The sequence below is a fragment of the Chiloscyllium punctatum genome, chromosome 8 (assembly GCF_047496795.1).
Source record: "Chiloscyllium punctatum isolate Juve2018m chromosome 8, sChiPun1.3, whole genome shotgun sequence".
Classification (NCBI taxonomy): domain Eukaryota; kingdom Metazoa; phylum Chordata; class Chondrichthyes; order Orectolobiformes; family Hemiscylliidae; genus Chiloscyllium; species Chiloscyllium punctatum.
In genome coordinates, this window is record NC_092746.1 from 47,039,562 (window position 1) to 47,183,740 (window position 144,179).

Genomic DNA, 144,179 nt, shown 5'->3' on the forward strand with positions numbered 1-144,179 from the left:
TTATTTTCGTTACAGGAGAGTTTTTTTTAAGCTTGTATTTTTGGAACAGGAAGTTTTAGTATGGAAACAGAAATTATTAGTAAACGTGGAAATAAGAAGTTTTACCACGATGGTTTTATATATATTTTTGATAAACTATCCAAGAGTGATTCAAGTATTAAGTTTTAGCGATGTGAACAAAGGGGCCACCACAAATAAAGCTAAAAAAGTATCGAGACGCAGACGATAAAATAAAAAAAAATGTTCTTATATACGGCGAGAGAGATTGTTTGGAATATCTTAGAGGAATAGCGCATAACTATCAAATGAACTGAAATTTCATTGTTTAATATTAATGTGAGATTTTACTGCCATTATAAAGATTTTAAAAATATATTTCCTTTTTCTGGTTAAAGTTTGTAACTCATTTTTATATGTAAACCAATAAAATGATATTTATTTTACGTCTTTTTTTTATCAATATGTAGTATGTAGTTGTATAAATTAAGGGGACTGAGAAGTATGAAAGAACAGGCGGGAGGGAAAACAATCAGTACATATATATATTTCTGGTGGCGAATAGTCTCCAGAGATCAAACAATTCCACAGTGGCTAATCATCGGCGGTGAATCTGCCGTGGCGATTCGTCACCAACCCTTGTGAATCTGCCTTTTATAACATGAAATTATCAAAATGACATTTCAACCTCATGTGACTGATAATCATCGAAATAATTCCATCAGAGCTACTCTCTCTGGATACACCGTGGGTTCTGGGGGGGCTCTGGTGGCTCGGTGGTAGTAACCCTCCCATCCTGGCACTTTCCCCTGCCACCGCAGGAACTGTAAAACCTGCGCCCACACCTCCTCCCTCACCTCTATCCAAGGCCCGAAAGGAGCCTTCCACATCCATCAAAGTTTTACTTGCACATCCACTAATATCATTTATTGTATCCGTTGCTCCCGATGCGGTCTCCTCTACATTGGGGAGACTGGGCGCCTCCTAGCAGAGCACTTTAGGGAACATCTCTGGGACACCCGCACCACTCAACCACACCACCCCGTGGCCCAACATTTCAACTCCCCTCCCACTCTGCCGAGGACATGGAGGTCCTGGGCCTCCTTCACCGCCGCTCCCTCACCACCAGACACCTGGAGGAAGAACGCCTCATCTTCCTCCTCGAAACACTTCAACCCCAGGGCATCAACGTGGACTTCAACAGTTTCCTCATTTCCCCTTCCCCCAACTCACCCTAGTTCTAAACTTCCAGCTCAGCACTGTCCCCATGACTTGTCCGGACTTGTCCTACCTGCCTATCTCCTTTTCCACCTATCCACTCCACCCTCTCCGCCCTGACCTATCACCTTCATCTCCTCCCCCACTCACCCATTGTACTCTATGCTACTCTCTCCCCACCCCCACCCTCCTCTAGCTTATCTCTCCACCCTTCAGGCTCACTGCCTTTATTCCTGATGAAGGGCTTTTGCCCGAAACATCGATTTCGAAGCTCCTTGGATGCTGCCTGAACTGCTGTGGTCTTCAAGCACTACTAATCCAGAATAGTGTACATACCATTAAACAGGATGGCCTAAGTTCAAGCCCCACCTGCTCCAGCGATATGTCACAACACAGCTGGATTAAAAATATCCACACAGCATTATGGGCAGGTTGCAGTGTCAAGGTCCACATTGAAATGAAAATAAAGATCTGTTTTCTTTTATTTAAACACATGTATTTGAAAGTCACCTATAATTCCTGTAATACCCTTACCAATTAATAAACTTCACATACATGTTTTAATAGGTTTGAGATGTTTTTCATTAATTAGAACTAGCTCTCAATATGAGAAAGGGCAACTCCTGACCGAGAGCTTTGTGGGAAAGGAATGACAGGGTCTAAAATGTCCCATTAATAACATAGCATTGCATCCACTTTCTGTTCTCACAGACTTGGCAATGAAAGGATCATGATAGAGATGAACTATGCCATTTTTCTTGTGCTGCTATAGTTGCAAATAATTCATTGTTGGAGACTCATAAAAACAGCAACAGAAGCAGCTGCAACTGGCAGGCACATGCCTGCATGGAGAAAAGCAGCAGGTCAAAAGCCACCATATCTTAGGAGAGCTCTTACATGAAACAGGATCTACAGGTCTCAGGTGCAGCTATCTGCAGGAGGGTGCAGGATGCTTCAGGATGTACTGAGCTATCATATTTATGTTAGCTGCTGGATGATGAGCCACAGCCACAAGAATTGGGTGGCAATCCCAACCTGTAGCCCTAAAGTTAACAGCTACCCTTTGTTTCTTTGCCAGAGGATCATTTCTGTGGGGATATTGGAGATTTCTGTGGCATTTTACATGTGTCAACTCATAAATGGATCCAGGAGGCAACTGATCGTCTCTTCACAAAAGCCACCCATTTATCTAATCCTCACCTTGACAGAGGGAATCAGGCAGGTGGGAGATTGGGTGTTGCCGCCATTGCTGGTTTACACAGGAGTTGGATGCAGTCAATTGCACCCATTGCGATCAGAGCACCCTATCATGATTTTCACTAACAGAAAAGGATTCCGTTTCCTTAATGTACAAATCTTTTGTGACCAAGAGAGTGTGGTGCTAATAACGTCAAGGTTTGACCCCCACGCTGGCCATGTCTGCAGGTTTGCAGCTATGAATTCAATGCTGCATGTTCTCACTTGAAGCGTGTTCACTTTGCGGTGGCACTGTGGCTCAGTGTTTAGCGCTGCTGCTTTACAGTGCCAGGGACCCAGGTTTGAGTCCAGCCTCAGGCGACTGTTTGGAGTTTGCGCGTTCTCCCCGTGTCTGCGTGGGTTTCTTCCGGCTGCTGTGGTTTCCTCCCACAATCCAAAGTTGTGCAGGTTATGTAAATTGGGCACTCTAAATTGCCCATAGTGTTCAGGGATGTATAGGTTAGGTGCACTAGTTAGGGGCAAATTTGCAGTAATAGGGTAGGAGAATGGGTCTGGGTGGGTTACTCTTCAGAGGGTCGGTGTGGACTTGTTGGGCCAACTGGCTTGTTTCCAAACTGTAGGGATTCTGTGCTATACTATTCTATATGGAATGGTCTGCCATCACTCTTCCATCCGGGATCACTCATAGGTGCCAATCAATTTCAAAGTCTTTCAAAGTGAAGTGAATCTGTGAAATCATTTAGTGCAGAGGACTGTTGAAGCTGGGTAGTTAAGCATATTGGAGGCTGAGACAGACAGATTTATAAATAGTAAGGGAATCTAGGGTCATGCGAACAGGACAGGAAAGTGGAATTGTTGTTTATTAGTTCAGCCATGATCTCCTTGAATGGCAGAGCAGATTTGATGGGTTGAATGACCCAATGCTGCTGCTATGATGTATGATCTTAATGTTACAAGGATGGTTGCTGGACAACAAGGTTACAAGGTGCAAATTCCCTCCGGTTGATGACACCTCAAAATTCTCAGAACATTGCTGGAGAGGTAGAATGTTTGTGCATACTTCAAGAAGAGCCATCATAGTGCAGACCATAGGCTTCATGAAATGGGTGTGCAATATCTGACCTTGTCAGGCAGTATGGTGCCAGAGTGTCCCACATCATTGTAGTCTGCTACTGCCTCCACAGCTCAGTCATCAACGTGTGTTGGCAGGAAAGGAGATTCAAGAGAGAGAAGAAAGATGAATGTGAGGATCCTCAGGCAGGCCAGAATAACCATTAAAGAGATAAAGAAGACAGGGCACAAGCTATCAAGGCCAGAGAAAACTGTATAGTAACCTGCTTCCAGGATGAATGAGCTACCCAAAGACATTTTCTGCACATTGTGTTTTCATCTATGCAAGAAGCTGTCAGGCCTCTGTTAGCTGTATTTAGCATTCCTGATGTTTATTTCATATATGCAATAAAAGTTTTCCAGGTGCTGACCTCATCACCTCTGTAAAATCAGCATATACCTTTATCCTGGACCAATTCAATGGACCTTCACTAATCTTTTGCAGTGTCTGAGCATCATCACTGACAACGTCTCCAGTACAATGGGCAATGTTCCTTCCATTCAGTTCCACAAATATGAGAAATTGCCATATGATATGGCCATTGCCAACTTCATACCTTTAGGTTTGTTGAGAACCCCAGACCTTTCCCTCCTGGAGCTTATACATATATGACAAGTTCCATCATCACTCCCATTAGATGCAGAGTGCAGGATTTGGATATTCAGGCCCTCGTTCCTTCAGACACACTTTATCATTGGTGTGTCTGAGAGGAATATGGAGCACCTTAACTGCAATCCCTGACTAATAACTGTGTGCTTTCCTGATACATGAAGTGATTTGCAGTCACCCACTTTGCTGAGTAGAATAGAGGTATAAAGATGAGCAAATGAAAAACAGCATTTCTTTTCAATGGTGGAAGACATTTCACAACTCAATAACTTTCAATCCTGAGAAGCTTCTTAGCTCCTATTGGTATAACAAGATCACAGCAAACATTAGAAAAAAGTACAGTTGAATATACGTTTACCTTAAGGTAGACCAATGTGTTTTAGTACCTACACATCTGAAAAGAGTAAATTACAGTGTTGCTTACTATCTTTCTGGGAAATTCCTGATTCCCCATTGCCATTGGAATGTTCCCAGTCTTCTAAAATAAGCTCAACTACACAATCCTTGAAAATGGTGGAGTGTGATGTCTAACACTCCTCTGTTGGTCTTCGTGTACTCAGCGTGGTTGCGGATGAATTTGTCCTTGCTGAGATAATGGGAAGAATTAAGTGTGCTGCCATTGGGTGCAAGAGGATTTTGTCAGCATGCATAACCAAGCCATCCCCCGTGAGTGGGGGGCATATTACCCAGGAAGGCTTAGTACTCGGAGAATATGAGATCCCTGTGAGCTCTTCAGTACATATCATGCATATGATGCTGAGACTTCGTGATATACCCATGCATTGGCACAAGTAGATTCAATGATGCCCCTGTGGGTGTAAGCTACTGGAGAGAAGATTGTGGCACTTACCCTGTGGAATGCAGAACATCATTCATTAACATTATCAGGTGCTCTTGAGCTTGCTTTATTTGGTGCACATTACAAGCACTATACAGGCTGATGTGGTCCTCAATTTCATTTTTCATGTTTGATATCTCTTGCCGTGCACAGATGTGCCTCAGTTTCTAGATGGCTTCTGTGTATGCGATTTAGCATCACTCCTCTCAAATCCTTAATGACTCTTATTTCCTTGTACAGTATACTATCTTGGGCTGTCAATGTATCTTTGTCTTTGTCTTATGACCATAGGAATGGCTTTGATGCCTTCAGGAAATCCTTTCATCACTACTTCTTGCAACATTTGGAGAGTTGCATCTTGCTGTGCAGTTTGTTTGTTTTGAGCAATGCACATGTCTGTAGATTGAATGCCTGCTGGATTGACGACTTCCGCAGGATGTAGAGCTGCTGCTTTACTTTGGAGCTGGAATATGTCACATCTGCCCTAATACTCGCTGTACTCTTCATGCTGCTTGTTTGTCAGGCCGAATTGTATCTTTGTGACCAGCGTAACACTGCAGCTACTTTGGAGCAGATAGCATTAGCTTGAGGAAAATGCTTTGAAATGGTTTGTTGTCAGACTCGATTGTTACTTTGCCTTTTCCAGGTACATATTGATGAATATATTCACCAGCAAAAACAAAAGCTAGGTACTTCTTCTTGATCTGAATGTATGGTTGTTTGTGTTCACACTGCAAATGCAAGTACAACTTGTAAAACCGTACAACTGGTTGTCCTTGTTTCATTAGCATTGCTACAAGTCCTGTCTCACTGGCATTGCACTCCTAGATGCTTTCATCGGTACATCATAGCTTTTTGCACTGGCATCACCATCATGAGTTGCTCAGTTTTAGTGAATGTTGCTTCATATTCTGTATCCTGAAACAACTGAATGTGATTGGTAGTGGCTTGGTTCATGCTCAAACAACAAATTGGGCAAAACTTTGGTTAAATACTTGGTGGATCCAATAAATTCTTGTGCTGCATTGTTACAATAGTATTTACCTTTTTGAGACCTGGACCTGCTGTCAGTGCATTGCCTATGTATTTGACTTTAGGAATCTTCAATTCCAACTTTTTTTTAATTACCAGGTTCATCTGGCGAGTTTGTCCAGCAGTCATATTAGATTTTGCTTACGGTCAGATTCATGATTTTACGGCTTCTTTTAATGCAGCAGTATTTTAAAACAAATTAGATTTCTGTGATATTCCTACTGCTCACCTTCACATTCACCTCACACCTTAGCACCTGGGAAGCTACATACCATTTATGGAATGCTTTGTAGAAATGGATGGAGCACGTATGACAGAAGAAGACTTGTGAGAAGTAGAAGCATCAACATAGACCAACATCGTGCAAACAAAACAGAAATTGCTGGAAAAGCTCAGCAGGTCTGGCAACATCTGTTCCAATCAGATCCAATTCTGAGGAAGGGTCACTGAAGCCAAAACATTAACTCTGATTTCTCTCCACAGGTGCTGCCAAAACTGCTGAGCTTTTCCAATAATTTCTGTTTAATGTTGGGCAAATTGTCTTTCTTTGCACTTTAAATTCTATTTAAGATTGATCTTTTAGCTTTACTGTTGAGTAGGTGGTTATACAGTAAAATAAAAGTATTGCAAAATAAAGTGTAAATAAATTCATTTTTTATTTACATATCCAGCTCACACGCTAGTAACCAAGTGAATTTTATACACAGTTAAGAAGTCGTTTCTGTCTTTTCAAGATCTCTGCAAGTGTGTGCATAAGGGATGAGCCTCTATCTTTAAATGTTGTGCACCTTGACAATCACTGGCATTCCAAACCTGCCTTGCTGTGTCAAAGACAGATTCAACACATGTCCAAGAAGGGAAAGATGGCACTGTGATTCTCTGAAAGGGGCCTGGAGGTTTTGGTGGATTGGGTGATGTAAAGGACAGGAGTCCATTTCTGTAAGTACTATCAGAAGAGGCTGTGCTACCAGACCTTGGCCGTGTGGTTCACGGTTGCCAACTGGGTCAGTGCTATATCCAGGGTCTGGGTGTATGGCCACAGGTGCTTTAAGAATTCAATGATCATCACCACTCCACCAGGGTTAAGCATCACATTCTTCTCCATGTTATTTCACATGCACTCTCTCTTTGCCACTGCACTCATCTCTCTCTAAGGCTCATGCTGTGCTACTTTCACTATTCTCTGCAACATATTTCCTCACCATTCCCAGCCACACACATCACTAACTCTGCAAGCCTTGATACTGTCTCCCCACTCCTCAGAACACCCCAGCATTTTTCCACAACCTGCACCCGGACTAGCACCCATGCCACTCACGTTTGTTTCACTCAATCCCTCTAATTCTCTTAATAAAGGAAAAGACCATAAAATGGTAGAGAGGAGTAGAAACCCAACATCAGGCTCCTCACTTGCTATGAGGAGAGAATCCTGGCCCTCACAGGAGAAGACTGGGGCAACTCCTGTGGGCTTACAGTGTCATTCACTGCACATTGCTTCTAATCACTGGGCGTGATTCCTTCTGTGTATTGTGTTTCACAGGTAAAACCAAATGTCTATCACCTCCACAGTTAAATGCCTGACTTCCCAAAGCCTTGCATCCTCCTTGACCTCATAGGATGAAAGGATTCAGAGGAAGCACTGCTTCCTGCACCCCACTTATCTCATAACAACCCAGATGCTGACACCCCAATGGGAAAATTAGGCTATGCGTGCAGGAGCACAACCACAATGACAGTTCCTCAACTGGCCAAGTAGGAAATGCCCCAGGCTACTGGCACTTAGAGATTGCCAGAAACCAAGCACCTGCTCAGACCCAGCCCTGTGCTGTTGGAATTCATTCATGCAAAGGGAAGAACAAGTACTTGAGACACAATATCCCTCATTGCCTAGAAGCTGCAATAGTAGTACAGCGAATCATGTGACCATTCGTCAGGTTGGCTCAGAATCCCACTCTTCAATGCCCCAGTCACTGGCCATCAGGACCAAATGTATTATGATATGATGATGGGGAACATAGCCCGCACTGCAGGTGCCCTATCCTCACAAGGAGATAGGGTGGTGTCAGAAGACATAGCCAAAGGAGGAACCACCCACATGTCCCTCAGGTGTCTCCCCACAAGACAGTCCAAAGGTGGCTAGGCCCTTCAGTTCCACCCTACCTGATTCCTCCAATCTTTGTAAGTTCAAATTGTCTCTGCTTTCACAAGCTGTGTGTTAACTGCATAGACTGCAGCAGTTCAAGAAAGCAGATGACCACCATTTTTTCAAGGGCAGTTCGGAATGGACAATAAGTACTGGTCTAGCCAGTTACACCAATGTTGCATGAAAGGCTTTGGCTTTGAAAAGGTGGATGCTAGAAAATTGTTTCTGTTAGGCGAGGAGACTAGGACCCGTGGACACAGCCTTAGAATTAGAGGGGGTCATTTCAGAACGGAAATGCGGAGACATTTCTTCAGCCAGAGAGTGGTGGGCCTGTGGAATTCATTGCCACGGAGTGCAGTGGAAGCCGGGACGCTAAATGTCTTCAAGGCCGAGATTGATAGGTTCTTGTTGTCTAGAGGAATTAAGGGCTACGGGGAGAACGCTGGCAAGTGGAGCTGAAATGCGCATCAGCCATGATTGAATGGCGGAGTGGACTCGATGGGCCGAATGGCCTTACTTCCACTCCTATGTCTTATGGTCTTATGGAAAGAATGGCTATCAATTTGAGCTGAACCGAGTAATTATTTTCTTTACAATTGTTTTACTTCTTCTTTCCCTGTTTTCATTCCTGTTGTCAGCAACCTGTCATTCTTTTGTTTCACCATCCCTCCCGAGACACGAACATAGCTCATTCACATTTTGACCTGGCTAAACCTGAACACTGCAATCCCAACGTGCAATGCTGAGAGATACGAACTAGACATGAAGGAGCACTCCATGGAATGATTACCAAACCTCCTGACAAAAAAAAGTGAAATTATCTGCTTGTTATCTTACTCTTTTAGTAGACAAACAACCACTTCACATTCTTGGTGTCACTGTGACTGAGAGTACTCATCTCAGAGGATTTTGGTTTGGAGCCACACTCTAAAGATGAGAGCTGATAATTCCAGTGAGTGCAGTCCTAGGTGAGTGTTCTGCTCTCTCAGATAGATGCAAAATTATTTTATGACACTATTTCAAAGATGAGATAGTAATCCTCCAACTAACATTATCAAAACAGATTATCCAGTTATTATGTCATTATTTTGTGCGTGCAAATTGACTGCCATGTTTTCTATATAAGCTTTAAAAAGTACTTGACTAGTTTTAAAACCATTTGTGATGCCCTAGTGTCATGAAAGATGTTTTATAAATGCAAGCCTTTTTCTTGTAGTCATTTTTTCTGAATCAATAAAATGAGAGCATTAAGTCATTTTGAAATGAAATCTCTCTCCCTTCAGGTACTACCCACTCAGAAGAACTGCTTCAGGAATTGTCCTTAGATGAAAAGCATCAATATTGAACTTGGAGGTAAGCACATTGCTATAATATATGGACCAATATTCTGTGGTGGTAATTATAACAATATTGCCAATGTTTGCCATCATTACTGTAAAGATAGTAATTTCTGGAGTCTATATTTGAATAACAGAAACCCAAAATTTGTGTCATTAAAGCTGTGCTGCTCCAGACTACAACTAATGGAATATCTTATGAATTGATCAAACTTTCACTCTTATTCTGTTAGTCTTGGGCAGGCAATGGCCTAATGGTATTATCGCTAGACTATTAATCCTGAAATTCAGCTAATGTTACAGCGGAACCAGATTCAAATACAGCCATGGCAAATAGTGGAATTTGAAATTCAGTAAAGAATCTAGAATTAGTGTCTAATGATGACCATGAAGCCATTGTTTACTTTCTGAGGGGGAAAGAAACCCATCTGGTTCACTAATCCCTTTTAGGGAAGGAAATCTGTCATCCTTACCTGGTCAGCCTATATGTGACTCCAGATCCAACAGCAATGTGGTTGACTGTTAACTGCCCTCTGGGCAATTAGGGACAGCAGTAAATGTTAGCTTAGCCAGACGTACCCCCATCTTGTGACTGAATTAAAAATATCCTTGAAGGAGTTACTGCAGGCAATTCTGTTGCTAAGAGAATGTGTCCTATATCTTTTTATTTTTCCATATTTTGATTGTGGACTGAAGTGAGAAAAAAAACTATATTAAGAACCAGAGAATTCGTGAAGGATTATGGTATGTTTCTGAAAGTACATTTAAGCATTGTTTACATAGCTGCTAGTGTAAGCAATGGTCAGAGAAGGTGCAGACAAGCTAGAGAAATGCAAAGCTGAATGGAGATTCAGCTAGCAACAAACAGTTGATTGGTCTTTGGACTAGTGACCAGTTATCAATGGCAAATGCTCTCTGCCTGTCAACATCTGTAATTGGATCTTTGGTAGCTTAACAGCTTGTGGCAGTGAACAATGTAGGGATAAACCATTGATCAGACCTTCACCAACTCAGCAGCTCTCTCTGTTCTCTGCAGCAAAAGGCACTTTACCCTGAAGAAAACCAGTTTATGTAAAATGAGATTAATAATGAATAAGTCAGAGAATAACTCCTACACCTTCTGCAAACCAGTGAAAGCACCTAGGGAAGGATGGCCTACATGGAACCTTCTGATCAGCACGAGAATCATCTCAACAGATCCTGTGAAGAAAGACCATTGAACTGCTTTCCCAAATTTCTCGGTCCATAACACTCTTGTTTTTTTTGCCTGTGTATATAAAAAGGGGGGTTTATAAGAGGGTTATAGTTTTGACTAATTGAGTTGTATGCCTATGGTTCATAAATGTTTACCAATAGCTAGAGACTATTTAATTTTAGGAAATAGTGACTTTTGTTAAGTTCAGAAATCTAGTCCATACTATCAAAATCAGATAAATTGAAGAATTTTTCATACTTGTATCAAGTTTTTAACTTTTGCAAAGACTCTGACTTGATTTCTACCATACTACCTCATTGGGGTGCAACATTACCACAGCGTATAGGTCAAATGTTGGATCAACAGTGATTTTCCTGTGCTTCTCTTTTGACTTCAAAAATATAAGCATCTATACTTAGTTAAATGAAGTGTAACCAGATTTTTAACAGCATACTAACATCAAAATTCCTGCTAAACACCCTCACTAGCCCAGGGAAACTAATTTTATTTCTCTGAATCCAAATTTGCTTGCAATAAAACTTCTACATTTTTTAATAAGTATGTCTTTAAAAACGGTTTATCTTCATTGTACCTAACTAAATCCATTGATCATTTATTTCATTATCTGAAAATTTGTGATTTTGAATTTTGGCTGTGTTATGAATACTTCAATACTTGCTTGTTTACCTACTTACTTCTGTTACTGCTATTGCACACTAATACATTCCCTTGACATGGTGCTAGATTAAAATTACAGTTAGAAATGGGAAAATCAAAGTCACTAGATCCTGGATGTAGGGTTCCTCACTGAGCTGGAAGGTTCATTTTCAGACATTTCATCATCATACTAGGTAACATTTTCAGTGAGCCTTTGGATGAAGCACTGATGGTGTAGTCTGCTTTCTATTTATATGTTTATATTCCCTTGGGTTGGTGATGTCATTTCCTGTTCTTTTTCTTAGGGGGTGGTAAATGGGATCCAAATCAATGTCTTTGATGATAGAGTTCCGGTTGGAATGCCATGCTTCTACTAATTCTCGTATGTGCCTCTGTTTGGCTTGTCCTAGGATGGATGTGTTGTCAAAGTCGAAGTGGTGTCCTTCCTCATCCATATGTAAGAATACTAGTGACAGTGTGTCATGTCTTTTTGTGGCTAGTTGATGTTCATGTATCCTGGTGGCTAGTTTTCTGCCTGTTTGTTCAATGTAGTGTATGTTACAAATCTTGCACGGTATTTTGTAAATGACATTAGTTTTGCTTGTTGTCTGTATAATCTTTCAAATTCATTAGCTGCTGTTTTAGTGTGTTGGGGGGCTTGTGGTCTACCATGATGCCAAGGGGTCTCAGTAATCTGGCATTCATTTCTGAGATGGCTTTGATGTAGGGGAGAGTGGCTAGGGTTTCTGGACGTGTTTTGTCTGCTTATTTGGGTTTCTTGCTGAGAAATCAGTGGACTGTGTTCATTGGGTACCTATTTATTTTGAATACACTGTAGAGGTGATTTTCCTCTGCTCTGCATAGTTCCTCTGTGCTGCAGTATGTGATGGCTCATTGAAATAATGTTCTAATGCAGCTTTGTTTGTGGATGTTGGGATGATTGCTTCTGTAGTCCAATATTTGGTCCGTATGTGTTGTTTTCCTGTGGATGTTGGTTTGAAGTTTCCCATTGGCTGTCTACTCTACTGTGACATCGAGAAACGGCAAGCTAGTGGACCTATGCCTTACCACACGCTTGACCTTCAGCAACAAAAACTACAGACAAACCAATGGAACACCCATGGGATCTCCGATATAAGGGTTCTTAGCAGAGGCAGTAATGCAGAGACTTGAACAAACAGCTCTGTCAACCATTCAACCCAAACTTTGGGTCTGCTATGTGGATGACACCTTTGTCATCTCTAAATGAAATAAGTTAGGGGAAAGCTTCAAGATCATGACTAAAACCATTACTAACATAAAATTCACTAAAGAGGAGGAAAACAATTACAAACTGCCATTCCTCGATGTTGCAGTAGAGCGAACAGCCAATGGGGAACTTCAAACCAGCATCTACAGGAAAACAACATACACAGACCATTGAACTACAAAAGCAATAATCCCAACATGTACAAATGAAGCTACATTAGAACATTATTTCAACGAGCCACCACATACTGCAGCACAGAGGAACTATGCAGAGCAGAGAAAAATCACCTATTCAGTGTATTCAAAAAGAATGGGTACTGAATGAACACAGTCCACCGATTTCTCAGCAACAAACCCAGACAAGCAGACAAAACACATCCAGAAACTCTAGCCACTCTCCCCTACATCAAAGACATCTCGGGAATGACTGCCAGACTACTCAGATCCCTTGGCATCCCATGGTAGCCCACAAACACACTGAAACAGCAGCTAATGAATTTGAAAGATTCTATACAGGCAACAAGCAAAACTAATTTAATTTACAAAATACCTTGCAAGAACTGTAACAAATGCTACATTGGATAAACAGACAGAAAACTAGACACCAGGATACATGAACATCAACTAGCCATAAAAAGACGTGACTCTCTCTCACAAGTATCCTTACATACGGATGAGTAAGGATGCCATTTTGACTATGACAACACATCCATTCTAGGACAAGCCAAACAGAGACATGCATGAAAATTCCCAGAAGCATGGCATTCCAACTGGAACTCTATCAACAAACACATTGACTTGGATCCCATTTATCATCCCCTGAGAAAATGAACAGGAATTGACATCACCATAGGAAATTACATCACCACCCAAGAAAACCCAAACATATTAATAGAAAGTGGGCTATACCACCAGTGGTTCATCCGGAGACTCACTGAAGATGTTACCTAGTATGGTGCCAAAACATCTGAAAATGAACCTTGCAGCTCAGCGAGCAAACCTACATCCAGAATCTCAACCTGAGCTACAAATCTTCTCAAAACTTGCTATCATTATCTCCTTTTGAGCAGCTTTGTTTGAAGTCAGTGGCTAAATATTATGGTCAGTGAAAAACAAATGTCACCCAGCACCTAGTATCATCCTCATCAATTTATTTCCCATGAGCTTTTCCAAGGAAGCTCCAAATGTTGCAACTTCCTCTGCAGCAAATCTAAGAGCTGTGTGAATGGCACAAACAACACTGCATCTCCTTCACCAGACTGAAGAATCATTAGTGGACAGCACAGAATCTGAATAGGGAGTTCGAAGTTAGACAAGCACATTCAATGTCAAAACAGACAGAAAGTTTCTCCAAAAAGACATTTTGTAAATTAACTACTCAGTTCAAAAGCATAAACAACCTTACTGCTCATATCAAGTTTTTTATCGCAACGAAGTAGATATACCCAGTATTATTCAAATTAATAATACTTCATACTTGTAAAGAAAAAAAACACACATTACTGAATTAGATCAATGACGGAGATTTATTTATTGCTGCCTACACCAGGGAAGAGTAGAATGAGGGATAATGTAAATAAGATTTTATTGTGCATATATTTATCATCTTATGCTTGCATGGCAAAGGTTCCATTCACCACTGCTTTTACAGTATTTGTTCATTAACATATCACAGTTGATCCATTATTTATACAAATTTATTAACACAAATACAATTTGATGTACAATTGATGGCAGTGAGCTACATTACATAAGATCAGAATATGTAATGCCACCCCAAAATCAGACACAAAACCCCATTAGATTAGCCTGCTCCAAGACGCTTGTGTAATAATCTAACTATTAATGGAAAACTTGCCAATTATGGTAAGTAACCAAAAGTACTGTCTACAGATGATTCAAATTTTTTGCTCCCACTGTACTCAAAATTTCTTTTTATCAATTTATTTTTCTTATTATCTTGCCTAGCTGCTAGAATTTAGTTTAATGAAAGATCTTCAAAGAAATGTGGCAACAAAATTTGAGGCATGGAATCCAGAGTTTTACGTCTGAACAATGGGTTTCAAAAAATCTGTCAAGTTTGAAAATCGATTTATGTTATATTAAAGTGTGAGATAAGTATTGTATTTCCTGTTAAAGTTTTTTCCACCACTTTGCCATACTAGTTATCTTTATACTTGTCATGAAAATTGCGCCATTTTCTAGTGTCAAATAGATCCACAATTCCATTGCTGCTCATCTACCTCACATTATATTCATTTCAGAATCATTCTATCGACTTCCCTAAAACTGTCCAATTCGGCAGCAGTGAGTCTCTCCCCAAGGTTTGTAAACAGTAAAGTGAATAGTCATTCTGATGCATTTAAGGTCTCTTGAACTTCTATCACGAGTTTAAATAGAAGGAGACAAAGCGCTGCAAGACTATAACACAACAAAATTCCACATATTTTGTGATAGGTAATATTAGATCATATAGCTTTATGACATATGGGGACAAATAGTCCATTGTCACTTGCAAGCTCTTATTAAAGAAATCCACAACTAATGTCTTCTAGTACTGAATTTTAATTTGCTTCAAATATTTATCTCTGTCTGCCGTATTGTAATAAAGCATTAAGTTTAAGTTACTGCACAATGGCATTTTTCTTCATGACAATTTTAAGTAGATGACATCCAATCAGAAGCAATTTTTTAAAACTACATTGTTTCTAAACATTTCGTAATTTTAAAAAAACAACTATTGTAATTCTTCAGACTGCTCTACTGTAGGGAGATATTTTCCTTTCCTCAGTAATATTTTTCTCAACTTCAGTATCAAATTAGAAAGAAAAATATTGGAAACCGTGTGTGAGTACTTTCAGCTCAAAGTACTTCCACAATCTTTTCAATTCTTTAAATGTGATGTTATTTCAGTTAAATAAAAAATAAAAATGATTGATTTTTGAATTTCCAAAATACTTCTCCATTCTTAAGTGAAAGATTATGCTGACAATTACATTTCTCCAAGACAAAAAAATTATATTACAAAATGGCACTGTGAAACATATAGTACGAAAGCACCACCAGCAATTAATGCAATAGATTACAGTTTTGTTCTTGTCCCTGTTGATGAGTTTGCTATTATATGAATCAGTTTTTTCCAGGAATGGTCCCCATGTACTTGCATATGATGGACAGCATCACTTCATCTGCACCAGCTCCTATTGACATCAACCTCATATCCCTCAAGGATAAAATGAGAAAACAGAATCAATTACTAATTTCACAGAGATATAGAAATGTTTACACTTTAACTCTATTTGGGAAAGAGCACACTGCAATTTCCAGCCAATTGTTGCAAAGTTTCAAGGGTGTGTTACGTGCCCTGTACAGATAGATGCATTTAAAAAAAACTAAATCACTCAAAGACCTACATCTGGACAAGATTTCATATTTTTCAAAACATTTACTGTAAGGATTCTGGGTAATCCAGGATGGAGGTTGGGAAAAATTTCTGGCTGTAACAGCTGCTCCTTTTTTTGAGGTATTTTAGGTGCTGGAGGTGATTTCCTCGAATTCCAGGAGCAGCAATTGCTGTTTCATATGCTGTTGCATTGTTTTGGAACTTTGGAAAAAAAAAAGTCAAAACAACAGCAGTTTTAAAAAGGTGAAGAACAGACAAAGGACCTTATAGAGGTTTACAAAATTATGAGGGGCATAGATAGGGTAAATAGGCAAAGTCTTTTCCCTGGGTTCGGTGAGTCCAGAACTAGAGGTTTAGGGTGAGAGGGGAAAGACATAAAAGAGACCTACGGGGCAACTTTTTCATACAGAGGGTGGTACGTGTATGGAATGAGCTGCCAGAGGATGTGGTGGAGGCTGGTACAATTGCAACATTTAAGAGGCATTTGGATGGATATATGAATAGGAAGGGTTTGGAGGGATATGGGCCGGCTGCTGGAAGGTGGGACTAGATTGGGTTGGGATATCTGGTCAGCATGGACGGGTTGGACCGAAGGGTCTGTTTCCATGCTGTACATCTCTATGACTCTATAACTAACCAACTAAAATCAACAATTTAATCATTAATAAACACGTGTAGGATATTTCAAATAAAAATGGTAAAATTTGTTTTGTCATTACAACAAAGATAGGTCTCATGTTGTCATAAGCACTCACAGCACTTCTCATCTCTCAGACTTTTTATCTCTGCCTTTATATGAAAGCATTTATTACTTTCCATCCATTTGTAAACATCCCTTTAGGCACAGCAACTGTATTCATGCAAAATTCCTGCGGATGGTTATAACCAATAGGGTGTACATCTACCTTTCTCAGTTGGATTAGAACCAGAACTCAAATCAAATCTGTGCTGATAGCATTATTACGAACTACAGAACAAACTCGATCATCCAAATATCAATTATCCGAATTTCGGATTATCCGAACAAGATCTCAAGGTCCCGTAAAAATGTTATCCATTCTCCGAACAAAACACTCCCGGCTCGACTCGTTCGGATAATCGAGGTTGTTCTGTATATTCAAACCTCTTGACCTAGGTGCATCCCTTTTGTTCCTGTACAACCCTGTTACAAATATAGCATATACGTTAACTCAGAAGACACATACCCTGGATATAATTAATTTTAGTAGCTTTTCTACCAGTGCAATATTGTAAGATTACAGTTTTACTATTTGTTAGCATTGTGTAGTTTAAAGCTGTATAAAACAATGCAACATATGAAACAAGGATAGAAAATAATGGAAGCTGGTACAGTTTGTATTACTCTTGCTTCTACATTACAAAATGCTGGGTTCAAATCCCATTCCAGTGCAGAATTAAGACGAACATTTCAGTGCAATACTGAGGATGTGCTGCATTGTCAGAGATGCTGTCTTTGAGGTGAGATGTTAAACTGAAGACCTATCTGCCCCTCAGTGGGGAAACTACAATATTCCCTGACACAGTCCCTGAAACAGCTACTACAATTGACAAATACTTAATTGGCTGCAAGGTGCTTAGAGTGGCCCAGTGGTTTTCAAAAGCACTACATTAAATGTGAAAAAAAGTAAAATAATGAGGATTCTGGAAACTTGAAACAAATCAAGCAAATGCTGAAGAAACTCAAAAGATCTGGCAGCATCTGTGGAGAGAGAGAAAGAGTTAGCATTTCAAGTCCAGTTGATTTTTCTTCAGAATTCATTCTGTTTCTCCTCCAGATGCTACCAGATCTGATTTGCTACAGCATTCTGTGTGTTTGTTTTTGCATGAATGCAAGCTTTTTCTTCAATAATGCTGCAAAATCATCTGGGAATAATATCAGGAAAACTGACTGATATCTGTTGATTTCTAACAAATGCAGATGCAAAAGCAAAGAACTCTCTGGTAACAGAATCAATTTCTTTCAGTCTCACAAAAATAAACAAACAGGTCCTTTACAATACATTTTCATTATTTTAAAATAAATTTTCCTCCCAAGTAAATCCCACTACTAAATGGTGAGAGGCCTATTTGCATGTATTAACATCTCATTAATACCTAATCTCACATCATTTATCAGTCAGTTTGCTGTTTTACTAGGCAGTGAAGTTAAATTAGGTGGAGACCATTGCAGACATGAAAATCTGAGCAAGTATCAGGTAATCCCAGCTCACCGTTTGCACCTCTGGGTCTCCGTTTGGGTGGGCATTCCCAGGCTATGCTCCATGGGCAGTGACCACTTGCATCACTCATCCATTGTGGTGGCATTGGACATAAAACAATCTCATCATATTATTATGGCACGTCCCCAACTCACTTAGAATACGGTTCATTTTCTTATTAAATTTTTAGTTAGTTTTATTGTGAATTGGTACTTTAGAGAACACAAAGACTGCAGCTTAGAACTGGGTGACTTGGCCTTTCCTCCTTTGTCTCCTCCCAGCTCACAGTCTTGCATCTCTTACGTTCTCTTTGATTGACAATTAGGCTCCACATTCCAGTCTCAGCACAATCTTCTTTGTGTTTTTAGCCTTTTTTTCAAAATATAGGCCTTGTCTGTCCACCATAACCAATCTACTTCCCGTCGTCATAGTGCCTCTTAACCTGTGCGAACAAGGAATTCTTTCCTTTCTTGTGCTGGGCAACCTTATGTAGCTGGTGCCTGTGACATTTCTTGCAGTACATCCTCCTGGTCTTTGGTACATTGACTAACTTCTCGGCTTGGCCCCAAACAGAGGCGCGGAGTGGGGGGTAGCGAGGGCACGACTCTCATTCAGAACCTAGAGCTATGCAATACTTATGCGTTACCTTGGCTTTAAACACACATACAGAGCTGAGCAAACTGTTGTGGATGCCAGCATAATCAGTTAAAGGAGAGGACATGGTGCTCTATGGAATCATGTTACATCTCACATCTGCACAACCTTAAGCAATCTTGCACATGCATGTGCATCAACCAAATGGTCATCCAGAACAGTCCTCAATCAAATCAAGAAGGACTGTTGTCTGCCAAGGGGTCCAGTTACTGTCAGTTAAGGACATTGTCTGATATTAGTCCAGTGACTTGGATGCGGTTGGTTAACACAATGAGATATCAGGGTCAGGGTTTCTGTATCATTGCAGTGCGGGAAGTGGGCCACAGTCAATCCTGCAGGTCTCAGGATCATAGAGATGTACAGCACGGAAACAGACCCTGCAGTCCAACTCGTTCATGCTGACCAGATGTTTTAACCTAATCTAGTCCCATTTTCCAGCACTTGGACCCCATAAGACCTTAAGGAACAGAAGCAGAATGAGACCAATTGGCCATCAAGCTTGCTGCATTATTTGCTTTGGCCAATATATGTTTCTAAGTCCCATGCTCCTGCCTTCTCCCTGTAACCTTTGATCCCCTTAATAGAACTTATTGATCTCTATTTAAACTCTATTCAATGACTTGGCCACCATTGCCTTCTGTGATTCCACAGATTCGCCACCTCCAGCAGAAGAAATTCCTCCTCATCTCCTCAGGCCAAGTGCAGTTAGTCCAGGGTTTAATGGGTACATCAGTCATGGAGCTGCACAGAGATCAGTCAGAAGTCTGGTTAATCATTGGTCAGGGATGTTGGTCCATGTTGGTCAGGGTGCAGGGGAGGTGGTGAGGAGCAACGGTCAGTTCGGGAGATTTGTTCACTGAAGGTAGTGTTATGTTATTACACTGCTGTGCTAGTCATTAGGGGAGTAAATGGTAAGGATTGGAGGCAGCATGCTGGAATGCAGAGGAGACAATAATTGTGAAGGGAAGGTACAACTCAACATACATGTGAAGAATACAACAATATTAGAAGATATATGTCATTGTGAAAGACAGTGGATGTTACTAATAGTCTCACCACCCCAGTTTTAATTGGTAGGGTTAGCAAGCAAAGCATCATGATGGTTGGCATGACTAAGCTGTAAGACTAGGACCCAGGGTAATGTTGGGAGATGCAGGTTTAAATAAGAGAGCTGGATGAGAATCTGCAGAAGCTCAGAACTGATGGATTGACAGGGTGCGCAAAAGAAACATGAAGGTATTAGTGGAGGAAGGGAGGGTGACCTAGATTAAAAGACTGAGCCTGTGACTCACTGTGTGAACCTTTCCATCCTCAACTGAATCACAAATCACTACGTAAATTAAAAATGGCTGTCACCACACTTGGAATAGGCAGGCAAGTACTATTTTCATGTCTGAGATGCATGGTTTACTTAAGAAGACCTACAAGAAACAATTCCATTAATCAGCATGACAGTTCAGTTTTAAAACATCTGTCATCATGGAATCCTGAATGCGAAGCACATGCAGCAACCAACTGTGTCCAATCAAAATCCTGGCCACAGCAATCTTGAATATATTATTCATCATTACAAATAGGTCATAGTCACCTCTGTGAACGAGAAGTAATCACAGGTGACCTTAAAAATATTGTAAGAACAGCAAGTGCTGGAAAAATGGTCTCTTTGGGCCATCTGAGATTTGCTGCATTCACACTGAATATTGAACAATTCAATTAATGTAATTTAGAATACTTTTCACAAGTGAACCTGCTAACTTTGTGTGATTGAGTCAATAAGACACCAATATTATTAGATCCACTATTCACTCAGTATATACACAAATGTGAGAAGCCATGAGGAAAGATTTTTGTGGATCACTGCACTGGATTGTGTGCAGTGAATACTGGAGCATCTGATTGGTCAGAGCACACCTGCAAAGGAACCCATTAAATATTCTTTCCACAATGGAAGGAAAAACAAGTGGGTTTCTTGAGAAACGTGTACAATGTTTTGATTATTCGTCACACTAACATAAAATCAGAAAAATCCTCCCTATAAACTATTCTTTGTCATATCATATAATTCATATAATTTAAAACCTAATTTAACCTGAATTTCACAACCTATCAACTACTGTTAGAATTTCTTAAATTTCTTTGATTAAATTTTTAAAAAACTTTATTGAAGTTTATTAATGTGTTGCATTTAAAACATATAGAAAATGCTTGCAAATAAATGCAGTTTGATTTCTGCAACTTTAATTTTACTCACCTGTACAGTCTACTGACCAGCACTTCATTAGTAAAACCCATTCCTCCCCAGAACTGAAGACAGCTATCAGTTACCTCACGAACTAGGCGGGCTGCCTTCAATTTTGCCATCGAGGCCAATTTTGTTGTATCATTTCCTTGAATATACTGAGCTGCACGTAAAACAAGATAAACTTAATTGTAACTTAATTTTCAAGTAAATCTTTGTTAAACAGGGTATTGGTAAGGCTGCACCCAGAATACCACGTAAAGTTTTGACCTCTGTATTAAAAACAGCATAAAGTGGCAGTGGAGATTCAAGGCGATTCATTAGACTGATGCCAAGGATGAAGGAGTTGATTTATCAAGACCAGTCAAACAGGTAAGGCCTTTAATCATTACAGTTTAGAAGAATGAGGAATGATCTTTTTGAAATATACGAGATTCAAAGGGAGCTTGACAGAGGGAATCTCAAACCTGGAGACAAAGTTGCAGAATTAGGGAACACATCTTTAAGACAAACAGAGTTGTGGAGAAACTCAGCAGGTCTGGGAGTATCTGTGGAGAGAGAAATGGACTTAATGCTTCGAGTCTAATATAACTCTTCTTCAGAACATTTATTTAAAACTGAAATGTGAAGGAATTTCTTCTCTCAGAGGGTAGTGAATTTTTGGAATTTTCTGGCTAGATTATTTGAAGTATATAAAGAGGAGGCTGATACACTTTTGAAGGATCAGGGAGTTGAAAGCTATGGTGAGTTGGTACATCAGGAGATCAAGTCTGGGGCAGATCAGTCATGATCTTGCTGAATGACCTACTTCTGCTCCTTTATTTTATGTTGTGTTCATATCTTTTAAAATCATGCAGGGTAGGTTACCACTTCGAGCGTTTCTAGGTGTTTAGTTTCATTAATTTTATTTTTTATTATTCATGGAATGAGTGTTGGCTAGCATTGATTGCTCATGCCTAGTTAAGAGTCAAACACATTGCTGTGAATCTAGAATCACATGTAGGCCAGACCAGGTAAGGATCTTCTCTAAAACGACAGTAGTGAACCAGATGGTTTTCCAACAATCAACAGTGATTGTATGATCATCATTATACTCTTTATTCTAGATTTTTAGTGAATTCAAATTCCACTATCTGCTGTGGTGAGATTTGAACCAGGTCCCCAGAACATTACCTGGGTGTCCAGATTAACAATCCAGCAATAATACCACTATGCCATCATCTCCCCTATTGTCAGTACTATTTCTTTACTAATAAGAAGAAAGCACATGGTGTTCTGGCTTTCATTAACAGGGGATCGACTTTAAGAGCCGCGAGGTTTTGCTGAAGTTCTACAAGTCCCCGGTGAGACCACACTTGGAATATTGTGTTCAGTTCTGGTCGCCCTACTATAGGAAAGATATGGAGGCTTTGGAGATGGTGCAAAGAAGGTTTACCAGGATGCTGCCTGGACTAAAGGGCTTGTCTTACAAAGGGAGGTTGACTAAGCTTGGACTTTTCTCTCTGGAGAGGAGGAGGAAGAGTGGTGACCTGATCGAGGTATACAAGGTAATGAGAGGCATGGATAGAATCAATAGCCAGAGACTTTTTCCAAGGGTAGGATTGACTGGCACAGGGGATCATAGTTTTGAGATATTAGGAGGAAGGTATAGAGGAGACATCAGAAGTAAGTTCTTTATGCAGAGAGTTGTGAATGCATGGAATGTGTTGCCAGTAGGGGTGGTGGAAGCAGAGTCATTGGGGACATTTAAGCGACTGCTGGACATGCACATGGATAGCAGTGAGTTGAGGGGTGTGTAGGTTAGACTATTTTATATTAGGAATAATCCTCAGCACAACATCTTGGGCCGAAGGGCCTGTTCTGTGCTATACTTTTCTTTATGTTTCCCAATAAACATTTAAAAAGTTCCACTGCTCTCTTTAAGTTGCAATCTTCTACACACATTATGGCAAAATATCAACATTGACTGACAAAAAAAAACAATTGGCCCTGATTTTAATCCTCCCCACTGCACAACAGAATCAGACTGGCAGCACAGGTTAAATTAAGGGAACAACTTCAATAACTGCATCCACCATTCTGTTACCTTCATTTAGGTTGTGATTTTAATTTGTTCATTTGGTCAGTTTAACAAATCTGGGTCTTCTCAGTGCCAACAATGATTCTGAACCTCTCCGCCTCACAGTCAGCATATCAGGTTGGATTCCAGCAGATTGCAATGAAAAGATATGTCTCACTTATCTTTATAATAAAAGTGCTTGTTTTTGAAGATGATTTAAGTTATTAAAGTTCCATACCAACACAACGATAAAGGAGCGAACGAACAAGTTCAACCTCAGTTTCAAGTTCAGCAAGGCGGAAGTGTACTGTCTGGTTGTGCAAGACTGGTTGACCAAAGACCTTACGTTGGCGTGTATATTCGATAGTTTCCTGTATGATGTTTTGCAGTGGAGCCAGCACTACAGAGACAGAAATAACATCCTTACAAAACTGTTAGCATTGTGCACAGTGATCATATACGTTGGCACACACAGTGGACTCATTGCAGAACTGGATTGATGTCTCAGCAAATAGAGATAGACTTTTTAAGCTGGCCACCTCAGCATTACTCCTCCTTGGAACCTCAAATGACTGAAAACAGCATATGTGGGCACTGCTAGGTAACAGACAAGAACACGACACTGGAAAATCAAAGATGTGAATCTAGTTCGTGCTGTAAAGGTTCTGCAGAGTCTGCTGTGACTCTGAGGTCGAGGCCCAACTTGGCATTATTTAAACCAATTAGCTTAATATTATGTTCCAGATCCTTTATTTACTTTCAGTTGCTTTTAATGATCTATTTGTTAGATTCACATTGAATGATTATTCTGACATTTCAATGTATTCAATAATTAAAATATCATAACCCTCTCCCTTTATTCTTATGCCCTTGCAGACTACTGACCATCCTCAACCTCACTTTCCTCTAAAGTCTTTGAACATGCTGTCACCCACCAAATGTGTATAGTACTCATCTCTTCTGTAACTTTCCAATCAGAATTCAATTCCTACATCATCACAAAGGACCTAACCAAGGTTACGAATGGTATTTCTGTTACTGTGATAGATCATTTGCTGACCACTTTGTGTTTAGTCTTCAGTCCACCATTTCATTATGCCGATATGTCACGCCTCTCTTGTTAGTTTGGTAGGACTACATTTATTTAATTCCATATTTAACTATCCAATCAAAGTTGCTGCATCCCCCACAATAGTTTCTGTACAAGTCTTACACTATTACCTCTGGAGTTCCCCAATAACCTATCCTTGGTTCCCTCTTCTCCATCTCTGTGCACTTCCTTGGAATAGCACCTTCGGTTTATATGTTGACAACAGCCAATTACCTCATTCTGCTGCTCTATGGCCTCGATATCAAGCTGCTTGATCAAAATTCAGAGTCTTGGATGATTATTTTCCAGATAAACAATGGGAAGAATGAAGCCAATGCTTCTACCAGAAATTCCGTGCCTTGCTACCAATTTTAATCCCTTTCTGCTTAATATCAAAGATTGAATCAGATTGTTTGCAACCTTTTGTGTTCTATTCAACATTCACTCTTTCTCTGCTTTAGGGGGACCATAATGCTGAACTTTAAACTTGATTTGTTGATTTTTCTAATTCATACTTAAGATTTTGTATCTTTGTACCTAAGATGGCACCAGAACTGACCACCTTGTACATTTTTCACTGTACTCGTGTATCCCTTGAGTTCTTGTGGCAATAAGCCTCACTGTAGCAGCTGAAGTAGTGTTTAAATTTTTGCTCAACTTATGCTCATGCTCAATAGACAGAACATACTTGCTGCAACTGCCCACATGCGCTCTTCCTGGAATTGCAACATCTGGTAGGTGAAACCCATTCCTTCTTCGCCGATGAGGTATTTTCTTGGAACCCTAACATCTTCAAAAAAGATCTGTGCTGTATCTGAGGACCACATGCCCAATTTATCAATCTTTTTAGCCACCTGGACTCCTGAAAATGTAATTCATATGGTTAGTTAATTTAACAACATTTTAAATGAAATTTCCTATTCTACTTAGAAATATTTCCATCATAATTAACACACTGGAGGTTAGTTTATCATCAGGCAAGAACAAAAAGGCTATGGTTTTGGGGTCCTACTTTAAGTTTTAAGACAGAACATAAGCTAACATTTCAGCATTTCAGCGCAATGCAGGAGAGTGCTACATTATTAGTGTTGTTAACTTTTGAATCATGAGGCCTCAAACTCCTCCTCAGGAGGATGTAAAAGATTCCATAGACTGCCCCAAACAGCAAGGGATTCACTCAATTCTGTGGCTATTCACAAGTAATGAGTAGTATGACACACTGTGACAGAAAAAGGGAGTTGAAGGCTGCATGTGGAATCAAGTTCAATGGTACATGTTTAAATGGCAAAAAAGCAAATACAGATCACAGGGTTAGAAACTGCTACAAATATATCAAGCACTTTTGCAGATTTTGGGAGATGGTGACTCTGGGAGTCTTCAAGTAAAAATCAAGTAAGATGTAAATCTGTCATGATGTGGAAAAGTAACTCAGTGGGTACATTCAATATCAGGAAACATGCAATTTTTGTAATCATTTATTTTAAACATTAGAGTTTTCAGTTGGCGAGGAAAAAAACTCAGATGAAAATTATTCTCCAAAAGCATTTTGAATGATTTCCAGCTCCACTGTGCACAATCTAAGGATAATTTATTTTCTACAAAATAGCAACTGTGGGATATTACATCATTGGCATGATTTATTACATTGAAATTCCCAACAGAATGCTACAAACAAGAAGGACAGGCAAGTATCTATGATAGGAATTCAAGTAAACTCACCTCAAATGTTCCATTTAATTTAAAGCAGGGAGTTGAAATCTAACAATATTCTGCAAATAAGGAGAACTTAGAGGCTGAATTCATATTGAATGTACAGGAGTCTAATGCTTCACAGAATTCCTCTGATGTCTACTTATTAGTTAGCAGACAGGAAAGTAGACATCCACCTCCCAGGTCAGCTTATTTTATGTTCACTCTAATTCTTACCTGGTAATTTCATCGGCAGACATATGAGAGACTTGCTTTTGTGAAGAGGCCCATCACTAGTGTTTGCTAAAAGACACATCCAGTCAGCTTGACAACCATTAGTTATCCACATCTTCCCTCCATTTATTATGTAGTCATCTCCATGCTTCACAGCTTTGGTCTTGATATCTGCAAAGATAGGTCATTTTTTCAAGATATAAAGCGTAATGTCAGACCCACGCAGCATATTGATCCAAAACCTTTCCGAATTCAAAATGTTCTTTGACATTTTAACTTTTTCTTCCTAACTGAAAGAAACGAAAATCCAAGTCAAATCTTAGCAGATGATTCTCTGAAAAGTTTGGATTTGGCAGCAAAGCTGTTAATCACTTATCCAACTTTGTTTGAAGCTAACAGTTCCAATGAACTAAAATAAAACTTATTTTAAATTTTATAAGAGAATCAGCAGAAATATCTACCTAATGCAGTGACTCCTACCAGTTATAATTAGATGATGTCACTGCGCTTAGATGGTGGGCTCTTCCAGTACTCTATACCTTTTCATATGTATAGATTTTGGTTACTACGAAATTCCTGTCTCACTGCTCCAACAGGAAATTTTTATTTTCACATGATGTGCAGTAAACTTAAATTAGCACTAATATTACAGGAGTAAGTCTATTGTGATATCAAGAGTAGCTTTACTAGTATTATGTTAAACTTAAGAAATAAACCAAAATGTCTCAAACATGTAGAACAAAAGTCATACGTCAATTTGCCCTACTAAAAACCTAATTTTAATTCATTGCTATTCTCTATCTAACTAAGTTTTACTTTGTTTCCACTTACTGATCTTTCTTAACTTCTTGTCTCAAAAACCCTGAAGGACCGATTTTAACTTATCCTGTCCAGGAAAACTACATTGAGTTAGGCCTGAGGAATCAAGACAACCTTAAACAACCTTGGCAACCTTAAGCATTATTTACATGTAAATATAGAGGTCTCTTGACGCAATTATGATTCTGACATGATTTTTAACTCCAGATCTTGCAAGACACAATGCTGGTCTTGACAATGGTGTTAGTGTAAGCTGCAGCATAATCTGAAGAGGCCTGGAGAAGTGTGAATTTTTAAATCTTTTAATATTTCCACTAGAGGCCCCAAAAAAAACAGTATTATTCAGGACAAACACCAAAACCTTGAGTCTCAGAGCCCTGTCCTACCTTACCCCACCAACCAAATTGTGATCAAATCTAGACCCCGACTGGGGAATAGTTGGTGCCATGCAGTTTCCCAACTATTGGCGCCCCAAAATAATAATGGAGTTTGAATTTCAAATTTCACCTTCCCGAGATAAAAACATTCATTCTGGTGATGATGAAATGTTCTTAATCAGCATTTTCAAGGAGTTGAAAAATTGCTTTTGAATCTTGTTCCACAATGATTTGAATTCTTTCTATACTATCAAATTATAAAAATAACTGAAGAATAAAATATAGTTCAAAACTCTCCAGTTCGAACTGTTCAGATATCTAGCACTCAGTATTGGCTACATTTTGTAAGGGGGATACATTTATGCTCATGGTGAAATGAGCTACAATCTACAGTTCCTAGTAACTAAAGTATAAAACATTAATAGACCCTTCTCTTCTCTTTCAAATTTGTTTTGTAATTCAGTTCAACTTTTCTGATCTACCTTGTCCTCTACTCTAGCCTTTTTTTAAAAAAAGTAAATTTTTCCACTCTTCAAATTTTTTATTCCACAATCCCATCTTTTTTTCAGTGGTAAACATTTACCTGAAACCTTCTTGAAGCCCCTTTTCTCAGCCAATTGTACCTTGTGTGGCAGTGGTAGTGCACCTACCCCTGGATCGGGAGGCCCCTGGTTAAAATCCCATTTGCTCCAGAGGTGTGTAATAACATCTCTGCACAGTTTGATTAGAAAGATGGTTTAAATAAATTTAAAAAAATTGGCCACCCAGATTTTCAAAGCCAACATTGAGAATAAATAGTCACAATCAGTATATCATTATTGGGAAAAAGAAAGTATCAAAATTAGCAGCTTTCTACCATTGTCAAATTTAAAATAAAGTTAGAACTTAGAAGTATCCTGACATATAAACAGTGAGAGACTTGATTTTCAATGTGCTATTCAGCCTAATAGGGAAATGGATATATTTGGTAGAATTTCAAATACTATTCATTGATATTATTAATTTGCAAAATAATAAACTTAGCCCATATTCTACAAAGCCTCAAAATGATTATCAAATTGTCTGCACAGACTTATATTTAGTATTTAGTTGATTAAAATATATTACATACTTGCAACATCCGATCCAGCTTCAACTTCACTGACTCCTAAACAGGCTACCATGTCCCCAGCAATGGTAGGTGTGAGGAACTGACGTTTCAGTTCATCGGAACCAAATCTGAGAAATAAACAACACTAAATTTGAATGATTGTTACTCCTTCCTTACATTTGACCAACATTTTACGATACATATATAAAGTGTCATTTGGTAGTATAGAACTTGAGTACTGCTGAACAAACAATTTTGTTGACGCTTTTCATTGTGCATTCAACAACATAATTTGAATGAATAGCAAATAAAAATAAAAAGAAACAACATTTATACTGTATGAGAAGAGAGTGCTGATTGGATGGCAAGTTGTCTCTGACTGGTAGTGGTGTAGCCATGAACAATGCAGCTGTTAATAATGATTGACTAAATAATCAAACCAGGTAGGTTGACTCTGGTTCATCAGGGCACAGTCCTGTGAAATAAACCAATGAAAGACATGTATTTTGTGGAGTGGGGAATAAGCACAGAGTGGAGTCAAGAGTGCATTGCTGGGAAAGCATAGCAGGTCAGCAGCATCAGAGGAGCAGGAGAATCGACGTTTCAGGCATAAGCCCTTCATCAGGAATGAGGCTTGTGGGCTGGCGCAGAGAGATAAATGGAAGGGGGGTAGTTGAGAAAGCGATAGGTGGAATAAGGGGAGGGAGAAGGTGATAGGTCAGAGGGGGGAGTAATGGACAGGTCCGGAGGGCGGTGCTGAGTTTCTTCAGTATACAAACAATATAGCCCTGTGTAGTACATACAAATGCGCCACACTTATAATTCTAAACTGGTTATCAGTGTAATTATTTGCACACTTGGAATTATCCGATAAATGGTGTCCAATGGCAGAATCACATCCAGTATTGGATAGCATGTTTAGTGTTTTGTATATGTGACTGCTTAGGAGCAGTCAGTTGTGTTGCATGTTGTGAACAACCAAAGGGACATCTGTTTGATAGGATCTGGCAATCTCTGAGCATACCTTGCATCACACCCACTGGAATTCATATACCACATTACACGTTTATGCACTAGGCAGAACACTTTTTGGCTTGACAGCTGCATTCTATTTTTGGTAAATATCATGTTACAATTACTGTACATACTTCGAAGCGCTCCAAAAGCTAGTGCTTTCAAATTAACCTGTTGGACTATAACCTGGTGCTGTGTGATTTTTAACTTTGTACATCCCAGTCCAACTCCAGCACCTCCAAATCATGACAGAACATACTAACACTGTGAAACACATAGCTTAACGTGTTGCTCAAATCTTTGTAATACCTTATCTTTCAGGGTGACTAAAGGTAGATTTTCCAGGATCAAATGATCACCTTAGGATCTTGTCTGTGTTTGACAGACTTTTGGCAAGAAATCATCTGATTAGCATAGTCTATTCTGCAGGTTGGCTTTGACAAATCTCAGTTCAGCATTGAGCTTGCCTTGTGAACAAATGATTGAAAAACATGGCATTGGAAAAGCACAGCAGGTCAGGCAGCATCCAAGGAGCAGGAAAATCAATGCTCCACACATAAGCCCTTCATCAGGAAAGTTTGGGGGGGGGGTAAAGGGGGCTGCGAGATAAATAGGAGAGTAGGGTTGGGGGGAACGTAGCTGGGAAGGTGATAGGTACTCACAGATGGGGGGTGATAATGATAGGTCAGAAGGGAGGGTGGAGTGAATACACAGGAAGGAAGATGGACAGGTAGGACAGATCAAGAGGGTGGTGCTGACTTGGAGAGTTGGATCTGGAATGAGGTGGGGGGAGGGGAGATAAGGAAACTGGTAAAATCTACGTTGATGCTGGGTGGTTGAAGGGCCCAGAGGCAGAAGATGAGGCGTTCTTTCTCCAGGTGTCGGGTGGCTTAGTGGAGGGGTGACCCACGACTTGCATGTACTTGGCGGAGTGGGAGTTGAAGTGTTGGCCACAGGGTGGTGGGATTGTTTGGCGCCCCAGAGATGTTCCCTGAAATGTTCTGTGCGTTGGCACCCTATCTCCCCACTGTAGAGGTACTCACATAGAGAGGAACAGACACAGTAGCTTAAGTGTTTGGACATGCAGGAAAATCTCTGCAGGATATGAAAAGATCCTCTGGGGCCTTGGATGGAGATGAAGGGGAAGGTGTGGGTGCAGGTTTTACACCTCTTATGGCGGCAAGGGAAGGTGCCAGGAATGGAGGGTGAGTAGTTGTCAGGTGTGGACTTAACTAGATAGTCACGGAGGGAATGGTCTCTGTGGAATGCAGATAGGGGTAGAAAGGGAAATACCTCTCTGGTGGTGTGGTCTGATTGTAGGTGGTGGAAATGGCAGAGGATAAAACACTGTATCCAGAGATTGGGGGGGTAAAAGGTGAAAACTGTGGGGTTCTATTCTTGTGATTGGAGGGGTGGGGTTAAAGGGTGGAGGTGTGGGAAGTGGAAGAGATTGCTGGAGGCCATTGTTGATCACGTGGGAGAGGAAATTGCTTTAAATTCCTTTAAATACGAGGACATCTGGGATGTCCTAGAGTGGAATTGCTCCTCCTGGGAGCAGACAGCTGATGCGGAGGAATTGGGAGTGAGGGATAGCGTTTCTTTTGGGGGGGGGGGGGGGGCGGTAGTCTAGGCAGCTGTGGGAGTTGATGGGTTTGAAATAGATTTTAGTCTTGAGTCGGTCGCCAGGAATGAAGACGGAGTGGTCCAGGAAAGGGAGGGAGGTGTCCAAGATGGTCCATGTGAACTTAAAGTCAGAGTAGAATGTAGTAGTGAAGTTGATGAACTGTTCAATCTCTTTGAGGTTGCACCGATACAGTCATCAATGTAGTGGAGGAAAAGGTGGAAGATGGTGCCAGTGTAACTGCAGAAGATGGACTGTTCCATACATCCTATGATGAGGCAGGCAAAGTTAGGGCCTATGCGGGTGCCCATGGCTACTGCTTTGGTCTGAAGGGCCCCAAAGGATCTTTTCCAATCTGGCAGAGATTTTCCTGCACATTCAAACACCTCATCTACTATGTCTGTTGTTCTCATTGCGGTCTCCTCTACACTGGGAGACAGGACGCCAACTCGTGGAACATCATTGGGACACAGGCACCAAAGAGCCCCACCGCCCTGTGGCTGACTTTTCAACTCCCCCTCTCCTCTGCCAAGAACATGCAAGTCCTGGGCCTGCTTTACAGCCAAATCCAAGCCATCCATTGCCTAGAGGAAGAACGCCTCATTTTGGGAGCCTTCAACCATATGGCATCAACATCGGCTTTACCAGTTTCCTTATCCCCCCTCCCCCCACCTCATCCCAGACCAACCCTCCCATCTTGGCACCACCCTCTTGACCTGCCCATCTTCCTTCCCACCTATCCACTCTACCCTCCCCTCCGACCTATCACTATTACCCCCCACTTGCAAGTATCGCCTTCCCAGCTACGTTCCATCCACTTCCATCCTATTTATCTCTCAGCCCCCTTTTCCCCCACCCACATTCCTGATGAAGAGCTTATGCCCAAAACATCGACTCTCCCGCTCCTTGGATGCTGTCTGACCTGCTATGCTTTTCCAGCACCACACTTTTTGACTCTGATCTCCAGCGTCTGCAGTTCTCACTTTCTCCTGTGAACAAATGGCTTGAACCGATTTATGAAGTTGCTGATAAGGCCAATCATATTATCTATTTTTTTCTTTAATAACGATATACAATTGAGAAGCTTGATCAAAGTTAAATAAATATGAATGAGCATGTTAATTGGCGAGTAATGTGCATTAGACTAGTTTTTACATGTTGACTAAGACGATTACACATTTTCCACATGCGATTTAGCAAGAATATATTCTGAAATGAGGAGACCAGATTGTTTATTTTTATCTTTCATAAACACATCTGTTGATAGGATGAATCATCCAGAATAATTTCACCTGTGACATTTTCTGGTTTCCTGCTTTTCTGGTGGAAACGGAGCAGGATATCACCTCCAGCTGTCACCACAGATACAGATAATGACTGTGCCTGAAATCTTGGACTTGGCTCATTTGAATATTAACAGGGCATAGACATAAATTGCTCCATTAATAAAACATTTACGCAAAAGCAGTTCCAGAAAATTCACAAGGCCCCAAAACAGAGCAAAGTTCAAAGTATAAAGTGACATTTAAAACATTGCAGCAAAGTAAACACTTCGAGAAGGCACAGGGATGATATCTGCCGGGCCAAAAAAAACCAAACAAAAGCTGGATTTAAGGTGTCTTGAGAAAACAGTTAAAAAATGAAAATTGCAGTCGTAAAATGAGAAAGTGTTGGAGAACCTCAGCAGGTCTGCCTGAATTTGGAGAGAAAGAGAAACACAATGGTTTGAGTCCAATGACTCTCTTCTGGAACTCAGGAACAGCAAATTCACTTTAAAATGCAACAGTTAATTCAATCTATAATATTCTATTTACTTCTTTGTATATCATTATTAATTCCACAAATTAATAAACTGGTTTACAATATTGAACCCTAGTAGATCACAAATAATCACAACTTTGACGGGTCACAGTTACATTCATTCACCAAATAAATTATATTTTTGCTAATGTTTAGAGATGAATTGTAGTTACAAAGGCCTGTCATTTAAATGTTCCAAAATTAACAGAGAAATAACAGAAGATTGTGATGAGACTGAGGACAGAGGAAGGAGGGGCTAACCCAGAAGAAAAAATGACCAAATGGAGAACACAGGTTCAACTCATTTCGTATACCACAAAATGGATCTCCAGTATGACCAGTATGTCCATTTTCAAGCATCATGGCTTTTTCAAACCTCTGGATGAGAACTATGCATCTGGATAGGTACATTTCATTTCCCCACATACATTCAAGACACCACCCACGCCCTCCACCTCCTCCAAGACTTCTGTTTCCCCTGCCCCCAACACCTCATTTTCACCATGGATATCCAATCCCTCTACACCTCCATCCGCCATGTCCAAGCCCTCTGTTTCTTCTTCTCCCGACGTCCCCAACAGTACCCTTCCACTGACACTCTCATTAGTTTGGCTGAACTGGTCCTCACCCTTAATAATTTCTCCTTTGAATCCTCCCACTTCCTCCAGACCAAAGGGGTAGCCATGGGAACCTGTATGGGCCCCAGCTATGCCTGTCTCTTTGTTGGCTACGTAGAACAGTCCATCTTCCGTAGTTACTCCAGCACCATTCCCCACCTCTTCTCCCGCTACATTGATGACTGCATTGGCGCCACTTTGCGTTCCCGTGAGGAGATTGAGCAATTCACCAACTTCACCAACACATTCCACCCTGACCTTAAATTCACCTGGATCATCTCTGACACCTCCCTCCCCTTCCTGGGGCTCTCCACCTCCATTAATGACGACCGATTTGACACTGACATTTTTTACAAACCCACCGACTCCCACAGCTACCTGGATTACACCTCTTCCCACCCTACCTCCTGCAAAAATGCCATCCCGTATTCCCAATTCCTCCGCCTCTACCGTATCTGCTCCAGGAGGACCAGTTCCACCACAGAACACATCAGATGGCCTCCTTCTTTAGAGATCGCAATTTCCCTTCCCACGTGGTTAAAGATGCCCTCCAACACATCTCATCCACATCCCGTCCCTCCAACCTCAAACCCCACCCCTCCAACCATACCAAGGACAGAACGCCCCTGGTGCTCACCTTCCACCCTACCAACCTTCGCATAAACCACATCATCTGAAGACATTTCCATCACCTCCAAACAGACCCCACCACCAGGGATATATTTCCCTCCCCACCCATTTCCGCTTTCCGCAAAGACCGTTCCCTCCGTGACTACCTGGTCAGGTCCACACTTCCCAACAACCAATCCTCCCTTCCTGGCACCATTCCCTGCCACTGCAGGAATTGCAAAACCTACGCCCACATTCCTCCCTCACATCCAAAGTTTTACTTGCACATCCACTAATATCATTTATTGTATCTGTTGCTCCCAATGCGGTCTCCTCGACATCGGGGAGACTGGACGATTCCTAGCAGAGCACTTTAGGGAACATCTCCGGGACACCCACACCAATCAACCCCACCGCCCTGTGGCCCAACATTTGAACTCCCTCTCCTACTCAGCCGAGGCCATGGAGGTCCTGGGCCTCCTCCACCGCCGCTCCCTCACCACCCGACGCTTGGACGAAGAACGCCTCACCCTCCGTCTTGGAACACTTCAACCCCAGGGCATCAATGTGGATTTCACCAGTTTCCTCATTTCCCATTCCCCCACCTCACCCAGCTGCAACCTTCCAGCTCAGCACCACCCTAATGACTTGTCCTACCTGCCTATCTTTCTTCCTACCTATCCATTCCACCCTCTTCTCTGACCTATCACCTTCATCCCCACTCCATTCACCCATTGTACTCTTTGTTACCTTCCTCTACCCTCTTCTCTGACCTATCACCTCCATCCCCAACCCCACTCACCTATTGTACTCTGTGCTACTTTCTCCCCACCCCCACCCCCCTCTCATTTATCTCTCCACTTTGCAGGCACCCTGCCTCTATTCCTGATGAAGGGCTTTTGCCCGAAACGTCGATTTTCCTGCTCCCCGGATGCTGCCTGACCTGCTGTGCTTTTCCAGCACCACTCTAATCTAGACTCTGGTTTCCAGCATCTGCAGTCCTTGTTTGTACCTAACATATTTTCATTATGGTTGGAGAGAGTAGGGGAAAAATGAGATTGGACAAATTCTGCTTAGAGTTTTAATTTTCAGGCTATTAATCAGGAGTCATGGGATCATTCTTATATCAAAGATTCAACATGAGGGTCGAGAGGATCAATGTGAATGAGCTGCAGCATGAAATATGGAACAGGATGTTACAACTTCTATCCACTGACTGGGCTGATGCAATTTTCAATTGATTCTCAACTAAAACCTAGTAAACCACTGTTCAAATACAATATTGATTACTTATAGCAAGTAAGTCACAAATGAGCCCTTAAATTCAGACAGCTGAGGAAAGATGACAAAGTTCAGAGACTCTACAAAGCAACTTCAATCAAACAGATGAAACATGCACAGAAGTAATGGTATTCTTGGTTCTAGATACAAGAAACCTGCCAGTGCAACTTCCAGTGACAAGTGGGAGGATCATTCCAAAAGCCTTCAATTTAATGGCATTTACATTACTTGTATTATTCTTTAAAAAAAGCTGCTTTGGTTACTGTAACAGGACCTAGCCACACGAACATATAACATGACCCTAAGCCTCTTCCTAGGTTAATACAGAATTAATTGTTACAAGGCAGGAAAGGTACAGAAATCATGAATCTGGCACTGCTCAGGCACAGGCTCCTGATCCAAGTCCACCAGGCCCCTAACAGCACTGGATCCCAGTTACCGGATTCTGATGTACACCCTTGTCCCAGGCTCCACTACAAGATACAGACCTCTAGATAGGTAAGTGTGATGACATTGCTGATGTCTTTGCTACCTATGGAGAAAGACAAAGCACATTCAACTGAAGGATTAAAATTCATGAAGATCCCTATGTGGCTAGGGAGTTCTGATTTGATTTAATAACAGTCAGGTTGTTAATTGGCTCTGGTCAAGACTTATTTCTTTGCTGTCAGACCCCCTCTGAATCAAACAGCCAGCAGTTCTATGGGAAGCAGTGACCACTGCTGGGGACTGCCATCAGTCCTTCCAGGTGGAGCTGTACAGAAGACAAATAATAAGATGAGAGAACAGTGCTTTGCCCAAGTCAGTAAGGGAGGTCAAGGTAAGAAGGGAGACTAACATTGGGAAGGGAGAGTATGAAACCAGTAAGGGCAATGGGTAGGGCATTGGGTGGGGCTTGGGTCGGCATGGATGAGTTTGACTAAAGGGTCTGTTTCTGTGCTGTACATCTCTATGGCCAAATGACTTTAAGTGACAAAAAAACGATAATGAGAAAAAGAAAATCAGTTTACTCATAAATAGGATTCCATTCGGAGATTCCAATGAACATAAATTGGTTCTGCCTCAGGAAAGTGAGCCAATATGTCAGGATGATGAGGCCAAGGTTTACACCTCAGGGCTTAGGTTGAGTAGAATCAAATTTGTTTATAATGCATTTAATCACTTGATCTTGAGCGTATGTAGAATTTCAGCTAAATGAAATATTTATAACAATGTTGAAGAACCAGTAAAAATTAGGTAATGCTGTTACTTTGTTAAGTAATAGCAACCATTAGTTTTGCAATAAGGTTTTTTAAAATCAATCTGTTCGAACAGGTTATGACATAGCTCTGTGGCCATTATTTCTAGAGGTGGGACTTGAATCCGGACCTTCTGGGTCAGAGGTAGGAACATTACCAAAAGATTCTCCTCTTAATTTCTTTGACAACATTCCAAATTTGTCTTTTTCAAATATTCCTGCCATCTTGAAAAATGCAGTCAATACCTGGCTAGAGCTGGTGTAGCCATATCACTCTGGACGCCGATTGCCATGGGAATCCCACCACACGGTATGTTTCCCAGTTCTTCTGCTACTGCTATATTGTAGCTGAAATCCAAACCAAGCCCTCCATATTCTGGGAAAAGAAAGGAAAGATCTTTCAGCTGTATTAACAGGCTTGAAGGATACATTTTGGTGAACATTTTAACTTTCAAAAAATAGGTAGGTTGGGGTTATATCAGAGGTTAAAATGCAAAATATTTGCACCAGGAACTAAATCCATGTTGACCCCATTCTTTTTTAAACTTATAATGGACAAGGGGAGGATTACCAAGCCACTTATGGAAAGTGGGTTAATCAATCATTTTATTTTTAAATTACAAGTGACTGGCTTTCTAGGTCTCAGGAACCTTGGCAGCTTAAAGGAATGAAGAGAGTCTAAATCCATGAAGTTAAGTGTCTGTCCAGCACTGCTTGTGGATCAGAAGGAGTGCAGGGCCTCATCTATACCCAACAAGCAAGTCCACTGACGAGCCTCCCACCACCCCATCTGAGCACCAGCAATTTGTTTGCTTCCTTCCTAATCACAATTGGACACCATCCTTGCCTCAGATCTTTATCTTACAATGATAGACTTCTTCCCCCGTTACAAATGTTTCCAACCTCCAAAATCAGGTACCCATCCAGCACAAGAGAAACATCAGATCATCATGGATCTCCTCAAGGAACTACCCTGCCACCTAACCCTCCCTTCCATTCAATATCATGACATCCTACTGATGATCTGAAAGCCACGATCCAAACCTCTCATTATGATCTTTCTCACTCCCTCACTAAACCAGTTATCTCAAAGGCTTTGGGCCTGTGAAGCAGTGTATGTAAATGAAGTAAAACACAGGCCAATTCAAAAAGTACAGCTAAACAAAGAAATGGATTCAGGAATTTGGTGAGAAAGGGAATTTGAAGTGTTTTACATGTTTCTCGTTTCAGAATCTAGTGAACTATTTAGCATGTAATTTAACTTTAACATCAACTTGTGATTTATTCCTGCCCAATGTTTCCCTTATGAAAAATGATGAGGAAGTGAAATAATGGGTGAGTTTGTTCTGGAGAAATATTCTCCTCCTGCTTAATACCTCACAAAATGCTGGACAAACAGCTCCATTGCAGATGTGTTCAAAAATTGACACCCTTAAATAGTCAGTTACAGACACTTAAAGACATCGACTACTACTCTTTCCAAACACAGTCATACAAAAATAATTCTTCTCAAATACCAGTCTAATTTCCTTTTGAAATCATTCATCATCTATACTTGACCACCCTTGTGATTGAGGTGTTTCAGACCATCATCATTTGTTGCTTAAAACGTAAAGAATAAAAGTGAAACCACTGTTGAATGTCATAAAATCCATCTGGTTCACTCATGTCCATCAGAATGGAAAACCATAGCTCTTACTTGGTCTGGCCTACACGTGAATCCAGACCTTTGCTACCTTCCCCCACCCTCCTCCCTGACCTATCACCTCCATCCCCACCCCCACTCACCTATTGTACTCTATGCTACTTTCACCCCACCCCTATCCTCCTCTCATTTATCTCTCCACCCTTCAAGCATACTGCCTGTATTCCTGATAAAGGGTTTTTGGCTGAAACCTCGATTTTCCTGCTCCTCGGATGCTGCCTGAACTGCTGTGCTTTTCCAGCACCACTCTAATTCAGAATCTGGTTTCCAGCATCCGCTACCATTGTTTTTACCATCCAATCCAGACCTATAGCAATGTAGTTAGTTCTCTCTGAACTACCCTCTGAAAATACCTAGCAGACTATTCAACTGTATTGATCACTGAAACCAAGCAAGGAATGAAACTAACCAGACCATGTGATGTCAACTTATGCACTGGAAGAAATAATGGCAAACTCAACCTTGCTGAATCTTCAAGGTCCTCTTTATTAACATCTACGTGCTATTGCCAAAATTGGAAGTTGTTTCGCAGACTAGTCAAGAACAGCCTGACATACTCACTGAATCATATCTTGTATACAATGCTCCAGACACCACCATTACTGGATGTGTCCTGCTCCACAGCAGGACCTTATAATGGAGGGAAGGTCAGTGACTAAGAGCTCAAAATGGTTGGACCTAGTACATTGCCTCGAGAAACTCCTGCAGAGATGTCCTGCAGATGTGATGACTGACCTTCAATAACCAGAAGCATCTTCCTATGTGCCTTCAACCAGCAGAGAGTTAGCCCTGATACCCACTGATTCCAAGTTTGCTAGGGCTCCTTGATGCCACACTCAGTCGAATGTAGTCTTGATGTCAACGGTTGTCACTCTCAATTTACTTCTGGAATTCAGCTCTTTTATCCATGTTTGAACCCCGGCTATAATGAGGTCAGGAGCTGAGTGGTCCTGACAGAACCCAAACTGGGTGTCACTGAGCAGGTGTTGTTTGATAGCACTGTTGATGACACCTTTAATCACTTTACTGATGAGAGAGTGCCAATTGATGGGATGGTAATTGGCCGGGTTGAATTTATCCTGCTTTTTATGTACAGAACATATCTGGGCAATTTTCCACATTGTTGGGTAGATGACAGTGTTATAACTGTACTAGAACAGCTTAGCTAGGGGAGCAGCAAGTTCTGGTGCATAAATCTTCAGTACTATTGCCGGAATGTTATCAGGACCTGTAGTCTTTACAATATCTAGGATCTCCAATTGTTTCTTGATATCACGTGGAGTGAATTAACTTGGCTGAAGATTCATATCTGTAATGGTGGGAACCACCGGAGGAGGCCGTGATGGATCATCCACTCGGCACTTTTGGCTGAAGAGTGCTGCAAATGTTTCTGCCTTATCGTTTGCACTGAAGTGCTGGGCTCTTCCATTATTCAGGATGGGGATATTTGTGGAATCTCCTTCTCCACTGAGTTGTTTAACTATCCACCATCATTCGCAATTGGAGGTGGTAGGAGTGCAGAGCTTAGATCTGATCCGTTGATTGTGGAATCACTCAGCTGTATCATTTGCTGCTTATGCTGTTTGGCATGCAAGTAGTCCTGTTCAGTAGCTTCACCGGGTTGATATTTCATCTTCAGGTATGCCTGGTGCTGCTCCAGACACTCGTGAACTCTCCATGGAATCAGGGTTTATCCCCTGGCTTGATGGTAATGGCTGAATGGAGGAATATGCTGGGCCACGAGGTTGCACATTGTGCTGGAATACAATTCTGTTGCTGTTGATAGCTCACACAGCCATACGATTGCCCAGTTTTTAGTTGCTAGATTTGCTCTAAGTGTCTCATTTAGCACAGTAATAATGCCAAACAACACAATGGAGGTTATTCTCAATTTGAACGCAGGACTTTGCCTTAAGACTGTGCAAAGGTCACTTTTACATGCACAGATGCATCTGCAGCCAACAGCTGATAAAGATGAAGTCAAGTATGCTTTCCTTCTTGCTAGAATAGCAATTTATTGCCACACGTATTTAAGAAAATACAGTGAGATGTGTATGAGTTGCCACAATTCAGCACCATTTTAATTATTGAAATTATAAAAAGAAATAGTTGAGACAGAGTTAGGACAAACCTCACCTCTTGTTCACTCCACGACAATTTGGGTTTATGGAGTGGCTACTGAGCACTGCTACTGAAGCAGTCCCCGACACTGCCAAAGCAAGGAATTCTGGACCGGACCCATCACACTGCCACCGGCAAAGCCGACACCGAGGCCACTGCATCACCGCCACAGCAAGGAGGGACAGACCGGATCCACCAAGTTGTCAACGTTGAACTGTTGCTGCCAAAAGCTACCATAGCCATGAGAATCAAACCAGAACCACCATGCTACCACAGCTATAGCCACTGCTGAAACTGCTGCATCACTGCCAGGAGGAACAGACCTGATTCACCAATGCTGAAGCCTTTGATAAAGCCACAGCCCATGGCCACGAGGAATGGACATCTATATCCATCGTGTTGCCTAAGCCGCAGGTCATCACAACCCCCTTCCTCCATTGCAGCCACAGAAGAGAAGAAGAAGTGAACTTTGATACAATACAGAAACAAAGAAACAAAAATAAAGAACAAAGAGTGCGGCAGGTCAGAAGAGTGGGAACATACAGGCACACAGCCCGGACACTACCTATCCTGCTGCTGCCGCCATCTGCTGCAGACCCAATCCAGCAGCTACATCCGTTAGGACTTGACCACCTCCATCAGTGGTTCTGTATAAATTTTGTACAATTCCATCAAAGCTTCCTTTGGTCCAAAGAGAAATACCCCAGCTCATCCAACAATGTAAGACAAAAGGAGCCACAACTCAGTCAGACAAGAAACAACCCTGGTCTCCTATTTGAGACTTACACTTTTCATCCCAGAATGTGAAAATTCCAGAAAGTCACTTGCAGATTTTTCAGCTTTAGGAAAAAAAACCCATCAAATATGAAAATACTTTAAAATTCAAGTGCTGAAGTAAGTGATTTGGCCCATCGACTCCCCTCTGCCATTCAATGATGTGATGCATGATCTGATAAAACCTATTTTCTGCTTTATCCCCATAACCCTTCAATCCCTTACTGATTAGAAATCTGTATATCTTCGTTTGGAATGGAGTTAACAGTCTAGCCTCAAAAGCCCTCAGTGGTAAAGAATATCACAGTTTCACCAATCTGGAAAAAATGCCCTCCTTATCTCCGTCTTAAATAAGCAATCCTTTACACTGAGATTACACTCTCTAGTCCTAGACTCTCCCACAAGGAGAAACAACTGTTCCACACCTAGCCACTCAAGCCCACAAAGAATCTTATGTGTTTCAATAAGGTCTCATCTCATTCTTCTAAGTTTCAATGAATAGAAGCCTAGCCTGCTCATTCTCTGTTCCTAAGAAAATCTCTCCAAACCCCGATCAACCTACTCTGGACTGTCACCAATGCCAGTGTACCTTTTCTTAGGTGACGGTCCGTAAACAGTATTGCAGCTCTGGTCTGACCAGTGCCTTCTTTAGCTTTAGCAAGACCTACCAATGTTCACAGTCCATTTCCTGTGAAATGAAGGTGTTCCACTTGCCTTCCCTCTTTTCCCACTGAATTTGGATACGAGCTTTTTGTGATTCATGCACAAGGATCTCCAAATCACTCTGTGATGTAGATTTCTGCAGTCATTCCCGATTTAAACAGCATATGTTTCACCAGTTCTTCCTGATAAAGGGACTAGCCTCACATTTTCCACCTGTCAAGTTTTTGCCCACTCACTGTCAATGTTCCTTAGTGGAGCCCTTCCATCATCCTCACTATCTGACCTTCAATTTATTTTTGTGTCATCCACAAACTTGGCGATTGTACTTTCACATCCATCATTCAAGTCATTTATATGTTAATAATTGTGACCCACCACTAATCAACATAGTTATAATATACTAGTTACAGGTTGCAATCCTGAAAATGCCCCCTTTATCCCAGCTTTGTCTTCCATTGACTATCCAATCCCCCATGCAAACATACTATCTCCAAGATCTTGAACTCTTATTTTATTAAGACGACTTACAAATACCTTTTGGAAATCCAAATATATTACCTTTAATGGTTTCCTTTAATCTACCCCAAATGCTACCTTTTTTGAGAATTGTAATAAATTTGTCAGGCACGATTCTCCTTCATGAAGTTATGCTGAGTCTATTTTATTATATTGTGTTTCGAAATGTTCAGCTATTACATCCTTTATAATGGACTCTAACATCTTCTCAAAATAGGTGTTATGCTAACTGGTCTATAGTTATCTGCTTCTTTTTGCCGCCTTCCCTTTTTGAAAAATATCCTCTGGCATGAAGGCAGATGTAAAATATTTGTTGAATTTTTCTGCCATTCCCTTACTCCCCATTATTATGTTGCCAATTTCATTCTCTAAGGGGCCTATGTTATTTGTTGTCTCCCTCTTCCTTTTTAGGTATTTAAAGAAACTATCCATTTTTATGTTACTTGCTAGTTTGCCCTCAGTTTACTTTCTCCTTTTTCTTTGGTCATCTTTTGTTCACTTTAAAACAACCCCAATACTCTAATTTATCACTAATTTTGCCACAATATGATTTTTTTTTTCTTTTAATTTGATACTGCTCTTAACTTCCCTGGTTAATCATGGTCAATTTATCCCTTTCCCAAGATCCTTCTCCCTCACCAGGATACACGTTTACAGTGATTCCTACACTTGTTTTGAAAACATCTGCCATTATTCATCAATACTCTTCTGATGAATGCCTTTCCCAGTCCACTACAGCTAACTCAGCCCTTATTCCATTGTATTACCCTTACTCAGTGTAGCACAGTTGTTTCCAACCCAGGTTTGTTGCTGTCAATCTGAATGTCACATTCTACCATTTTCATGTTACTGTTCCTGAGGAGATCTTGTATTCTGAGGTCATTTATTAAACCTGCCTTGTTACACATTATTAGATCCAAAGCAATCTGATCCCTGAATGGACCAATAACATTTTGCTCCCGGAAACTATGCTAAATATATTCTATGAATTCTTCCTTAATGGCTACCTCTGACAATCTGATTTTCCCAATTTACATCAAGATTAAAGTTGCTTAGGATTCATGTTTTGCTTTTTCTTAAAAAAAATCCTCATTATCTCCTGATTTAATCTCCATTCAACAAGTAGTTACTGTTAGGGGACCCATTGGCTACTCCCAGAATGTCTTCTTTCCCTTGTTATTTCTTACTTCCACCAGCTTACATTCTATGTTGTATCTTCATCTGGTCCAAATCAGTCCCTGCTAATGTACGCATTCCATCATGTACTAACAAAGCCACTTCATCATTATTCCCTTCCTGCTTGCCTTTTTGAAAGGTCACATACTCTTTGGCCCCAGTATGATCTCCTTGTAACTAAATCATACCCATTAAACTTTATTTATGCCATTAATTCATTTATTTTGTTCCGAATAGTAAGTATATAACAACTAACCTTGTTTTTTTTCACTCTTCATTCCCCTTCCTGTCCCACTTTGGACATCATTATGAAAATAATTGCCCTGCAATGCCACCTTATCTTTTTGTTTTGCAAGCCTACATTTTCTTCTCCTATCGAAGCCTCTCTCTTCTAAGTCAAATACATAAGTGAACTGTATTTTAGCTTTATTGGCAGGGGAGAGAAATAACATGGATTAGTAAGTGCAATGATTAAAGATTCTGAGTTGCTTTTCTGACTTTTGTTTGTCATTTATATAAATTATTTGGATGGGAATATATGAGGCATAGTTAGTAGGTTTGTGGATGACACCAAAATTAGTGGTAGATAAGATAGTGAAAAAGGTGATCTAAAATTGTGCATGGGAAATCGTGTCTCACAAACTTGATTAAGTTTTTTGAAGAAGTAACAAAGAAGATTGATGAGGGCAGAGCAGATGTGATCTATATGGACTTCAGTTAAGGCGTTCAACAAGGTCCCAATGGGAGACTGATTAACAAGGTTAGATCTCACAGAATACAGGGAGAACTAGCCATTTGGATACAGAACTGGCTCAAAGGTAGAAGACAGAGGGTGGTGGTGGAGGGTTGTTTTACAGACCGGAGGCCTGTGACCATTGGAGTGCCACAAGGATCGGTGCTCGGTCCACTTCTTTTCATCATTTATATAAATAATTTGGATATGAGCTTAAGAGGTACAATTAGTAAGATTGCAGATGACATCAAAATTGGAGGTGTAGTGGACAGTGAAGAAGGTTACCTCAGATTACAACAGGATCTTGATCAGATGGGCCAGTGAGCTAAAATGTGGCAGATGGAGTTTAATTTAGATAAGTGTGAGGTGTTGCATTTCGGAAAAACAAATCTTAGCAGGACTTATACACTTAATGGTAAGGTCCTAAAGAGTGTTGCTGAACAAAGAGACCTTGGAGTGCAGCTTCATAGCTCCTTGAAAGTGGAGTCGCAGGTAGACAGGATAGTGAAGAAGGCGTTTGGTATGCTTTCCTTTATTGGTCAGAATACTGATTACAGGAGTTGGGAGATCATGTTGCGGCTGTACAGGACATTGGTTAGGCCACTTTTGGAATATTGTGTGCAATTCTGGTCTCCTTCCTATCGGAAGGATGTTGTGAAACTTGAAAGGATGTTGCCAGGGTTGAAAGACTTGAGCTATATAGAGAGACTGAATAGGCTGGGGTTGTTTTCCCTGGAGTGCTGGAGGCTGAGGGGTGACCACATAGAGGTTTATAAAATCATGAGGGGCATGGATAGGATAAATAGACAAAGTCTTTTCTCTGGGTTGGGGGAGTGCCGAACTAGAGGCCATAGGTTTAGGGTGAGAGGGGAAAGATATAAAAAAGACCCAAGGGGCAACATTTTCATTCAGAGGGTGGTACGTGTATGGAATGAGGCAGCCAGAGGAAGTGGCGCAGGCTAATACAATTGCAACATTTAAGAGGCATTTGAATGGGTATATGAATAGGAAGGGTTCTGAGGGGTATGGGCCAGGTGCTGGCTGGTGGGACTAGATTGGGTTAGGATATCTGGTAGGCGTGGACAGGTTGGACCAAAGCGTTGGTTTTCATGCTGTACATCTCTACGAGTCTAATACAAAGACACCTTGATCAATTGGGTCAGTGGGTTGAGGAGTAGCAGATACCATTTTCATTATACAATAATAGAATCCCTACAGTATGGAAGTAGGCCAATCGGCCCATTGCGTCCACACCAACCTTCCAAACAGCATCCCACCCAAATCCATGGCCCGTACCCTATCCCTGTAACCCTGCATATCTCATGGCTAATCCATCTAACCTACACATCCTTGGAAACTATGGGCAATTTAGCATAGCCAATCCACCTAACCTGCACATCTGTGGACTGCAGGATGAAACCAGACTATCTGGAGGAAAGCGCATTCAGACATGGAGAGGATGTGCAAACTCCATACAGATAGTCACCTGAAGGTAGAATAGAACCCGAATTCCAGGTTAATACTAACCACTGAGCCACCATTTTGGTAATACAAACAAGGATAAGACTTATATAGTTAATGGGAGGGCCATGGGTAGTGTTGTAGAACAGACACACCAAGAGGTTCAGGTACACAATTCTTTGAAATTTTCCAGGTAGGCAGGGTGGTTAAGAGGCATTTAGCGCATTTGCCTTCATTGCTTAGACCTTTGAGTATAGGAGTTGAGATGTTATATTGAGGTTGTAGAGGACATTGATGAGATTCTTCTAAGTATTGTGTGCAGTTCTGATCGCCTTGTTATAAAAAAGATATTATTAAACTGGACAGCGTTCAGAAAAGGTTTACCAAGATGTTGCTGGGAATTGAGAGTTAGAAAAATCAAAATAGACTGGAAAGACTGGGACTGTTTTCCACTGGAGTGTCGGAGGTTGAAGGGTGACTTTATTGAGGTTTGTAAGTTTGTGAGGAGATAGATAATGTGCATGACACAGGTCCTTTCCTTAGAATGAGCGAGGGGGAGTTTTTAACTTGAGAGGAGAAAGTTTTAAAAAGGACATGAAGTGGCAACCTTTTTACACAAAGAGTGGTTCTTGTGTGGAATGAACTGCCAGAGAAAGTGGTGGGTGCAGGCATAGTTACAACATTCAAAATACTTTTGGATAAGTTCATGAATAGGAAAGGTTGAGAGGGACATGGGCCAAGTGCAGGCAGGTGGGACTAGTTTAGTTTGGGAACACGGTCAACAAGGACTGGTTGACAGAAGGGTCTGCTTCCATGTCGTACAACTCTAAGACCTCAAAAGCCAGAACCAGTGATTAAACAAATTATAGCAAAATCTGTTTACACTGAACTCAAAGTTCTACAAATTTCCTATTGCTAAGCCTATGAGACATAAACTGAACAGCTGTTGTCTCAGATCATTGCCACAAGGAAAATTCCTCTTACATTTTGTGCAACAGACTGGTAGACACTGATGGTTACCTACAGCATCTGGAAGGATCGGAAGCAAAAGATTCAGGGTTGAACACTTTACCAGTATTAGCAATGCATAGCCAATAAGTGCAGGAGGAAGCAGATCTCCCTGTAAAAAGTGACAACTTCAGCTTCCAAAAGCATCTGAGAGGCCAAGAAATCTGAGTTTCAGTCTGCAAACCATACACGAGTGGTACGTTTTGCAAAGTTGATTTGTCTGTTATGCATATGCTAAGCTCACAACAGTGCATTATCACTATTGTGGATCCTGATGGAGTTCCTCTACTGATGTGTTGTCTCAAATATATCAAAGCTTTTTCCCATCCTGATCTCAGTAATCTGAAATACTTAAAAGATCGATAGAAGCACACTCTGCCAAACAATTGCCTGTAAAAACCAACTGCAAAAAAAATGGATGCCCAGTTTGCCAGCATCAACAAACCCTTCAAGTTGGAAGTGAACAAAGGAGATGAAGAACAAGTTTCTTCCTGGAAGGTTTAAGCTTCTGCAGCAAGCGTTGGTGATTAAAGAGCAACTGCTAATCGAACTGGAGAGCAACTGCTATCCAAAGAAATAAATATCTTGCTCTCAAATAAATCTCAGAAGACACTATCTGTCAAAAGGTACCTTTTACTGCTTTTACAGGAAAAGGTAAGACGATGACCCAGAGAGAAGACAACAGAATCAGAAGGTCAGAAGAAAGTATCAGATTCAAAAGACCAGAAGGAAGACAGCATAAGAGACTGTGTGGCCCTGAGATTAAGTTAATGTAATGTTTAATAACTGTGATACTGGAGCAGCATTTTTATAGAGTTGGGGTCAGATAGTAATTAGTTAAAAAGAAGGGGGCTTGGATTTTTTAATAGTTTTTGTTTGGTATTCACTTTTAAAGGTAGGAACTGTTATTTTTCTTTAAAGAGTGTAAATTAGGAGTTCTCTTTCATTCACTCACACTTTTAGCAGATCATGAGGTGAGCTTTTCCAGGTGTTTAGTTTTAATTAGCAGAGGGGTTTGACTCCCACGTTATAACAGGCTGGCGGCTCTATTAATCCCAAATTTTAACCCCTAACACAGCTACCCTCTCAAATCTCTCATTGTTGAAGGTTAGAGCTTTTCCTCTTCCCAACTACAGCTATTTGATTGTTTACTTAATTTTTCAAATTTTTTGTAATAATATTTTTAAAAGTAAAGTTTGAATAAAAATACACTGCTTTTGGCCTGTATATCTCTTATTATCTAATTTCAGCTGGAGTGCAATAAATCTTGCACTTTATTTATCAGGAAAGTAATTTTGCCAAATAAATTCTGCCTTTGGATAGAGGGTAAAAGCTTATCACCAATTTCTCTCTCCTGTTGTCACAATACCTGGAACTTGGCAGAAAAGAAATCTGAACTCAGAACTTCCTAAAGTCTGTGCTAGGTTTTATAGGAATCAAAACACTTCACAATAAACAAACTAAAATCTTAATCTCCAGCAGCTCAAATGAGATTCAAATTAACAACATTAGTATTGAGTTTTATTCAGAGTTTTCACCCCAGTATTTTGGATTTAAGAAAGAAAACTTAACAGTTATTGAATAATCTCTTCCTTCCCAAAATATAGTACTAATGATGTGGGTATAGTGTCACAGAATGTTGCAACATGAGTGTGCACTTACCTGGGAGGTCTGAAGCTGAGACAATGAACAGTCAGCATAATAGTAAATGGAGGTAGGATCGGAAGTGAAAAATTAAAGAAAGTCAGAAACACACATCAGGAAAAAATAAACAGTCACAAAGAAAGCAAAGCATAAAAACAAACAAGTGACAAGATGAAAGAGATGAAGAAAAAATACGATGTATTATCTCAAATCTGTTTCAATAAAGTGGCCACAGAATCAAAAATAAAAACAGAAACTGCCAGAAAAATTCAGCTGGTTTGGCAGCATTTGTGGAGTGAGAAACAGAGTTAACATTTTAAGATCAATGTCACTCTTCTTCAGAACCTGAATGAGATATTTTTCATGTGATTTTATTTTGTTCTTCATCAATCTAATTCAACAGCAAACAATAATTTACTTTATATTCTTCAGTGTTTGGGGTTGCAGAAAAATTAATTTTATTTTGAAAAAGTCTGCATTCCCTCTTAGCTTCTTGACATTATATTCTCTTACCAAAATGGCATACAGGTGCAATGTTCTGCGTTGCATTCAACCTCAGCAAGTGAATGACAATTCATAACACTGAAGTTCATGGGGCTAACTTTTCCCATTCACCTATTTCTTGAAAAAAAATCAGGAACTCAAGAACTCCCACAGTGCAATTAATCTTTTGACTTTCATTCCTCCCGCATTAACATATAACTAACTTCCATTTTGGACTATTATCCATTAATTCCATGAGGTGTGGAGAAATCACAAGCAAATTCATAATCTATGAACCACATTCACCTCCCCACCACATCGACTGCTTTGTTCTTTGCAATTTAGAAGGGTAATTTTGTAGCTAATCCATGGTCTGGGAAGAAGTGATTCCAAAGCAGCTTCTACATTCTCCTGATTGCAATACTAAGACAGAATGGTGTTAAGTATTGTCCAGCATTTTTATTGCAAGGACACAGAACACTTTGTGAACCATGGACTTTAGATGAGCACAGAATTGCATTTAGGTGTGAAATCTACCAAAATTAATTAAGTAGCAGAAACCTTTAGCTTAGTTTCATTAATGGAGAATGAATTAGGCAACACACCAGAGAACATCTGGAAACAAGGATGGAAATGAAAAAAAACCAGCAGGAAATAAAGAAAAAACAAGTGCAAAACAGGATGAAACATTGTAAGGTTAAAGATATAGAAACCAAGTACTCTACCAAGTCCAATTACTTTTGTACTGTTGTGACATAACAAGAGCATAGAAAATAATCAAGGAGCTGAATAATGGAGGCTGTAAGGTTACATAAATATTTTTGAGATTCTTTTCTATTATTTTTGGTACTTCTAATAACTGTGTGAGTTGGGTACAAAAATGATAGACCATATCATGTAATATCTGGCAAAGTACCAAGTTTGATGAGCTAAAAGGTCTTTTATGATTTCATACGAACTTGTCCCATAAGCAACTTTGACTGAGTAATACAGTAACACAGGAAGGTCCATCTTATATTAGTGTTACATTTTTGACAGCATGACAGCCTAATCTGTTTAGTACTTAATCATAATAGGAAATTTAGTTTAAGAAATTTGAAGCATTTTCATTGCTTCCTTCTCAAATCAAGCTTTTCAGATTACGCAAAATAAATAATCTTGCGGGCTACTGAAGATATTGCAAGTAATTTTGCTAAGTCTATATGGAGACCACACAACTTATATTAAGACAGTACTAACTCCACCTCTCTCGCTGACAACAGGCAGACGAAGCCAGTTTACTTGAAACCTTGGTCTCATGTTTAATCTGACTTCATAGCCATACCATCACAAAGACCCATTGCTGCCAATTGTGTAGTACCACCCAGCATAATCTGTGCTTCAGATCATCTGCTTCTGATGCCCTGATTTATGTCTTTGTTCCCTCTAAACCCAATCATTCTTAAGTACTCCTAACTGATGTCACACATTCTACCTTCTGTAAACTTGAGGTCATCCAAGCCTCTGATCCCATAATTCACAGCAAGTTCCATTCATCTATCAGTCCTGTAGTGCAGGAAAATTTGCTAGAACAGTTTGGGAGGATTTAAACTAGTAAGGTGGGGAGGGGGGTGGGACCCAGGGAGATAGTGAGGAAAGAGGTCAATCTGAGACTGGTACAGTTGAGAACAGAAGTGAATCAAACAGTCAGGGCAGGCAGGGACAAGGTATGACTAATAAATTAAACTGCATTTATTTCAATGCAAGGGGCCTAACAGGAAAGGCAGGTGAACTCAGGGCATGCTTAGGAACATGGGACTGGGATATCATAGCAATTACAGAAACATGGCTCAGGGAGGGGCAGGACTGGCAGCTTAATGTTCCAGGATACAAATGCGACATGAAGGATAGAAAGGGAGGCAAGAGAGGAGGGGGAGTGGCATTTTTGATAAGGGATAGCATTACAGCTGTGCTGAGGGAGGATATTCCCTGAAATACATCCAGGGAAGTTATTTGGGTGGAACTGAGAAATAAGAAAGGGATGATCACCTTATTGGGAGTGTATTACAGACCCCCTAATAGTCAGAGGGAAATTGAGAAACAAACTTGTAAGGAGATCTCAGCTATCTGTAAGAATAATAGGGTAGTTATGGTAGGGGATTTTAACTTCCCAAACATCGACTAGGTTTGCCATAATGTTAAAGGTTAGATGGAGAGGAATTTCTTAAGTGCGTACAAAACCATTTTCTGATTCAGTATATGGATGTACCTACTAGAGAAGGTGCAAAACTTGACCTACTCTTGGGAAATAAGGCAGGGCAGGTAACTGAGATGTCAGTGGGGGAGCACTTTGGGGCCAGCGACCATAATTCTATTCGTTTTAAAATAGTGATGGAAAAGGATAGACCAGATCTAAAAGTTGAAATTCTAAATTGAAGAAAGGCCAATTTTGATGGTATTAGGCAAGAACTTTCAAAAGCTGATTGGAGGCAGATGTTTGCAGGTAAAGGGACAGCTGGAAAATGGGAAGCCTTCAGAAGTGAGATAACAAGAATCCAGAGAAAGTATATTCCTGTCAGGGTGAAAGAGAAGGCTGGTAGGTCTAGGGAATGCTGGATGACTAAAGAAATTGAGGGTTTGGTTGAGAAAAAGAAGGAAGCATCTGACAGGATAGATCGAGTGAATCTTTAGAAGAGTATAAAGGAAAATGGAGTATACTTAAGAGGGAAATCAGGAGGGCAAAAAGGGGACATGAGATAGCTTTGGAAAGTAGAATCAAGGAGAATCCAAAGGGTTTTTACAAATATATTAAGGACAAAAGAGTAACTAGGGAGAGAATAGGGCCCCTCAAAGATCAGCAAGGCAGCCTTTGTGTGAAGCCACAGAAAATGGGGGAGATACTAAATGAATATTTTGCATCAGTATTTACTGTGGAGAAGGATATGGAAGATATAGACTGTAGGGAAATAGATGGTGACGTCTTGCAAAACGTCCAGATTGCGGAGGAGGAAGTGCTGGATGTCTTGATACGGTTAAAAGTGGATAAATCCCAGGACCTGATCAGGTGTACCCAAGAACTCTGTGGGAAGCTAGAGAAGTGATTGCTGGGCCTCTTGTTGAGATATTTGTATCATCGATAGTCACAGGTGAGGTGCCGGAAGACTGGAGGTTGGCAAATGTGGTGCCACTGTTTAAGAAGGGTGGTAAAGACAAACCAGGGAACTATAGACCAGTGAGCCTGACCTCAGTGGCGGGCAAGTTGTTGGAGGGAATCCTGAGGGACAGGATGTACATGTATTTGGAAAGGCAAGGACTGATTCAGGATAGTCAACATGGCTTTGTGCATGGTAAATCATGTCTCACAAACTTGATTGAGTTTTTTGAAGAAGTAACAAAGAAGATTGATGAGGGCAGAGCAGTAGATGTGATCTATATGGACTTCAGGAAGCCGTTCTACAAGGTTCCCCATGGGAGACTGATTAGCAAGGTTAAATCTCATGGAATACAGGGAGAACTATCCATTTGGATACAGAACTGGCTCAAAGGTAAAAGACAGAGGGTGGTGGTGGAGGGTTGTTTTTCAGACTGGAGGCCTGTGACCAGTGGAGTACCACAAGGATCGATGCTGGGTCCTCTACTTTTTGTTATTTACATTAATGATTTGGATGCGAGCATAAGAGGTACAGTTAGTAAGTTTACAGATGACACCAAAATTGGAGGTCTAGTGGACAGCAAAGAGGGTTACCTCAGATTACAACAGGATCTGGACCAGATGGGCCAATGGGCTGAGAAGTGGCAGATGGAGTTTAATTCAGATAAATGCGAGGTGCTGCATTTTGGGAAAGCAAATCTTAGCAGGGCTTATACACTTAATGGTAAGGTCCTAGGGAGTGTTGCTGAACAGAGACCTGGGAGTGCAGGTTCATAGCTCCTTGAAAGTGGAGTCGCAGGTAGATAGGATAGTGAAGGCGGCGTTTGGTATGCTTTCCTTTATTGGTCAGAGTATTGAGTACAGGGGTTGGGAGGTCATGTTGCGACTGTACAGGACATTGGTTAGGCCACTGTTGGAATATTGTGTGCAATTCTGGTCTTCTTTCTATCGGAAAGATGTTGTGAAACTTGAAAGGGTTCAGAAAAAATTTACAAGGTTGTTGCCAGGGTTGGAAGATTTGACCTATAGAGAGTGGCTGAACAGGCTGGGGCTGTTTTCCCTGGAGCGTCGGAGGCTAAGGGGTGACCTTATAGAGGTTTACAAAATTATGAGGGGCATGGATAGGATAAATAGACAAAGTCCTGTCCCTGGGAGTCCAGAACTAGAGGGCATAGGTTTAGGGTGAGAGGGGAAAGATATAAAAGAGACGTAAGGGGCAACTTTTTCACGCAGAGGGTGGTACGTATATGGAATGAGCTGCCAGAGGAAGTGGTGGAGGCTGGTACAATTGCAACATTTAAGAGGCATTTGGATGGGTATATGAATAGGAAGGGTTTGGAGGGATATGGGCTGGATGCTGGCAGGTGGGACTAGATTGGGTTGGGATATCTGGTCGGCGTGGACAGGTTGGACTGAAGGGTCTGTTTCCATGTTGTACATCTCTATGAATCTATTGCTGGCTCAAGCAAGGAATCAATTTTAATATTCTCACACTTGTCTTTAAATCCCTCCATAGCCTCTGCATCTTCTCTCTTTCAACTTGAAATCCCCAATGCCCCTCTGTGCTCTGTTAAATATGGAATTTAATCCAGCCTTAATTTTAACTCATTTACTATTCACATCTGTGCCTTTAGTTGCGCATGACCAGTGTATTTCCATATGTTCTCTTGCTTGCCTCTGCTTCCCTACCTTGCTTTCCCCTTTTAGGATGCTCCTTAAAAGCTATCTTTTTAACTAAGCTTCGGATTTACCTGGACTTAGATCTCTTGTAATAAAATTGGATAAAATCAGATTCAAAAGCACCTGGCAATCCCAATTCCTGACAAATTCTATTATCACTGCATTGGGGAGGCAGATAGGGATGGAATGCGACAATTTTGTATTGGCAACTAAATTCATAAGGGACAGGCAAACTCAGTGCTGAGAAAGCCCTTCATCAGGAAGGCGTTTTCTGCTGAAGGGCTGTTGTCCGAAACATTGATTCTCCTGCTCCTCGGATGCTGCCTGACCTGCTGTGCTTTTCCAGCACCACTCTGATCTAGACCTCTGATCTCCAGCATCTGCAGTCCTCACTATTGCCTAAACTCAGTGCTGAGTTCAAACACACAAGTGTTTAAAAAGAAATATTCAGTGAAGGCAAATATCTTTAAGTCTGAAATGGGAGACTTGATAATAGAGAAAAAGGACATGGTCAAGCAATTAAACAACTGCTTTAGATCCATGTACACTGTAGATGCTGTTGCTTGCCTCCCAGAAATGTGAAGGAAGCAAAGGGCTGTTGAGAGGCAAGAACTGAAAGAAATTAGTATTAGTAAAAAAAAAAATTCTAGAGAGGTTGACAGGAATGAAGCTGATAAATCTCCAAGGCCTAAAATTCAATAGGATTAAACAAAGTAAATGTGGATTTCTGATATGAAATCACCTTTGCCCAAACAACTGGAGTATTTTAGAAGACTTAACCAGTGGGATAGACTTGAGGAAGCCAATGGATATGGCTTAGGTTTAGAAATTTTTTAATAAAGTCTCACATAAGAGTTTGTGTGCAAGGTTAAAGTACAATGACATTGAGGGTGATAGCTGAAAATGTGTTGCTGGAAAAGCGCAGCAGGTTAGGTAGCATCCAAGGAGCAGGAGAATCGGCATTTCGGGCATGAGCCCTTCTTCAGGCCATTCCTGAAGAAGGGCTCATGCCCGAAACGCCGATTCTCCTTGCTCCTTGGATGCTACCTAACCTGCTGCGTTTTTCCAGCAACACATTTTCAGCTCTGATCTCCAGAATCTGCAGTTCTCACTTTCTCCTATTGAGGGTGATATACAGATTAGAAATTGCTCAGCAGATAGGAAACAAACATTAAATGGATCATTTTTGGAGTGGAAGGTGGTAGGATACCACAGATCAATGCTTGGGCCCCAGCTATTCACAATGCACATCTGCAATTTGGAAGAGGGAATTCAACATTGGGGAAGAAGAGGTTTCATGGTGATTTAGACAAACTAATTGAGTGCGTAAATGCATACCAGATGCAGTATAGCATGATTAGGTGTGAAGGTAGCCTTTGCAATGGGAAAATAAAATGGCAGAACATTCATTGAACAATGGTACACTGGGAAAGTTTATGCACAAAAGGGACCTAGGTGTCCTTATACAAGGGAATTTCAGTACAGTTGCAAGGATGTCCAAGTGCAGCTGTGCAGGACCTTGGAGACACCACAAATTGAGTATTGAGTGCACTTTTGTCTCCCTACCTAAGATATACTTGCCACTGAGGGAGTTCAGTGAAGATCCAGTTTGCTAATTCCTGGGATGACACGTTTGTAATATGAGACATCTCACCCTGTATTTGCTGGAACTTAGAACAAGAGAAGGGACTCTGATAGGGCTGGGCAGACCAAATGCAGGAATGTTGCTCTCCTCACCTGGGGAATCTATTAAGAATGGGACACAGTAAATACACAGTAGACTCTTTAGGACAGAGACGAGGATAATTTGTTTTGATTCTGGGGTGGTGAAGTTGTGGAATTCTCTTACACAGAACGCTGGAGGCCAAGTTACTGAATTTATAGTAAAAAAGGAATAGATACACTTCTAGTAACTAAAGGAGTCAATAGATATGGAGAAACTGGGACTATGGTTTGGAGTAGAGTATCAGCCATGATTATAATAAATGGCAGAGTAGAATCTATTAACCAAATTCCCAATATTGCTTCTACTTTCTCTGACATTATTTTTGCATCAAGTGCCTTACGCAGTAGTGTGGGAATTACAAACTTTTAGAGATTCTGAGGAGCATCTTTAGAGATCTTGAGCTCTATAAACTCACAGGATCCTTTTTTATGTACTCAAAAGGAATTTGCACTTGCAATGCACCTTTTTCAAAGGATCATAGAAACTCCCAATTTCTGAATATTCCTATGGCAACATTCTGATTGATCAGAGTTTACTGCAAATGCTATAGATATGGATGCTCCTTTTCAGATTCTGGTTTATTGCGCCCTTGTCCTGATGAGTACAAGATGAAAAGCTTTTACTTTGTGACTCTTTTGACCAATCTTTAGAAAAGTTGCATTTTCTCTAAAAAGATGGGCAAGGTCCATAGAACACTAAGTTGTGAAGTTGTTTATATGGGCAGCTCTTCAAAAATCGTAAACCAAACTGCTGGATGTGTCTGTGGGAGTTTAAAAAATCTCTCCAGCAGTTTCAAATACTCTTCAGTGCTATCAGTAGAGCATTATTCATGCTTGTTTTCCTCAAGCCATCATTATCACAATGTAAAGCTGTAGGTTCAGTATGACTGATAGCTAAAAGACATTGATAAAAGGAAAGCTAGTTATGAAAAAAAAGATTTTTTTTATAAAGGATTGAGCACTTAAGGTGGCTTAAATTTATTCAATAGATATTCAATTAATGGGAGAATTTTGATATTGAGAACTGTATAATTATATTTAGCAAATTATTTTATTTCATTTCAGCATAGGACCTGAGGACTGTGTTTGGTGGATATTGGGCGAACTGACAGGAGGATACAAGGGTAAAGGGTGTTTGGAGAGTCATGGATTGGCATGAGTTGGCATAAAACTACAAGAAGCCATAGACAGGATCATTGGTTGACATGGGAATATAAGAGGTAATTGAGAGTAGATGGAAGTCATGGGTTCACATGAGTTTGCATAGTAGGCAGGGAAGTACATGGAGAATTATTATGTTCATTCTTTCACGGGATATGGCCATCGTAAGCTAGCTAGCATTTATTATTCATTCCTAATTTCCTTTGAGAAGATGGTGGTGAGGTGCCTTCTTGGACTGCTGCAGTCCATCTGGTGTACCTATACCAGATGGATTAGGATTAGGGCTCGCCCACTTAGGAAGGAAGCTCTAGGATTTTGCATCAGAGACGGTGAAGGGCAGCAACATAGTTACAAGTCAGGAATATGTATGGAGTTGAAGGGAACTTGCAGGTTGTCGTGTTTCCGTGTATCTGCTGTCTTTGGCCTTCTCGGTGGAGAAGGTCACAGGTTTGGATGATTCCAAGTAGCCTTGGTGAGGGACAAAGGTTCAGGGACAAAATGTTGAACAAAAAAATTGGGATAAAGTTGTAGATATCATTCAATCTTTTAACATTACATCATCTCTCTGGACATTAATGTAATGTTAAAGGGTTAAATTGTACTGTCTTTCTCCAGAAGCTGAACATTCTGGAAGTGGATGGGGACGATATTCATGCAGGAATGTGGATGACTCCCACTTCATTTGGCCAGTCATTTACTACTACTCTCCTGCTATTATCAAATTAAACTCGCATTCAGTCCCTTCCATTCAGAAATGCTTTAATAGCCATGCCCTGAAGCTAGGACATATCACATCTACATCGTCATGGGAATCATGGAGTCAGGAAATCGTTTGCATAATGATTCTCCAGGATAGGGCATTTATATTTACATTATCTCCAAAGATGACCTCACCCTACCATTGTACCTGGGATAACATTTGGTTATTTGTGGTGGGGGAGAGTTTGGGGGGGGGGGTGGTGGAAGTGGCCAGATTATCTGTAAGGTTTACCAACTGACCTGTATAAAGGTATGTTTTCTTTGTTCGGCGCTTCTTTGACTCCACTTTGCACGCCTGTGAAGTATGTCAAAGGGGGTCACCCAGCTTGTACAGGCTTTCATAGATTTTAACTGTTTGTTGAAGTTAGTGTGTGCAAATTGCATCTCATGTGTGAAATCTCAGGAAAAGAGCCTAACAGAGAACTGAGGTGATTTTTAACAACCTATTTCAGAGAGTCTTGGCTGGCTCCAATTTGTGTTTAGGAAGGATGGGCTCAACTGCATTCTACAACTCCCCTCCAGAATAAAAACCACATTAGCTGGGCAATTTTATTCCCTCGACAGGTGTTTCTCGACTCAAACTACTCAATTTGGGAGCACACAATTGACCACCTTTGCCATGGTTCAAACACCTTACTATATGGTGATGAAAGTTAGACATTTGGCTTTATCTGTCCTAACTTTAAGCATTTCTTCTGCTGCTCTATGTCATTATTTCACGATCAGGGCTGGGGGTCTAATCAAGGAACTTTAACAATACTTTCCTCCTGAATGACAGTATGTGAACTGTGCTGCATCTTCTCTGTCCTAGGACTGCTATAATACCCAGTCATCCTGCCAATGCTGACACACCACTTCTCAAGATCTAAAGGTTCAGAGTCATAGAGATGGACAGCACAGAAACAGACCCTTTGGTCCAATTAATCAATGCTGACCTTATTAATCCAGTCTCATTTGCCAGTGTTTGACCCATATCCCTTTAGACCCTTCCTATTCATATACCCATCAGGATGCCTTTTAATGTTGTAATTGTACCAGCCTTCACCACTTCCTCTGGCAGTTCATTCCATACACACACCACTCTCTATGTGAAAAGATTGCCCCTTTTAGGTTCCTTTTAAATCTTTCCCGTCTTTAACCAATATTACTGTCCTCCCTCATTAGCCTGTGTGAAAATACTATCACAAGAAATGTTGGGCTAACATCTTTAAGCCAGAAATCGCTAAAAGCTATAAAATGCCTCCAAATGACTATATTTATGATAAAGCAATTCTTTTAAAGAAAATAAAGATAACTACAGTATAATTATCATTTTGTCTCCTTAAAGCAGTCTCTCTAGGCAGCTAATGGGACAAATAACCAACACCCAACTATCTGCCTCCACTTCTCCCCAACTAATGAGGTGATGATATACAACAAATTGCTCTCCTTCACCTTATTCTGTTGACCACAGACAGCTTACCCACCATTTTACATGACTGAGTTAAAATGGACTAAACCCTTAAATGGATGAGTATGTTAGTAAGACAGCTAACAATGGCAGCACAAAGATTAAGTCGTGGCCAATATTTCCTGGAATAGTACTTTTACTTGAAAAACAATTTATTGGTTGTAAAGCAATTGAAACATCTTAGATGGCATACTGTATAAAGTAAGCTGCTGTTCTCAACTGTCCAATATGTGGTTCACCTCCTGATGCTTCAAAGCCACTTTACCTTTTAATGGTTTAAATCAGAAGTATGATGAAAAGTACACTACTTGGCTGAAGTTGTAACGCTCAAGAAGCTCAGAGGATACAGCAGTTCACATGGCTGATGCACTGGCAGATTCAAAATCTACTCCTATCAAAGGCACAATGTAGTTGAAGTATAAGACCTACAACTGATTGCATTGCAGCACTAATCTCTTCCTCACTTTACCTCTCCCATTCCTCTTTGTCTTTCCCCCCTTATAGATGCACTTTAAAAGCCTTTGTCTGATCATTTTTTAATCTCTCCTGAGATCTGATGGAGTTCAGTATAAAATTATACTTCAGAGTACTCCTGTGTAGTGCCTTGGAACATTTTCTAATGTTATAATTTTATAACAACTCATCAAGGTTACTTTGACACTTCTCTTTCTTGCAATCTTTACCTGCAACAAAAATAAGGACTGTAATGTTGTAATGATGTAATTACATCAACTTTCCATTAACTATCCTTTAATATATACACCATCCTAGTTACACATTGTAGACATTTCATGATGTGTCAATATTCTGGAACTCTTTATTTTGTGATTGCACCACTAAAGCTCAGTTCAGTCATTTAGTGGTTGGTTTGTGACCCAGAGTGATGCCAACAACATACATTAAATATCCATTAAGGACCCTGCTTCTCAATCTCCCCCCTCACGTGAGGCATGGTGACCCTCAGGTTAAACCACCAGTAGCTGTCTCTCTCTAATGAGAGAACAACCCTATGGTCTGGTAGGACAATCGCAACTTTTTATGCTGATGCTTCAAAAAAGCTCACAGGGTGTACACAGAGCAAATTGGGATAGACAGTAAAAATAACTTTCATAACCCAAATTCAAGTTTGTAGTTAGATTTAATTGCTTAATTTTTTAAGAGCACTATAAAACCCTAACAACAAGAAATTCAGAAAAAAAAAACAAAGATAACAGATAGTACTAAGTGAAGTCAACAGGAGTCTTGTCTGCCAGCTGGAGAGTAAATGGGATCCTCAAGCCAACTCTTTCAGGATAAACCTGCAACACCGAGTGCCACTCAAACATTTACCTGAGCAGAGTGACTTTTCCATCAATCAAGGATTTTCTGAGACCTCTGAGTGTAAGCAGGAGCTACTTCCAGTAGAACACCCAGTTGAGATTCAACATTAGAAATGGATCCCAGGCTACAGGTGAGTGAATGGAGGAGAGGCTGCAGGTTGGTGACTGAGTGCAGCTGGCAGCAAGGGCAGAAGGGTGACTTTCAGTGAGTCTCTACCTATCCCGACGTCGGGCCCACTTGATCATGCGCATATACAACTGACCCCGACGTGTCATTGGTCCAGCATCCACCCCACCCCATACTTACCACGGCAATGGGATGAGGCTCTTAAATGTGCAATTCATGCCCACTTAAGGACCTCAATAAGCAGAGGTGAGGAGGACAGTCCATAGGTCTACCCACCATGGATTTAATCAGGGTAAAAGGAGGGTAGCAGGGTTCTTCCTGGCATGGTGGCTCAGTGGTTAGCACTGCTGCCTCACAGCACCAGGGTCCCAGGTTCAGTTCCAGCCTCGGGTGACTGTCTGTGTGGAGTTTGCACATTCTCCCAGTGTCTGAGAGGGTTTCCTCTGGCTGCTCCAGTTTCCTCCCACAGTCCAAAGATGTGCAGGTCAGGTGGCTTGGCCATGCTAAATTGCCCATTGTGTTAGGTGCAGTAGTTAGAGGGAAATGGGTCTGGGTGGGTTACTTTTTGGAAGGTTGGTGTGGACTGGTTGGGCCGAAGGGCCTGTTTCCACACTGTAAGGCGGCACGGTAGCTCAGTGATTAGCACTGCTGCCTCACAGCAACAGGGTCCCAGTTTCAATTCCAGCCTTGGGCAACTGTCTGCGTGGAGTTTGCACATTCTCCGTTTGTCTGCATGGGCTTCCTCCGGGTGCTCCGGTTTCCTCCCACAGTCCAAAGATGTGCAGGCCAGGTGAATTGGTCATGCTAAATTGCCCGTAGTGTTAGGTGCATTAGTCAGAGGGAAATGGGCCTGGGTGGTTTACTCCAAGGAGGGTCAGTGTGGACTGGTTGGGCCGAAAGGCCTGTTTCCACACTGTAGGGAATCTATTCTAATCTAATCTTCCTGTCTGTTTAAATGCTCTCCTGCCAACAAACTCAATTTAAGGGAGTGCATTAATTTGTCCAATGCCCATAGTTTTACAAGAATTGTCCCACGTCCGACTCCCCCTCACCCTCCCCATCCAAGGCCCCAAAGGATCCTTCCACATTAGACAGAAATTTACCTGTACCTCCACAAATGTCATCTACTGTGTCCGTTGCATCCAATGTATTCCCCTCTACATTGGGGAGACAGGACGCCAACTTGCGGATAGCTTCAGAGAACCCCATTGCCCCGTGGCTGAACACTTCAACTCCCCGTCCCACTCCACCAAGGACATGCAGGTCCTGGGCCTCCTCCATCACCAAACCATAATCACCTGATGCCTGGAGGAAGAACACCTCATCTTCTACCTTGGGACCCTGCAACCACATGGGATCAATGTGAACTTTAGCAGTTTCCTCATTTCCCCTCCCCTCACCTTATCCCAGACCCAAGCTTCCAACTCGGCACTACTGTCTTGATTTGTCCATCGTCTTTCCCATCTATCCGCTCCACCTTCCTCTCTGGCCTACCACATTCTCCCCCACCTTCATCTATCTATTGCATTCTCAGCTACCTTCCCTCAGCCCCACCCCCTCCCATTTATCTGGCAGCTCAGCGGCTCACATGCCTCATTCCCGATGAAAGGCTTATGCCCGAAACATCGATTCCACTGTTCCTTAGATGCTGCCTGGCCTGCTGTGCTTTTCCAGCATCACACTCTCAACTCTGATCTCCAGAATCTGCAGTCCTCACTTTCTCCTATATAATACATGACGTCTGTTTGAAATTGTACATTATTTATTTGTTTTTTGTGATTTCTAAAGAAATCCTAAGCTGTTACTAAAGTACGTATTTTGAAATTATAAAACTTATTATAGAATCATACATCCGATTACCTATTGGTTTGTTAACACCCAGGAAGCCAGCCTGTCCAAGAATTTTGAAGATTGTATGTGCTGGGAATGCCCTTGCTTCTTCCCATTTATCAACAAAGGGAATAATTTTCTTCTCAATGATCTGTTAAAATTAAAACATTAATGTTTTATCAGCAACTTTCAGTAAACATGATTCAACAAAACTTAATAACAAACATACATTGCTTCATTTAAATAAAAATTGCTAAATTAAGAAGTAATAGAAAAAGGTTGTTCAGCCCATCGAGTCTGCACCAGTCAAAAACAACCAGCGAGCTATTTTAATCCCACTTTCCAGCATTTTGCCCATAACCTTGTACACCTTAGCATTGCAAGTATACATCTAAATACTTCTTAAATGTTAGGAGAGTTTCTGCATCTACTACCTTTGCAAACAGTGACTGCTAGATTCTCATCAATTTCTGTGTGGCAGCAAAACGTGCTCACATCCCATCAATCTCCTGTTCTCACCTCAAATCTATGCCCCTGGTCATTGATCCCTCTGCTACGAGGAAATGTTTCTTCCTGTCTATCCTATGGTGCTCATAATGTTATACATCTCAATCATGTCTCCCTCAGTCTCCCCAACTCCAAGGAAAACACACTAGTCCAATTCCATCCCTAAGCTCTATTTTACTCTCATTATTGTATGCATAACGGCTAAAAAGAAACACTTCTAGCATTACACTGCAAGGGTCACTGATCCTCCGTTGTGCCATAAGCCTACAACCCACAAAGCAAACCTCATTCAATATGATTAACTAATTTAACTATGTTTGTAATGCTCCCAGTGTTACAACACAATAAGAACAGAGAGTCATAGAGTCATAGAGATGTACAACATGGAAACAGACCCTTCGGTCCAACCCATCCATGCCGACCAGATATCCCAACCCAATCTAGTCCCACCTGCCAGCACCCAACCCATATCCCTCCAAACCCTTCCTATTCATATACCCATCCAAATGCCTCTTAAATGTTGCAATTGTACCAGCCTCCACCTCTTCCTCTGGCAGCTCATTCCATACACGTACCACCCTCTGCGTGAAAAAGTTGCCTCTTAGGTCTCTTTTATATCCTCCCTCTCTCACCCTAAGCCTATGCCCTGGGTTCGGGGAGTCCAGAACTAGAGGGCATAGATTTTGAGCTGAGGGAGCTAGTCAAGAAATACTGTTGGCACTCAATTACTGGCATGTGTATCAGTTTAACAAAACAAAATCTGTTTACTCCATTGCCTCTAAGAAATGAGATTTAGTAATAAATGGAAAGAAAGGACCTTAATGGAAAAGTGCTGCAGCAAATCTGCTCCAGCTTCAAAATGGGCTTTAGTACTGTGTAAATGAAGTGAGAGGGGACTGCTAAACATATGGTGTTTAATGTGCAATGTACTTGTGTCCCATAGTATGAGAATTCAACTCTCAACAACATGGAACAAAGCACCCAAAGCAGTACAGCAAGACTTTGTGCATCAGCCACATAGCAAGATAACATGCAAATTTTGTCTCATAATATAGTTATTTACTTAAATTAAAGAACTGGTGAAATCCAGTTAGGGAGTGATCTTTAAATATTTAATTTGGAAACATTTAAAAACATGATACACTGTTTACAAAATCTAGCCAAAAAATCTAGCCAATCTGTAATTACAAAACTAATTCACAGAATACATGGGTCCTTCTAAGATTCTTCACCCTTAATGCATTATATTTATTATACTACAATACTAGCATTGAACACTCCTTGTGTTACAGTGCTTAGTCTTACAAAAGCATTTAGTGTAATTCAGCGTTGGACTGTAATTAGATTAAGGTTAAGCATCTTGTTGTAGAGGTCATGGTTTACACAAAATCCTCAGCAAGTTACAGAGAATGGAATTATTTCAGTGGGCATTTAGAGGCTAGCTCCTCAGCTGTAGACATCAGCTGACATAAAGCTCCACGACCTAAATGTCCTAAAGACTGATCATCAACCTTTGAATCGTTTTGTGGCAGGTAGAAAGTATAACAGGAAACCATTCCACTTTATCCCTCACCATTACTCCCAGCATTTTCTGTTCAAAGCACTAGTAGGCACCAAATCAAACAACAATTCAGGACAGAAGTGATTAATCTGATTCTAGAGGTCCAGAATACTGAATATTACTCAGGAAAATGCTTTAGATTTCAACCAAAAAGCAAGGCCAAATTTATTTAACATCTCCACCAGAGTTTGTCAGCAGAAAAATGTATGTGCTCAACTATGCCAGATCTTCAGCAACGCCCCAGTTGGCCAAGTAAAAATTGGAGCCCACCCTCTTACAAAGCTAATGAGGCTAATAGGGCAGAGACAAAGTCAGAGATCCATCAAGTTCTCACCGAGACCAGACAATATGGTGTATTACTAGAGGTTGTACACTGAAAATGATTAAATGGACTAGCTTCCAGGTAAATCGGGCTTCATTTATGTAGAGATTCCAGTCAAAGGAGTGATGGAACCACCAAGAATAGTGACAACATTATAACAAAAATTTTGATTGGCTACAATAGGCCTGGGCTACAGAGGACTTGGATTCCTCTGCACATATAAAACATACCGGATTTCTCAGGCTCATGACATAGGCAGGCACTAAAAATTGTGCCTACAGTGATGTCAGTGGTCCCATATAAATGCAATCTCCCCATAATGATCCCACACCATTGACCCTCAAAGACTGTCAGGGTAAGTTCCGGTGGGCACCATCAGTGTTGTAGTCTGTGGATTTTAATGATAACAGATCTTTCTTTTATTCCCCACTCTCCCCTTTACTTGTAGTGGAGGATTAGATTAGACTAGATTCCCTGCAGTGTGGAAACAGGCCCTTTGGCCCAACAAGTCCACACCTACCCTCTGAAGAGTAACCCACCCAGACCCATTACCCCTGACTAATGCACCCAATGCTATGGGAAACTTTAGCATGGCCAATTCACCTAACCTGCTCATCTTTGGATTGTGGGAGGAAACCAGAGCACCTGGAGGAAACCCACGCAGACACGGTGAGAATGTACAAACAGGATCAGATGTTATTTATAAACAACTCGCAGAAGGCCAGATATGCTGGGAATAGAAGGCAGGGAGATGATAGGGCATAAACTTTGGATTGACACTGATTTATTGAAAGGAAAATGGAGACGATGTGTTTTTGAGCAACCTCTCAGGACTTGACTAATTACAGGATACTCCCCAAGCTAGAATTTAAAACGTTACCTGCTCTTCGGATCCAGATAAGGTGGCAAGAGTACAGTACTGGCAGTTATTTCTAGATACCAAATGAATGCACAATATTAAAACAGAACAAAACAGTTTTATTTCTTCTCCTACCAAGTGACTTATCACCACACAGTGGCACTATTCATTGACTTAAAAACTTAATGAGTGATGTATTGGCAGACACAGATCTATAGAACTGTTGGTATAAACTCAATGTCTTATGATCCTATACTCCACAACCACCTGACGAAGGAGCAGCACTCCAAAAGCTAGTGCTTCCAAATAAACCTGTTAGACCTAGTGTTGTGTGATTTTTAACTTTGTGCACCCCAATCCAACACCAGCATCTCCAAATCTAACCTATAGTGGAGGGCTGAAATAAGTAAAATTCCGACAAGAGTATCTCTAAAAATCTGAATTATCCATATCGCACTTTATCCAAGAGAATTTGAAATAGCTCTGCTCCTTTTAGATGAGGCATTAATTGGAAAAGTTAATCTCAAGAAAAAAATTCTGAAATTGTCTCAGAGAATAGGCTATCAGACAGAAGAGAAGGAAGACTATTAGGCAAGTATTCTTTTCTCTCCATAAATTGTAACTTGTTCTCAACCCAGTTACTGTATATTGTTGGTACTTAACTGCTCTTTGAAGCTAAAAGTTAAATCATAATTGTCTTTTCTTAAACCACTTCTTTCCATTTTGTATAGCATGAATATTATTTTGGAAATTTAAAGACAAATAGAAGCACACATCCATGGAAGTCAAAAGAATTACTTTTGATGTGAAGCAACCATGCCCAATAAGAGTGATTAATAAGAACACTAAATAAAACAAAGGAAAAGGTTTATAGAAGAGCTATGAAAGTTAATCTACTGGAAGACTTATAGATAGTATAGAATGTAACCAAGAAAATAATTAAGCAGGCAAAAAATATGATACATACACCTCAAAAGGAAGATACAACAATAGGAGTGACAAAAAGGGTCAGAGTCTCTTAAAACACTGTCTTCCCAATCCTCAACCAGTCAGTTCTGCTTTCCCCACTCCAATTGAATTATTGCTGCCAATTGTATAAAAGCAGCTGCTATCCATTGTTGGCAGCAATTTGCTTTTTTTGCATGAATTCCAAATGTCAGCATGTATTGGCTAGGAGTAATGGTTTCGAAAGAGACAATCAGAATCAAATATAAACATAGAGTAGGATCCTGTGTAGCAGTTGTGGGAATAGGAACTTGTATATGAGCAAAAGGGACTGGATCACATGGATCTTTGTTGCATGTAAGTAAAAAACAAAGCATCCAGTGTGACAGGGATCTCATCAAACAGTTCCTTCTTTTATTCATTTTGCTACATGGATGGAGATTTTAACCTCTGACTTACCTTGCATAACTTGTGCAACAACAAACTTTAAAATTAGCTTACAAAAAGTCCAAAAATGCTTCAACTCTCATTTGAAACAAAGAGATTTCAGACTGGCCTTTCACAAGAGGAAGTGGATGCATGACAGTCAGAGCTTAATTCTTCGCTAACTCCTTCCAATTTTTATGACGGAGAATTCTACAGGGTTGCAGAGAGGCTACAACAGTTTTGCTCCAGAGGGAGTCAAACCAGATAATTCAAAATTGGTCTGTGATCAGGGATAGGAGGGTATGATTGCAGGAGAGGCATCGAGGATCCTGGGGCTTGCAATTGAGAAGTATCAGTCCCTATAATTGACCAATAATTATGAAGTTCATGCAAGCTGTGTAGATGACAGTGGGACTGTGGGAAGGATGAGCAAAGTGACCACAGCACCTTGGTGCAGGAAGCAATTCAGGTGGGGAGAGAAAACATGAATTTAGTAGCATTAGGGGAATAGTATAATTAAGGGGGTAGATACTCTTCTCTGCATACGTGAGACCCAAAGTCCTAAGTTGCCAAAGTTAAGGACATCTCTCAGGCCTGGAGGAGAACTTGGGAGTAGAAAAGGAGGGATCCAGTTTCGCTATCCACATTGGTACTGACAACATTGGCAGGACTAGAAAGGGGGTTTTGCTGAAAAATTTTGAACAGTTAGGAACTAAATTGAAAAGTAGAACCTTTAAAGTAATAATTACCAATTGTTCTGCAGGCAAATTGGCAACTATCTAGTAAATAGTGTCAAGGAGTTAAATATATGGCTCAAACATTTGTACTGGAGAAACGGGTTTCAGCACGAGCCACCAGTACTGGCTTAGAAGGGAGCTGGAAGATAGGGCAGGCTTGACTTCAATCATGCAGGGACCAGTGCCCTAGCACATCAAATAACTAGGGCTTTTGAGAGGTCCTTAAATTCATTAGGTGGGAGGAGGGGAGATATGGCAGCATTATAGGACAGCTATTTGGATAACTTTACTTACAATGGGAAATTACAGAACAGGGTGTACAAACATTTTTTTAAAAAGCAATAAATGGGGTCAAACGAGGAAAATGGACAAAAGGCAAAATGAATGGCTCTTGAACGTGGCACAGTGTTCTGAGCAAAAATAATGGTAGAAATGCAGGGTAATGGATGTGATCTTGTAGGCATAATGGAGACATGGTTGCAAGGAGATCAAAACTGGGGACTAAATATTGTGGAGAATGTGAATACTCAAAAGGACAGGCAGGAAAGAAAGGGTGGTGGGGTAGCATCATTGGTACAGAGTAAGAATTATAGCAACAAAATGAACTTGGATCAGAGGATACAGAGACCATATAGGCGCAGTTAAGAAATATAAAGCGGTAAAGCGGAGAGCACTGGTGGTAGTAGTTGAAAGCACCCCCCCCCCCCCATCCCCCCATGGTGTCGGAGATAGTATATCAACATGGATTGAGGAACGGATAACTAATACAAGTTAGGGAATTGGGATAATGGGGGCATTTTCAGGATGACGGCCTATAACTAGTGAAGTGCAGCAGGAATTAGTCTGGGGCTGCAATTATTTACAATATTAATTAATGACTTGGATAAGGAAAGTGAATGTATTTTAAGAATGCACTGTAGCCAAGCTTGTGGCTGATACAAAAATAGGTGAGAAAGTGAGTGGTCAGGATGACACAAAGGTTCTGCAGGAGGATACAGACAGGTTAACTGAGTGGACCTGGTGATGGAATAGAACGAGGTAAAATGGGAAGTAATGCATGTTGGCAAGGAGAGGAGCTGATTATTATTTAAATGGAAAAAGACTGTAGAAAGTTACAACACAGAGGGATTTGAGTCTTCGTGCATTAATCACAAAAAGATACCATGTAAATTCGGCAAGTAGTATGGAAGGCAAATGGCCTTTATTTCAGAAAAATATTCAAAAATTATAAAAATAGGAAAGTTCTACTAAAACTGTAGCAGGCACTAGTCAAGCTAGAATATGTGAACAGTTTTCATTTCCTTATCTAAGGCAAGATATACTAGTAACAGAGATAGTCCAAAGGAGATTCATTAGGTTGATCCTAGGTATGGAGGAACTGTTTTAGGAGGATACCTGGAGTAGGTTGTACCTGTACTCATTGGAATTTAGAAGAATGAGAGCAACCTTCATGAAACATACGGGATTCTTAGAGACCTTGGTAGAATAGGTGCAGAACCATCATCTCCCCATGTGAATCCAGGACCAGAGAGTATAATCCTAGAATAAGGAGTCATCCATTTAACTTCGAGATGAGGAAACATTTCTTCTTTCAGAGGGAAAAAAATCCGTGTTTTTATTTACTGTCAATGCTGGGTCGTTAAATATATTCCAGGCTAAGATAGACAGGTTTTTAATGAGTAAGGTAATAAAAGATTATGCAGAAAAAGTGGGAGAATAGTGATGGTGCTCATCATTAAGTTGAAGAGAGAACTTGTTGGGCTGAGTAGCCTACTTTTGCTCAACGTATTACGGTCTAACAGTCAGACAAAGCAGAGAGAATAAAGGATGAGCTACAGTCAGATAGGGACAAGTTGCAAGACAAAGAGGACATAATAAAAAGGGGAAAAAACAGAATAAACAAAATAGCCTGAGCAGGAAAGGAGGGGAGGCAAGTAAAAATAAAATTTTCTTAAACAGTTGCAATAGGTGCATGCATGATCCTCAAATTAGTTGGTTACAACTGATAAATCCTCATTTCGAAAAGGCATATTTGAGCACAGGTATTAATTTGGATTTGATGTAAGAAGGCATGCTTTTTAACTGTTCTTACTTAACTAGATATAGTTCTAAGCAAAAAATAATATGTTTTAAATAGGCACTATTTGATTTTCTATAATTCTCTGTCTTTGACAAGTGAAAATGAGGTAGTCTTCCTGCCATACTAATTAATCTTAGTCTCATCATTAATATTGCTAATGTGGAACACCTTATCGACCTCAGGCTTGTCAAGACTGATCCATTAAGCAGAAGGGTCATCTTAAATCTATATATCCATTAGTGTGACCTAAATACTTTCTGAGCCAATTACTTTAATCTTGAGTATTAGTGGAACATTCTTTTTAAAACCAATGCTTGTCAATGTTTAAATAGCAAAATATTTGTGTCATTACATTGTGACATTATACTAGTATTGCAGTCAAGCTGAAAAGGATGCCAGAATTCATGAAACCTGAAGCAGTTTTCCTGACCACCACTTCAGCACTCTTCATGCACTGAAGAACACCTCAGAGCACTTTACAAGGCTGAGAGAAACAATGCACAACACTGACTGAAACAAGGTGGACTGGAAAATTTAAGTGGGAGGCCATGCAGAAGCAAAGACATAGTTGAAAATAATATATGGAGACTTTCAAAACAAGAGGATAGAGGGATGTCCTCGAGCACCAACTTCTGTTCATAATAATCATATTATAGTCACTCATTCAAAATCATGCCTTCAACTTAGTACTGAAGATATTTTAAATTCCCTTGTGAAATTGCAGTTCCTCAAGGTAAGTATCATTAAAAAAAAAACCCTTTCACAGCTACTGGGCAAGATTTTCTTTTTTGGGGGGGGGGGGAATCAAGTATGGAGACAGTCAAAAAAACTCTCCTTTCTTTGAGGAGATCTAGGTTTTCCCACGTGGGTTAGCGTGTGCAGTTTTCATCTTCTCACCCAAGAAAAGAAATACTTTTCACAGAGGAAGTGCAGTGAAGGTTCATCGGATTGGTTCCTAGAATGGCAGGCTGATCATATGAGGTGGGATTATAGCTTAAATATACGGGGTAGACCATTTCGGACAGTGATGAGGAGAAACTTCTTCACCCAGAGAGTGGTGGCTGTGTGGAATGCTCTGCCCCAGAGGGCAGTGGAGGCCCAGTCTCTGGATTAATTTAAGAAAGAGTTGAATAGAACTCTCAAGGATAGTGGAATCAAGGGTTATGGAGATAAGGCAGGAACAGGATACTGATTAAGGATGATCAGCCATGATCATATTGAATGGTGGTGCAGGGTCAAAGGGCAGAATGGCCTACTCCTGCACCTATTGTCTATTGCCTATTGATTTGGTTAACTGGGCTTGTATTCACTGGAATTTAGAAGAATGAGATTTCATTGAGACATAGAAAATTCCAGTAGGGCTGGACACAGGGGATGGTGTTTCTCCTAGCCAAGGGATCCAGAACAAGGAGTCACAGTCTCGGGATATGCAGTAGGCCATCTCAGACTATGATGAATAGAGATTTCTTCATTCAGAAAGTGGTGCACCTGTGGAATTCCCTACCACAGAAGGCTGTGGAGGCCAAATCACTGAAAAAATAAATAAATAGATTTCTAGTGGCTAAAATTGTCAAGGGGTATGGCACTAAGACAAAGGATCATTCATGATCAAATTGAATGGTGGAATGGGCTTGACGGGCTAAATGGCCTTCTCTTGCTCCTATCTCTTGTGGTTTAAAGTTTTAGCAGGAGGATAACTGAATTCAAGGCAAAGTGGTGGAACAAATAAGAGAAAATTCATCAAAGATCTACAGACATCATCTTCCAAACCCACAACCATTTTCACCGAGAAGGACAAGGGCAGCAAATACACGGGAACATTAACACCTACAAAATCTCCTCTGAGACATTCACCACTCTAATGGAACTATATCACTGTTCCTTCAATGTCTCTAGGTTAAAATCTTTGAATTCTCTCCCTAAGGGCATTGTGAGTCAACATCAGCATGTGGACTATAGCGGTTCAAGAAGTCAGCTCACCACCACTTTCTGAATGGGAACCAGAAATGGGCAATAAATGGTGGCCAGGCAGCGACACCCACATCCCACAAGTGTTTTTTTTTAAAACATAAAGAGAATGGCAGCTCACGTAAAACTGAATTCAAGTTTTCTATAGCCATGTAAATTGTGACAGGGTGGTATAAGGCTTGAGGTCAATTTGGGAACCTGAAAGGAAATCTATGCAACAATGCAAATGATATTGCTGAAGTATTAAATGATTGCTTTGCATCCATCCTTTCAATGGAAGAAGATGCTTCCAAAGTTATGGCTGAAGAGGTGGACTAAGAACTGTGAAGTCCATTTGGTGGACTAAGAACTGTGAAGAGTAAATATTGGTTAGGATAACCGTACTTGAAGTTAAAAAATCACAAGGAACATCACAAAGGGATCAAAAGTTACAGGGGCAAAGTTGGAAAATGGAGTTGAAAACCCATCAGCTATGATTGAATGGCAGATAAGTCGCGATGTGCGACTGGCCTAATTTCTGCTCCTATGTCTTATGGTCTTAACATGGGTCAGATGCAATTGAATTTGAAAATGCAGCCAGTGGCAAAAATCTTCCAAATAACCTTAGAAAGAGATGGTTGGCATGGAGAAGGTGTCATGACTAAAATGGTGAATTTCAAATGCTACACCTATAAGGATGAAGCCAGCAAATACAAACCAGTCGGTTTTACATTGATGGTGGAAAAGCTTTTCAATATGATAATATGGGACCAAATTAAGTCATTTGGACAACAGTGGATTAATTAACCAGATGTGAATGAATTGTTAATTGCAAATCATGTTCAACTAACTTGGGTCAGGTTTTTATGAGGATAATACAGTTGGTGTAGACAGTATAGAACATTGACAAGTTGGAGGATAACTGGATAGAATGCAGAGAAGTGTGAGGTGATGAATGTCAGTTAAGAAAAATCAAAACACAGAATAAACTCAATGAAACTACTCTAAAGTGTGTGCAGGAGCAGACAAACTAGAGTGTATACATGCATCAGTTATTAATGGTGGCAGGACAGGTGGATAGCAGTTAATAAAGCATGTAGCTTCCCAGGTTTTCTTAATGGGGGATACAGTACAATAGCAAGAATCTTATTCTGAATCTATATAACAATTAGAACTCAACTGTAGTATTATTAAGAGTTCTGGGCCGCATACTTTAGAACAAGAACGATTGAAATGAATGCAATTATGAAGATCGATTGGAGAAGCTGGGATTGTTCAGCTTGGATAGGAGAATGGAAAGATTTGATTAAAGTTTTCAAAATCACTAGTAGACATTGAGAACCTGTTTTTGCTTGTAAACAGACTAATAATGAAAGGGTACAGATTGAAATGATTTACAAAATGACTAAAAGTGATGTGAGAAAAAAATATTTTCACACAACTGACTCAAATCTGTATTGCACTGCCCTTCAAGGGTGGTGAAGCAGATTCAATCGTGCTTTAGGTGATTATTTAAATATATATAATTATCAGTGTTATGAAGGACGCATGGAAGAATGGCACCATTGTCATGGTACTCATTCAGAGAGCTGGTGCAGATATGATTGGCTGAATGGTCTCCTTCTGCACTGTGACAATTCTATGGTACACATGCACTTTCAAAAAGCAAAATGTAACAGGATTATGAGCAAAGTTAGAGCCCATGGAATAAAAGGAACAATAATAGACTGGGTGCAAAATTGGCCGAGTGACAACAAACAGAACGTTGTGCTGAATGGTTTTGTTTTGGACAGGAAGAAGGTATCAGTGATCAGTGATAGGACCTCTTCTTTCAGATATTATGTCAATAACTTCAGAAATTATTCTGGTAAAACCTGTACAAGTGACCATCAGACTTAGAAGCAGGAGTAGGCCATTCAATAGTAGTACAGTTGAACTGTTGTGGTCTCAAATGCCCTTTCTTGCCTACTCTCACCCCAACCTTCATCTCTCCAGCGAATTAAAAAATGATCAATCAAGGGTGGAGTCGTCAATTACTAGGAAACACAGGTTGAAGATGAGAGAGGTGAAGTTTAAAAGAGATGTATGAGGCACATTTTTCACACAAAGGATGGTGAGTGGCTGGAACACGTTGCCAGAGTGGTGGAGGTAGCAGACACAATAGCAGTATCCAAGAAGCACTTAGATGAATACATGAATAGGAAGGGGATAGAGGGATATGGATCTTATAAGTGAAGATAGTTTAATATGGAAGGGCAAAATGTATCCGTATAGGCTTGGAGGGCCAAAGGGCCTGCTCCTATGCTGTATTGTTCTTTGTTCTAACTCAGTGTTGAATACACTCAATAACCCGACCTCCAATGGTTTTCAAGTCAGAAAATTCTGCATTGCAATGATCCTGAGAGTGAAGACAAAACTTGAAATGTTAACTATTTCTCTCTCCACAGCTGCTGTCAGACCTGATTCTCTTCAGTATTTCCTGTTTTTATTTCAAATTTGAAGTGTCATACTTTTGCTTTGTTTGATGGAAGGCTCTTTTTTTTCCATTACAGAAATGCTAGTCTCAATAATATATCTTTAGAATCCTTAATAGCAGTTGCTCTACCATTTGCATTTGTGTTAATTCTTTTCATCAATGTGTGTACATGTCAAAAAAAATGTACAGATAGTTTTCAGTTGATGCATTGACACTGATGACAGCTATTTGTAAACTACTTAGTCTCACGTCATTGGAAAACTGTTAATTGCCATAACAATGGATAATGAATGTATAAAAAGTGAATCATGGACATTCACAGATTTGTAAAGAGCAGGTCTTGCATGACTAATTTATTTAAATTGTTGAGGTCATTATCAAACGTATGTACTACTTGAATATAATAGATATAATTTACTAGGACATTGAAAACTGCAATTTAAAAAGTACACAAAATCTTTTGGAAAGATTAAAGACTACGGTATAAAGGGACAGCATTGATAGAGCTGAGCTGAAAAACATTTAAAAAAGAGTAAAAGTAAAGGAATGATATTGGGGAGGCAACTAGCAGGTGCTGAAAGACTTGTGCTTGGACTATTTCGTTCTCTATATGCATGACATGGTATGAAATAGTTACTGAAATTTATTGGTAATAACAGATGTTAAAGGAGGAAATGATAAGAAGGTGCAGGTATTGGACTGGGGTGGACACGACCAGAAGTCACATGATAAGGTTATAGTTCAACAGGACTATTTGAAATCACAAACTTTATAAGTGCTGCTGCTTCATCAGATGAAGTGAAGAAAAGCACACAGGTACAGAATTTATAGGCAGGGAGATCAAAAGTTCACACAAATGGTGTGAGTGGGGTATTAATAGGCTGAATAATAAGTCTTTGCAGGTGACAAAGTGTCATACGGTGTGAGCAAAGGGTCAACAACTGAATAATAAGAGAAGGATGACCTATAATCTGATTAATTGAGGCAGAGAGATAATTACAAAAAATTAAAAGTAAGGTGGTGCTGAAGGCAAACCAAATAACTGGAATAACATGATAGGAGGAAATGTGAGAAAATGGAGCAGAATACATACAGATTAAGGATGTCAGGAAATACCTGGCAAATATGGGTCAATGTAGATAAATATAAATTAACAAATTTATTTTTAACAATTCCCAAAATGTAACTCACTAATCACACACAGTATACATACAAGATAACTAAAATTTGGAGATGCCAGTGTTGGACTGGGGTGCACAAAGTTAAAAATTACACAACACCAAGTTATAGTCCAACAGGTTTAACTGGAAGCACTAGCTTTCGGAATGCTGCTCCTTCATCGGCTGGTTGTGAAGTACACAATTGTAAGACACAGAATTTATAGCAAAAGTTTACAGTGTGATGTAACTGAAATTATACATTGAAAAATAACTTGATTGTTTAAGTCTCTCAGAGCTAGTGCTTCCAATTAAACCTGTTGGACTATAACCTGGTGTTGTGTGATTTTTAACGAAGAGCATCAAAGACTTCTAGAGATGTATCACACTTTTAAATCATTAAAAGGTTAAATAAAGTAATTTCCACTAACTGACATTAAGATGATTGTTAAATATTTGGAGGCCTGAAGGATTGTCTGTTGGTTCACTGGAATCAATGGAACATGGAAGCTCCTGCTTTTCAGAAAAAAATTGTAGCAAGGTGTTTTGTTAACAATTTATGATCGTGCAAGCAAAACAAACGAACACCATTTCACTACCTTTTCTTTGTGAGGTAAATCCAATCATTTGCCAGGTGAGAAGTGAGATTACTGGTGAGCAAGTGTTTCTTGATGACATTTATCAGGAACACCTTCCACGACTTTGATGAGTGAGACTAAACTGTTTTTTTCCAGTTTTTGTAGGTAAATTTAAGTTCAAGTTAGGACAGATGTGCTTGTCCACAGTTCTCAGAGGGTGGCCAGACAGGATAGTAGGGTAGAAAAATGTGTTGCTGGAAAAGCGCAGCAGGTCAGGCAGCATCAAGGGAGCAGGAGAATCGATGTTTCAGGCATAAGCCCTTCTTCAGGAATGAGGACGGTGTGCCAAGCAGGCTAAGGTAAAAGGTAGGGAGGAGGGACTTGGGGGAGGGGCGTTGGGAATAGGTGGAAGGAGGTTAAGGTGAGGGTGATAGGCCGGAGAGGGGGTGGGGGTGGAGAGGTTGGGAAGAAAATTGCAGGTCAAGAAGGCGGTGCTGAGTCTGAGGGTTGGGACTGAGAAAAGGTGGGGGCGGGAGGGGAATGAGGAAGCTGGAGAAATCTGCATTCATCTCCTATGGTTGGAGAGTTCCTAGGCAGAAGATGAGGCGCTCTTCCTCCAGGCGTTGTGTTGCCATGGTCTGGCGATGGAGGCGGCCAAGGACCTGCATGTCCTTGGAAGAGTGGGAGGGGGAGTTAAAATGTTCAGCCACAAGGCGGCTGGGTTGGTTTGTGCGGGTGTCCCAGAGGTGTTCTCTGAAACGTTCCGCAAGTAGGCGGCCTGTCTCCCCAATGTATAGGAGGCCATATCGGGTGCAGCGGATGCAGTAAATGATGTGTGTGGAGGTGCAGGTGAATTTGTGACGGATATGGAAGGACCCCTTGGGGCCTTGGAGGGAAATGAGGGGGGAAGGTGTGGGCGCAAGTTTTGCATTCCTTGCGGTTGCAGGGGAAGGTGCCGGAAGTTGAGGTTGGGTTGGTGGGAGGTGTGGACCTGACGAGGGAGTCACGGAGGGAGTGGTCTTTCCGGAACGCTGATAGGGGAGGGGAGGGAAATATATCCTTGGTGGTGGGGTCTGTTTGGAGGTGGCGGAAATGACGAAGGATGATACGATGTATCTGGAGGTTGGTGGGGTGGTAGGTGAGGACCAGTGGGGTTCTGTCCTGGTGGCAATTGGAGGGGCGGGGTTCAAGGGCAGAGGAGCAGGAAGTGGAGGAGATGCGGCGGAGAGCATCGTCAACCACGTCTGAGAGGAAATTGCGGTCTTTGAAGAAGGAGGCCATCTGGGTTGTTCGGTATTAGAATTGGTCCTCCTGGGAGCAGATGCAGTGGAGGCGAAGGAATTGGGAATATGGGATGGCATTTTTACAGGGGGCAGGGTGGGAGGAGGTGTAATCTAGGTAGCTGTGGGAGTTAGTCGGTTTATAGTAAACGCCCGTAGTTAAGGAGGCATATGGGACATTTTCACTTATTTGTCTGGGGAAAGGTTATAAAACAGGAAGGTTATGTTGGAGCTGTACAAAACTTTGATTTGGCCACAGCTGGAGTACTGTGTGAAGTCCCAGTCAACATACTATACGAAGGATGTGACTGGAGGGGTGTAGATGAGATTTACCAGGATGTTACTCGAGATGGAGCATTTTAGCCATTTTCTTTGGAGCAGAGGGGTCTGATGGTGGTGGTGTACCTGATTGAAGTGTATAAGATTATGATGGGCCTGGTCAGGGTGGCTCAAAAGTAGATGTTTCCCTCAGCTGAATGGTCAATAATGAGGTCAATAATAATTTTAAAGTGAAGGGCAGGTGGTTTATAGGGGATTTGAAGAAATATTTTCATCTGGATGCACTGCCCCAGGAAGGTAGTAGAGGCAGAAAACCAGAGACCCTTTAAAAGGTATATGGATGAGCACCTGACTTGAAATCTCATAACATTCAAAGCTATGGACTGGAAAATTGGATTGGTGTGGATAGATGACCACAGGGTAAAAACAATGACTGCAGATGCTGAAAACCAAATACTGGATTAGTGGTGCTGGAAGAGCACAGCAGTTCAGGCAGCATCCAACGAGCAGCAAAATCAACGTTTCGGGCAAAAGCCCTTCATCAGGTGACCACAGACTCAATGGGCTGAAGGGCTTCTTCTGTGCTGCATGATTCGAAGGTATAACAATCAAAGTAGTCATCACCAGTACAATCCTACCATAATATCATATGTCTGTAGAGCTAATTGGAAGGTTAACCTTATTGGACAGTTGTATTTTTAAAAAGCATGGAATATGGACCCTGTAATTTAACAAGATGAAGTCAATAGAGAAAAGTGACTTGGTTTATGGTTTTGCTATAGACAGTGATGAACATCATGCTTCGCGATGTCGCTGAAAGGTTATTAAAATGTAAGTGGTCAACCACAGCGTTGATTAGGCTTTCTCCATCTCAGTTAGGGAGAGTTAAAGTAACAATGACTGTCAGACTTGCTGACCAAATGGAATTTCAAATAAAGATATCGAGGAGGTTATTTATGCCTGGAATGTTGATTCAATATCATTTATTCACCATTGTGTCAATCAAATCTGCATTTAATTCTTTCTATGGACAACAGAATACATTCACACTGCCACCACATGGCTGAAACTGACTGGAGAAAAAAAACATAAGATATCGGAGCCAAATTAGGCCATTCAGCCCTTCTTCTCTGCCATTCAATGAAATTAGATTAGATTAGATTAGATTCGATTCCCTACAGTGTGGAAACAGGCCCTTCGGCCCAACAAATCCACACCGACCCTCCGAAGAGTAACCCACCCAGACCAATTTCCCTCTGACTAATGCACCTAACACTATGGGCAAATTAGCATGAACAACTCACCTGGCCTGTACATCTTTGGACTGTGGGAGGAAACCGAAGCACCTGGAGGAAATCCACGCAAACACGGGGAGAATGTGCAAACTCCACACAGACAGTCACCTGAGGCTGGAATCGAACCTGGGACCCTGGTGCTGTGAGGCAGCAGTACTAACCACTGAGCCACCGTCCCACCCCTAAATCTTGACTGATAATCCTCAACTCCATTCTCCTATCTTTTCTTAATAATTCTTTATTTCCTTACTGATTAAAAATATGTCCATCTCAGCCATGTATATACTTATTTACCCAGCTTCAACAGCCCCATGAGAATTCCATAGATTGACTACCCTGTGACAGTAGAAATTCCTTATCTCTATCCTAACCAGCTGATCCCTTACTCTGAGATTGTATCCTCTAGTCCTAGTCTTTCTCACATATGAATATAACCTTTGTACATTTACCCTGTCAAGCCTGCTAAGAATCTTATGATTCATTAAGATCACCTCTCATTCTTCTAAACTCTAATTAGCATAGGCCTAATGCCTACTCAACGTCTCCTCATAAGGTGCGTTATAAATCCACAAATTCAGTCGGTGAGTAAGTGTGAAGTATGAATATCAAAGGGAAACCATCGCTTACCCAGCATGTAATTTGACACTTCCTCTAAAGAAAGTTTCCCATTACTTTTACATGCAGATTTGTCAACTGTTAATGCTGTTAAAAATCACACACAACACCATAGCACTGCTCCTTAAAACTGGTACTTCCAAATAAACCTGTTGGACTATAACCTGGTGTTGTGTGATTTCTAACTTTGTCCACCCCAGACCAGCGCTGGACTCTTAATACAACAAGCTGCTCGTTGGATGCTGCCTGAACTGCTGTGCTCTTCCAGCACCACTAATCCAGTATCTTAATACAACAGTCAGCTATAGAGTCAGCCACAAATAGAGTCATAGAGATGTACAGCACAGAAACAGACCCTTCGGTCCAACCTGTCCATGCTGACCAGATATCCCCACCCAATCTAGTCCCACCTGCCAGCACCCGGCCCTTATCCCTCCAAACCCTTCCTATTCATATACCCATCCAAATGCCTCTTGAATGTTGCAATTGTACCAGCCTCCACCACTTCCTCTGGCAGCTTATTCCATACAAGTACCACCCTCTGTGTGAAAAGTTGCTCCTTAGGTCTCTTTTATATCTTTCCCCTCTCACCTATGCTCTCTAGTTCTGAACTCCCCCACCCCAGGGAAAAGACTTTGCCTACTTACCCTATTCATGCCCCTCATAATTTTGTAAACCTCTATAAGGTCACCCGTCAACTCCGACACCCCAGGGAAAATAGCCCCAGCCTGTTCAGCCTCTCCCTATAGCTCAAATCCTCCAACCTTGGCAACATCCTTGTAAATCTTTTCTGAACCCTTTCAAGTTTCACAACATCTTTCTGTTGGGTTGTCTGGAAAATCCAAAAACTTCCAAGTTTGATTACATTCACTCAAATGAGAAAATTTTAACCATCATTTTAAGGCATCTTTAACCAAGTGATTTAGTAATCTAAATGGATGGCAGATCTCTGGAAACCATTTCTTCTTGTGCATGCATATCTAGTACAAGAGTGAGTGAGTGTTTGGTGCAATTATTTTTCAGGTGTTACGGGAAAACAATATTAGATTAGATTAGATTACTTACAGTGTGGAAACAGGCCCTTCGGCCCAACAAGTCCACACCGCCCCGCTGAAGCGCAACCCACCCATATCCCTACATCTACCCCTTACCTAACACTACGGGCAATTTAGCATGGCCAATTCACCTGACCTGCACATCTTTGGACTGTGGGAGGAAACCGGAGCACCCGGAGGAAACCCACGCAGACACGGGGAGAATGTGCAAACTCCACACAGTCAGTCACCTGAGGCGGGAATTGAACCCGGGTCTCTGGCGCTGTGAGGCAGCAGTGCTAACCACTGTGCCACCGTGCCGCCCCACGGTAAAGTGTATAAAAAAGCCTGTTTGTATCTGTCCATTAAAGTTTGTTTTCAAATGGATAAAACACTCCTATAAAATATACCTAGTTGCCTTTTCAACATCTCTCTCTCTCTTATCTGTAACAGCTCAAACTCACGATTTTTTTGAGGTGGAATTCAACATTAACAGGATGGATAAGTGACTACAAAGTTAATTCAGATGTGATGAATAAAGGAATGCGAAAGGTGAATATCCATTTGCACTCCAAGTAGTAAAATTTTATCCCAACTTGATTTAAACTCGGTATCCATGTTTTTGTTTCTCTAATTCTTGCTTTCAGTTTTCTCCTTTTACAGTATTGATTCATACCGGAGAACTATTCTAGAACTAGCGTCTAAGTGATCAGTAATTACTGCTAGCAACTGCTGTAATCACACGTTTACATAGAAAACAATCCATTATAAATGTTGTCACAGGAACTTACATAATAAAAAAAGACAGATATATGGGTAGTGTAGCACTAGTTTCAATACTATTTCGTTGTCACCAAAAGAAATTCTCTCAAAATGTTAAGTATCTCCCATTTGTGGAATAATTGCATTTTTAAAAACTGTAGGCAGATTCTATTTTGATTTAACTATAAAGATTTAAGTATTGGCAATTTTAAGCTGTATTTAGTACAAGTAATGTAAAATATCTGATTAACCTAGAACCATCTAATATGACACAAATTATCTTTTGACCTTTTTGAATATTAGTGACAACGTTTAAGATCTGAAAGAGGAAACATCTGTAATGGGTACTGCTATCAAAATAAATACTATGATAATGAATGTTAAAAGACAGCATAATGAAAACGTTGCTCCATGGATGTTAGATTTGTAGATGCACATTTGTAAAGTATTCTACATTTAACTATATAATTTCTAATATTTCTGCCATTCCAATTTGAACAAGTCATGTAAAACCTTACTTGTAGAGTCATAAATATGACCTGGCAATGAAAAGACTCAATTAACATCTAACCACAAAATATCAATCAGCATGCCATATCAACTACAATTACCATCTTTCAGTTTGATATCCTCTGAAAGAGAAATGAAAACAAGCACAGTCTATGGAAAATAAAGAATTACAGGAAAATACTTTTCCATCAACACTTTATTACTGTGGATTTAGCCAAGTCCATCACATCCAAAAGGGCATATTAACCAAAATTAAATTGTAAATAATTCCACCTGTGACCAGGAAATACAATAAAAGGAAATGGCGGATCACAAAAGAAGAATGGTTGATAACAGGAAATGATTGATAAAAGGCAATGCTGATTTATCCACTGGGAATTTACTACTTACATAATGAAAGGTTAAATTCAGGAAATTTCAAAAGGTGACAATGAATAATAGCCTCCTAATGCTTCACAGACATTTAGTTAATTCATTATATCAGTATCAAACAATATAGTTCTCAATTCATACACAAACAAGCAATGAAGGAGCTTAATTAACAAACAAAAATAAAACTATGAACAAAATCAGAATTTGCAGGAAAAGCTCTATTTTCTCTCCACAGGTGCTGCCAGAACTGCTGAGCTTTTCCAGCGATTTCTGATGTGGTTTCTGATTTCCAGCATCTGCAGCTTTTTGGTTCTTGTTAACAAAATAAAATTACTTTTGGTAATGAGTTCAGTTCCAACTGTGCCATAATCGCTGACACTGTCCACTTCAATAACTTTTCCAAATCAGCTGCAATATGAAATAATTCACCGTACTTGCCAACCAGTTGAAATATTTAAAAGCAGGGATCAGACAAAGATGAAAGATGACAAAGAAACACTGGCCTCACTGCTAGACAAACAAAGGGCACAAACACCTAACAGCACCAACTCCATCAGCAAGGACAGCATCCTCAAACTACTAGACCTGTGCCTCACAAGCCAATTCATCTTTAACGACAAGACCTACTTTTTTAATAAAAGGTGGATTTCTAAAAGCAATACATGTGATGAGACTACAATATTTGTGGGCTAAACAAGTGTCACTGGAGTTAGCTCTGAATAAAGCAGGAAACAGTTTGCCAATAACCAAACATGTATCAAAGTGACCAAACAGCCAAAACAATCATGTATCAGCGAAGTCACTTTAAATTGTAATCTTCAGCATTTTATTACTTATTAATTTGACATGCACATGATTGGAGTAAAGTTGATGATATGAAAAAGAACCCATAAAGCTACACAGATGCACAAAATAGTGCCAGTTAAAATTCAATATAGATTAATTCAAGGTTTTACACAATGGCAGTAAAGTCAATGTATACTATGGACAAGACTAAAATAACTAAGCATAAAACAGATATGCTCCATCTACTACCATGTTGACATGCCTATCAGTGGTTCCTAAGACTAAAACATACAATTTAAGTAGTTGAGAGAGACAAAACAGAGTTAGAATTGAGAGCAGTTTCTTCAGATTAGTTGGAAATACACAGTGATGTTCAAGTAGATTGAGTCAAGCAATCATTAGGCTGTAAGGTGTTTATGTCCTTGGTTCGTCTAGCAGTGAAGCCAGTGCTCCTTTGGTTAGGGTGATGTTTATTTGTGTGAATAGGGCTGTCACATCGAAGGAAACCATAACCTCGTTGTCCTCTACCCTTGGGGTCTTTGATGATGTTAAAGAATTCCTGGATGGAGTAGATGATGTGGCTTGAGTCTTCTACTAGGTGTTTCAATTTGCGTTGCAGTTCCTTTGCTAGTCTGTATGTCAGTGTCCCGGGAAGTGAGACTGTGGGTCTGAAGGGGGGGGGGGCCCTTGTTTATGTACCTTTGGTAATCCGTAGAAACAGGGTGTGTTGGATCCTTCAAGTTTCATTCTTTGGAGGTCTACCTTGTTAATTTCACCCGTCTTGTGAAGTTTCCTCAGGGATGCTGTAACACAGTTTTTAAGCTGTGGAATCAGGTCCATCGCCACCTGTTGGTAGGTATCGGTATCTGCAAGTAGCGTGTTTGCTTTTTCAATGTATTGTGTTCTGTTCAGGACGACAGTCATGCTCCCTTTGTCTGTCTGTAAAATTGCAACATTTTTGTCTTTGCTGAGTCCTTCCAGTGCTTTCCTTTCCGGTGCGTTGAGGGTGTTCGCTTCTTTCTTCTGCTTAGTGTTGATGCTACTGTCTGTCTCATTGCCTGCTGGACAACAAGATAGAGGATGAGGTCGAGGTTTCTTTCGATGTTACGGTCCTATTCACATCAATAAACATCACCCTGGCCAAAGAAACACTGGCCTCACTGCTAGACAAACCAAGGACACAAACACCTGACAGCACCAATTCCATCAGCGAGGACAGCAGCTTCAAAATATTAGACCTGTGCCTCACAACCCGCTTCACCTTCAACTGCAAGATCTTTAAACAGATCAATGAGATGCCGATGGGATCATCAACATCAGGACTCTTAGCAGAAGAGGTTAGAACAAACAGCTCTTCCCACGATCCAGCCCAAGCTTTGGGTCCACTATGTGGATGACACTTTAACATTACGAAACACAAATTAGAAGAAACCTACAAACATGAACATCATCCTTACAGGTATAAAGTTCACCAAAGAGGAGAACAATAACAGGCTCCCCTTCCTAGACATCATGATAGAACAAAAAGCTAATGGAGAGCTACAGACCAGCATTTACAGGAAAGCCACACTCACTGACCAGATACTCAACTACAGGAACAACCATCCAAACATCCACAAATAGAGCTGCATCAAGACATTATTTAATGAGCCACAACACACTGCAGCACCCATGAACTAAGAAAAGCCAAGGAAAAGCACCTGTATAATGTATTCAGGACCAACGGGTACCCAATAAGCGCAATCTGCCACAGACTACTCGGGCCCCTAGCCATCATGGTAGCCCACAAACCTACCACCACACTGAAACAGCTCCTGATAAATTTAAAGGACCCCATACCAACAACCAGCAGAATGGACGTCATATACAAAATACCTTGCAAAGACTGCAACAAACTGTGGGCGGCACGGTGGCACAGTGGTTAGCACTGCTGCCTCACAGCGCCTGAGACCCGGGTTCACTTCCCGCCTCAGGCGACTGACTGTGTGGAGTTTGCACGTTCTCCCCGTGTCTGCGTGGGTTTCCTCCGGGTGCTCCGGTTTCCTCCCACAGTCCAAAGATGTGCAGGCCAGGTGAATTGGCCATGCTAAATTGCCCATAGTGTTAGGTAAGGGGTAGATGTAGATGTAGGGGTATGTAGATGTAGATGTGGGTTACGCTTCGGCGGGGCGGTGTGGACTTGTTGGGCCGAAGGGCCTGTTTCCACACTGTAAGTAATCTAATCTAATCTAATCTAAAAACATTACTTTGGACAGACAGGCAGGAAACTAGCCACCAGGATACATGAGCACCAAATAGCCACCAAAAGACATGACCAAGTATCACTAGTATCCACCCACACAGCTGAAGAGCGACACTGGTTCGACTGGAACAATACATCCATCCTGGGACAGGATAAACAAAGACATGCACAGGAATTCCTAGAGGTCTGGCATTCAAACCGGAACTCCATTAAACAAACATATTGATTTGGATTTACCAACCTCTCAGACAAAGAACTGGAAGTAATACCACCACTACAAAGACCAAGACAAATAAGTAGCAAGTAGGAGAGAACACAAGCACTTCATCGGAGGCTCACTGATGATGCTACCTAACATGGTGACAAAATGTCTCGAGAACAAACTTACCAGCTCAGCGAGCAAACTTACAAACTGAGCTACAAATCTTCTCCAAAATCAAAAACAGCAATCATTATTGTCCATTGCTTATATTAATAATTTGAATATGGGTCCACTGTAACTTATATCAAAATTTGCTGTTCATAGCATCATGAAGTACAGTTAATCCTTTAGCAGTCCAAAGAAAGCTGCGATGGGATATTGGTAAAATGTTGAATAAAATTCATTAAGTGATAACATATTTAGTGACTAAAAACCAGAGCGCACTCTGAATGGAAGTAAATGGTCCTGCGGAAAAGCTGGAGGTTTTGGGGGCTCAAAGAAAAGTAAGGGCAGTACCCATCCTCATTAAAACTCACTGAACAGAATTCCAGATCTTATAACCATTGGCAAAGAATACAAAAGCAAAGTGATAATGCTGAGTTTATAACACTTGCAGGGCTATGGAAAAACACACTGAAAACAAAAAAATATTGGCAATCAGAGTAGGTCAGACAACATCCATGGAAAAAGAGCAAACTAACATTGAGTCTAGATGACTTCATCAGAGCTATCATGAAGTGCGGAGGAGCCAGCGTTTATGCAGTGGGAGGGATGGGTGGAGTGCAGGGGGGTGTTAATAGTTCAGATTAAGTGACTGGAATGTGAGAATGTTAGAACAATGGTGTGTCTATCTGCCAGATTGGAAAGATTAGACAGTTCAATTGGAGTGCAGGAGGGGAGAGAGAACTGATAAGAGAATGTAACAAATAAGGCTAAAAGAAAGGGAAGGAATGAGAGTGGGTTCACTATTTGAAGGTGTTGAATTCAATATTGAAAAATGCAAGTGAGTGAGGCTAATTGAATTTTTTTTCAAGGCAGAGAGCTTAATGGCTTCCTACAACATAAGTTTTAAAACAGCTCAGTTAGATTGCTGTGTACAGTTTTGGGGTATGCACCAGCTCAGATAGGTTAGAATGCTGATGTCCTGGGATGATGACCAATAACAGGACATTCAAAAGCATAGACTTGAAAACCGACGATATTTATTTGTTATATCAGTGCACTTTATGCATGTTGAGAAATAGAAATCTTTGAAATTATAAAAGGTTGGAAAAAGGTATGTGAAAACGTGGAGGTCAGGCAGCATCCGAGGAGCAGGAAAATCTCTATTTCAGGCCAAAGCCCTTCATCAGGAATGAGCCTCATTCCTGATGAAGGGCTTTGGCCTGAAATGTCTATTTTCCTGCTCCTCGGAAGCAGCCTGACCTGCTGTGCTTTTCCAGCACCACTCTAATCTTGACTCTAACCTCCAGCATCTGCAGTACCCATTTCTGCCTGGAAATGTAGAGGGACTAGGTGTATCATCCTCGCTAATGACAATGTTGTGATAAATTTCTGTTGCAGTTCTGTAAGTTTTTGTTGACCATTTGATTTTTGTTTTTGTTACAGTATTTCTATTTAATATATTTAAGGTTTATTTGTGAGAAAATAAGTGACCAATTTCACAATGTATTCTATTGGCATACTTTTTAAAAATGGTAACTGATAAATGGGACTTACTAGGGTGAAAGCATGAAGGTTGGCTGAGGGACTAAATTAACATTAAATTACAATAATATGTATCTATCAAGGAAGGTGCTGCTGCCTCGGTCATACTGAAAGAGGAGGTACTTGAGACACTGCAGGAGGTAAAACTTAAAATATAAAGGTAAAGTCACCATAGATGTATTGGACCATCAGGGTACTCTGTACTAGGGAAAGACCAAGTGGTGGTGGTTTAACGTTAGAGTCACCACAGCTCAATCACAGGAAAGGTTTGAGAAGGTGAGATTATGAAGGGTTCTCCCTGTGCCGAATTGACCCATGCTGTTGGCATCGCTCCACATTGCAAAACAGCTATCCAGTCAAATGAGCGAAACCAACCCCCACGCTTGTCCACAAATTTACAGCCCATGCAACTAAATACACAATGACAGCACAAATATGAAATTGGCTGAAGGGCAAGAAGCTGAGTTGTGATAAACAATTACAAGAACAGAAATTTCTGGGAAAACTCAGCATGTCTAGCAGCTGAGAAAACAGAGGGAGAAAGCAGAGTTAATGTTTCAGCTCCAGTGATTCTACTTCAGCTTCTGACTTCCCGCATCTTCAATTCTTTTCTGTTTAGTGATGAACAATTGTTCTTCAGATGGCAGGAGGTTTATTGTAGAGTTATCCATTTGGGGATAACAACATTTGTGTACTGTAAGGTTGAAAGTACAGAGTTCAAGAGAATTTAGACTTGCTGCTGGAATGGATGAACAAGTAGTAGAAGTGCAATGGAAGGGAATAGGAAATGATAAATTTGGGGGAAGTAAAACAGGGAGATGCAACATAATGGTTGCGTTTTTAATAAGGGTGTAAGAGTAGAGGGCTCTGGTAGTATATATATATATCCTTGAAAGAGAAAGCAGTTAATTAATTATACATTATACGAGAAATATGTCTTTATCAAAGGAGGCACAGAGTACAAACCTCAAACAACCAGTGTGGTCTCCAGTTAATTACGATGTTTAGTTCTGGGCATCACACTTATAAATGCATACGCTTGTGCGTGTATCAAAAGAAATCATGAGAATTGTTCTCGGATAAGAAATTCAGTTGTGAATAAAACTCAAAGGTGTCAGCAGTCTTGAAAATTAAGGGGACATCAATTTAAGATGACTGTCAACAAAAGAGAAACAAAATAGAACAAAAGATTTCACAAGTAATTGGGATCTAAAACACGCTGTCAATGAGGTGAAGTCTATTTTGATGCTTTCAGAAGAGGTGGGGGAGTGGCACTGGTTATTGTCCTAGATTCTGTACTAACACAATGGGCCAAATAAGCTGGTTTTGCTCGCACCATTCTCTGACCTGCTGTCCACTTGTGCAAGTTCTGTTTTAAGCTTTCAGAACTAACAAATGCACGTTATCGAGATTGTGAATAAATCGCTGAGGTGACATTTCGAAATCTGTCTCATTCCTAATACCCTCCTGTCTGTCCTCTTGCTGAAATGAATGCCCAGCTCCAAGATGATGACTGTGGTCTCGTTTAACCGGAGCCAAGGTTAAAATATCAGTAAGGAGAAAGTGAGGACTGCAGATGCTGGGGATCAGAGCTGAAAAATGTGTTGCTGGAAAAGCGCAGCAGGTCAGGCAGCATCCAAGGAGCAGGAGAATCGACTGACTCCTGAAGAAGGTCTCATGTCCCGAAACGTCGATTCTCCTGTTCCTTGGATGCTGCCTGACCTGCTGCGCTTTTCCAGCAACACATTTTCAGCTAAAATATCAGTAAGACAAACTAAATTTTTTTTTAAAGTGCGGGAGCTGGGAAGGTGAAGCAGAAACAGCTGGAGGGGACTCAGGAGAAGGTCTGGCAGCATCTTCAGGAGAGAAACTCAAAATTAGAGAGAATTCCCAGTGCTTCCTCCCCGCGGATGGTGCCCAGCTCCTCCAGCAATTTCTGCGGAACCAGCGGCAGGCCTCCCCCATCCGGGCCGGGCCGGGGTGCACTCAGTCGAGAGGGTGTTGCTGGAAAAGCACAGCAGGTCAGGCAGCAGCACACTCCCCACCCCCCACCCCCCCGAGCTGCAGCAGAGCTCACTGCCTGCGGGCTGGGCCGAGGGCCGGGGGACCGAGGGACCGGGCCTGCACGTTTACCTTCCGGAGGGAGTCCCTCAGGCTGTCATGCTCCTGAGTGTAGATAATGTCCTGAGGGCGTGACACGGAGTCCATGTGACGGGCCGCTTTCTGCGAACAGCAGCGGAGCCCGAACCGGCCCCGGCTCCGGAGGAACAGCCGGCACCAACAGGCGGCCATGACGACCGAGAGTGCGCAGGCGCGGGGGCCGGGGGGTGGGGGGTCAGTGTCGGGGGGGGATCAGTGTCGGGGGGAGGGGGGTCAGTGTCAGGGGGGAGGGGGAGGGGGGATCAGTGTCGGGGGGGGGGGTCAGTGTCAGGGGGAGGGGGGGATCAGTGTCAGGGGGAGGGGGGATCAGTGTCAGGGTGGGGTGGATCAGTGTCAGGGTTGGGGGGATCAGTGTCAGGGGGAGGGGGGGATCAGTGTCGGGGGGGGTCAGTGTCAGGGGTGGGGATCAGTGTCAGGGGGGAGGGGGGTCAGTGTCAGGGGGGAGGGGGGATCAGTGTCGGGGGAGGAGGCGATCAGTGTCAGAGGGTGGGGTGGATCAGTGTCAGGGTGGGGGGGATCAGTGTCAGGGTGGGGGGGATCAGTGTCAGGGGGAGGGGGGGATCAGTGTCAGGGGGAGGGGGGGATCAGTGTCAGGGGGAGAGGGGAATCAGTGTCGGGGAGGGGGGGGATCAGTGTCAGGGGGAGGGGGGGATCAGTGTCAGGGGGAGGGGGGGATCAGTGTCAGGGGGAGGGGGCGATCAGTGTCAGGGGGAGAGGGGAATCAGTGTCGGGGGAGGGGGGGAGATCAGTGTCAGGGGAGGGGGGATCAGTGTCAGAGGGAAGGGGGGATCAGTGTCGGGGAGGGGGGGATCAGTGTCAGGGGGAAGGGGGGATCAGTGCCGCGCGGGGGGATCAGTGTCAGGGGGACAGAGGGGGAATAGTTTCAGGGGAGAGTGGGGGAACAGTGTCGGGGAGGGGGGATCAGGGGGAGGGGAGAGAGGGATCAGTGTCGGGTGGGGGAATCAGGGGAGGAGGGAGTCAGTGTCAGTTGGAGGGGGGATCAGTGTCGGGGGGGAATTAGTGTCAGCGGGAGAGGGGGATCAGTGTCAGGGGAGGGGCGGATCGGGGCGGAGGGGAGTCGGGGGAGGGGGATCAGTGTCAGGGGAGGGGGGATCAGGGGAGAAGGGGAGTCAGGGGGAGAGAGGGATCAGTGTCGGGGAGGGGGGTCAGTGTCAGGGGAGGGGGGATCAGTGTCAGGGAGAGAGGGATCAGTGTCAGGGGAGAGAGGGATCAGTGTCGGGTGGGGGAATCAGGGGAGGAGGGAGTCAGTGTCAGTTGGAGGGGGGATCAGTGTCGGGGGGGAATCAGTGTCAGCGGGAGAGGGGGATCAGTGTCAGGGGAGGGGCGGATCGGGGCGGAGGGGAGTCGGGGGAGGGGGATCAGTGTCAGGGGAGGGGGGATCAGTGTCAGGGGGAGAGAGGGATCAGTGTCAGGGGAGGGGGGATCAGTGTCGGGGAGGGTCGGTGTCAGCGGGAGAGGCGGATCAGTGTCAGGGGAGGGGGGATCAGTGTCAGGGGAGGGGGGGTCAGTGTCAGCGGGAGAGGGGGATCAGTGTCAGGGGGAGGGGGGATCAGTGTCAGAGGAGGGGGGTCAGTGTCGGGTGGGGGAATCAGGGGAGGAGGGAGTCAGTGTCAGGTGGAGGGGGGATCAGTGTGGGGGGGGATCAGTGTCAGGGGAGGGGGATCAGGGGAGGGGGATGTCAGTGTCAGGGGAGGGGGGTATCAGTGTCAGGGGAGGGGGGGTCAGTGTCAGGGGGAGAGAGGGATCAGTGTCAGGGGAGGGGGGATCAGTGTCAGCGGGAGAGGTGGATCAGTGTCGGGGAGGGGGATCAGGGGAGGGGGGTGTCAGTGTCAGGGGAGGGGGGTATCAGTGTCAGGGGAGGGGGCTATCAGTGTCAGGGGAGGGGGGGTCAGTGTCAGCGGGAGAGGGGGATCAGTGTCAGGGGGAGGGGGGAGATCAGTGTCAGGGGGAGGGAGCATCAGTGGCAGGGGGAGGGGAGATCGGGGGTGGGAGGATCAGTGTCGGTGGGGAGATCAGTGTCAGGGGAGGGGGGATCAGTGTCAGGGGGATGGGGGCAACAGTGTTAGGGGAGGGGTGAACAGTGTCAGGGGGGAGGGGGTGGACAGTGTCAGGGGGAGGGGGGATCAGTGTCGGGGAGGGGGGATCAGTGTCGGGGAGGGGGGATCAGTGTCGGGGGGATCAGTGTCCGGGGTGGATCAGTGTCATGGAGGAGGGGGGATCAGTGTCAGGGGGAGGGAGGGATCAGTGTCAGATGGGAGGGGGATCAGTGTCAGGGGAGGGGGGATCAGTGTCAGGGGGATCTGTGTCAAGGGGGGATCAGTGTCAGGGGGAGGGAGGGATCAGTGTCAGAGGGAGGGGGGGTCCAGTGTCAGGGGGAGACGGGATCAGTATCAGGCGGGGGGGGGAATCGGTGTCAGGGGGAGGGGGTATCAGTGTCGGGGGGGATCAGTGTCAGGGGGAGGGAGGGATCAGTGTCAGAAGGGAGGGGGATCAGTGTCGGGGGAGGGGGGATCAGTGTCAGGGGGAGGGGGGGTCGGTGTCAGGAGGGAGGGGGGGATCAGTGTCAGGGGGGAATCAATGTCAGGGGGAGAGAGGGGGAATACTTTCAGGGGAGAGTGGGGGAACAGTGTCGGGGAGGGGAGATCAGTGTCAGGGGGAGAGGGGAATCAGTGTCAGGGGAGGGGAGATCAGTGTCAGGGGGAGAGAGGGATCAGTGTCAGGGGAGGGGGGTCAGTGTCAGGGGAGGGGGTATTAGTGTCGGGGAGGGAGGGATCAGTGTCAGAGGAGGGGGGATCAGTGTCGGGGGAGGGAATCATTGTCAGGGGAGGGGGATCGGGGAGGGGTGATGTCAGTGTCAGGGGAGGGGGGTATCAGTGTCAGGGGAGGGGGGTCAGTGTCAGGGGAGATGGGGGGATCAGGGGAGGAGGGGAGTCGGGGGAGGGGGGGATCAGTGTCAGGGGAGGGGGTATCAGTGTCAGGGGAGGGGAGATCAGTGTCATGGGGAGAGAGGGATCAGTGTCAGGGGAGGGGGATCAGGGGAGGGGGGTGTCAGTGTCAGGCGTGGGGGGGTGTCAGGCGAGGGGGGTATCAGTGTCAGGGGAGGGGGGGTCAGTGTCAGCGGGAGAGGGTGATCAGTGTCAGGAGGAGGGAGCATCAGTGGCAGGGGGAGGGAGCATCAGTGTCAGGGGGAGGGGAGATCAGGGGGTGGGAGGATCAGTGTCGGGGGGGAGATCAGTGTCAGGGGGAGGGGGTCAACAGTGTCATGGGAGGGGTGAACAGTGTCAGGGGGGAGGGGGTGGACAGTGTCAGGGGGAGGGGGGATCAGTGTCAGGGAGGGGAGATCAGTGTCGGGGGGGATCAGTGTCATGGAGGAGGGGGGATCAGTGTCAGGGGGGAGTGGGGATCAGTGTTGGGGGGGGGATCAGTGTCAGGGGGAGGGGGGATCAGTGTCGGGGGGAGGGGGATCAGTGTTTGGGGGGAATCAGTGTCAGGGGGGAGGGGGGATCAGTTTTGGGGGGATCTGTGTCAGGGGGAGGGGGGATCAGTGTCAGGGGGAGGAGGGATCAGTGTCGGGGGGAGGAGGGATCAGTGTCAGGGGGAGGGGGGATCAGTGTTTGGGGGGAATCAGTGTCGGGGGGAGGGGGGATCAGTGTTGGTGGGGGGTCAGTGTCGGGGGAGGGGGGATTCAGTGTCGGGGAGGGGGGGGAATCAGTGTCAGGAGGAGGGGGGATTCAGTGTCAGGGAGGGGGAGAATCAGTGTCAGGGGAGGTGGGATCAGTGTCAGGGGGTGGGAGGATCAGTGTCGGGAGGGGATCAGTGTCAGGGGAGGGGATCAGTGTCAGTGGAGGGGGGGATCAGTGTCAGGGGAGGGGGGATCAGTGTCAGTGGGAGGGGGTATCAGTGTCGGGGAGGGGGCGATCAGTGTCAGGGGAGGGTGGGATCAGTGTCGGGGAGGGGGGGAATCAGTGTGAGGGGGGGGATCAGTGTCAGAGGAGGGGGGATCAGTGTCATGGGGATAGGGCGATCAGTGCCAGGGGAGGGGGGTCAGTGTCAGGGGGGATCAGGGGAGGGGGGTATCAGTGTCAGGGGAGGGGGGATCAGTGTCAGGGGAGGGGGTTATCAGTGTCAGGGGAGGGGGGAATCAGTGTCAGGGGAGGGGGGAATCAGTGTCAGGGTGGGGGGATCAGGGGGTGGGAGGATCAGTGTCAGGGGAGGGGATCAGTGTCAGGGCGAGTATGGGATCAGTGTCAGGTGAGGGGGGGGGGGGTCGGGGGACGGGGAGGATCAGTGTCAGGGGGAGGGCAGAACAGTGTCGGGGGGGAACTGTGTCATGGGGAGGGGGAACAGTATCGGGGGGGTGAACAGTGTCAGGGGGAGTTGGGAACAGTGTCGGGGGGGAGCAGTATCAGGGTGAGGGGAGAACAGTGTCAGGGGGAACGGGGGGAACAGTGTTGGGGGGAGCTGTATCGTGGGGAGGGGGAACAGTGTCGGGGGAATATGTGTGGGGGGAGGGGTACAATGTCAGGGGGAGGGGGGAACAGTGTCGGAGGGAGAACAGTGTCGGGGGGTGAGGGAAACAGTGTCGGGGGAACAGTGTCAGGGGGAAGGGGGAACAGTGTTGGGGGGAGCAGTGTCAGGGGGAGGGGGCGACGGGGAGGGAACAGTGTCAGAGGGAGGGGGAACAGTGTCGGGACGAGGGGGGGAACAGTGTCGGGGGGGGAGGGGGTAACAGAGTCAGCACGGAGGGGGGAACAGTGTCGGGGGGAGAGGGAGGGGGAACAGTGTTGGGGGGGAGAGGGAGGGGGAACAGTGTCGGGGGGGAGAGGGAGGGGGAACAGTGTCGGGGGGTGAGGGAGGGGGGAACAGTGTCGGGGAGAGGGGGGGAACAGTGTCGGGGGGAGGGGAAACAGTGTCGAAGGGGAGGGGGAGGGGGGAACAGTGTCGGGGGAGAAGGGAGGAACAGTGTCGTGGGGAGGGGGAACAGTGTTGGTGAGAGGAACAGTGTCAGGGGGGCAACAGTGTCGTGGGAGTGAGGGAACAGTGTCAGGGGTGGGAGAGGGAGGGGATGTGGGGGAACAGTTTTGGGGGCGAGGGTGAGGGTGGTACAGTGCCGGTGGGGAGGGGGGGAGCAGAGTTGGGGGGTGGGTGAAACAGTGTCGGTGCGGGGGGGAAGTGTCAGGAGGGCAGTGACGGGGGGGAACAATGTCGGGGGGGAACAGTGTCGGGGTGAGGGGTAACAGTGTCGGGGGGAGGGGGATACAGTGTCTGGGGGAACAGTGTCGGGGGGAACAGTGTCGAGGGGAGGCGGGGAGAGGAGGAGGGAACAGTGTCAGGGGGAGGGAACAGTGTCAGGGTGAAGGGGGAATAGTGTTGGGGGTAGGAACAATGTCGGGGGGCAACAGTGTTGGGGGAGGGGGGAACAGTGTCGGTGGGGAGGGGGAGGGGGAACAGTGTCGGGGGGAACAGTGTTGGAGGGGGAGGGGGGATCAGTATCAGGAGGGCAGAGGGAACAGTGTCGGGGGGAGGGAGGAACAGTGTCGGGGGGAGGGGCATACAGTGTTGGGGGAACAGTGTTGGGGGGGAACAGTGTCGAGGGGAGGAGAGGGGGAGAGGAGGAGGGATCAGTGTCAGGGGGGAGGGGGGCAACAGTGTCGGGGGAGGGAGGGAACAGTGTCGGCGGGGGAGGGGGAGGGTGGAACAGTGCCCGGGGGAGGGGGGAGCAGAGTCAGGGGTTGCACGGGTGCGGGGTATAACAGTGTCAGGGTGGAGGGGGGTAACAGTGTCGGGGGGATGGAGCAAACAGTGTCATGGGAGAAGGGGAGGGGGGAACAGTGTCGGGGGGGGAAACAATGTCGCGGGGGGGCAACAGTGTCGGGCGGAGGGAGGGGAACCATGTCGGGGGGTGGGGGAGAGGGAACAGTGTCGGGAGGAGGGGGAACAGTGTCGGGGGGTGGGGGAGCAGTGTCGGGGTGGAGGGGGTTAAGTGTCGGGGGGAGGGGGAACAGTGTCGGGGGTAGGGGATGGGGGGAACAGTGTCGGGGGAGGGGCATACAGTGTCGGGGGGGACAGTGTTGGGGGGAACACTATCAAGGAGAGGGGAGAGGGAGAGGGCAGAACAGTGTCGGGGGGATGGAGAGGGAACAGTGTCAAAGGGGAGGGGGACAGTGTCAGGGGGAGGGGAGTACAGTGTCGGGGGGGAGGGGAGAACCGTGTCGGGGGAGGGGGGAGGGGGCAGAGTTTTGGGGGGAGGGGGGGAACAGCGTCAAGGGTAGGAGGGGGAGGGGAGAACAGTGTCAGGGTGAGGAGGAGGGGGAGGGGGAAAACAGTGTCAGGGATGGGAGATGGAGGGGGTGGGAGGAACAGTGTCGGAGGGAAGGGGGAGGGGGGTACAGTGCCGGCGGGAAGGGAGGAACAGAGTCAGGGGGGAGGGGGAACAGTGTCGGGTGGGAGGTGGAGGGGGGAAACAGTGTCAGGAGGGGGGAGAGGGGGGAACAGTGTCGGGGGAACAATGTCGGGGGGGAACAGTGTCAGGGGAGTGGGAGGGGGATCTGTCGGGGAGGAGGGGGAACAGTGTCGGAGGGGGAGGGGGAACAGTGTTGGGGTGGAGGGGGAATAACAGTGTCGGGGGAGAGGGGAACAGTGTCGGAGGGGGAGGGGGAACAGTGTTGGGGTGGAGGGGGAATAACAGTGTCGGGGGAGAGGGGAACAGTGTCGGGGGGAGGGGGGAACAGTGTCGGGGGGAGGGGGAGGGGGGTACAGTGCCGGCGGGAAGGGAGGAACAGAGTCAGGGGGGAGGGGGAACAGTGTCGGGTGGGAGGTGGAGGGGGGAAACAGTGTCAGGAGGGGGGAGAGGGGGGAACAGTGTCGGGGGAACAATGTCGGGGGGGAACAGTGTCAGGGGAGTGGGAGGGGGATCTGTCGGGGAGGAGGGGGAACAGTGTCGGAGGGGGAGGGGGAACAGTGTTGGGGTGGAGGGGGAATAACAGTGTCGGGGGAGAGGGGAACAGTGTCGGAGGGGGAGGGGGAACAGTGTTGGGGTGGAGGGGGAATAACAGTGTCGGGGGAGAGGGGAACAGTGTCGGGGGGAGGGGGGAACAGTGTCGGGGGGAGGGGATGGGGGGAGCAGTGTTGGGGGGGATACAGTGACGGGGGGAGGGGGATTCAGTGTCGGGGGAACAGTCTCGAGGGGAGGGGTGGGGGAGAGGCGGAGGGAACAGTGTCAGAGGGGAGGGGGAACAGTGTCGGGGGGAGGGGGGAACCATGTCGGGGTGAGGGGTGAAGAGTTCCGGGGGGGAGGGGGGAACAGTGTCAAGGGTGGGAGGGGGAGGGAGGAGGGGGGAACAGTGTCAAGGGTGGGGGGATCAGTGTCGGGGGAGGGGGAGAGGGTAACAGTGTCAGGGGGTGGGGGGAACACTGTTGGGGGGAACAGTGTTGGGGGAGGGGGGAGCAGCGTCAGGGAGAGGGGGAACAGTTTTGGAGGAGAGGAACAGTGTCGGGGGCAACAAGTGTCGGGGGAGGGGGCATAGTCTCGGGGGGAGGGGGAACAGTGTCGGGAGGAACAATGTTGGGGGGGAGCAGAGTCGGGGGAGGGGGAACGGTGTTGGGGGGAGGGGGGAACAGTATCAGGGGTGGGGGCATGAGTGTTGGGGGAGGGGGAGGGGGAGGGAGGAACAGTGTTGGGGGGGAGGGCATTGGGGAACAGTGTCGGGGGGAGGGGGATACAGTGTCGGGGGATCAGTGTCAGGGGGAAGAGTGTCTGGGGGGTAAACAGTGTCTGGGGGGAGGGGGAGTGGGAACAGTGTCGGGGAGGAGGGGGAACAGTGTCGGGGTAGGGGGAACAGTGTTGGGGGTGGGGGGAACAGTGTCAGGGGTGGGGGGAACAGTGTCAGGGGTGGGGGGGAGGGGGAACAGTGTCGAGGGGAGGAGGGAACAGTGTCGGGGGGAGGGGGAACAGAGTCAAAGGCAGGGTGGAACAGTGTCGGGCAGGGAAACAGTGTCTGGGGGAGTGGGGGAACAGTGTCGGGGGGAAACAGTGTCGGGGGGAGGGGAGGGGAACAGTGTCGGGGGGAGCGGGAACAGTGTCGGGGGAGGAACAGTGTCAGGGGTAGGGGGTCAGGGGGCGGGGGGTCAGTGTCAGGGAAGGGGGGGGTCAGTGTCGGTGGTGTCAGTGTCAGGGGGAGGGGGTGTTCAGTGTCGGGGAAGGGGGTCAGTGTCAGGGGGAGGGGTGTCAGTGTCAAGGAGAGGGTGGGCCAGTGTCAGGGGGGTGGATCAGTGTCAGAGTGAGTGGGTATCAGTGTCAGGGGTCGGGGGAGGGGGGATCAGTGTCAGGGGGAGGGTGGGTCAGTGTCAGGCAGGGTGGGTCAGTGTCAGGGGGAGGAGTCAGTGTCGGGGGAGGGGGGTCAGGTGCAGGGGGTCAGTGTCATGGAGAGGGGGCGTCAGTAACAGGGGTGAGGAGAGGGTTCAGTATCGAGGGGGATCAGTTTAAGGGGATAGGAGGGGAGGGGTTCAGTATCACAGGATGGGAAGGGAGGGGATCAGTATCGGGGGATGGGGAGGGGGGTGTCAGTATCACTGAATGGGAGGGGAGGGGAGGCGGTCAGTTTCGGGGATGGGAGGGGAATGGGGAGGGGGTCAGTGTCATGGGAGGGGAGGAGGTCAGTATAGGGGGAGGGGAGGGGTGGGTCAGTATCACGGGATGGGAGGGGAGGGGGTCAGTATTGCAAGATTGGGGGAGAGGGGAGGGGATGGGGGGGGAGGGGAGGGGAGGGGTGGGTCAGTGGTCAGCAGACAACCACCTGATGAAGGAGCAGCGCTCTGTAAGCTAGTGCTTCCAATTAAACCCGTTGGACTATAACCTGGTGTTGTGTGATTTTTAACATTTGGATGGGTGAGGGTGGTGTGGTTAAATGATTGGGGTAAGACGAACAGCGGGGTTGGGGTTTGCTGGGTGGAGGTGTTTAAACCGAGTTGTTGGTTGAGCATGTGGGATGGGGTGGTGCAGGGTCTGGGTGTATGTATTTGGGCCAGAATGAGGGTGGAGGCCCCGAGGCTGTAGGTATTCATATTCTGAAGGTGAGGCATTCTGGATTCAAAACTTTAACTCTGTTTCTCTGTCCGTTGATGCTGCCTCGAATTTCTGCAGCACCTTCAGCTTTTTATTACAGTACTGTAGAACACCCTAAAGCTATGGTGTGTGTAGACTACTTGCACCACTTGTTCCAAAAGTCGAAACCAACTTTGCTAAATCCAGCATCTGGAATGCTTGCTTTATCGAAAAAAAATCTTTGTGGTGCATTTTGCAAACCCAGCAAATTCGTTTAATGGGTGTGTCAATGGCCCAGTGTGTCCCACACTTCAGAAGATGGTGGTTCAAACAGTATATTTTTATGAAAGCAAGGCACACGCTTAAAAAAAATCAATCAATGCAAACTCTAAAGATTATTCTAAACAAATCAAGTGAGACTCAGCTTTAGGTTAAAGTTTAACCTGTTTGGTCCATCTTGGTTTGAAAAATAAATGCCATTCAACTTGCTAAATTGGATGTAAATGAGTTCAAAGTCTGGTACTCAGAACAATTTCATTAGTGTTGACTGCTCTATGTAGCAATGTATTTGCTTATTATTGTGAAAATAAATCAAACACATTGATTGCAAAATGTATTGAACTGTTACTGAAATACCCATTTCTTTATTTTTCCAAAAGGAAACTGGAAACAAAGGTGACTTCACAAGCATTGATGGAAAAATATATTTTTATAAACCAAAGTCTAAAAAAGGTAATTTTAGTGAAGTTGTAATTAGCAATTCCGTACCAGAATTGTTCATGGAATTAAAAACAGCGAACTGGGAATGCTGGAAATCACAAACAGATACAGAAATTACTGGGAAAACTCAGCAGGTCTGGCAGCATCTATGGAGAGAAAACTGAGTTAATGTTTTGGGTCCAGTGATCCTACTTAAGAAAAAAGGAACACAACAGAAATTGCTGAACAAGACATTCTTCTACAGAAAAATAATTACTTCAGAAATATGCCATCTATTATTTCATATAAATTGCATATGAGAAAAATTTGACCCAATGCCTTGGCTCACATTTGTTCCTTAGACTTTTAAAATATATTACTTTTTAAAAAATATGATTTGGTCATGTTTGTGAGCGCTTGCTTGTTGCAGGTTGGCTGCCGCAATTCCTAACTTACACTTTAAAAGCTTTTAATTGACTTTGAAGCACTTTGGGATGTGATGAAATGCTCTGAATAAATTCATTTTATTCTGCAGCAACATCCACAAATAGTATAAAAATTATTAATTTAGAAATAATTGTAGCATTTTAAGAATTTTACAGTGAACTCTGTACAGAATGTTCTGAAATAGAATTTTTTTTTCACAAATAAGCTTTTCCAGATGCTTTTAAGATGTAAAGCCCTTACAATCTCAAGGCACAAAGGTCTTCAGGAATGAAACGAAAAGGGAGTTTGTTTTCATTTGTAGATTATGTGATACTTAGTGTGTAATAATCAATTGAATTATACCATTACATACTGGTTTTGTTATGTTCTGTAAATTATGCAGCATGGGAAGCATTGTTTTTGCAGTTGCCACTTACAATCCACAGATCAAATTTAAAATATCTAGGGGTCAATAAAAACTGCACAAAATCTATAATACAACATAGAAAACCTTCCTTCAACATTTCTAAAAAAGTTACTTGGTTTTGATTTTTTTAAATGTTTACCTTATGTGTTGTTAATTCTAGCATCCAGCCCATTATTCACAACACAAAATTTGGACTTTTATTCTGTAATTACACTTCCCTGTCAGTAATAACACTGGCTTGGTTTTGAGTCCCTAGCTCTGCTATCACCATTGCTGCAACCAATCCTACATCTCTGCTTTTCAAATTGCCAGAAATTCTGCTACTTAAATATAATAATATAAAATTACAATATCACACAAAATCAAGGTTAGAACATATGAATTTGAAATAGTCTGATGTGCACACTTTGGTTAAATTAGCCCTTGACCAGCAGACTTCACATTTTACTATTTGATTAGGACAAGACATAACATTCATCATAAACACTCAAATTACTTCTTACACATCCTTCTTCCCCATTTCAACTAAGAATATTCTAACTTTATTCACACTGTCCCACTGAGAAGCATACTTATTTTACGCATTCCTGCATTAAGAAGCGCACTCATTTGTACATATTCACCCCTCTGAGAAGCAGGGGGACTTGACGGTTCCCATGACCCCAAGCAGACTCTTGACATTCAGCTTTGACCATACAAAGTGAAGCATTTTTCCCCACTTGTCTTCAATTGATTATCAAGCTTGCCCTAGAACCTCTCCCCCAACACAACACATTTTTGCCCTCACCTTCCCAGGTTTACCTTAATCTGAAACGTCCTCTCACTTAAGTACTGATTCAGCTACGTGTCTGCCATCCCCTTCACCACTCTCACTCAAGTAACATTTTGAGTTTGGCTCTTCCCATCCATTGACATATTAAAATATATTGAAAGGTTGCAGGTATTGCTAGCAAATTCAGCATTCATTACCCATTGTTAATTTTCCATCAAACAATTGAGTGACTTGCTCCATTCAAAAGACAGTAAAGGGTCTGAAGTAATTATAAAGGTTGGAACAACTAAAAATCACCCCTTCCCTGAAGGATATCAGTGAATCAGGTGGGATTTTGTGACATCCTGGCAGTTTCATGGTTGCCACAAGAAATAGTTTGTTTTTTTTTCAATTCAGATTTGTTCATTCATTGATGTTGAATTCCTCAACTGCTGTAATGGGATTTTAATTTACATTCTCTGGATCATTAGACTGGGTCTATTGCATTATTAGCTCAGTAACAGAAACTTTCCACTAACCACTTCCCACTTTTTTCCCCTTTCTTGCCCACTTCTTAATCTCAAATGTAAATCGTCATCGGTATAAGGTGCCACTCCACATATTTGGTCACATAATCCAAACTGACATACTAGTGCAGCATTGAACGAGTTCTGCACTGTCGGAGAACCTGTCCTTTAGAAGATAAGTTGAATTGAGGTCACCTTGGTCCTTTCAGTGTGATGTAGAAGATCCCACGGAGCTATTTCATGAAAGAGTGAGTGTTCTTCCCAATATCTGACCATCCATTCCTCAAGGAGGAGAAAGTGAGGACGGCAGATGCTGGAGACCAGAGTTGAAAAATGTGGTGCTGGAAAAACACAGCAGGCCAGGCAGCATCCGAGGAGCAGGAGAATCGACGTTTCGGGCATAAGCCATTCCTCAACACCACCAGCAAATAATATTATTTTATTGTTTGTCTTTTTTTGTGATTCTTATTGTGCACAAATTTGGTTGTTGCATTTACAATATTAAAACAGTGACTACACTTCTAACATAGTTTACTGTGTGTAAAGCAACTTTGGGACACCCTGAGATAGTGAAAGATCTTAAATACATGCAAATTTCCTAAAGAATGGGATTTTGGCCTTTGTTACTTATGTGGCAATTGACTTTCTTAGCCTGCAATCCTTATTTGCCTGAAGCACAGAGATCTGTTCCAAATTTATTGTTTACTACTTGAACAGTTTCATTTTCAGAGCAGTGATATATTTTGGTAGGAAGTATGAGGTGAGATAATACGAACTACATAAAGTCCCACTATTGAGGGAATGCATCCCTGGTTATACATCCCAAACCGTGAAATCATAGACCATGAACATGGTTTATATTAGGAGTTAACAGAATAGATTCCAGCTTTATCATACTTTACGTAGCTAAAGAACATATGTTGTGTCTGCATGCCAACCATAGTCCAACATATTAGTACCCTCATCTAATTGGCATTGGTTTTATGGTGCTGTAGTTGCATCCCTGTGTCTGAACCAGGAAGCCTGGGATCAAGTATCACTTGCTCCAGATTTGTGTAATAACACATCTGAACAGGTTGATTAGAAAATATCTTTAAATTAATGTTTAGTTTCTTGTGTCTTTCTCCTCATGAGTGTAAGATGAAACTCTTCAACTTCCTGCCACTTTTCAGCAATATTACGTTCTTTCGTACCACATGATTATTTTGGTTAAACATTTATAAAATGCTAGTTGGTCTGCAGCCAAGGATAGTACTTGGAAGAGGGAGCTTGATTATGCAAAACTATCAGAGAAGCTGGGATTGTTTAACTTAAAGAAAAGGTGTGAAAGAGATTTGTTAGAGATGTTCAAGATCATGAATGGGTTCAATGCATAAGTAATAAAAAAATGTTTACTGTGACAGAAGTATCAATGTTCAAGGACACAGATTTAAGGTAATGTACAGTCCTTGAACGTTTTCTCACCTTGCAAAATTCTCCCTGGATCTCTATTTTGAAACTTTCCAATCCTTCAGTACCAAAATGGCTCGAAGTCCCAAATTGCCTATTTGACAGCGATAAATGTTAAATATCCCTCCTTAACATTCTTTACCAGATTGCAGCTTTCAAAACATTTGGACACACCATGTAGCCTCCATCAAATTCTCTCTGAAACAATTCAGCTTGGTGGACTCCACTTGTCTGGTTTCATTCTCATATTTCTGATGATAGCCAAAGTATACCAAGCAGTGGCTTACCTCCTCCTGGATTTTACATATGTGTGGGGTGGGAGGCAGCACACTGAAACCTAATTCCCAAACATAAAATTTGCACTCAACCTGTTCCCTTATCACCCCTGTGCTCCCAGGCTTGCATTGGTTCCTGATCGAGTGATGTTCAATTTTAAATTTCTCATTTTGATGTCTATTCCTTCTATGGCCTTATCCCTCACAATCTCTGAAATCAACTTCAGCCTGACAATCCTGTATTGATTACCACAGGCGCTTGCCTAAGTTTCACCACTCACCATTTGTGACAAGTTATTTAGTTGCCTACATCTGGATATCTCTCTCACTACCTCTTTGATGAAATCTTTGGTCCTCCAACCTAATATAACCTTCTTTGGTCAGTTTGATTGTTTGCTGCATACTGCACCTGTTAAGTACTTTGGAACATTTTATTACAATTTATTTCATTTGAGGTGCTATTTGAATACAACTCACAGTTGCTGGTATTGGCTATGGAGACAGAGGTAACATGAAGAATCTCATTTTTCAACATCATCAAATTCTCCTGATCCCAACAGCAGCAAACACTGAGACAAGACCATAAGACCAAAATAAATAGGATTAGGAAAAGCCATTTGGCCTTTTCAGACTACTCTGCTATGCAATAGGATCATGGCTAATCCAACATTCGTCACATCCACCCTCCTGTAATTTCCCCATAACCCTTGGTTTCCTGACTGACCAATAACTTATCTGTCTCAAATATAGACAAAAGACTCTGCTCCCAAAGCTCTGTGTGGCAAGCTATTCCAAAAGCCCTCAATATTCAGAGGGAAGAAATTCCCCCAAATCTCAATCATAAATTAGCAACCCTTTATTCGGAGACTAAGATTTCTTGAGGGAAGAAATTCCCCCAAATCTCAATCATAAATTAGCAACCCTTTATTCGGAGACTCCCATGAGGGGAAACATTTTCTCAGCATTTACATTTTGCCCTTAAGAATGTTCAATGAGATCATCTCTCATTCTTCTAAACTTCAATATATTTAGCCTTGGTTCATAAAACAATCCCTCCATACCAGGGGTCATCCTTATTATCCTTCTCTGGATGGCCTCAAATGAAATGATGTTGTTCTTTAAATAAGGCGACCTAACTGCTCACAGTACTCCAGATATGTTCCCACAAGCAGTTGTAATAAGACTTCCCTACTTTTCTACTCCAACCACCTTGAAATAAGGAACCACATTCAGTTAACCTTTGTGATTAACTGCTTCAATACTTCATGTTCAAGTATCACAAGATCCTTTGCATTACAGCTTTCTGCTGTTTTTCTGTATTTAACTAATATTCTGTTCTTTTGTTCTCTCTTCCATAATGAACTACTTTGCATTTTCCAACATTATACTTCATCTGCCAATTTTCTTTTCCACTTGCTTAAGCTATTAGTACCTCTCAGTAAATTGCTTCTATCCCTCTCATAACTTGACTTTCCACATAGAGTCATAGAGATATAGAGCACTGAAAAAGCCACTTCAGTCCAACTTGTCCATGCAGATAAGATATCCTATATAAATCTAGTCCCATTTGCCAGCATTTGGCCCACATCCCTCTAAACCCTTCCAATTCATTTATACATCCAAATGTCTTTTAAATGCTGTAATTGTACCAGCCTCCACCACTTCCTCTGGCAGCTCATGCATACACTAACCACTCTCTGCATAAGAAGGTTGCCCCTTCAATCCCTTTTATATCTTTCCCCTCTCAACCTAAACCTATGCCTCTAATTTTGAACTCCCGCACCCCAGGGAAAAGACCTTACTTATTTACCCTATTCATGCCCCTGATGATTTTATAAACCTCTATAAGGTCACCCGTCAGCCTCCAACACTCCAGGGAAAATACTCCCAGCCTATTCAGCCTTTTCCTATAGCTCAAGCCTCTAACCCTGGCAACATCCTTGTAGATCTTTTACGAACCCTTTCAAGTTTCACAAAATCCTTCCGATAAGAGGGAGACCAGAATTACACACAATACCCAAAAGTGGCCTAACCAATGTCTTATTTACCCACAATATGACCCCATAACTCCCATACTCAATGCAGTGACAAATAAAGGCAAGCATACTAAATGCCTTCTTTGCTACCCTATCAACCTGCGACTCAACTTTCAAAGAACTACAACTTTCAAGGAACTATAAACCTGCACTCCAAGGTCTCTTTGTTCAGCAACACTCCCTAGAACTTTATCATTATATGGTTTAGTACTGCCTGCAATTGGCTGCAGGACCTTTGTTTCCTTCCTCTGAGTCATTAATATATATTGTAGACAGTTGCAGTTCCAGCACTGAACCCTATGGAAGCCCACTGGGTCATGGTTTGCCAACCTGAAAAGAATCTTTTATCCCCACTTGCTGCTTTCCTGCCAGTCCTTATCCATGTCAATATATACTATCTCAGACAACTTTTTTTTAATTTCAAAAATATACTTTATTCATAAAATATTTTGATGATCTGTACAATTAGTCATGCCATACATACGTAAGCATTCCATTTCTTGGCATACAGAGACAGAGTAATCATTCATATATACAGGTCTGTACGATTACTATCCACATATTTAGCAGGGCGGGGTCAGCGGAGCCCCCTTACTGTGTCGGACCCCTGTGCTTAGGCAGGCAGACGTTATATGGTGGTCTTTCCCCACCGCGCCTTGGCGGCAGCTGCCCCAATCTTCAGCGCGTCCCTCAACACGTAGTCCTGGACCTTGGAATGTGCCAGTCTGCAACACCCAGTCGGGGTCAACTCCTTCAGCTGGAAGATCAACAGGTTTCAGACCGCCCAGAGAGCGTTCTCTCAGACAACATGGGCTCCTATTAGTTAACATTTTGAGAGATGCGTCATCAAACATTTTTTTTAGATTAGATTACTTACAGTGTGGAAACAGGCCCTTCGGCCCAACAAGTCCACACTGCCCCGCCAAAGCGCAACCCACCTATACCCCTACATCTACTCCTTACCTAACACTACGGGCAATTTAGCATAGCCAATTCACCTGACCTGCACATCTTTGGAGTGTGGGAGGAAACCGGAGCACCCGGAGGAAACCCACGCAGACACGGGGAGAATGTGCAAACTCCACACAGAGAGTCGCCTGAGGCGGGAATTGAACCCAGGAAGTCGAAATGATACTGGTTCTCCCTATCCACTTTGGTTGAGACTTACTTGAATATCTCTAATAAATTAGTCAGACGTGACTTCCTTTGCTATGTTGACCTGCCTTGATTAGATTCTGATTTTCTAAATGTTTTGCTATTACTTCCTTAATAATTAATTCCAAAACTTTTCCAAAAATAAATGTTAAGATCACCAGCCTATAGTTACCCACAGTTTGTCTCCCACTGTTTTTAAATAGGGATGTCACTTTGGCAGTTCTTTAATCCTCTAGTACTTCTCCAGAATCTAAGAATTTTTGAAAAATTGCAACCAACGCATCCACTATCTCGGTAGCTGCCTCTTTTAGGAACCTAGAATGCAAGCCATCCAGATCAAGGGATTTACCTTCCTTGAGTCTTGTTAGTTTATCCAGTCTGACGTCTGTAATGATGATGACGTTACTTAATCTTTCCCTCATATTCTTCTGTATTAACTGGATGTTTCAAGTATCTTCCACTGGAAAGAGATGGACACAGCTCACTTTCTGGTCCCCCATCTTCCAGTAGGAAAAAGCAATAAAATGTGGGATTGTTGGAACTGATCTATATTTTTCTTGTTTACTTTAATACGGAATTCCAATTCAGACCAACACCATCATCTCCATGTTTTACTGACTTAACTAGTTTTTGCTAACTCAACCCATCCTCAACACAGCTCAAACAAAAGTAAAATACTGCAGCTGCTGAAAATCTGAAATAAAAGCAGAAAGCACTGAAGAAACTCAGCAGGTCTAACAACATCTGTGGAGAGAGAAACAGAGTTAATGTTTTGAGTCCGATTGGTCTCTTCTTCAGAACAATCCCAATATTACTCTGAAGAAGAGTCATATTGACCCAAAGATGTCGTATTGACTCCTCAGATGCTGGCAGACCTGCTGAGTTTCACTACCCTGACTCATCTCTCCATTAACATAGTCTACCCCAACTTCTCTCTTAAGCAAAGTGGGCAATGGTGCAAATGTTGGGAAAATGTGGAGAAATATGAAAATCAGCTTCCTAATCAGCAAGATTTATAATTCTGTCCTTAGGGCTAAATACCAAGTTCTGAATCACACTAATGAGCAGAAACTACTTATTTCCTTGCATTTGCATTGCATTATTAGCAAATCCCACCTTATTTCTATGCAGTTCCTGATTCTCTTCTCCCTCCCCAGCAAACCAGATGGCAGCAAATTCTGGCCTGAAATTTCAAATAGTTAGCAGGCAGCTGCTTGCTTTGTCCAACTCGACCTTTATAGCAATGTCTATGCCTTCTCCATGGACACCATTCTCTTGCACCCTGTGCCCATGCACATTAGCATCACCAAATAAACAACTTCTCCAAAGGATTGCAGCTGCTTTTCGACCAACTCAGATATCACTTTAGCCATTTGGGCCTTCTCTTTGGTATACAAGAACAGTGATGACTTGCATGCTTAGGCCAGGTCTCTTTGCATGCAGAGATATACACACACGCACATCTCATGCAGCTATGCCTGATCCATCTTATGGCTTTTAGTTTACGTTATTAGCGCACATTCGATTTTCATTTACTCGGAGACAGCCAACCTTTGTAGTAAGCATTGCTTTAAGGCAACTTGTTAACATTTGGAGCACTGAATAGTGGACGGGATGGACATGGTGCTTATGCCAATGTGCTATTTCAATATCACATGTACAGGAGTTTGCATAATAAACATGCTGCATGTGCTTGGGACCAGTCCTTATTGGTCTCAAGGGCACTATGGTCAGTCAGGAAGTACGCCCATAGTCAGTCAAGGGCATCATCTGATTACAGCTGAGGGAGTGGGCCTATTTAGTTTTCAGTGAGTCAAAAGGAGGGATTTAGGCTGCTATATGTGGATGGTAAATCAATTGGTAATGATTGGCAAAAGATGAATTGAGCTGTGCCGTGTGAATGAGAAAGAATTGCAGAAGACAGGAATAGTAAACAGTTTACGAGGATGAGGTCACATTGTCATAGAGATGTACAGCATGGAAACAGCCTCTTCAATCTAACTCATCCATGCCGATCAGATACCCTAAATTAATCTAGTCCCATTTTCCAGCATTGGCTTATCTCCATCCAAACACTTCCTATTCATATACCCATCCAGAAGCCTTTTAAATGCTGTAATTGTACTAGCCTCCACCACTTCCTCTGGGAGTTCATTCCATACACACACCACCCTCTGAGTGAAAAGGTTGCCCCTTAGGTCCCTATTACATCTTTCCCCTCTCACCTTTAACCTATGCCCTCTAGTTTTGGACTCCCCTACCTTGGGGGAAAGAGCTTGGCTATTAACCCTTTCCATGCTCCTCATGACTTTATAAACCTCTATAAGGTCACCCCTCAGCCTCCGACACTCCAGAGAAAATAGCCCCAGCCTCTTGACCCTCTCCCTATAGCTCAAATTCTCCAACCCTAGCAACATCCTTGTAGATCTTTTCTGAACCATTTCAAGTTTCACAACATCCTTCCTATAGCTGGGAGATCAGATTTGAATACTGCATTCCAAACATGGCCTAATCGATGTCCTGTACAGCCATAATATGACATTCCAACTCTTACACTCAATGCATGATCAATAAAAGAAAGCGTGTCAAATGTCTTCTTCACTATCCTATCTACCACTTTAAGGAACCATGAACCTGCACTCTAAGGTCCCTTTGTTCAGCAACACGCCCCAGGATCTTACCATTAAGTGTATAAGTCCTGCCCTGATCCTACCAAAATGTTGCACCTGACATTTATCTAAGTTAAACTCCATCTGCCACTCCTCAGCCCATCTGATCAAGGTCTCATTGTACGCTGAGGAAAACTGCTTCATTTTACACAAACTACCAATTTTGGTGTCACCTGCGAATATACTAACCATACCTACTATATGCGTGAAAGCTGATGGCATGATGCAAATAATGAGAGTAGTACTTCATGAGCCTTGGTGAGATTAGTGTGCAGAGGCAGAAATGAGTAAAGGCCATGTGAGTGTGAGGTAGCTGCAAGAAAATGGTATCACTTACCCCTGCAAAGTGCAGAACATCACTGACCTTCTCACTGCCCTGCTAAGTGTTGCTTTTCACCTGGGACACCGATGCATGTTGCAATTTCTGTCCAGTATGGTGAAGTCTATTAATGTGGCTTCGTTTGGCAGTTAGCAGGAAAAAAAGGTACCATCTTGCTTTCCGCTATCCCATCTACCAGTACTTCAGGTCCATGTCTGCAAACTGAAGAGCTAACTTTCCTTTTCAAGCCATTTCCTTTAATGATGGAGGATCACAGTGCACAATGCAGCCCTTGGCTTACAGCTTCTGAGGTGCTGTAAAACCAGGGTTTAAATATGGAATCCATGTCATGAATTTCACAAATTCCCAGTATTTAGCCCATATCCCTCTAAACCCTTCCTATTCATTTACCCATCTTTTAAATGTTGCAATTCTATCAGCCTCCACAATGTTCTCGCGCAGCTCAATCCACACACAGCAACATACAGGTGAAATTGAATGGATTTTCAACAATGTAAGAAAACTAGCCACAAAAAGAAATAGCAAGGAAGAATTAGAAAATCAATCTACAACTTTGAACCACTAGCTGAGTAAGAATGGCTGTGAACTTTCCAATCCCTGGTGCTGTGAAAACGAAATTGGAGCTGCTTCCACTCTCAGTGACAAAATTATGAAGGAGCTGCAGTGTAAACTAAAAGGTCAAAATAAATTAAGTGTAGCAATTCTGTTATCAATGCTGGTGAAAGGGTGCTGCATTGCACTTTAGTCCTCACTGAGAAGTGGAATAGCCATACTGGAGAAATTTGAAAGCAATTTTGAATGCTTTAATCTTATGAACAATATGTGTTCAACATAAAAGCTCAGAGAGAAGGAAACTATTGATCAGTATGTGATTGCATTGATCCACTTAACTGAACCTTGTGAGTTTTGGTAACTGAAAAATGAACTTATCAGAATAGTTTTGTCTTAGCATAAGAGATTCTGCAGTGAGAGCATGTCTGAGAGAAGAGAAAATTACTCTTAAAACATGTATTTCCATGCATGGAAGTTTCGAGACTGTCAATTATCAGCTAGAGTATACTCATGAAAAAAAAAGTCTTTGCTGTATGTTAGGAGACATTCCAGGCTGAATGCGAACAACAAATTGGGTAAAATAGGAAGAAATGTTTGCCGAAGACCCAGAAGAAAGATCAAGGCCAGAAGGCAGGATTCAAATATCATAGATGACACACAGAAGAGAAAATGAAGCGTGTCCATGTTGGCTATAACTGCACAAAGTTAAATCAGTTTGCATGCAAACGCTTGGCAGAAAGAAGCAAAAAAAGCCTAAAAACAGATGGCTGCTTCTGCAATAACAGCCTATGATTCTGACAAATCTCTCTAAAGGCATCAAGGCCAAAGGCGATAAATGGTTTGTATTGTTGAAATGATAACTGCAGAAGGACAGCATCAAGTGAACATAAAGTATTAGATAAAAACATTGATCGGTGCCAGTTTTGCTGGCTGCATAGGAAAATTTGAGGCTCTATGATAAATCATTTTAATCACAGGAGGTCAAAGGAAGCTGACAGCCCAATGTAATGGGAAGAACAAAGAGGAGCCGTTCCAAATAGCAGACTTTAAGTAAAATCTATTCATCTCAGCCCATGTACACCAGAGTTTGGACTTTAATCTGACACATGCCAGCAGAGATTTACAGCATTTTGTAGACCACTAAGCTATTGATTGCTTTACAGGCTGTAAAAGGTGATAAAGATGTTTTCACAGGTTTTGCATGGCTTCCTGGTGAACAGCATCTCAAAGTAGACAAGACTGAGAACAACTCAGCATCTGCCAAAGAGAGCTCCAGCTGCCTCAACTCCAGCCCAAAAGACAAGATAGACTAAGCTTGAAAAGACAGGAATACTAAAGTTAATGGAAAATCCAACAGACCAGTCTAGCAGCATTAAAGTCTAGACCATAAGACCATAAGACATAGGAGCGAAAGTAAGGCCATTCGGCCTACCAAGTCCACTCCGCCATTTAATCATGGCTGATGGGCATTTCAACTCCACTTACCCGCATTCTCCCCGTAGCCCTTAATTCCTTGTGACATCAAGAATTTATCAATCTCTGCCTTGAAGACATTTAGCGTCCCGGCCTCCACTGAAATCCACAGCAATGGATTCCACAGGCCTACCACTGTCTGGCTGAAGAAATGTCTCCACATTTCTGTTCTGAATTTATCCCCTCTAATTTTAAGGCTGTGCCCAAGGCTCCTAGTCTCCCCGCCTAACGGAAAAAATTTCTTAGCGTCCACCCTTTCCAAGCCAGGCATTATCTTGTAAGTTTCTATTAGATCTCCCATTAACCTTCTAAACTCCAATGAGTACAATCCCAGGATCCTCAGCCATTCCTCGTATGTTAGACCTACCATTCCATGGATCATCTGTGTGAATTTCCGCTGGACACGCTCCAGTGCCAGTACATCCCTCCTGAGGTGTGGGGCCCAAAACTGGACACAGTACTCCAAATGGGGCCTAACCAGAGCTTTATAAAGTCTCAGTAGCACAACGGTGCTTTTATATTCCAACCCTCTTGAGATCAATGACAACATTGTATTCGCTTTCTTAATCACGGATTCAACCTGCATGTTTACCTTAAGAGAATCCTCGACTAGCACTCCCAGATCCCTTTGTACTTTGGCTTCATGAATTTTCTCACCATTTAGAAAGTAGTCCATGCTTGTATTCTTTTTTCCAAAGTGCAAGACCTCGCATTTGCTCACATTGAGCTTCATCAGCCATTTCCTGGACCACTCTCCAAAACTGTCTAGATCCTTCTGCAGCCTCCCCACTTCCTCAGTACTACCTGCCTGTCCACCTAACTTTGTATCATTGGCAAACTTTGCTAGAATGGCCCCAGTCCCTTCATCCAGATCATTAACAAATAACGTGAACAGCTGCGGCCCCAAAACTGAACCCTGTGGGACACCGCTTGTTACCGGCTGCCATTCCGAAAAATAACCTCTTATCCCAACTCTCTGCCTTCTGTCAGACAGCCAATCCTCAATCCATGCCAGTAGCTCACCTTGAACACCATGGGCCCTCACCTTACTCAGCAGCCTTCCGTGTAGAACCTTATCAAAGGCCTTTTGGAAGTCTAGATAGACCACATCCACTGGGTTTCCCTGGTCTAACCTACTTGTCACCTCTTCAAAGAATTCTAACAGGTTTGTCAGGCACGACCTCCCCTTACTAAATCCATGTTGATTTGTTCTAATCAACCCTGCTCTTCCAAGAATTTAGAAACCTCATCCTTAACGATGGATTCTAGAATTTTACCAACAAATGAGGTTAGGCTAATTGGCCTATAATTTTCCATTTTTTATCTTGATCCTTTCCTGAACAATGGGGTTACAACAGCGATCTTCCAATCATCCGGGACTTTCCCTGACTCCAGTGACTTTTGAAAGATCTCAACCAATGCCTCTGCTATTTCCTCAGCCACCTCCCTTAAAACTCTCGGATGTAGCCCATCGGGGCCAAGAAATTTGTCAATTTTAAGACCTTTTAGCTTTTCTAGCACTATCTCTTTTGTAATGGCAACCATACTCAACTCAGCCCCCTGACTCCCTTTAATTGTTGGGATATTACTCATGTCTTCCACTGTGAAGACTGACGCAAAGTACTTATTAAGTTCTCCAGCTATTTCCTTATCTCCCATCACTAGGCTTCCAGCATCAGTTTGAAGTGGCCCAATGTCTACTTTTGCCTGTCGTTTGTTTCTTATGTATTGAAAGAAACTTTTACTATCATTTCTAATATTACTGGCTAGCCTACCTTCATATTTGATCCTCTCCTTCCTTATTTCTCTCTTTGTTATCCTCTGTTTGTTTTTGTAGCCTTCCCAATCTTCTGATTTCCCAGTGCTCTTGGCCACTTTATAGGATCTCTCTTTTTCTTTCATACATTTCCTGACTTCCTTTGTCATCCATGGCTGTCTAATTTCTCCCTGGATAATCTTTCTTTTCTTGGGGATGAACCTCTGTACTGTGTCCTCAATTATACCCACAAACTCCTGCCATTTTTGTTCTACTGTCTTCCCTGCTATGCTCTGCTTCCAGTTGGTTTTCGCCAGTTACTCTCTCATGCCCTTATAATTACCTTTGTTTAACTGTAACACCATTACATCCGATTTTGCCTTCTCTCTTTCAAACTGCAGACTGAACTCTACTATATTATGATCGCTGCTTCCTAAGTGTTCCCTTACTTTAAGAACTTTTATAAAGTCTGGTTCATTACATAGCACTAGGTCCAAAATAGCCTACTCCCTTGCGGGCTCCATGACAAGCTGTTCCAAAACGCCATCCTGTAAGCATTCCAAGAACTCCCTTCCTTTGGATTCACTGACAACATTATTTACCCAGTCCACCTGCATATTGAAGTCTCCCATGATCACCGTGACCTTGCCTTTCTGACATGCCTTTTCTATTTCCCGGTACATGTTGCGCCTCTGGTCCTGACCACTGTTGGGAGGTCTGTACACAACTCCAATTATGTTTTTTTTGCCTTTGTGATTCCTCAATTCCACCCACACAGACTCCACATCATCCGACCCTATGTCATTCAGTGCCATAGATTTAATTTTGTTCTTAGCTAACGAGGCAACCCCACCCCCTCTGCCCACCTCCCTGTCTTTTCGATAAGTTGTAAATCCTTGGATGTTTAACTGCCAGTCCTGAACCCCCTGCAACCATATCACTGTGATGCCTACCACATCATAATCATTCACGATGATCTGTGCCGTTAGTTCATCTACTTTGTTACGAATTCTACGAGCATTCAGGTAAAGTGCCTTAATGCTAACATTCTTATCATTAGAGATATTGGAAGTCATAAGATGTCCCAAGTTATCCTTCCTTTTTGTTACATTCCTAATCTGCCTCAAGGTTGAATCCACCTGCATACATGCTATCCTCCTGCTTATCTTTCCATTTAACTCCATACTCCCTGTCGCTTTCACTTTCCCTTCCTCACAACTCAGAAGTTTAAAGTCCTACTGACCACCCTATTTATCCTCTTCGCTAGAACATTGGTACCAGATCGGTTCAGGTAGAGACCGTCCCAATGGTACAGATCCCCCAGTTCCAAAACTGATGCCTATGCCCCATGAAATGGAATCCCTTTTTCCCACACCAATCCCTTAGCCACGTGTTTACTTCCCTACTTTTCTTATCCCTATGCCAATTGGCATGTGGCTCGGGCAGTAATCCTGAGATTATGACCCTTGAGGACCTGTACTTCAATTTCCTTCCTAGCGCTTGATAATCCCCAAACAGGTCCTCCACCCTAGCTTTGCCTATGTTGTTAGTCCCAACATGGACCACAACAACATAGGAGTATGCATAGATCCAAATAATTTCAATAATGTTTTGAAGAATCTCACTGGCATATGCCAACCATTAAAAAAGTGTTGCCACAAGTTACCTGAGTTTGCTTTCTTAGATGGTAAAATGGATACTGGCAAGTAAAGCTGGGAGAAAGCAGCCATGTTCTAAATACAATTTACATGCCACTTGATAAATATAGATGTTTGTGCATCCCATATGGCATATCGACTGTTCCAGAAGAGTATCAACACAGACACTATGAGATAACGAGGTAAAAACAATAACTGCAGATGCTGGAAAGCAAATACTGGATTAGTGGTGCTGGAAGAGCACAGCAGTTCAGGCAGCATCCAACGAGCAGTGAAATCGACATTTCGGGCAAAAGCCCTTCATCAGGGTTTTGCCCGAAACGTCGATTTCGCTGCTCGTTGGATGCTGCCTGAACTGCTGTGTTCTTCCAGCACCACTAATCCACTATGAGATAACGGTAAGGTACAGGGAGCAGAAGCCATTATGGATGATCTGACCATCTATAGATTGAAAGAAACGATGGAAGAAGCCATCGCAGAGCATGATCAGAATATAGTGCAGAGAATGGACATCTGCCATCTTTACTAGTCTTGCAAACATGTGACTCCCAATCCAAAGGAATATGACTGACTCTTAACTGCAAATTATTCTGTTCAGATGCAATTAAGCAGATACTGGTCCTGCCAGGGACACCTAAATCTCATGTAAGAATAAAGAAAATAAACTTATGTCCAGACTGCCGCATCACCCATCACTGCAACATGCTCATATCTCAAAGAAAACACATACCTTTCTGCAGCCCATGAGTAACACATTCATTGACAGCCCCACTTTTTGTATCTAAAAGTGTGATTATATTAAATTTCTAGAACCACAAGATAGAACAATCCCTGTTCAAGTATTAGTTTTTGAAGTGATTTATCTGTGCTACTGAACTGGACCAGCCATATAAACATGGTGGCTACAAGAACAGGTCAAAGGCTAGGAATTCTGCTGTAAGTAAAACACCTTGTGTCTCTCCAAAGTCTATCCATCATCTGCAAAGCACAAGTCAAGAGCATAACAGAATATTATCCACATACCTGGATGAGTGTTGTTCCAACAACACGCAAGAAGCTCAATCTCATCCAGAATAAGGCAGCCCATTTGATTGGCACCTTATTTACCACATTCAATATTCACTCCCTTAATCAACAAAACACAATAACAGCAGTAGCAGCAACACCTATAAGTTGCAGTACATTAACTCACCAGGACTCCTTACATAACAACTTTCAAACCTATGTTGACTACTAAAACCAGGGCAGCAGATGCATGTGAACACAACCACCTGCCAATTCCCTCCAAACCACCTGCCTTCCTGACTTGGAAATATATCACCATTATTTTATTGTTGCACAGGTCAAAATCCTCAAACTTCCTTCCTAACAGCACTGTGGGTGCCCCGATATCCTAAGGACTGTAATACTCCAACAAGGCTGTGCACCAGCACCTTCCCTGTGCAATTAGAATGTGCACTAAATGCTGGCCTAGCCAAAAAAATCCACACATCCCATGAACAAACTTTTTAAAAAACTGCAATATGTAATGATGTGGAAACTATTTTATAAATATTGTTATTGGTTATTTATGAAATATATATCAAATTAGAAACATCAACAATATTTTATTTTTGTTAATATTGTGGCCACTAAATCTATTCCCCTATAGTAAATCATTAGTACAAATTTTCAACATAATGAAATACTTTGAAACAATGGATCACTACTTCTAAGCAGAGCAGTTAGAAACAATTACAATTTTTTTTTCAAAAACTTTGCTAATGTTTTATAGTATAAATTCATTCAAACGTTGATCTGCAGTTAGCTGCTGTTAACAAATATATTTACCTGTCTTAGCAATAACCACACAGAGACACAATGTGTGAACACAATGTTCTGGTCAATACATTCTGAACAAAGTCTGGCTTTCCAGCAGAACTTTCTTCTGATGGTTTGCCAAAGCTATGTATTGAAATGTTCTCAAATTTTATTTTCTACCCTCTTCTATCCCATCTGTTGGTTGTCATTTTACAGAGCTAACAATATTTTGCACTCAGTTTTCCCCACTACATCTAGTCTTGCTAATTTTTGAACATATTCTCCTTCTGCTGCTTGCTCGTTTTGCCCGATTATCTTATTACATCATCACTGATCTTTCTGCCTTCGTAAACATACATAATATGTTCAATGGCAAGACTACTGAATCAGGCAAACTGTTGCTTCCATGTGGAATTTGAAAGTCCAAGCCTATTAAGTGTCAAAGAGAGTGTCTATGTGACAAATAGCTTAATTCAGATTCATAGAGTGGATTATGTAGTGAAGTGTAAAGACCATGGTTTCAGTCTTTCTGGTGTTATGTTGGAAGTTGTGATCTATCCTAGAGTCGTAAGGAAAAGCACAGAGGAATTTGTGTTTGCAGGTAATGTTCTGAGTGCCAGCATCTAGATAAAGAAGAAAGACCCAGGAATCAAACCTTGGGGATCCATTCAGTGACAACGTGTGGTTGTGAAGGGTTGGAGATTCATTGGTTACATCTAAATAAGTGGGAATGAAACTATGTGAGGACAACCACAATGAAGTGAATGAAGGAGAGTTACTGGGGAGTTGATGTGATTAATTTTACTAATGAATGTTGCAAAAGTGGCAACAAGGAAAAGTGTTCCTTAACATAGAGAATGTCATGTGTAACTTTAACGAGAGATAGCCCAGAGCTGTGTGACCAGTGCCAGCTGGGCTTGGGAATACAGGAAGTAGCAGTAGGAGTAGGCCATTCAGCCCCTTAAACCAGTTCAACCATTCAACTATATAATGGCTGATCTTCTGCAGTAGCGTCATTTTCTTGCGTAAACACCATATTCTTTGATATCTTTAATATCTGGAAACCTATCCAACTCTGTCCTGAATGCACTCAAAGATTGAACCTCTACAGTTGTCTGAGATAGAGAATTCCAGAGATACATCATCTTTTGAGTGAAACAACTCCTGTTCATCTCAGTCATAAATACCCCACATCTTGATCTGATATATGTCCCCTGATTCTAGACTCCTCCCTCACCCCTACCTAGGAGAAACATCTTTTGCATATACCTTATGAATCCTGTAAGAATATTATCTGCTTCAATGAGTTCACCTCTAATTCTTCCAAATTCAGAAGAATAGAGATTCAGTGTTAAAAGATGAGACTGGATAGAGTCAAACAGAGTTTCAAGTGAGATGTAAATGAATGGGAATTTATTACCTGTTAAAGAATCTTAACAAGGAAATAAAAGTTAGAGATGCTCTTGTATTGGAGAGGACAGAGATATGAGGTAAAATTTTCAGGAGACAGATGATGGACATGAGAGTGTCAGTATCTGAGGACAGGGGACCATTAACAATGTCAGCTAAGGACCAAGAAGGAGTGACCAGACTTGTGGAGTGAGTAAGACATTGAAGGGAGAAGAAGTGGATTTAATGGAAATAGACATTTGGAGATTTGGTAAATTTGGTAAAATTTTCAGAAATGGTCTTATGGATGTATTGAGATGGAGACAGGGATGAAAATGGAAGATTGACAAAAGGAAAGGGAAGAGAAGTGAATATATGGCAAGAACAGTCTTCAACTTTAAGACAAAAATATATTATCTTCTCATATTATGTCCATCGGGTGATGACATCAGTAACATTGGGTCTTTGAAGAAAGTTATCCTTGTCTATCAGAGTGAATCTCAAATAATAATCAACTCTGGCTAAGAAAAGAATAGCAAAATAATGCTTGATATGACCAAGACTAATGTGGCAATTGTTGATGGGGACTGTTGTAGGTCGAAGCAGTGGACGAAATAAGATCCAGTTAGTGTCAAAAAGCAGGGTAGACCTTGCAATGTCTGGTAGCTATCTGAGGGAGGTTTGACTGCATGTCAGCTGAGACATGCAGTCCTGAAGCAGAGAGTGTGAGTTAAGACTGAGACTCCTGCATAGTAAATATAATCATGCTTCAGCAACTGAGACAGAGTGAAGCTCAGCTGGAAGAGGCAGGATCGATGATGCAGGTGCACATTCAAATAAATATTATAGTTTGACTATTAACTCTGAACTGATTTTTAAAAACATTTTACTGATGGCTGCCTTCCGACTTGATGGTACACAACTGTTTTAAAAGTGAAAGGAAATGAAAATTGATATTTTTAGAAACAATAGTCATTAGAAGTAAAATGTAACAATATTTAACCACTGCTCTGTCTGCAAGAATGAACATGGCTTTGCAGTTGTTTGCCATATCAATGTACCATATTGCTTTCATCCTAGGCCAACTGTAGCAGTCCAATGAAGCCCAATGCCATCCAGAGGAACAGCATTTCTGTTCATTGCTTAAGTATTTTGAGCCTTCAGGACTCAACATTGCGCACAGCAATTTCAGAGCATAAACACTCTTCACCATTTTGCTGTGGACACTTCACCATCTGTTCCACTACTTCCTCCTCACCCTCCAGCAAATCGTCATCTTCCAACATCCTTTAGTTCTGAATGAGACATTGCAGTTGAAACATTAACTGTTTCTGTTGTCTCTCTACAGAGGTTGTCAGACTTGTTGAATTTCTCTTGCTTTTTCAGTTCTTAATCCAGATCTCCAGAATGCCCCAGAGTTGACTTTTAGTGGCGTAACTGTATTTCTCATTGACCTGATAACAGAAACCTAAAGATTCTGCAATTTGTCAATCTGTGAAGACAATTTAGCAATTTGGTTTTCAGTTTCAAAATTCTGTGGAAAACATGGAGGAATTACACAAACAAAATACTTTAAACATGAAAATATTATTGTGCTCCTTTTTTGATAGTTGTTTGTAGCTGTGTCTATTCACAAAATATTTCTAAGTTTGTTCATTTCTGCACATTTTCATATCCCTCAATTCTGAAAAGTTAACTTTTGATTTGAACTATTGTTCCTGGACCGGACCGGACATCTTCCCTTATCATTGATTCCTGTTTTCATTGGCTTGGACATTAATCCCTCATATTTTCATTCTGGGCAAATTCTTTGTTTTTAATTTGCAGTATAGTCCTTTCATTTTTTTTTTAGGGACAGTCAAGGTCACAATTTGAAATTCTAATCAGATGTATGTTTTAAATGTTATTAATGTGCCTATGTTGTAGTATTTGGGTTAGTTACTATTTATTTTAATTTATCTTCGACACTTACTAAATGGGAATTCACCATCCGCAATAATTTTTATATGTCAGATACTTAAGCATGAAGAAAATTAACAGTCATTATTATGATACTTCCTAAATAATTGATTGAATAGTGAAGAAATAATAAATGTTTTTTTTCAGAGGAAATACTGGACAGGATGATAAAGCTCTTCTACTATGAACAGTGATAAGATATTAAATTGCAAAGGAATAATTGGTACCATGCAATGATTTAAGTTCTTAACATTATCAATAAAAACACAGTTCTGCATTGACATCATTCAGAGTGGTGATTAAATTTAGAATATTAGATGGAATTTCTGGTAAAGGAATGGTGGTAGAGGGGATGCTGCGAAAATCAGGTGGGAGACATGGTACATAATACGTAACAATGGGAAAACTATCTACTGGGATGGGAAGGGCCTGATGCGGGAATCTTGTCCACTTTTTTTTAGGAAACAGCCAAGTGGCCAGTGACAAGCAGTGCCCTTCACAACCAAGGGTCCATGCTGCAATCTCCTAGCTATACTTTTTTTGTGTGTGTGCAGGTGTGAGACACAGTGAAAGACACAAGGTGTGAGAATCTTTATTCAATTTCCACCACCAGGAAGATATGAAAAACACCCGAGTGGCCAGTGACAAGCACTGCCCTTCAAACCATAGGGCAATGCTGTGTGATCAATCTCTTTTTTTTTCATGATCAAAACAGTGAAGGGGAGGGTAGGGACTAAATCAAAATAGAGTTGGAGAGAGAAATGATGCACTTCACTCCCTGCGGCGCCCACCTCTCCCTCAACGACTCCAGGGTGTTGGTGGACACCGCTTGCTCCTTCTCCAAGGACACCCGGGCCCTAACGTAACCCCGGAAGAGGGACAGGCAGTCAGCCCTAACGACCCCCTCCACGGCCCGCTGCCTGGACCTGTTGATGGCCAGTTTGGCCAGGCCCAGGAGCAGACCCACGAGGAGGTCCTTGGACCTGCCCTCCCTCCTCCGTACCGGGTGCCCGAAGATCAGGAGCGTCGGACTGAAGTGCAGCCAAAAGCAGAGAAGAAGGTTTCTGAGAAAATCAAAAAGGGAGTGCAAACGCCCACACCCAATATATACATGGTCCACAGACTGCACAGCGCCACAGAACAAGCAGTTGGGCTGGGAGTCCGTGAACCACCGCAATCTGCGGTTGCAGGGGACTGCTGCGTGCAGCACCCTCCACCCCAGATCCCCGAGAGAAAAGGGGGAGGACTCCCGCGTAGAGAGCCCTCCACAGGGGATCTCCACCGCCTGGTGGCAAATGTGCACACCAAGGCGTGTCCGGACGGTGGATGAGGGAGAAGAGGTGGACGGTGTGCAGCAGCAGTCGATACAGGGCCTTCCTTTTAATATCCTTAAAAGAAACAAAATTAAAATTCCGGAGGCGGCTCAGGTTGTGGGGCACATGCTCCCGCGGGAAGTACGGGACCCTGGGGCCAATGTGAAATTCCGTCCGGGCCGGGGTGAGCGCGGACGGGATCCCACCGCACACCTGAGCGTCCTCCAACTGGTGCACTGCATCGGGTCCGAGCACCGCCGTTTTAAGGCGTCGGATGGCGGTGGCCACGTACCGGACGTCTACCGCTGCCCTGCTAGCTATGTCCTGCGGCAGCGTCCAGCCCAGACCCCCGGCACCCAGCACGTCCCCGCCGCCACGGCCCTCCCCTCCGACAGCCACTCGAACCCGCGAGTACGGAGGTGCGGATTCCTGAGCAATGGCTCCCTGACGACAGCCGCTACTCCAGGCGGAGGGTAGGCGCGACGCGATTTGACCATGTTCCAGACAGTGATCAGGTCCTGGTAAAAGACAGGCAGCACCTTGAGGGAGACCGCCAAACCGTCACGGTCGACGAACAGGAGCTGCGTGTCGTAGTTGAGGTTACGCACCTGGCGGAAAAAATACGTCGCCAGGGCGCACCACCTAGAAGGAGGCTCGACGTAAAGGTATCGCCGCAAGGTCTGAAGGCGGAACGTCGCGACCTGGGTGCGGACGCAAACCAGCGACTGACCGCCCTCCTCGATAGGGAGACTCAGAACCTGCGCGGCGACCCAGTGCATCTTTTTGTCCCAGAAGAAGTCGACCAACGTTCTCTGGATGTCAGCGACAAAGCCAGGAGGAGGGACCAAAGTGCCCAGCCGGTACCACAGCATGGCGGCCACCAGCTGGTTTATGACCAGCACTCGACTCCTGTAAGATAGCACTCGGAGCAGTCCTGTCCAGCGGCCTAGGCGAGCCGAGACTTTGGCCTCCAGCTCCTGCCAGTTGGCTGGCCAGGATTCCTCAGCCGGGCTGAGGTAGACCCCCAGGTAGAGGAGATGGGTGGTACTCCAGCTGAACCCCCGTAACTCCTCCGGCAGAGAGTCCACCCGCCACGGGCCGACCAGTAGTCCGGAACACTTGGCCCAGTTGATCCTGGCGGAAGACGCCGCAGAGTACACGGCCTGGCACTCGCGCATCCTCCCCAGGTCAGCCGGGTCGGTGAAAGTGAGGAGCACGTCGTCGGCGTAGGCCGAGAGGACCACCCCCGTGCCCGCGCCGCGCAGAACCAGCCCCGACAACCTCCTCCGCAAGAGGCGCAGGAAAGGCTCCACGCACAGGGAATACAGCTGGCCGGACAGGGGGCAGCCTTGACGCACTCCTCTCCCGAAGCGAAGGGGCGCCGTCAGGGACCCGTTAACTTTAACCAGACACTCTGCGGCGGTGTACAAAAGTCGGATCCGGGCGACGAACCGCGTCCCGAACCCGAACGCCCGCAGAGTCCCGAGCAGGTACTCGTGATCGACCCTGTCGAACGCCTTCTCCTGGTCGAGAGACAGGAAGGCGCTCGGCAGACCAGCCCGTCGACAGAAATGGATCAGGTCCCGGACCAGGTGGACGTTGTCGTGTATCCTCCGGCCCGGGACCGTGTAGGACTGGTCCGGGTGAATCATGTGGGCCAGCACGGAAGCCAGGCGAGAAGACAACACCCTGGCGAAGATTTTGTAGTCCGTGCTGAGGAGGGAGACCGGACGCCAGTTCTTTAAGGAACAAAGGTCCCCCTTCTTCGGCAGCAGAACGATGACCGCCCTGCGCCAAGAAAGGGGCAGCTGTCCGGCATTTAGACACTCCCCCAGGACCTGTGCGTAGTCGTTCCCCAGGACGTCCCAGAACGCCCTGAAGAACTCCACAGTCAGCCCGTCCAGCCCCGGGGTTTTGCCCCTCGAGAGCCGGTCGAGGGCGCCGGTCAGCTCCTCTAAAGTGACGGGAGCGTCGAGCCTTCCGGCGTCCTCCGGGCCGAGCTGCGGCAGGTCCTCCCACAGAACTCTGCGAGCGTCCTCGCTGGACGGATCCGGAGAGAACAGAGCCGTGTAATAGTCTCGGACGTGGGCCCTGACGCCCTCCGGATCCGAGACGAGGGACCCGTCGTCGGCCAGCAGCACAAGGAGCTGCTGACGGGTGCCGCGCCTTTTTTCCAGCGAGAAGAAGAAGGGGGAGCCGCGGTCCAGGTCCTGCAGGAGCTGGATCCGCGACCTCACGTACGCGCCCCGAGCCCCGACGAGCTGCAGGTCCCGGAGCGCGGCCTTCTTCTCTTCGTACACCCCGCGCAGGGCCGGGTCCGCGTCGGGCTGACCGAGGCGTGACTCCAGGTCGAGCATCTCCCTCTCCAACTCCACGATCCTGGATTTCCGCCTCTTGGTCGACCCCCTCGCGTACTCCTGACAGAAGACGCGGACGTGAGCCTTGCCCACGTCCCACCATAGCCTCAGGGAGGGGAAGCTTCCCCGCTTCCTTCTCCAGCCGGCCCAGAAACGACGAAACGAGTCCCGGAACCGCTCGTCCTCCAGCAGCAGGTTGTTAAAGTGCCAGTACGCGGAGCCGAGCCTGGCGCCGAACGGAAGGAGTTCCGCCCACACCAGGTGATGGTCCGTGCACGACACCTGCCGCGTGGAGGCCCGCGAAACGTACAGGCGGTCGATTCTGGACGCTCCGACCCCAGGCCTCACGAAGGTGAAGGCGATGGAGTCGGGATGGAGAGTCCGCCAGACGTCCACCAGGTCGAAGGACTTGACCAAGTCCCCCAACCTCTTCCCCGACGCGCAGCCAGTGCGGGTACCGCCGTGGTCCCTGCCCTCGAGGACGCAGTTAAAATCTCCCCCGAGGACGACGCACTGGTTCTCGTCGATGGAAGCCAGATGAGTGGACAGTTCTTCGAAGAAGCTCGCTTGCCTCGGCCCGGCCAGGGGAGCGTATACGTTCACCAAGTGAAGCACCGCGCCCCCCAGCCGAACCGTCAGGTGAAGCAAACGGCCTGGCACCGGCTCCCTGACCCCCAAGATCTCGGGCTGAAAATGCGGGGCCAACAGGATAGCCACCCCGCCCGATCTGCGGGTGAGGTGACTCATGTAGACCCCCCCTCGCCACTCCAGGAGCCAGGTGGCTTCGTCTCCCGGGGTAGTGTGGGTTTTTTGCAGGAAGCACACCGCATACCTCCCGTCCCGAAGGACCGAGAGGGTCTGGAATCTGCGCTGTGACTCCCTGCTGCCGTTGATGTTGAGGCTGGCTATAGTAGTCTCCATGTCGGAAGCATTGTGCTACCACCACCAGTACAGTTAAAAAACAAGTACAATTACTGGGAGGACGAGGGAGGGGCACAGGAGTCCCTCGCCCTCACCAGGAGTGCCCCCAGGAAGTTCCTGACTCGCTTTCGCTCGTTGACGTCGAGCCCAGGCGCCTGGCGAGCAGCGTGGGCCGACCAATAAACTTTTTCAAAAGAGCTCCAGCGGTCGAGCGCCAGTTGGGCTCTATCCCGGCAACCTCGAGTTTCCTCGACAAATTCCCGGAGTTCCTCGAGGGGGATGAGGGGGAGATCGGCGGGGGGCACCTGGGACTCAAAAACGTCACTGCAGACGGAGTCCGCGTCGTCCCCGGTGTCCGCCACCGATCCCGAACCCTCCTCCGGGAGGTCGCCCTCGGTCGCCGACCCCTCCCCCACCGAGAGGATGGGGGCTGGTCCGGCGCCGCCAACCGGCCTCGAACCCCCGGCGACCCCACCCCCAGGGTCACCGGCGGTACCTTCCTCGGCGCACCCCGTCCCGGAACGCCCCGAGTTCGGGTCGTCGGGCGGCGGAGGCTCGGGGCCCCGCTCTCCTCCCGACACCGGGACGCCTGGCTCCTCGGGGAAAAGGTCATCCCCCAGGAAAAGATCGTCCCCCAGGGCCAAGGCTCCCGGAAAAACAGTCTGGGAGGGAGGAGCGGGGATAACACCTACCTCCCCTCCGCCGCTCGGCGACCCAGTAAAGGGTCCTTTGTCGACGCCCGCACCGCGGCCCTCGTCGTCGTTGTTGGGCAGGTCAGGCCGCGGTGCGGGATCGTTGTGGGGTCCTGTGGGCCCGTCCCCTGGAGAGGGGCAGCGCCGCCGGCGCGCTGCAGGACTGTCTCTCCCCTCCAAGGGCCAGCCCCTCTTCCCCAGAGAGACAGGGGGGGATTTATGGGCCTTTTCCTCCCCGCCCGCCTTGGTGGTCATGGGGCCTGAAGCCCCTCCCCCCAGCCTTTCCCGGAATACGATCGGCTGGGGGAAGGCAGGGGGCGTGGCCAGGGTCAGCCGTGTCACTTCCTGCCCCGCCCCTGGTTTATCAGGTGACGGCGGGCGGGGCAGGGGCCCAGTTCCCTCTCCGGGGCCCGGAGACACGGTCGCTGCGGGAGATTGGGCAGCAGTGGTCCCCCCCCAGGTCAGTGCCTGGGTGGGGCGGGGCTCAGGCTCAGGCTCGGGGTCCCCCGGGCCAGGTGTTGTAGTGCCTGGGGCGGGCGTCGCAGCGCCAGGGGTTTCCCCATCGGGGTGGGGGTAGACGTGGGGTCAGTGGGGTCAGGTTCGGGTACGGGTTCGGGGGTTTGGGTGTCAGGGTTCCCGCGCCAGGGCGACGCAGGTTGTGGGCTGGGTGTCGGGGATGGGGATAGGGTGGTCTCCCCGTGGGCGGGCCTGACGCGTCGCGCCTTCCGGCCGGCTGGACGCTCACCCCCCTCCCTGCCGGAGGCTGGAGGATCGGATGCCTCCGGCTCAGGCTCCGGTGCTGGGGCCTGTGGTGTTGACTTTGGGGGAGGGGGAGTGGGCGCGGCGGCACCACCGGCAGCCGTGGGCGAGGGTTGGGCGGCCTTCTGGGTGGGGCAGTTTTTCCCCACCTCGCAGCACAGGTGGCACCGCACGCCGTCCGCCATCCAGAAGGCGCGGTAGGCCACGCCCTCGTGGAGGAGGGTAAAGGAGCCCTCCGTGACCTCCTCCCGGGCCAGGCAAATAAACACCTGGCGTCGGAAGGAGTAGATGTGACGGAGGGTGGGGTCCTTCAGACCGAGCAAGAGCGGCTGGATCCCTGACCGGATCTCCCCCAAGGTGGTGAGGTGGGGGAGAAGGAGCTCGCTGGCAATAAAGGGCGGGACGTTGGAGATCACGACCCTCTGGGCCGTAACCTCCAGAGGGTCAACGGGCAAATGTGTCCCGCCCACAGCGGGCCCCCTCTCCACGGCCAGGTGGACCGCCTGCTCGGTCCTCAGGAAAAATACGGCCTTCCCATACATCCGGGCCACAGCGACTATGGCCAGTGGGCCGACCACACTAGCCATGGCCTTGCTGCAGGCCTCGATGGTCATGTTCGGGTGGGGATAGGCCTTGACCCCCAGGCGTTTAGTGAGGTGCCTGAAGGGGGTGTGGTTTGCAGCCGGGGCTGGTGCAGCCGAGCCTAAGGCAGCGGTTACCCCGGCGTAGGTGCGGCTGGGCCCCGCGACCTTCGGGCTCGCCATCCTCTGCTGCCGGGTGTTGGGTTCGGCCTCCGGCAGCAGCAGTGGTGGAGATCGCTGGGAGTGTCCCAAGCAGCGACGGTGAAGACCTGCCTCAGGTGACAACAGCAGTGGAGGCAGGCCTCAGGCGAGTCCCAGGTAGGCCCTCGGTCGTAGTGGTGGGGGGCAGACCTGTTGGGGAAGGCCCCCCAGGGCAAGTCCCAGGCAGCCCCAAAATCAAGTCCCAGGCAGCGGTGGTGGAAGGCAGGCCTCAGGCAGCAGCAGCAGTGGAGGCAGGCCTCTAGCAATTCCTGGGTAGTTCTCAGTCGTAGCAGTGGGGGGCAGGCCTGTTGGGGAGGGTCCCCAAGGCAAGTCCCAGGCAGCCCCAAAATAGAGTCCCAGGCAGCAGTGATGGAGACAGGCCTCAGACAACAGCAGCAGTGGTGGTGGTGGTGGTGGTGGTAGTCCTGGGGAGGGGCCCCAAGGCAAGCCCCAGGCAGCAGCAGTGAGGCAGGCCCCAAGCAGCAACAGGAACAGTCCTTGCTCACAGTCACACAGTCACAAAATGGTCCAACTCTCAAAAGGGAAAACACCCGAGTGGCCAGTGACAAGCACTGCCCTCCTTGTCCACTTTTACTGGGGATATTGATTAGATTAATTAACAAACACCTTTGAAACAATTATCCTTGAGCCTATCAGGAACTGATGACGGTACAGAGACTTAATAGGATACATGTGGGCTTTTGTACCTTTCTTTGACTTAGAACTCAATCAAGGCAATTACTTCAACAACACAGCCAAAGGCAATAATAGATCAGCAGGTTCTCAACATATTGGTATATCACACCTGAGGATAATGTCACTAAAAGACAGTACAAAGTGAAAATGAGGAATAAATCAATAGTATTAGTGGGACACTGGAAATAATAATGTGGTGAAGACCTTGACTTTGAGGTAATCGTGCATGAAAATAGTTGGATTATAGTATTGTCAAATGGCATGGCCAAACACTTGAAATGCTGTAGAAAGTTTAAAGATTAGTTGAGGAATAAATTGCTGTGATTACAGTCACAAAAAATGTAATTCAAGACTTTCATTATGGCTGATTTGCTCCTAGATAAAGGCTAATAACTGAACACTACAAAGAGTCATGGGACAGAAGAGTCCAAGTCTAGGAAGCAGCAACATGCTTAAGGATTTGATAAAAGTTGGACATAGGGTGATAATCACTAAGATGGAATGGATAGAATGGTTGAGGGAGGGTTTTTCAGAAAAGGAATCTTGATGTAAAATTTAAAATGAGTCCAAGGATTGTGTTATGAGATTACCATGTGACATTTGCTTTTGATATAGGCATCACACAACCTTTCTGATGCTGCCACTCTGAATTATTATGGTATACAGTCTGCTGAGCAGCTGCATGGCTGAATATAGGTGTAATATTGTAAGAGGCCAACATGAGTCTTCGCTAGCCTGCACATTTTAATGGGGAATACAGTATAGCTGGCATAGAGTTGAAAAATGTGGTGCTGAAAAACACAGCAGGCCAGGCAGCATCCGAGGAGCAGGAGAATCGACATTTTGGGCATAAGCCCTTCTGCAGGAATGGTTGACTGGTGTAGATGCTGGATTTAAATTGATTCTGACCTGAGAAAGATCGAAGTATAGCAGAATATGAGAGTGACCCTGCACAGGAAGCAAGATTCAGGAGGTGAAAAGGAAAAAAGACAAGATCTACTCTCAAGGGGATCTATGCCTGCTGTGTTTTAGTTAGGCCCCATTTGGAGTACTGTGTCCAGTTTTGGACCCCACACCTCAGGAAGGACATACTGGCACTGGAGCGTGTCCAGCGGAGATTCACACAGATGATCCCTGGAATGGTAGGTCTAACACATGAGGAACGGCTGAGAATCCTGGGTTTGTATTCATTGGAGTTTAGAAGATTAAGGGGAGATCTAATAGAAACTTACAAGATAATACATGGCTTGGAGAGGGTGGATGCTAGGAAATTGTTTCCATTAGGCGAGGAGACTAGGACGCGTGGACACTGCCTTAGAATTAGAGGGGGTCAATTCAGAACAGAAATGCGGAGACATTTCTTCAGCCAGAGAATGGTGGGCCTGTGGAATTCATCGCCGCAGAGTGCAGTGGAGGCTGGGATGCTAAATGTCTTCAAGGCAGAAATTGATAAATTCTTGATGTCACAAGGAATTAAGGGCTACGAGGAGAATGCGGGTAAGTAGAGTTGAAATGCCCATCAGCCATGATTGAATGGCGGAGTGGACTCGATGGGCTGAATGGCCTTACTTCCGCTCCTATGTCTTATGGTCTTATGGTCTTATGACATCCTATGGACAAACTTTGCAAAGACAGTGGAACCAGGTAATCATGGTAACTGTTGAAAAGCAGTAAGTTCTGAGGATCTAAATGAAATGCTGCAACTGAATGACGTTTCTAATTGGAGTATATTGCTTTGAAATTTGAGATGAAGTTCCATTGCATTATGATCACTGTTTCCCAGAAGATCTTTAAACATGAGATTACTAATTAACCTTAAATCACTGCACAATGCTAGACGTTTCTTTGTATTCATTCATAGGATTTGAGCATCACTGGCTGAGCCAACATTTATTGCCTCGCTCGAATTACCCAGAGAGTAATTAAGAGTCAACTGTATTGCTATGGCTCTGGAGTCACATATGCATCACATCCAGTGAGGATGGCAGTTTCCTTCCCTAAAGGACATTCGTAAACCAGATGGGTTTTCCCAACAGTTGACAATTCTGTCATGGTCATCATTAGACTCTCAATTCCCGATTTTTACTGAATTCAAACTTCACCATCTGCCATGTTGGTACTTAAACCAGGGTTCCAGATTAATAGTCCAGAGATAATACCGCTAGTCCCACTATGTATTGTTTTAGGAAATTGTCATGAAAATACTCTACAATTGCAACTTCAATATATTCTGTCAAATTTAATTGCCCAAGTCTAAATGAAGATTAAAGTCCTCATAATTAGTACATTGCTAGTTTTACTCACTCAATAATTTTTTGCTAATGCTCTATCCAATGATATAAATACTATTATAGGAACCGTAAACTATTCATGCTACTATTTTCTGACTTGTCATTCGCCCTATTCCTTTTTCTCTACTGTTCTTATGTCAGCATTTATTATCAGGGCTATTCTTCATCCTTTGTTATTTTGCCTATCTTCTTGAAATAATATGTACCCTGTAATATTCATTCCCCAACTTTATTCATCATATAACAATCTCTTAATAATACCTATTAGATCTAGTTATCTTTACTTGTGCCATTGATTTATTTATCTTACAGTATTGCAGATACTTTGCTCATTCAGATAAAGAGCCTTTATTTTAAATTCTTTATTATCATACTGTGCGTGGCCTGTGCTTGCTGATGTATAATTACTGTTCAACTCTCTGTCCTTCCTGTTCTACTCTGCTTCTACATGCAGTGCTACACTTTCTGATACTTTGACATTTATCTTTACCTGAATGTTCCACCTCATCATTCACCACTTCCCCAACTTAAAGGGCAATCCAATGCCGAGTGAAGCAAATCGCCAAAAACTCATCTAAGCCTGGTGAGTACGTTTTCCCATCATGTTCCAACATGTTTAATTTTCTAATCTACCTGACTCATGCAAATTTTGTGGCTCAATCTAGAGATGGTTACCCATAATATTCTCCAATTCAATTTGGATTCTAACTTCTCATATTCTGTCAGCATAATATCATTCTTGGTTCTAGTGGTGCCATTGGTTCCTATGTGGACCACAACAACTGTATGCTCTCTCTCCCTTTCTAAGTTTATCTCCAGCCATGGAAATATGTTCATAAACTTGACACCAAGCAGTCAATACAAGCTTTGGAATTCCTGGTTACAGCTGTAGGAGACAAAATCTATTCACCCTCCATCACTATCATAATCTTTATGCTTCCCTTAATTTAGTGGCTTCTTGCACCATAATGCCATGGTCAGTTTGTTCATCCACCCTGATATCCTTGTCTACATCATCAGAACTATAAAATACTTCATACCTGTTGGCCAAAGTCAAGGGTGGATTCTTCTGTATTACTATCTTCTGCCTGACTCACTGTCACAGTCAGCTTCTCCCCTGAATAATGCCCATCACTGCTGTGATGCTCTACCTAAACTAAGGGTTTTCCACATGGAACAAAGTGACCAACTCACTGTCTGAAACTCCACAAGGTATGAAATTCAAACTTCAGCTCAGCAACCCTGAACCTAGGTTGCGCAAGCTGTAGACACTTACTGCAATTATGTGGTGCATTCCACAAATCCCCATTTATTGCAAGCTCAACACATCAAAACCCTGTCATGTCTGTGTAAATGGTATTAATAAGTCAATGAATTATTAATCAGCTAAAGTGTTTGCAAATTACAGAATACTGGCAAGTAGATAAAAGAACAACCACCAATTATTGGAGCCTGGAAAATGTATAAAAAGTAATCCATCCTACCCTTTGTGCATCATATTCCTGACTGAGCACTGGTTCCTCATTTTATTCTATCCTCATTGTCTTTTTTGAGTTCCATAAGACCATAAGGTCATAAGACAGGAGCAGAAATTAGGCCATTTAATCCATTGAGTCTGCTCCGCCATTTGCAACCCCATTCTTCCACTTTCTCCCTATAACCCTGATGTTCAAGAACCCATCCAACTCAGTCTTAAATATCCTGTGTACTCAATGACCTGGCCTCCACAGCCTTCTGTGGTGATGAATTCCACAGATTCACCACTCTCTGGGGTTCTTCTTACCTCCATTCTAACAGTCTTCTCTTTACTCTAAGGCAATGCCCTCGGATTCTAGTCTCTCCTACCAATATAAACATCTTCCCAACATCTACTCTGTCCAGGCCATTCAATACTCTATATGTTTCAATTAGATCCCCCCCACTGACCACCACCCACCCCCCCAACCAATTCCTCTAAACTCCATTGAGTATAAACCCAGAGCCCTCAAATGTTCCTCAAATGTTAACCTTTTCATTCATGGGACCATTCTCATGAACTTCCTCTGAACACTCTCCAGGGCCAGTACATCCTTCCTGAGATATAGGGCCCAAAATTGTGCAAAATACTCCAGATGTGGTCTGACCAGAGACTTAGACAGCTTCAAAAGTGTGTCCCTACTTTTATAATCAAGTCCTCTCAAAATAAATGCCTTTGTTGCATTTGCCTTCCTAACTATTGACTCAACCTGGAAGTTTACCTTGAGAGAATCCTAGACTAGAACTCCCAAGTCTCTGCACTTCAGACTTCTGAATTTTCTCCCCATTTAGAAAATAGTCCATGCCTCTATTCTTCCTACCAAAGAGCATGACCTCGCACTTTCCCACATTGTACTTCAGCGGTCACTTCTTGCTCACTCTCCTAAACAAGGTAGATGAGCAGGAGGCTGGAGGAACACAGCAAGCCATTTTTCTAACCTGTCCAAATCCATCTGCAGTCTCCCCGCCTCCTCAATACAACTTCTCCCTCTACTTATTTTTGTATCACCTCCAAACATAGCCAGAATACCCTCAGTTCCTTCATCTAGATTGTTAATGTATAAAGTGTAAAGTTGTGGTCCCAACACCGAGCCTTCTGGAACACACCTTGTCACCGGCTTCTAACCTGAGAATGACCTTTTATCTCCAGTTTCTGCTTTCTGTCAGACAGCTAAGCTTCTATCCATGCTAGCACCTTGCGTCTAACACCATGGGCCCTTATCTTACTCAGTAGCATCCTGTGCTACACCTTGTCAAAGGCCTCCTTGAAGTCCAGGTTGAAAACATCCATTGGCTATCCTTGGTCCAACCTGCTCATTACTTTCTTCAAGAATTCTCGCAGATGTCAGGCATGATGTCCGCTTGATGAAACCATGCTGACTTTGCCCTATTTTACCTTACACTTCAATGTATTCAGAAATCTCATCCGTCACAACGCCCACGACTGAGATTAGGCCAATCAGTCTGTAACCTTCCATCTTTTGCCTTACTCACTTTTTAAACAGAGGTATCATGTTAGCAATTTTCCAGTCCTCATGGGACCCTCCCAGATTCTAGTGATTCCTGAAAGATCACCACTAATGCCTCCATTATCTCTTCAGCTATCTCCCTTAGAACTCTGGGGTGTAGTCCATCTGGTCCAGGTGATTTATGCACACCAGTTAAGACCACCCCCATAATGCTGTATGCCCTACCACCAGGTTTAATTGAATAAACAAATAAACCAGGCAAAATAAATAAACTAGTCCAGACCAGAGGCCTAAGGATACTGGGTAGGCCATTAACGACTGAGATGAAGTTTCTTCACCCATAGAGTGTGAGCCTATGGAATTCTCTGCTACAGAAAGCAGTTGAATCCAAAACATCGAATGTTTCCATGAAGGAGTTAGATATAGTTCTTAGGATAAAGTGTTTGAAGGGTATGGGGAGAAAATGGGAACAGGCTCCTGGATTGAAAGATCAGCTGTGATCAGATTGAATGGCGGAGCAGGCTCGAAGGGCCAAACAGCCTACTCATGCTTCCATTTACCATGCTGTTATATTTATAAACTTTGCTAAAAGGAAACTAGAAACTGAAACTTTCCATTTTATACTCAGGTGAGCAGTGACTACATTTCAAGAACACCTAATTGGCTGTTCTTTTCTTGACCCCAAATTCTATCAATGCATTTCTAGTCTGGTAACTTTACTCTTTTGTATTATTCCTCTATCTAATAACTCAAATAACCCATCCACTACCAACCTTAGTAACTTCCTCTGCTACCTTGAAGGAACTGTGTATACTCATCTTCACTTTTCAAAGCCATGCTATTTATGGTAAACTGCCTCTCAACATTTATACTCCCAAAGTTTATCACTTCACACTGCTCTGGATTGAACTCCATTTACCATTCCTCAGCCCATTTCACAAACCTATGCCACCATGAAAATGCAGCAATTCTCATTGTGAATTATTACTTTGTCAAACCTATTACTATCTACAAACTTTGTAATACTACTGCCTGCATGAAAATCTGGCTTGGTTGTAAAGTTGAGTAATGGGTTCAAGACAGATCCTCAAGGAACACCACTGCAAACCACTTCCCAAACTCACTTATCACCGATGATGTGGAGGTGCCGGTATTGAACTGGGGTGGACCAGGTCAGAAGTCATATGACACCAGGTTATAGTTCAACAGTAATTTGAAATCACATGCTTTTGGAGTGCTGCTCCTTTGTCAGATGAAGTCATGCTCTGAAAGCTTGTGATTTCAAATAAACCTGTTGTTGTGTGACTTCTCACTTTGCTTCCTGCAATTGATCTAGTTTTGTTTCCACAACACAACCTTTCCCTTAATTTCACAGGTTTCTATTGTCTTAAGTAAGCATTCTATGCGGCATTTTGTCACAAACTCCTGAAGGTCCGTATATAAAACATATACTGCACTACCTCAATCAAACTTCCATGTTTTCTTATCAAATAGTTTAAATAAATTAACTAGTTTTTTTTAGCAAATCCAAGCTGGCTCTCTGTGATTATCCCTGTTTCTAAATTAATGTTTATTTTGTCACTGATGACAGCTTTTAATAATCTCTTCTCTGGTTAGGCTGACTGACCTGCACTTAGTTTTACCTTTTCCCCTTTCCTGAATGATAATGTAAATTTCTCAACCTTACAATTCCTTGGAATTGCTCCTGTATTCGATTAGACCAGAAAATACTTTATAAATGATATTCATATAGAGAATTAGGCAGCAAAAAACTTTCAGTGACATACAAGTTTTATTGTAAACCTATAGTTTAGCATGGACACCAGGTTCCACCTTTCTCTCTGGACCCTTTCTTGTACAGATGCCAACTCTCTGCTTGGGTGGAATCCAACCCTTTTTTAGAAAAAAACCCAACAGGAAATAAGTGTTTTTAAAAATTTTAAGAACCCATAGCTTAATTACCTGAATATCTAATGACCAAATCAGGAGCATTATCACAATAATAAAAGAAAGAGGAATCTAAATCAAAATGGAGTTGGTGGAGAAATAATGCACCACAGCCTCCATCTGTCTCTTAACCAGTTTTTATTAACATCAACATCTTCAGGCATGTTTTATCACACGTTTGAGGTAGCTGAGGCCTGAGCCTGAATTTCTTGGCTCAGAGATAGGGACAGTACTACTGACACGAAGTTATGACTTAGCGACAAGAGCACCTTTTGAACCAAGCTTTTTTTAAGTACAGACCTACTAAGTCCTCCCAATAATGCATAACCCTCACCCAGCTCCAAAGGTTTTGGTGGACAATGTATGCTCCCTCTCCAAGGTCAACTGGGCAGGAACTGCAGAAGACAGGCAGCTGGTTGGGAACTATGACCTCCTTCATGGTCTGCTGCCTGGACCTGTTGATGATAAGTTTGGCTGGGCCCTAGAAAGCAACTTTTTAATTTCCTTAAACCATCGCCAAATCACCTCTGTTGCAGAACACAGCTGTTTCTTTTTTCTGGATTAGAGTGGTGCTGGAAAAGCACAGCAGGTCAGACAGCATCCGAGGAGCAGGAACATTTTTCTACCCGGAGGTTCTTTTACAAACCACCGATTGGTTTACTACCTAAACCAAATCACCCATGAAACCTTCTAAAAAAACTTTTACTCCACCACCAGGTCACCTGTGTTTCTAATTAAACAAAATATTTACAAGCACTGCACATTAGGGACAATGCAATAATATCAAAAGTGAGGGAAAAGTAGCGAGAGAGGGAGGGAACTAAACTAAAATGGAGCTGGAGCGTGAAACAAAGCATTTCACCCCCTGCGGTGCCCACCTCTCTCAAAAGGTATCAAGAGTGTTAGTGAACACTGTGGCCTCCCTCTTCAAGGATACCTGAATGTGAACACAGCCACAGAGCAATTGTCTGGACCTGTTGATGCCCCTTTAGCCAGACCTAGGAGCAGTGCCTAGAACCCAGCCTTTCTTAAAATTAATCCCACAGTCAATGATCCTTGTTGCACAAACCGGCTCTTAAATACAAAGTCCAATGAGCATCACCTCTCTCATTTAACTCTGCAGCTGTTCTGGTCAATCCTTCGAATGACCTACGCTTCTAACATTCACAGAAACAATTAGACCATTACAACTGCTTTTTCTATATTTGCTTCTACAATACTCTATTTCACATTCACCCATTATATCCATTTCACTGAAGTTGGGTACTCCCTCTACCGAGCACTTTTAACTTTAAGGTCTTGTCTTTAAATCTTTGGCAGCCATATTTTTTTCCAGTCTAATATTTATGTTGGGTGATTCTGCTTTTTGGGATATTTTATGGAGCTCCTTTCCTCTTACTTCACTTTTAGTATCACATCTTTCAGTTACTTGGATTATTTTATTTCAGTTGTCTCCCTCAAACCCTATGTTTCTCCATCTTAATTATGTACCATTTAACAATCTTCTGAGAACAATTTTTTTCCCATTAGGTTTTTCAAATTTCTTACTTACAAATCAACCTTTTATTGTCGATATATTTCTGTCTGAAGTGCCTGAGAACTTTTACTTTACATTAAAGGTACATAGTAAATGGAACTGTAAAATATAAAGCTTAAATTGTTTTATGAAAACCACATGTTTTTTTCTGGAAATCACACAATGTTAAAAAACATTTTGAAAATGTTGTATTAACAAGCATTTATTGTGTTTGTCAACACTCATATTAAAACTTTGTCATGGTAGAATTTAATAAAAAAATTTCAATCCCATGAAATGTCTGCTAAACTCTGTACTAAATGATCTAAAGGTATGATAAGTTTGATTTTGCAATGTATATATATATAAATTTATACATTGCAATTATTATATGCCATTAGTGTTGGAATGTTGATTAAATTGATGCATTCATACAAGTTTTCAGGAATAATGAATCAGAATAATTTTATTAATTTCATTGCTTTGCAAAAAGTCTTTTGAAGTGGGAAATAATATAGCTTTCTTGATAAATTTCTATACACCAATTTATCAGGCTATGTACACTATTCATTTTAAAATAAGTTCCATATACAGATTGTAATATTAAAGTGATTCTCAAAGAATTATCCTTCATACATTGGCAAATGTTTTCTTTTCCAAAATAATTTGCCAAACTTAGTAGAATTTGCCAAAACTATTTTATTTTGCAGGTGCTGAAATGCTTTTTAAATTCATGAACAACTTGAAGATGTCATGCCAGAAGACTGCACTTTTCAATCTTCCAGGTTTAGCATCTATTGGGTTTCATTGTACTAATGGGCACTAAACTGTAGAAAATACCCTGATGCCCTGAGGATATCGGAGTCCTGTCTGATTTATGATATGACACATCCACCCTTCTCCTTGAAGGGATTTTTGTCCTCAGGGATTCCCTTTACCAAAGGATCTTCTGCAGATTGTGATTCAATGTAATCCTTCAGTTCCTCGGCACATTTAGACACCTGAAATAATTCAATATAAAGTTAAGTGGCTATCGTAAAATAGATTGATAGTAGAATTTAAACACAATCATTGTATCCCCGCAGAGTGTTGTCTCCTAACTTTGATAATGGGATTCACAATGAAACTTGGGTCCCACTGTTTGGGTTCCATAGTTGTACACTAAGGTTAATCTTTGCCAAAGCTAACCTTAAGGTTATTAGAGTATAATTGCATTGCAAATGCTAAGTGTATTTCCAAACTTTCTATGTTTAATTTTTAATTTCCATAATCTAAATTTACATGCACTGTGAATTAGGAAGAGCAATTAGCACTCCCACAAATGAATTTTGACCTAATATGAGGACTTTGTTCCTGGCCTTCTGAGACTTCACAAAATTGGTTGTTCCCTAAACATTAATTCAACTTCCATCACGTAAAGTCTTTTTGAGTGTTTGATTGGTAGTTACCCACAGTGATTAACATTATTAACTTTCAAAAAGTATTCATCATTAGTAAGTTCTGTCCTACTGTTTCACACTTTGAGTGCAGTGATACAATTTCCAGCAGATCTTACATTATCTCTAATTACTGTTAATTCACAATAATTTAGTGGATTTCAGGGAAGGACTTGTGGTAGCACTCCTGCCTCAGAGTGAGAAGCTCGGAGCTCATGGACATGGAAGGTGTATCATAATGTGGCTGATTATTTCGCTGCAAATCCTTGCAATAAAAGCAGGAGAGTCTCCTGGTCAGCAATGCTTCACATGGAGTGCTGCTTTTCCTCAAGTTATAACTTTTGGCACAAGGGTAGCAACCATTTCTGGAGTAGCCATGGAAACAGCACATAACCAGGTCCTTTATCTGCCTTATGTTTTACTAGATGTGAACATTTCTAAGTGTAATTAGATTACAGATATAACTGAAGATATTAAACACATTATGGATTCAGTTTGGTTGAATTTTAAGAGTGGCCTTGATTTTAATGAAGAACAAATACATCACCATGCTGAGTACTGTACTCTGTTGGAAATGTACTTATCAGACTCAATAGGTCTAGCAGCATCTGTGGAGAGAAATCAGAGTTAAAGGGTCACCGGATCCAAAACGGTAACTGATTTCTCTTCAAAGGTGCTGTCAGACTTGCTGAGTTTTTCCAGCAATTTCTGTTTTTGTTTCGGATTTCCACAGTTCAGTTTTTTTTTGGTTTTGTACTTTTCAGACATTTGATTTGAAGTCTTGCTAATGTTTAATTACTTAAAAGACTTTTTTTAAACTTCAAGCATTATTCCCACTCATCAGGCAGATCCAAAGCTATTAAAGTATTAAAATATACCAAACATTAGATTTTCTTCTTCACGCGTGTAGCCTTTATTAAGATTTCGGTAATGCTGATTGGCAATTTTGAATGAAATTAATTTTAACACCAACTCGGCGAACGTTAAAGATTAACTGCCGATCCACAAAAACAGCAATAGAAAAATATTATAGCTTTCGTGTTAAATACAAGTCGAAAGAACTGCGGATACTAAAAATCAAACAAAAACAGAAGTTGCTGGAAAAGCAGGTCTGGCATCGTCTGTGAAGAGAAACCAAAGTTAACGTTTCAGGTCTGGTAACCCTTCCTCAGAACATAACTTGCATGTTGGTGTACAAAGAGGCGCAGAGTAGGCCACTTGCAACTCTCAGGCTGTTCCACCGTTCAATATCATAGGACTGACCTGATTACTCTATATTCTCATCTAACCCGACCAACCTTTCACCCCCTTCCCTCATCAAAAACTATCTCTGCCTTAAGAATATTCAAAGACTCTACGCCGCCCTTTTTCCTGAGGGATAACATTTAGAAGGTTCTCCTCCCTTCTGTCTTAAATTCGCGACCCCCTTATTTTTTAAAGGGTGAGAAGCGGGAAATCTTACCAACATCCTCTCTAATGGTATTTCTTTACGAAGTTGCTCTATCTCCATTTTCAACCGGTCTTTGTCTGTTAACTCATCCATTCTGGGCTCCTATTGTCGTCTTAAATACAAATAAAAACTTTTGCTCACAATACTGTTAACGTAATTGCTAGTTTGAAAGCATTTAACAAAATTCCCGCCACACTGCAAACGAACGAATAATGCAACAGATCCAAGGGTTGGGCGCGATTAGCTCACCTTGTCCCGGGGTAAACACAACTCATTCGCTGGCGAGCTGTGAGAGAGGCTCGCCGGCCGCTGCTCACGTTAACTTCCCCAGTCCGATTGCAACACCAGTGCAACCTTTTGTAATGCCCTCTAAAACAGGGCTCTTAATATCTTAATCTTCTAATGTGATTAAGTCAAAAGCTTGATCAGATTTAATCATTAAATAGAAGGGGAGAAAATCCTTGCCAAACATATTGTTCTAAAATTGTATACGCAACTTTTAAAGGAAACAGTGTAAAAAAAAATACATATCCTTCCTTCGGTTCGTCAGCCTTCCTGTAAACACACATTTTGTTTATTTTAAAATTACATTTATTAATAAAATGGATCATACTGACGTCAGTAGCGGTAAGCTGCAAAAGTCTGTTATCGGAGTATTTATCTGCTCTTATACATCTGTTGGAGTGGGTCACCTACTGCACGCAGTCACTTATAATAACCACTTTCAATAATTCCCCTTACTTCCTAATACACAGCACTGAAGTATATTTACAATTAGTGTGCCCACATTAGTTCTGAATTTGTTTAACACATCTTCACAATTACTTAAAATAGGTTGATGTAATAGGCTGGTATTTTAAAAAAACCTGACCTTTCCAAGATGAAGTTTAACTTCTCATGGAACATTAAAAATGCAGTGTTATTCTGTAACAAGGTGTTTCCATGTTGTGTTTACAGACTGTGACAGAAGATAGGAAGTGTAGAGTTAGCTGCCCCTGTTTTGTAAAATGGTCTACATTTTGAATGTCATCCAATCCAGTATTAGATTGGACATTTCCCTGTGTCCCTGACAGTCCACAATAAGTTTGAGATATCCTTAAACATGCAAATAAAGAGGCTGACTCTTGTTTTTGACCCCTGCACTGAGATTCCATATGACAAAATCATCTGGAATCTTTTGGTAAAAGCCATTGCTGTGTAGCCAGGAGAAGCAGGAGTGTTCCACATTTCCCAGTATTTCAATCTCACCTCTCTTTGCTGCTCCACAAAACACATTTTGCAACCTGAAAGTGTTGTAAGTGTGACAGTTTCCTCAAACTGGTACAATCACGACCAAAGTAGTTGTTGACTACTCAACTCTCTCTGTCCCATTTCTTCTGCATGTGCCCTCACCCCTTCCGCACATTCCCAGAACCACAATAGGATTCCCGTGTCTTCACTTTCCACCTCACCAGTCTCCATATTCAAATTATCATCCTCAACCATTTCTGCAACTTCCAACATGATGTTACCACCAGATATATCTTCCCCTCTGCTCTCGTCAGCATTTTAAAGGGACTGTTCCATGTGCAACACACTGGTCCATTCCTTAATCACCACCAACACCCATTTCCTGCCCTGAAACTTTCTGATACAATCATAACACTTCCATTTATCTCATTTCTCCCTATATTCATGGATCTAACATCCCTAACAGTTAAAGTAGCAATTTACTTTCAATTTAATATCACTATATTTGTTGCACACAATGTGGAAGCACATAGGAGATCAACCTCAGGTTCAATGCATGGTTTGCCAAATATCTCCACTTAGACCATAACATGACCCCAATCTTCTTGTTGCCTACTAGTTTAGTTCACAGTCTTGTTCTCATGTTCTCCCTCCTCAGCCTGCTGGAGCTTTCCACTGAAGATCAATGCAATCTCAAGAAACAGCACCTTATCTTTCAGTGAGCTATTTTACAGCTTTCTGGACTGTGGTCAACAATTTCAGATCATGAACATTGCCCCCCATTTTGATTTTTTTTTGGCATGTAATAGTCTTAATATTGTTACTCATGTTTTTGCTTTTGGATAGAGTTTTTTATTGCTCTGCCATTCAAACACACTCTGGAATAAATGTTTTGTTTCTTTCCCTCAATCATAACCACCACTTCTGCCTTTTATTTGATGACAGTTTTGTCATGTAATCTCTTCTACCCTCCTCCCTTTCACAGACTGTCTCTTTTTTTCTCCCCCTTCTTCCCCTCAATGCCACGAAACCCATTATATTTCTACCTTGCTTCAGCTCTGAGGTAGTGTAATTTTGACTCAAAAATTTAACAACATGCCAAAGTGCACTTTATTGAAGACCCTTTCCATTGATTATTGCTTATTATTAAATGATCACATTTCCTTTACAAGTCTATGGGCTCTATGAGATCCTGAGAAAGCAGCAGAAGAGAACCCAGCAGATGTGAAAAGGAGCCATCAGCTGGCCTGAACCTTGCAGGCAGCAACTCAGTTTTAGCTCCCATTTTGGTTTAGAAGTTAGGCTGCGCAGTTCTACACAAAAAAAAACACACCAAATGTTCCTGTGCTGAAGCAAGAGCAGGTAAATAGAATGGCCCAAGATTCAACTCATCAGAGGAGGAAATTACATTCTACCTCTCTTGCAAAGGAGATGCAAGTGAACTTGATAGAGTCAGAGAATAGAAAATGTCTCTCCACCAAGAACCTCTGACTGCGCCGAGCGTTCTGTCAGTGAGCATTGTGTAAAAGCACAGGGGATGATGGCAAATGGAGATTAGTATGAGATACGATTGAATAGCAGAGATTAGGATGAGCTCAAATCTATGGGGGGCAATATGTGGGATGGAACGAGGACATATTGGAATAGTTAAGTCTGGAGGTAATGAGAACATAGATAAGAGTGTCAGTAGCAGATAAGCCAGTGTGAATGCAAAAAGTCTTTGTTACAAAGAAGATATGGTAACAGAAGCTGAGCTATGTACAACCAAGATTGGTTTAGCTGAAGCAAGTAGATAGAAAAAGGAAGAGAAAATCCTCGACAAGGTAAAAGAGTTTGTAACTGGGGAAGAAATGGTTTCATGTTTTCTGAATATTTAATTAGCCCATGGGACCTGATGGGCTTAATCATGGTCGTGATCTGTAATCTAAATTTTAAACTGTACCATAAAGCGTCTCTGGTGATGCACTCACAGCCATGAATTAAAACCATCTTCGGCTCTAACCAATTTGAAGTAACTTATTACAATCTCTGATATATGTTTTACGAAAACAAAATCCCAAATTTTCTCTTATTGGTTGTTATTCATGAAATATGTACACATTAATCTTTTGAGATAAGATTACAAATTTTTTTCTGAAATGATTTGTAAATTCTCTCCACTGTATATGTATAAGTGGAGGGTTAATACGTCTTGTACCTCTTATAATGATACTTCCTTTGTGAATTATGTTGACTGGTAAAAGTACATATGTTTTAATTTCCTAGTTAATGCATAATTGCTTGACATTGTGATCAGAGATTTTACTATCAATCATTAGAGTCATAGAGATGTACAGCACGGAAACAGACCCTTCGGCCCAACTCGTCCATGCCGACCAGATATCCCAACCTAATCTAGTCCCACCTGCCAGCACCCGGCCCCTATCCCTCCAAACCCTTCCTATTCATATACCCATCCAGATGCCTTTTAAATGTTGCAATTGTACCAGTCTCCACCACTTCCTCTGGCAGCTCATTCCATACACGTACCACCCTCTGCTTGAAAGAGTTGCCTCTTAGGTCTCTTTTACATTTTTCCTCTCTCACCCTAAACCTATGCCCTCTAGTTCTTGACTCCCCCACCCCCGGGGAAAGACTTTGTTTATTTATCCTATCCATGCCCCTCATAATTTTGTAAACCTCTATAAGGTCACCCCTCAGCCTCTGACGCTCCAGGGAAAACAGTCTCAGCCTATTCAGCCTCTCCCTGTAGCTCAGATCCTCCAACCCTGGCAAATCCTTGTAAATCTTTTCTGAGATCTTTAAACTTTCACAACATCCTTCCAATAGGAAGGAGACCAGAATTGAATGCATTAATTCCTTCATGGCACAGTTTTTTGCTTGATAGTTTTTCGCAAGCATACATTAACATGGTATTTTAATCTATATAATCGAAATAAATGTATTTTTAGAAATAGTCACTGATTACTGAGAATCAATATCATTTTTGCAAAATAGTCAATGAGAGAGTGGTGGACTTCACTGTCCATCATCCCAAACACCGCTGTTTCAGTGAAATCTCTCTGCAAAGCAATTAACAAAATCAGGTAATCACACCATTGGACAATGACATTTATCATAAACTATAAAACTGCTTGTTTAGAGAGGCAACATCCATCCTATTTATCCCAATTAGCCTCAACAACCTGAGAACACTGGTAAAAGCAAGAACACACAATTTCAAAATGTTAAATTGTTTGGTAGGAACGTAAGGACATAAGAAATAGAAATAGGACTTCATTGTATCTTTTGCAAGTTGATTGGTTCTCAACCACAACTTGCTTTCCCATTTGTCCCCTTATCTGTTAATTCAGTTGGATCTTGGAAATCTATTGATGTCAGCCTTCATTACAATCAGTAACCAAACATCTGCAGGCTATTCTGAAGATTTGTAATATTCTAATTTTAAATTATTCTCCTTATCAAAATCTAAAGGCTGCTTATTCTGAGACTATACATTTGGAAGTAGCCACAGATTATCTACCATATCAGCATCTGTCAGAATATTATATGTTCTAATAAGATCATCCCCCATTCTTTTAAACTTTAGACACATTTCATTCAATCTCTCCTCATCGTGGGAATTAATCTAGGACACCTCTATTGCACTCCTTCTAAGGCAAGTATATTCTAGTTTAGGTAAAGAGATCAAAATTGTGCATAATGGTTTCAACAAAGCCCTGTACAATTTCACGAAGATTTTCCTCCTCTTATGATTTAAACCCCTTTCAATAATATTCAACATACAATCTGCAATCATTATTACTTATAGTACCTGGGTGTTATCTTTGTGTGGAACCCACTCTCAATGTATGGTGAGATAATGGCAAACCGATCACATATGAAAAAAAATTCAGATCTCAACATTGGGAAATACTTAACAGAGAAAAAACAAAATAACTATGGATGCTGGAAATATGACACAGATTGTTCTGTTTCTGAAGTTCTAAAGAAGGGTCACTGAACCCGAAACATTAACTCTGGGTTGTCTCAGCAAATGCTGCCAGACCTGCTGACGTTTTCCAGGAATTTCTGTTTTTGTTTCAGAAAAACTTGCCCAATTTGGTCCTCAAGCCTGAGATAGTGATTATAGAATGTTGCCCTTGAGTGATAACAACTGACTTCCATACATTTGTATCTCATTAACACCCCAACTCACCCTGCTAACATCACATTTCCAGTTTTGTTCTCTTCCATCATAAAAGGAGATGGCACGAAAACTTGACAATAAATCACAATGGGAAGCTGGCAACTTGTCTTATCAGGGTCTGTTGCGGCTCGCAGAATGTCTATACCAGCTATCCAGCTTCTCTTTACATGAACTGCTTCTTCTGTGCAATGTCCATCCAAGGTCAAGAGCCACTGTATTCCTGATCTTTTCATCGACACAATTTAATAGAAGGAAACCACCAACCTCATAACA

The 144,179-nt window shown here is 43.1% G+C and overlaps 2 protein-coding genes, 2 long non-coding RNA genes and 1 pseudogene across 5 annotated transcripts; 1 reads left to right on the forward strand and 4 right to left on the reverse strand.

Moving 5' to 3' along the window:
• Positions 1-14,089: 14,089 nt before the first annotated feature.
• LOC140480523 (probable acyl-CoA dehydrogenase 6) lies at positions 14,090-89,083 on the reverse strand. Its single transcript, XM_072575483.1, has 9 exons — positions 88,912-89,083; positions 62,130-62,250; positions 36,881-37,010; positions 28,477-28,583; positions 26,173-26,340; positions 24,935-25,108; positions 23,395-23,556; positions 21,110-21,260; positions 14,090-15,805 (listed from the first exon to the last, which is right to left on the reverse strand). The coding sequence occupies exons 1-9, from the start codon at positions 89,068-89,070 to the stop codon at positions 15,712-15,714; spliced, it is 1,266 nt and encodes a 421-aa protein (XP_072431584.1). The 5' UTR covers positions 89,071-89,083; the 3' UTR covers positions 14,090-15,711.
• Positions 15,815-18,811, reverse strand: LOC140480524 (large ribosomal subunit protein eL42-like; annotated as a pseudogene).
• LOC140480526 (uncharacterized) lies at positions 81,648-88,444 on the reverse strand. Its single transcript, XR_011961334.1, has 2 exons — positions 87,745-88,444; positions 81,648-83,685 (listed from the first exon to the last, which is right to left on the reverse strand). It is a non-coding gene; the product is annotated as an uncharacterized lncRNA (long non-coding RNA).
• On the forward strand, positions 88,267-101,317 carry LOC140480525 (uncharacterized). 2 transcript variants are annotated; one of them, XR_011961333.1, is made up of 3 exons: positions 88,267-88,330; positions 98,662-98,734; positions 100,913-101,317. It is a non-coding gene; the product is annotated as an uncharacterized lncRNA (long non-coding RNA). The 2 variants fall into 2 exon arrangements; XR_011961332.1 differs by lacking the exon at positions 88,267-88,330 and adding an exon at positions 88,597-88,799.
• Positions 101,318-136,039: 34,722 nt separating this feature from the next.
• gngt1 (guanine nucleotide binding protein (G protein), gamma transducing activity polypeptide 1) lies at positions 136,040-138,903 on the reverse strand. Its single transcript, XM_072575484.1, has 3 exons — positions 138,737-138,903; positions 138,500-138,599; positions 136,040-136,602 (listed from the first exon to the last, which is right to left on the reverse strand). The coding sequence occupies exons 2-3, from the start codon at positions 138,578-138,580 to the stop codon at positions 136,477-136,479; spliced, it is 207 nt and encodes a 68-aa protein (XP_072431585.1). The 5' UTR covers positions 138,581-138,599; positions 138,737-138,903; the 3' UTR covers positions 136,040-136,476.
• Positions 138,904-144,179: the final 5,276 nt, after the last annotated feature.

Excerpts from the sequence above, each read along its gene's own strand:
- LOC140480523 (XM_072575483.1), bottom strand. The coding sequence starts at position 89,070 with ATGGCCGCCTGTTGGTGCCGGCTGTTCCTCCGGAGCCGGGGCCGGTTC. Across the intron at positions 62,251-88,911 it reads TGAGGGACTCCCTCCGGAAG|ATCATTGAGAAGAAAATTAT; the intron begins GTAAACGTGCAG and ends TAATTTTAACAG. Across the intron at positions 15,806-21,109 it reads CTGGTCAGTAGACTGTACAG|GGATATGAGGTTGATGTCAA; the intron begins GTGAGTAAAATT and ends TTTATCCTTGAG.
- gngt1 (XM_072575484.1), bottom strand. The coding sequence starts at position 138,580 with ATGGATGAGTTAACAGACAAAGACCGGTTGAAAATGGAGATAGAGCAA. Across the intron at positions 136,603-138,499 it reads TACCATTAGAGAGGATGTTG|GTGTCTAAATGTGCCGAGGA; the intron begins GTAAGATTTCCC and ends GAATTATTTCAG.